Source organism: Acanthopagrus latus, chromosome 15, assembly GCF_904848185.1.
Source record: "Acanthopagrus latus isolate v.2019 chromosome 15, fAcaLat1.1, whole genome shotgun sequence".
Taxonomy (NCBI): Eukaryota; Metazoa; Chordata; class Actinopteri; order Spariformes; family Sparidae; genus Acanthopagrus; species Acanthopagrus latus.
The window spans coordinates 5369006-5504254 of NC_051053.1; the positions used below are offsets into that span (position 1 = coordinate 5369006).

Genomic DNA, 135249 nt, shown 5'->3' on the forward strand with positions numbered 1-135249 from the left:
TTTAATTTGTAAAACTGTAAGAGTCACCCTTTAACACAGCCTGACAGAGCTTGCTAGAATGGCTTTAAACTCTCAGCCTTGCTTAAACTCAGATATATAGATCAATATCAGCCTTCAAAACCTAGTGTAAGCTGAGCACTCTTTTTGAATTGGCAACGCTTGCTGAAAAGAAGTGCTCTACACATGACAAGGAGAGAGAACAAACGCACAGACTCAGATGTACGGTGGCCAGCTGGGCCACTTAGACCAGTTTATTTTATTTTTTTTTATTAAACACAATAATTGATTCACATTATGATACGATGTACACTTTTCAACTGAGCAGTATACTCCGCTAGTCGAGGCATTGATAACGGGACTAATATGTGACAATCTGTCTTCTGATACACACATTATATACAAGCTAAAGAGTGACGCGTGAGAAACCTTTTTTTTTTATTCATTTTTTTCTTTTATAAGTCATGAATGAGACAGAGCACTACTGTCACATATGAGCCAAAGCGTATGACACAAAAAAGTAAATGGGTGCTTTTCAATACTCTCACGAGGCTTCCTCTCTTTACCCCCAGTTTCCTGCCTAAAACCGAAACTGGTTATCTAAATGTTGTTGATCCGCAGAGGGAAAAGATGAAAGAGGGCCAATTTAGACTACTGAAATGCACCCAATCTTTCTCCATATATATATATATATATTTTTTTTATGCAAGCACATGACAAGCACCTGCCACTGCTCAAAGTCTCAGTTATGCATCAGCTAAAAACTGCTCAAAGATGGTTCAAAGGACAGACAACAGAAGAGAACAAAGATTCACAAGTATGGGGGGGGGGCAAAAATCTTGACTCCAGACCCAACATTTCCTAATAGTGATATTTCCCCCCTTCCCCTACCCTTTTTAAGAACATCCTGTAACATTAAATACCCCGATTACATATGCATCCTCCCTCTCCCAACCCGTGCATCCCTCTCCCTCGCTTTTTCCAGTGTTGTTCTGAGTGTGAGAGCTTCACCGCGTCCATCTCTTTGAAGGATTTGTCTGTGTTTGTGTGTGTGTGTGTGTCTATGTGTGTGTTTGTGTATGTGGGACCATCAAGATGCTCCTGTTTAGACGCTGGACTGGTTACCAGATATATCCCCCATCATCCACCTCTCCCACCTCTCCCTCTTCCTCCTCAGCCTCCTCTGCAGTCTCCTCAGCTTCTTTCTCTTCCTCGTCCTCCCATCCGACCCCACTGCCGAAATCTCCTGAATATGCCATTTCATCATCTGCAAGACAAACAGAGTGCAAACAGATTGAATTATCCGCTGTGGCCATCTTGTGTATTGTAATTACTTCTCTTCAGTGTGTCTTCCCCTCAACTTTGATGGATTCCTTTCTGTACCAATGAGAAATGCCAAAATCAATTTAAAAACATTGACTTCTATGCCAAAAAGGAAGGGGCATATGTTTGACTTTGTCTGGATTTTAATAGCTATTTCTAAACCTTGCCAGGGGACCCATTCTTATCAGGCGCAGGTTCAGTCCAACCAGTCCTCATTTATCTTGAAAGACTTTTCTCACAGCGACAAGCAGCGCTTTAGAATGCAAATGACTTTGGACACATGAATGTGGCACTGGTCCCTGCAGTGAGTTATGTTGCGGTGGGCCCCAGTCCTTTAACATAAAGGAAGCCTTGTGCAGAATGTGTGTGTGTGTGTGTGTGTGTGTGGGGTGCTGCAGAGAAATGGGCCAATCCGCAGCAGACATTTTGAGCTGTTTTTTTTTTTTTTTTTTCTTCTCCTGGCTACGTTCAGCTTTCAAGTTAGACTTCTCTTCATATATATTGACAGCTGAAACCTATGTGACTCACCGCAGTCTGGCTTGCCACGAATCCTCGATCCGGCCACTTCTCCCCCGTTTTGGTCAACGCACCAGCACTCTCCCCTGTCGCACTGCTGCTTCCTGTAGTAGCCGTCCTCATCACAGCTGGGGATGAATCGACCTGGCGTTGGCACGCAAAAATAAACAACAGAACGGAAAGTCAGCCTTACGTACCCTATAAGAGCCTACATGTCGCATAATCTCTCAAAAGCCCATGAATCATGCCTCATTACACATGGCGCCGAGCCCAAGTGAGAATGTAATGCATGCAGCATATGTGGCAGCCAATTTCATATTCCATGAATACAAATATGTTCTAGGAGCAAGATAGGGGTGAATAAGTATAAAGTCAGCATATTGCAGCATGTTGGGTGGTGTAGAGTGTGTGTGTGTGTGTGTGTGTGTGTGTGGGGCGGTTAGCTAATCATCATCGGATAAGGGAGGAGAAGAGATTGGAAAGTTTTCAATTTGTGAACCATCCCATGAATATGAAACACAGCCTGTGTTCGCGCATGAGGAAAATATATTGTAGTTGCATTTATCACTGAGGTAAAACTTAACTGAACGGGCTATTTTTCTAAAAGCGACGGTTCGGCCGAAGATCAAAAAAATTAAAAACACATACTTTTCAAATTCCCTTTAGTGCGGTTTATCCATCTAGGTTGTTTGGTGTGAATTGAGAGAATTTGGGGATATCTGCCATAGAGGTGTCCGCCTTCTCGTGAATTTAATGGCACTAGATGGCAATCAGCTATCTGATAAAAGCATGCTAGAACTCAACGGCATCCCTAGTAACCCTAGTTACACAAGACAATCCACAGACAATTTTTGATTTTGGGTGACCTGTCTCTTTAAGGAGAGTAAAGCCTGACTCACGGCGGGGTGCTCGACACTTGAGTGTTGCACAATACAAATCAAAGCGCCGGGCAAGATGTTCAATTCATACTTCTATGAAAGGTTTCAGGTGTCTCCATGGTAACCAGACGCTACTCTCCAGCCGGAAAAGTGACCGCCCAATCACACTGCATGAGGAAATATGACAATGTATACAGCGATACAAAAGGGTCCAGGCACGACCTGAGAGTGAACTGTTGAAGGACATTTAATACTGTTGAATACGTTATTTCTGTCACATGTCTAACACCCTGCTGTATATTATGCTTGAACTGGCATAGTCCTCATATGATGGTAATATTTCAAAGACAACTCTTATGTGAATAAAGAAAGAAAAAGCGTGACATTAATGAGACAAAACACAGAAAAACAGTGTCTGTCGAGTCTTTCTGGGGGAACATCTGAGCGTTGAGCTGGCAGCCTGCCCCCTGCTCGCTGCTCTGTGTCCTTGGAGAGTCCTGACTCAGAGCCCAGCCAGCCAAAATCTGCAGTGCGCACACATGTCCAAGAAAAAAAAACAAAAAACACACGCACACTCACATATTCACCCGCTCACACATACATGTAAGACACACTGACGGCTGCTTTGCTTTGCCGTCTGTCAGCATCCAGTTCTAATCCACAAGACTGATCAGGGACTAATCCCCGCCTCCTGCCTGCCGCCCGCTCGATGAAAACCCCTCGAACGGGAACGACAGATCCAATTGGGTTGAAATGCTCTCACGGCGAGTCAGATACCTACCAAACTTTCTCTTGCCGCCGTCTTTAACTTGGATCCTCTCGAGTTCAGCCAGGCAAGGGGGCTCTGAAAAGAACAGAAAATTGTTTTTTACAAGAGTAAACAACGGAAACAAAGTGCACTCCTGGGCACGATCAAACACAGAACAGAGGTAATGGTGATCTAAAATCTGACGAAAACGATCAAAGGTCAACAGCGAAATCAATGGTTTCTAATGATCTGCAGATTTTAAAATCGATCCCCATGTCTTTTCTTCAAGATCAGTGTTGGCTTGGGACTGAGACCTAGTTTCTGCTTGGCTGGCTGGCAGACAGGCCCCATCTCCCAGCGCTGTGGGAGAAACAGGCTGTCGACGAGCAGCAGGAATGTTTTTACCTCCTCGCGGTGACCCCTCCCCTACGGGGGGGGGGCAGGAGGACGAGTAGGAAGACAAATAGTGACGGACCAGCACACAGCGCAGAGGTGGCTACACCTGAGGGCAGCCGAGCGCCTTGAAGTTTCAATGCGTGTGCCGAGGGGAAACATGTCAGCACACGCGGCACGTGATGAATGTCTGTGTACGTACAGAGCATAAACCCCACAGAGCCCGCCCAGGATACTCACTCTCTCTCCAGAAGCAGAGGCACCACTCGGCAGTGGACACCTTGCCGTCCCTGTAGGAGTCGCAGGAGTTGAAGAAGGGCCGGATGCACACCTCGTACTTGTCCAGGTTGATGGCAGCCAGCTCAGCTTGGTCCAGGTACAGGTCACTATTGGTGTCCAGCTTGGAAAACATCCAGCCTATGGAGTCCTTACAGCTGGCCACCAGGCTCCTGTCCAGCACTGCAAACACAACGACAGACAGACAGACAAACATTTCTTATCAGGGGACAGCTGTACAAATGGAAGATGAAACCCTGCCAGTGTGCTCAAAAATATCTGAGCTGTTTTCAATACAAATCCACCCGGTTATTTTACTGTTACTTGTTTCAATGAAAAACTTCCTTTCCTTAAAGAAAATAGCATTTGATCTCATCATTATCAACCTTTTGCACTGGTTTACCACTTAAATCTTTACAGTCTAGTTAAGACCTGGTGCCAGATGCATAAAAGCATTGTGTAGACTCACGTCTAAAACTATGTGAATGCTCAAAGGCAGTCTTTAAGTTGTAGCCGACACAGCAAGCTCCTGTTTGTGATGCAGCATTGTCTGCATTCATCCACCCAAAGAGCTACTGAAACCTTTCTGAGAGCTGCAGAAAACACGACGGCGGAAGCATCACCAGCACAATCATAAAGCAACATTTTCAAGGATTTTACTCTCCATTTTTCACTTGGTGCTGCAATGTGAGTCATGCAAGTTTGGTACACAGATGAACCTCAGTCAACTTTCCCCTTTCCTATGAAACACTTTTTTTATTTTGGCAGATGTAAAGAGCGCATCAGACCTCACCGTCAGCTGAATATCGACGGCAGTATCACCAAACACACCGATGTTTGTTAAAAGGCAACATTACGGTGTAAGGTCACATGATCCTGGTGCCATGATCTTCTCAGACACTTTGCACTTTTTGTAGTCACATGTTAAAGGGACTCTGTGGAACTTCTGTGTTAAGCTGGAGGCCGTTCGTTTGTGCTAGTGGGATTTGGAATCCAACCTGTGTCGCCATGTAACTGCACGACGCAATTACCCTTGCTCATCATGACTACCTTCTTGAGCCATGTAAAAGGCCACCAGGTTGTTTATTTCAGAGGCATAAAGGGGTTTGAGGGAATTTTACATCTTCACAGTTGTGTAGTAAAATCTGCGAGAACTGTAGTGGCAACTTTAATGTTAGTGGTAGCTTGCAGGCGACAACATCCATTGCCCCCACAGAGATACAATAAAACAGATAACATCGCCAGTTTACTGCCTCTTTTCATAAAGTAGTTCTAACTCCCTCTTTATGCAGTCGGGATTCATGAAGCAGCGGCTCTAACCTGATGTGGTGCTGGCTGCGGTGCTTCTGGCCCCGGACTTGCTATTGTTGTTCTGCTTGGCGTTGGTCTGCAGAAGCTGGAACCAGTCCCTCAGACGCTCCCCGAGATCAGCCAGATCCTGTCCGGTGCAGCCCTCTGCGCAGGCCGGAGGGGGGGGAAAAAAAAAAATATCGAAATTTGTAGCAGCCATTGTTGCGATGACGATCGCTTTACTCGTGCGTGTTTGAGACAGAAATACAAAATGAATAATAATAAATAATCTATATTTGTTCTTTGTCACAGTTATTGTGTGTGTTTGATCTCACCATGTTTACTCTCCTTGGATGTCGGGGCGGCAGTTGGACAAGGACACAGACCTGAACACTTCAGGGTGAGATCCTTCCCTGTAAGACACGCCTGCTGCTCCAGCTTGCACTGCAGCACAAACACACACACACACACACACACACACACACACACACACACAGTGATTAACGCACACACACCAGCGACATCGACAAGGGGACACAAAGGTGAAGTAAAATGAGTTATTGCTGCAACACAGATCAAATATTCATGAGGGTGACGGACTGTATGCCTTAATTCAAATCTGAGATTTTCTCCTGAATGTGCTTTCCAACCTCACACAAGGTCAGGAATAGTGATCCAAAAGACAAAGCATAAATCAATAAACACAGGGGATTCTGTCACCGCGAACCCCCAATTGGTCCTTCTGAGGCCATATATCAGGGCTCTTTGTCTCGGTTTTTTTCCCCCCTGAGAGGCTCTACACACCGCTCAGCTCTGAATGCGCAAGGTGTATGTCACTATTTATGCCACAATGCGCGGTGCATTGCGTAAGCACGTTTTTAACATAAAGTCAAAGCTGTGAATAAACGTATCACCATCTCACTGATGCACATGTCGTTGCACAAAGGTACTGCACCGTATTTCAATGCAAACATTTTAACACGTGTCTGCTGCCTATCCTACATGGGTACGAGGTGTTATGACCATTTTTGCAATTCTGATCAACACAACATGCAGTATGTTATCACAAAGCATAGAGACCATATTGTCAAGCTGAATCTTCACACACACACACACACACACACACACACATACAAGCGTTCTTTTCACTTCTGCACTGTAGGCGTTGCTGTGCAGGATCACTGCCAGTGATTCCCACCTACACTCGGTGATTATCTACCTTCGATTCTTCTCAGAGAAATACACATGTTCACGCCAATTAAGGCAAAAAAAACAAACAAAAAAAAAAAACAACCCACACCAAGAACACATATTTTTTCTATTTTTAAACTTAACCTGCCTTAATTGTTTTTGTCGACAGTTGGGAGCAGCAGAAATGTGCTGCAAGCATGATACTGACGTACAAACACGTTTATGGAGAACACTCTTGTAATCACTTGTACAGCCACAAGACAGCAGCTGTGTTTATGTCTGTCAACTTGTGAGCTTTTGAAAAGAAAAGAAAAGAAAAGAAAAGAAAAGAAAAGAAAAGAAATGCAAGTTACACAAAGTGTAGCTTCATCAGAAGTAGACAGATTTACACATGGCCCCCTGGTGAATTCAGTTTTGGTCTCCATATGGGAAAATATCTCACTCTTGAACCGTTAAAAACTATTTCAATCAGGCACAGGCAGGTAACACTAATACAGTCTAATACAACAGTATTAATCACGTCTTCATTGAGGTTATGATGCTTTTTTCAGATGATTTTGGAGAGGCTTTGATTCATCTTATATCATACTTATTTTGAAGGATGCAGGTGTTTACTCTGCCCTCATTGATATAAATGGGAATGACAGGATAACACCTCTTAGTATGAATCAACCTACTTACCAGCAACACAGTCTACAGCCTCCAAATCATTAAGTTTAATCAACATCTCTCTGAAAACTGAACATCATAACCTTCGTTAAGGAAGGATTTATTTCAGGATTGTGAGACTTTATTGCAAATGTATGAAAAATCACATGGAAAATAATGTTCAGTGCAATGAATAATGTTCTGTTGTTAAGGTTTGCATCAAATTCAGTTTGGCGTTTATTGGCTTCGGTGTACCTTCGAGGCGTAGTTGTGTCCGTCTGACCCACACACAGGCCCGGAGGAGGAGATGGGACAGGGCTGACAGTTTCCATCAGGAGACCTGAGAGCCGGCTGCTTCAGTCTGCAGGACAAGAGGACGCACAAACACTTCAGCCTGGCGCGTCCAGCTGAGACAGCCACTGCTGCGCCAATTCAGAGCACAGACACAGCAGCGGCAACCTGGACACGCAGCAAACAGCCCCGCTCCGTGTCGTCTGAATGCATTCGCTTATCATTAAACAGCAGGCAGCCGCACCGCACTGGTCCACAAAACAAGCTTTATTATCATCACTGTGGCTGACAGGGAAACTGTAACTGGTCTGTGTTATGTAAGTGTGCATTAGCAGAGGCGATTTTTGACTACGCGAGTGTGTTTTGGGACTCGGGTCAGTTCACTCACCTGTGTTCGAGCTTCTTGCGGTTGACGCATACAGCTCTCTGGTAGCCCTGGGCGATGCACACCTTGTGTCGGCTGCACTTAACCTTTTGACAGGGGTCCTTGGTGGTGTCTACATCTGGGAGAGAAGCAGAAAATGAGATGTATACTGTCGCTTCTTGCCCTTTCTCTCTGCCCGTCATTCCACTTTTCACCAGCAGTCACAAATCCCAAACCTCTCTGCTCTATTTGCCCGCTGTTACCTGAGAGTCAGCCCAAATTATTAGAGCGGTGCTGAGCTGTCTCGCACTCCAACGAATTAACTCTGTAAACACGAAAATGAAAAGCCTTGCTCTCTAACAGGATGAAGTTGATTCATTTGTTTCTTATGAAGCTGATTTTTTTTTTTTTATATGCAGGCAGCATAGGGAGATTTCCTGATTTACTTTATTTCTGATGTCTGAGCACTATATAAACAAATACTACAAAAGTATCAAAAGGCTCAATCCAGGGAGCAATGCAGTAGGTTTTCATATGGACCGTATAATAAAAATAATGTGACATAAACAGTTTCTAGTGGAGACACAGAACGAAAGCATGAACAGGAGATGATCATAAAATGGGCCTTTCGACTACATTTTTTTAATATTAAACTTCAGGTGACATCCTAAGACGGATACTGCTCCTGATGCATGGCCGGCTCACTCCACCTCATCCATCACGTCCTCTGCTTGCACCTAATGCCGGACCGCATGTCAGCACCCCACACACACTCATATGTCACAGCTGTCTCTTCCTAGCGGGCCGCCTGGAGCCCGACCTGGATGTCACACTCTATTCTCTTCATATCCCCCCCCACCCCCCCAGCCTTTCTTCACCTACACGATCCATCAGCACGGCACAGCAGAACACAGCGTATTCACTGTTTGGGGTTTCGGCCATACGACAGAAGTCCTCGTACTCAACCCCTGCTCCGACTGCATCCTGCTCCATGGCGCTGTTATTATTTAGCAGACAGGCTTAGGATCTCCTCCGTTGTCCTCTCCGGTGGCTGAATACATTAATGCTGCCTACATCACAGGATTATCGAAGCGAACCGACAGATATCTGATTTGAGAAGCAAATCCAAAACAATACACCCCCCTGTCAGGGCTGAGCTGGTTGTATAACTGACTGACTGACTGCTCTGGCTGAGAAACAGCGAGGCTCGGAGGCATTAATGCCCAGACGCAGACTCCTCATCCATTTAGACTGTCAACAGTGGAGCCTTATTCTCTGGTCGGCCCCTTCCCAGTTGGCATTGATTGTGTAGAATATCTCAGTGTACAGTATCATACACATCTCCCGGCTTTTCTCTCGCTACTCTTCTGTCACTGCCAGCCCTCCGTGCAGGTTTGACGTTCCACCCCCCCATCCAATTCACACCAGTGTATCTGCAAAATCAGGATGCGGCAGCCAATTAAAACCTGGCGATACTTCCTGACACCCAGGAGGAGAAGGAGATTAAGGTACTAATGGGGATACAGCACAGACGCAGGTATGCACAACTATTTATTTTTACAATCCATCCAAGGCAGATTTAACCGACACTCGGGCGGGCGAAATTAAAAGGAGCGGCACGCAAACACAGAGCAGATAATCCTGCCTTCTAATGGCAAAACATTTGTAAATAAATCTTGTCAGTAGCGAACGAGCTACAATGCTGGCAGAGCTTTGTGTTGTGAGTACAGAAGCATAAGGTGGCTGCCTGAGCCTCATGTTAACTTAACAGGCTTCCACGGATTAAAGCAGTGCCTGCGATGATGACGTTTCCATAGCAACAGGCTCTCCCGTGGTCCGGGAATCATTTCTGGGTTGACTGTGATTTGCAGCTCAATCTGGTGGTTCGGAGAACTCTCTCCCTCCCCGCTTTCCGTCTATCAATCTAGCCTTTCTTTCCCCCGTCTTTTTTCCCCGCACTCCCTTTTGTCTTCTCCCCGGATCAGACGCCTTCACTCCGCATTCGCACGCTCCCGCTCTGCCTGCACGTCTGTCGTTTTCCTCGCCGCATCCACGTCTTTCTCTGCTCAGCCTCCCGATGCACCAACCTACTTCCAGTTGTACTTTCCGAGAGTCTCTCCTTTGGTATTAAACTAATGCCCGCAGCAGTAAACCTCTCCTAATTAGGCTCCCCGTGCTTCAGTCTAATCCAATCCCGATTTGCATGAGGTTTATCCCTGCAGATTGAGGATAACGGAAGTCGAGCTCAGGCCCGCATCCTCATCATGACCCTCTTATCTCCTATTTACACACTCAGTCAGTAATATCATCAGTGCAATCCTGTTTTCTAGGTAGCAGCGAAGCCAGACATGTCTCTGGCATATCTACAGTTGTTAGTCCAGTTAACGCAAAAATAGGCTTGGATTCTCACAGTGACGAAAGATAACCAGCGAGCCAGGAAACAGAGAATGAAGGTCTAAACTTAAACCTCGGTTTATTGATTTTCTTGGCTACTTGCAGGCGGTGAAAACACAACCCTTACATATTGCAAACCTGTGACGGTGAGAGCCGTTTATGTACACAAGCAGACATAGAGCAACATTAGCATTCATTTGGGGCTGTATATTCACTCTCCTTTTAGCTCTATTTTGGTCTCCACCAACTCCTGAGAGAAATGATCTGGCTGCTAAATCCTATGTTATGCTATATATACCAGCTGACTACTGCTATAGAGAACCGCGTCATTCAAAGTGAACCAAACAACAGAGAAGTTTCAAGTGGCCCTGACACAAGTGGCCAATGTTTGGGCCACTGCTGAGCATCTGTAACCCTGATCGTAACAATCCGTCCTACACTGCTGGCACTAGTCAGCCCTTGCCAGCAGATTTTGGGGCCGTTTGAGTGTAGAATCAGTGATCGGTGAGAGAAATCACTGTGATTGGCTGTTCAGCCACGTGAATCAGAGCTTGAGTTCCTTTTTTTTTTACATTTTGTCTTTTATACAAAACAAAGAAATAGGGCATCCATTGAAACAACAATGGTGTAGATCTTCTCAAAACAATTAGGTGTTTCCAGAAATGTTGACCATTCCAGGTAAAACTAGAATGGCACCGCGTAAAGGGCCTACTGCACATCCAGTCCCCTTTTGTACACACCCATAGATACCAGCCACCTTATTACACCTTTTATCTGTGCACTATCCACTGAGAAATCAATAAAAAATGTTGAAATCAAATCTTAAAAAAAAAAAGGTGCTAAAAAAATTCTGGATCCGTCTGTTTATCCAGATGCGCACCGAAGTTAGTTGCCTCTATTCTGGGCCGAGACCAATCCTCCATCTAACCTTCATGGAAATCTGTTTGAGGACAAAAACATAACCTCCTTGGCGGACATATAAATAAAAGAAAAATAAAGTACAGCACTCCCATCAAACTGTTCATTCTTGCCACATGAATGTTTCAGGCATGTTGCCCTTCTTCAGCGTGTATTCCGGGAAAAATCTTTCTTATTTGTACAGACATATCAATAAAAACATAACAGAATATATCTACTATACTGCAGCTTTAAATCTCCTGAAAACTTTCTTGTGACCCCAGAATGATTGTGTAGGTGTATAATAAAAAGGTACTAACATTAGTTCAAGCCAAAATTAGATGAAAAGTTGAAAGATTTATTTTAGAGCGTCATTAGGGGATTGAATCAGATTCAGTCGCGAGAGGATGACGTGATGATGTGAGGCATGTCTTAAAAAGATTAGTTTTTAATACGTGGGGTTGGGGACGGGGGCTGGCTCCCCCTCCCGAGTTGGAGGAACATGCTGATCCCTCCACCACCATGTATTTGGGGCTTTGAATTCGACAGAAGCGGCCCCAGGTGGCCCGAGGAGTGAGAGCGGTGGGGAGGGACAAATTTGTGGGGTGTGAAGGTGAGAAGGGCAGCGGGAGTCCCTGGAGGATCGCGGTGGCTGTTTTTGGAGTTTCAGAGTTGTGCCGCTTGTAGAGAAGAGCTGGGCCGTCTCCCTGGTGGGGCGAGTCTGCCCTGATTTGGTGCATGTTGTGAAATAAAGATATGTTAATAACGGTGGAGAGGTCTCGCACAGGGCATCTCCCAGCAAAAACATTTAAAAGTTGCACTGTTGTCTAGATTTTTCTGTTGGCGGGTAAAGATCCAGCTGAAGACTTCCACGAAGCATTCAATGATAATTTACCATATACTGTGTGTGTGTGTGTGTGTGTACGCGTGTGTGTAAAGACTATCTAAGCACCAGTGTATCAACAGCCTCAAGAGGTATCAAACTCTAGACCCAATGAGTGTGGACTCAGCGTGTTTCCCTATCTCCTTGGTGACTGCATTGATTTGAAACCATTGATTTCCGAGGAAAGTGTCCATTCAACATTCACCTGGCCTCCGCGCCTCAGATAAGCTCCAGGAAAAACCAAGGTGCACTTGAAAGTGTATGTATAAAAGGATCAGGTCCTCCATGAGCGCTGTACACGCACACACACTCGAGTGTCGGCGTGTGTGCGCACACACACTTGTTTACTCTTACAAGTCCAAATTACAGCCGCTCTCCTGCCATGTTTACTGTCTTAAGAGCGAGGTGATTCAATCAGCTGCCTGATTGATGAATTGACTGGAGAAATCGACTGCAAATTACCCTGACCTCTCCCTCTCCCGGCGCTGGCTGGAGTGGAAGCGTGTTGCCTGAATGCAAATTTCTCCACCTCAAGTCTGTTGTTGGCGGCGGCTGCCTGTGTGTTAGAGGAGTGTTGACACTTCAAAAGCTCCCTCTCCCTCCGCACGGCGATGTAGCGGTCTGGGCTGAGAAATGAGGCCTGCAGGCTCATCCGAGCTTGGGAGTTAAGACATCGCACTGATTTAGTGATGTCTCCGAGGGACAAATCTCCTCTTTTTGCGCCTTCGCTTCATTAGGCCACTCATAAAGGGAGGCAGATCAGCGGAGGGAGATAGCGCACTCACGTCAAGACGAGAGAAAGGGAAATAGATAGATGAAGGGCTTTATGCTGTGTGAAATGAAAGGAGTGACTTACTATTCATGTGACAACCTAAGGCGAGCATATAAAGCTTTGCTTAAGTTTCATAAAAGCCGCACACACACGGCTGAATGCCTGCATTATAGATACGCCACTTGTGACGTTGATCTATCGACTCTTAACCCAGACAAAAATTAGAGTATAACTCCAACTCTAGTGCCACATAAGAATGTCAGTGCTGGATGATAATGTTTAACGACATTTTTTTTTAATAATCCATCATTTTTCAAAGTGTGCAATATTCATAAACGGCAACTATGGTATGGTCAAAGTCAGGGAAAGATTGTCGTTATGACAAATAAATTACGGTTAGGGTTATGTAACTAAAACATTCAGTGAAGGAGGGAGATCAGATCTGTGACAAGACATGAAGACATCCATCTCACTATCTCACTCACTATCGCCTCTATCGACGTACAGAGTGTCATTATGAGACCGTATGGGCAGAAGCTAGCATGTTCCCATGAAGTCAAAACTATGATGATTATTTCAGTTCATTTTTCATATAGCTCATTTAAAAGAAACACTGGATGAATGCAGACGCTCGATGGCAGTCATGCGGGAAACTGCAACAGCTGACGATCCAGAAATCCGACCGACTGACCAAGAGTCAGTCAGTCACAGTCCACGTCAGATTCTATTTTGCATTTTTTCCCCCCAGTGCACTGCAACAGCTTCCTCTTTACAGACAAACAGAGCACAAAAACGTCCTTTTCCCTCTTTCAACTTTTCATTTTCATCCTATCGCACTCTCCTTCACAAGTCGACTCGCTTCCTCCTCCGAGTCCGCGGTTTCCTCGTCGCCGGGCTGCCTCGGAGTTGGCAGGAATAATGTTGATGTCAGTCGCTTTACACTAAATCACGGCATATTAGCTCCCACCACTGTCACTCTCCTCTCATGCTTTTACTTCCCTCGCTGGCCTTTCATTGGAAACCATAATTAGTCCTTCATTAAGCCCCTGGAAATTGCACTAATGGACTCTGCCATTCAGCCGACTTCATTTGAGCTGCAAATCAAGCGACAATGGGCTAGGACACGACTCTTGTCATGACTTCATCTTGCAGGGGCTCAATTAAGGCTGGAGTCGCAGCAGGAGTCTGGGAGGAGAACTCAGACGGCCTCTACGCATGTCTTCTGCTGGAGTGCAGCGGAGAAAAAGGGAGGAATTAGACTGAAGGTGGTGATGGGTTGAAGCAGAGCCAATGTTTAGCGTCTCCCGGGGGGGGCCACATCAGATCCACTCAAGCAGACAAAACAGACCGCTAACATCTTTCAACCTTTTTTTCAGCTGAGGAGCCGCTTACGAGTGTGGACAGCCAACGGCCGACCCCAGAATACAAACTCGGGACATACGCAATGCTGTCTAATACGATGAACCGCAGACAGTCTGGGAAGCATCTTAGTTCAAATACAGGCCACATATTCCGTCTCCATGCTTTAGGGAAAGGCTAATGACAGTTCACTTTAAATAAATCATGTGGCTTTGCTTTCACTGCATCAGCATGCACGCCAGCAGAGTTGTCTTAATATTTGCTGTACATGTATGAAATATGAATGTGCATCAATCCAGAGCATGTGACGAGACATTTTGAGCACAAAGAGTTTTTTTTTTTTTCCAGGGGCATAATATTCATTATTTTACAGAGCCCAGGAGAAGACCCTGGTATCAAAATGGAAAAAAAGTGTCGAGCACAGAAATGAACAATTCTCTATTCTGCATAACTTATAACCTCGATTCCATTGGGTTTGTCTTGCTACGGTGTGATATGGTTCCATCTTTTTCTTTGGCCTGGACTTACACTTTGTATCTCAGTTACGAAGTGAGTGTTACAGGTAGTTTATTTCCTCATGCCTGTTTCACATGTTTTGCTGCCACCGAAGAAGTACATTCCTGATGAATGAGTAAAATTAGTCTTTACTTCAGAGACTTCAGGCCTTGGCATCACCTGTCAAGCAGCCAACAGTCACCAAGCAAACAGAATTTCAGAAGGAGAGTCTGAAAAAAGCCCAACAGCAGAGAGTGATAGTCTGTGTCTGATATAATAACAGGATAAAGAAGCAACTGCAATTAGAATGTATTTCAGCTGTGGATTCACATTACCCTTTAATGATAGTATTTCATCTTTTACCCTCACAAGGGAAAGACCATCAAGAGGCAGGACTATATTATTCCTAGACTAACATTATCAAAGGGAAACTTGAGCTAATGTGGACTAGGAAAGCCTTGTTCCAAACTGTAATAATTTTATTGAGAACAGACTACATTATCGTTTACTTAAATATTACTATTCTGTGCGTAGATGACCATGGGATCATTTTTCACGATATCATTCATGTGTGTTCTCAGAATGTCTCGCTGCACACTCAGGGTTAAGCAACAAGTATAATTCCCATACTGACGAGACTATATCAACTCATTATCTCCTTATAACAAAGACTGTTTTCTCATGATAACAAATGAATTAATTTTGTTATCTCCATATAACAAAGATTGTTTTCTCGTGATGGGGGCCTCATGATCTCATGAATGAATTAATAATGTGTTAGTATTGATTTTAACCTATGAGAGCTGCCACGAACGGCTTCCATAGCCACTGGCTGTAGCTGTAGCCTACCAGTAAGTTACTCTTTACATAAGTTTGTTTAATTGACTGGGTTTGTTCAGGGGCTACCGGTTTGCAGATGAGAGGCTGACAAACTCCAATCTATCCAGCTGCTTCAGCTAAGATAACGTAAATGTAGGCTGGACCAGACAGTGGCAGCTATGTAGGCTGAAATCAGGACGATCACATTAACCAGCGCGCAATCATCAGCCTTGAAAATTATCCCACGAAAACAAAAGTCTTTCTGAGAAAGCAATCTTTGTTATATGGAGATAATGAAATAAATCAATTAGTTATCACGAGAAAACAACCTTTGTTACATCGAGATAACGGGCTTATAAGTCGTTATCACGAGATAACAGTGCATGCGAAGGAGAAAAATCCATGGCCGTTCTCGGCTTCTGTAGAATATCCTCACTGTCTGAAATGTTCCTGTTCCATTGGCTTCATGATAGCTTGCCAATTGCACATTACTTTATCATTTTAAACTTCTTTTCAGCTTATGTTTGAAGCAACCAGTGCCAGATCAATGTTATGTAGCTAACGTTCAGAGTAACCAATGCCAGACCCATGTTGTGTGGCTAAATGAAATCTATCTGGCTAACGTTTACTTTGTACCATCATACCATTTATTATTGGCGAAATTGTCACTGTTGTTAACACAGGCCAAAGTCATTTGGTAAGGTATTTTCACTCAGATTGTGTTTCTCTAGTGCTAATGTTTGCTAACCAAAAAAGCTAAGGTTAGCCGCCGCATGGACCTGAGATACGTTGCTTCCTAGCATTAGTAGATAAAGTAATTTCTAAATGTCAAGCTAGGCAATTTAGCAATAAGTGCTCTGAGTCTGGATGCATAGCTGCAATTGTCCACACAATACAGTGTTTTACTATGTTAGCCAGGTAGCAATTCCTCTGATTGCAAGCAAACCAGCATTAGCTAACATTAGCCAGCTAAATCCAAAATATCACCATATGTTTCACATGCTTTGTAGCAATGTTAGCTTTTGACTTGCTTTGTCAAGTATAAGTTGACGGACTACATTTCTAAGTCAACATTAGCTAGTGTTATAATGTGTTGGGTGGGCGAAAAAGACGCCTTGGAATTATTCTGGAGAAACCATAGTAATCAGTGGACAAGCTGTTCTCATTTTTCAAATTACAATACAAACTGTTCACACGTTGGCGGCAGAAAGCGATTAAGAGCAAAACCGCTTCACGTTCTTACATATTCCAAAGCACGCAGTGAGAAAGCGATGACAAAGTGAGCGAGACTTACTGTCATTGGAACCTTGATTTTCATCCCAGGTACGGACGTAATCATCCTGCAGAAAAAAAAAAAACGAAGAGAACAATATATATTTTTTTTAGCGGCTCCGGGGAATGAGCAGCCACGTAATTCACACAGCAAGCCTGAGCACACAGTGTTGTTGGTAGCATAACATGTTAACACTCTGTCATCTTCATGGGTAAGTGAAGCAGTTTACATTATCATCGCATACTGATTATAATGTGTACATTAGTCTTTCACCATGATAATTAGCCAAGTGAATCACACCAGAGACAGATGGGTATGGGCTGTGCCTGTACGTCTGTATGGAAATGAGTCCGACAAAAAACTGCACCCACTGCCCTATATGTGAGACATATGGCATCAGGGGTGAGCTGCCTTTAAGTGCCCTGCCTTTTTCCCGACATAATTACAACATTAATCGTTCCAATTTAAATGGGCACGTCGAAGGAGATTTGTGAAAAAGAAACACACGGAGAGACGATGGATAGAGAAGCAGAGATAAAGACACACAAAGACTAGGGAATGAGTCATGAATGAAAAGGACTTTGTACAAAGGCAGCTGGAGGAGCGTTGTAGGAGAAAAAAAAAATGGAGAGAACTGACCTCTACCTCCTGGTGAAATGACAGCAAAAGGAGAGAAAAGAGCCAATATTAGTGAAGAAAAGTGTAAATTTAGGTACAGGGTATTAAGCTGCATTCAGTGACACTGTGAGGACCAGCATTGGTTCTATGGCCCCTGAAAAGTCTGGTTATAACATTTAGCACTGACGCAATAAATTCAAAAACGTCCTTATTAAGATTAATGCAGTCAACATCGCAACACTGCAGATTACGTGCTTCAACAAGACTTTATGGGTCATTTCTAGCATTGGCATCATCATCACCTTTTCCAAAATCCCACCATATTCTCCGTTTGCACAGTGTGATGCTTTACTAAATGCACGTCCCCAAGGTTCACGTCCAGTGCCAGCTCTACAGTACATGTATAGTTATTTCAATCCAGTTTTAACTGAAAAATATTCACTTTTCACAGTACACTTCTTATATATTACCAGTTTACCATTTGTTTTGTATATATAAAAACAGAAATCCATCCTGTGAAATAACCAAAACTGTTTCTTTGTTGAATTTGGCCTTTAATCTAACATACATGAAAAAAGTGAAGATCAACATAATCCTTCTAATTCCAAACGGCATTTTTTGGTTGTATTTTCTTCAAATACAAAGAAATCCCACAAGAGATGGCACAGATTTAAAGCTTTTCTGATCATATTGCTGCATCTGAAATAAAAAAAAAACATGTTACAAGTTATTTCATGATATTTACAACCCCTCCCCTCCCCCTTCTTAGCGATGACTTACTCATCACTGTAAACATTTACTGTACTGGGAGCGTGTGCCAAGCAGCTCCCCGAAAGGTGATAAATCCTGACACAACATGTGAAATAAGCAGCCCTCGTGAAAGCTGGGACCTTCTTCTTTTGACCCTCGCAGTTTTTATTTCACAGAGGTAAATATTTTCATCACTGGCAAGGACTACGCTCGAGCGTTCAAATCTACCACGCTGCGCTTCTGCTGCCCGGCTCCTCTTCTGGTTGCTGCGGCGCTGAGCTCATTTCCCCGGCTCGATGACAGAAAAATCGCTTCCAGTAAACTGGCTTGCGTCTCCATTCTCTCTTAACACTCCAGCTGAGCTTCATGAATGATCGCGGGGTTATGTTGTTTAACCTTGCTGGGCCCGGCGAATCACGCATTAGCAGGGTAAGACCTCAAAGAGTTTACGACCTGGCCATTAATCAGAGGCCTCCCATGTCTCCTTTATTGATGCTCCAGCTCCTGCATTATTTAGCAGCTTCTCTGTATTTGTGTTTCTGCCAGGACCGATGAGGAAAGTGTCCTGCTGCGCTGACAAGACTGGAAATCGATGATTTCATAAAGGAGAGGCTGCAGAAAATGCATTAGGGTGAAAATAAATTCTCCTGAGTGTACGATGAAAGTGAGCATGAGACTCAGGAGCGCGGTGACAAGTTTGGCACACAGCATTGGAGTTATATCACAAATATGACTCAGAGACCAAAAATCTGAAGAAAAGAACTGCCGTTTTTTTTTTTTTTTTTTAAGTGATTAGAGGAAGCGAGCTCGGAGTTGAAAACACTCCGCTGTATCCAGGAGCTCTGTGATCTACCTGATAACATCAGAAAGATCTCCTCTTGTTAAACAGAGCGGGGAGGCTTACCCTCCGCATCAAACATGGCAGACTGCTCGCCCTGCTGCCGAGCTCCACAATACTGACTGACAGATCACAATCCTTCATATCTGCGTGGGGAACGGGGAGGGATCACGACCTGATGAGCCTGTCCACTTTAGAAATTGGGTTCAGCTCATGAGGAACTACAGTGTGGCTAAGGAACGGTGTGTAACAGACAGATATTGTGCTTGTTAGGTGGACTGGAAGAGCGGCACGAACAGGAAACCGGTTGATGGGCGTATGTGTGTGTCCATCTGACAGGTCGCGCGCGTGTGTGTGTGTGACTGACAGGTGATTCTTGTTAAATGTCAGCTGTCGGATGTGCTCTGCGTTCGCGGTGGTTATCCTGAGGGGTTTGTTCGCGGTGACAGTGGAGTGCACCGCTGCCTCATCATCAGTAACAAAGGACAGTGATAACGCTCTCATGTGGAGATCTGGGCGGGCTCATCTGCCGGATGAAGGCTCGTGCTTGACCTTTTCTCACAAATAATGTTAATATCAGTCTTTGGTGGTTAAATCAGACCCACGCAGAACATCACGCTGTATCAAAAGGAAAGAAAAAAAAGAAAAAAAAAAGAAGACCTTATGGTTATAAAATTCACAGCAAATTTCAACCCACGCAGACCATTTCAAACGGTTTTCTTATATATGACGCTGTTTCCATGCCCGGGCCATTTTTACTAGTGAAGTGACAAAAGCCTCAGAGGTGCTGCCAAGTCAATACGAGCATCGAGGTAGAGGTGTGGAAATGTCTGCAACAACACAGCAACGGAACATATTTGGGAGTTTGCAGCCTACACACTGCTACTACTGTAAATACTTGTTGCGTTGTATGTATTCTAAAGGCCCATCTAAGGACGGCTATGCAAACAAACTGCTGTCTCCGGGTAGCAGATGACCCTTAACCCAGCAATGCTGGTCCGACAGACACCTGCTTGCCAGAATGCCACTGAATGCCACTCTGAACTGAAGGTCCTCCCCACTGTAATCTCTCTCCAGACTTCATCAGGGACCGCTCAAGCTGCCCCCATTTTTTTTTTCTTCTTTTTTTCGGTTGACAGCTGAAGGTCCTTAAGCAAATACAAGAACCCCCTTCAAAGACGAGAGTCGCTGAGGAGATGAGGGCGCGGAGAGGCTGACCATGTGCGGTGACGCATGGAGGGCATTTCATTAGCCGGTCAGAAAGCAGGAAAACATCCAAATTTCAGCTGGAAACTGTAATAATAGGGGAGACATGCCGTTGGTTTCAGAAAGAGCAATAAATATCTTTCTTTGAAACAGCACATACTCAGAAGCACACTGCTGAAGTTAATATATACAAGATACTCTTGTAGCATATAACCCCCAAATCTGATGAAATAAAGAAATTACATTAAAAAACATTACATTGCCTTGAGGTTGTCTTTGGCAATCATGCTACATACATAATGGCGTCACATCCTCCCACCTAGATTCCCATAAAGACCCAGTTGCTCGCCACTTATCTTCATGCACGCCGGGCTGCAGGGGGTGCGAAGAAGCCCCGCTGATTCCCTCATTTCTACATGCGCGCAGGGCTGCGAGCTGTCGCTTAAGGATTGCAGAGGAGAGGCGAGAGTCCGGTCCGCCTCCCTTACAGGACGGAGTCGAGAGCGGGGCTTACGTAACAGAGCTCGGAGGGCGGCGTAAGTAAAAGGTGATACTGGGGTTAGTGCTTTTGGGAAACAGATCGATGGACTAAATAAGGGTGGAGACGAAAGCAGCGATACAGAGCAGAAGTTCTCGCTGGTATTTGCGAGACGAACCTGGGCTTTAAACATTTAGTTCTTCTCCCTAAATTATGCTTATCTTTCTGTTTTCCTTCAGGAGCAGCAGCGAGTGGAGCGCAGAGTGCTGGAGGAGTATTTTTGCTTTCTCTCAGGCTATATATACGGGCCGCCCTGCCTCTGGAATGAAGGTACGGCTCTCTTAAAAAGACACTAGATTGTTAGAAGATAGAACAGTGGAACACATTGCCTGTTTTTAGTTACGCTTCAATGATAGTTTCATACATGAAACCAGACCTACACCCTCGTTTACACATATTAATCCCCGAGTTCAAACAGAGCCGTATTTAACATTCTTATGCTACAGTAGCCATCAAGGGCAAACAGGCCGCAACTTGCACATAGACCAGAAATGAGACCAAATACGAGCAAATTGGACACGCATAACACATCCACAGCATTTTGGAAACGTGCTGCAAACACAAACAAATACACGAACGGGCTGCAATGGCCCCAAATACTTCCCGTTAAGAAAAACAAGTAAATTCAGAAATTATCCAAAGTCAAAAACATACAAACCCCCCCACAAACACATGCACATGTTGTGTGGCTAATGGTGACGTTAAGAAAATGTACTTCAGTATATTTATTTACTGTAGACTGGTTGTATTTTTACATTACACCACAAATTAGGCTTTATGTTCCTCTGCACAGAAACTCTGAGTCCTATTGTGTGTTCAGCTCGGCTTGAAACTATCAGCTCTGAGCGCGAAAGCACAGCTAGTACCGTTGTGTTGATACCGCAGAAAATAATTGAATTGAAATTGCTACTATAATGCAGGGGTATATTGTAAAAGTCAAAATGGCAGAAAATCACTTCTTTGCGGGTTGTACAGCAAGTGTTTCCGTACCTCAGTAAAGAAATACCCACAGATGTGATGCCTTTGCTTTTCACACAGCACTTCACAACAGCAATCTTAGACACAAACAAAGACCGCTAGACAGAGAAGGAATGTGGACTTTTCGGCAACAATGTCTGGTTTCTTGCATGTTTCGTCAGTGTGTGTGCCGAAGGAGCATTTCAACATGGGCGGAGAAAAGAATGCTCTCGGCGAGAGGTCGTATTTGTTTCCACATTTCGCGAACATCAGATGTGTAAGATCCAAAGCCAGATTGTGTGCCAGACACAATAGATGCACCAGGATGTGCGCAAAAAAAAAAAAGCAATTACAGCCGAGAGCGTAGGCCCTCCCGCAGGTCTAAGTTAGAATGAATAATTTACATATTTCTTATGCTTGAGTTTGCAGATAGATTCCTATCTGAAAATATACTTTGACAGATGAACAGGCATATTGTCTGCATTGCACTCCCCCTTACTGGTTCATACATGAATAATCCCTTTCATACTGAAGGTGGTGGACAAAGGCTATTCATTTACATCTGCAATGAGCGATGTGGCACTTAAATGCTACAGATATATGTACGTTATACATAATATTTCCCCGCCTCGTTCAAAAAAGGCTCTTCTGACTTTATACTCAAGTAGAGGTGGCTGACGTCAGAAGCACTGTGACGGTGAAGGACAGATAAAGGAGCGTAAAGATTGGACTCAATTACGTGAATGGAGAATTGCTTTTTCCATTTCACTGGATTCATATTAAAAGGTCCAGGACAACAACGCACGGGTTCTGCTGAATTTGAGAAACATTTTGATCCATATTGGTGATGAGCTCTGAAACTGTATGGCTTTGTCCTTATCTTTTTGACATAGCCACAGCATGCACAACACACACACACACACACACACACACACACACACACACACACACTCACACACACAGACACACGCACAGCTGTAAAAATCACACTTAGTCCACAAAGTCTCTGCGCACTCATGCCAGCTCTGTACTCTCTATCTATAAATAAAATCAGACCTTGTGCCTTTCGGGGCCCTGCGGGGAATAAGAAAACAGTCTGCAACTCACAGGAGAATCTGGTACAAACAGCGAGAAGCTTCACACTTCACTGAAAACACCGAGCTCGACTGGAAAACAGACATGTGCAACAATGGAAAAATCAATGAAATTGCCTTGGTAGGGGCTTCAAGAGGGATAATAATCAGACATTGATTTGAGACAGGGGAGTCTAAGACAATGTAATTAAATAAGAGAGTCACAATGGGATCAACATTGGATTGAAACGTGTCTCGTCTTGTGGAAAAGGCAGACCGGCTCTGAGAAAGTCCAGTTATCGACTTAGTTATGTCCAATGCTGCTGACATCGCTTAAAAAAAAAAGGATCCATATGAATACTACGGGTCGTCTATATGCTTGTACAAATCATTTTGAACACTAGCAGTTGTTGCTGTTTTTTAAAATCATCATCTTAATTCGACCCTCCAACGTATGTACAGTGAACATCTCATTAGCTGTTAGCCTACCAGTTGCTATACCTGTCTAGCTGAGGTTTTGCAAGCTAAGGCGTGACAGGATCAGGCTGCTACTTTAGTAAGCTAGTTGGCCTGACATGCTAGCAGCTGCACCTTTGCCATTAAGCAGAGAAACACACTGTTTATTACAACGCTTACACTTTTGCAATCGTATTTTTTGTTTTCGGAGCGGGCAAGACAAGCAGATCCTTCTTTTTAACGGAGCGGTCTTATTGACCTTATTGATCCCTGTGCACATTACTTCAACGTGTGAACAGATCCTGCAGGTCACGCCTGAGTTAGTTCGGACCAGGAGACCTTCTCACCTGTCAGCGCCTTCCAGAACAAGCATCTCAGCTCCGAACAACGTGGGTTTCCATGTGTGCATGTATCTGTATGTCTGTGCATGTTTTTCTGAGTTGGATCACAAGAAATACTTGGAAAAATGTGTGTTTCAGGGCCCCTCGTGTCTTCTTAAAGATCAGCGATCAAATTTCTCAACGAGCCCGCTCTCAGTTGATCTCGGGTGCTGAAACATCCAGATTTACAGCGTCATGTTCAAACGCTTTTCTATTCAAAATCCCTTGTTTTAATGCGCCTACAGGAGCTGAGGTTATACTGGCTGTGACTCAGCCTGGCTCAAGCCCAAAGGTAATAACACTTGGGTGGCATTTACTGTGGGGACAGCCACTGCCACTTAGAGTTATTGTTAGTTTTAAAAGAAAAAAACGCCGTGATTTATTGAACCTGCCTCACGGGCGCTCAAAAGCCACAAACAGTCTCGTAATGATTTAAGAGGCGTAGTGCATTTTCAAATGAGGGCTAAACACGGAACAAACACGACTATTGAGTTTCAAAGTGTCCTTCGTCGCACTGATGCCCCCTTTCAGACTATTTTGGGGCTGTTTACTGTTCAGTTTTTTGTTGTTTTTTTTTTTAACTATAGAAAGAGTTAATTAAACAGATTCCTGGATGTCAGGTGTTCTCTGCAGCAAAACAGCATATTTGGCATACCGACTCCCATGTGTAGCCAACACAGAAGCGGGTCACTTGGAGAAGCCCCGCTTGTGAAATGCAACTGCTGGCACGCTGGGATTTTTTTCGCGTCTCCGAGGAAGAATGCTGGAACGAAACGATGCTTCGGGAGGCCCGTCTCTTTTATCTCCGCTATTAGTCAAAACTGCGGGGAGAGATCTGGATGAGGGCAAATTCATTCAATCACGTATAAAATTGCATCTGCTGAGAAATTGGATATTCATCACCTTTCTCCACCACTTAGAAAGTCCCCTCCGTCTCTCCTGCGGCACCTGTGCCCTTCAGCTGTGGCTATTGTGCTGCAGTGGGAAGCAGCTGTAGCCTTGCACGGAGGGCAGGCGTGATGAAAGGCTGTTTCCTCTTTCTTCTTCTTCTCTCCCTTCTACTCAATTACAGCCCACCTAGGCCTCTGGTAGCCAGCCAAGACACCCCACAGAGCACCAGTCGCTCCTCCAAACCCTGACTGACCGGACCGTCTCTCCCAAAACCGCTGGAAATGAACGAGATGCACTCCGGACGTTTTGCAGCCTCATGGAGAATTATGAAGCGAGATACGGAGCGACTCGTCGCGCACAAAGCGCCGGCGGATAAACTAATGGATCTCTGATAAGCTGCTATCACGACTCGTAGCATGAATGCATCAGTTAGCGGTCCATTCCAAACATCAGAAAAATGGGGCAGTCGAGCGGCTGTGAGATGGGAGAGCCAGACCGAGCGCAGGGTTACAGGCCATGATTTACTGTTCATCTAGATAGTCTTTAATGGAGTATTTGGCTCCAGCGTTAAAGATGCCATTATCCGCAATCGTGTTTCGTGCACTATGGGGAAAATGATAAAAAGAAGGAGCACTGACGGGTGCACCCGCAATCACAAAGTGTTAAAATTCTGCTGGACTGAGGCCAGTTTAGGAGCACGAGAGGCTAAAATCAGGCAGGTCAGTGAAAGTATTTAAAGTAAAGATTGCCAGAAGCTGCTGCAAGTGCCTCCTCCATTCTGCGTGTTTAATCCACTGGCATCGACAAGGGATCTGATGTTTTTCGTGCTGGCACCAATGTGTTTTCCTGTTGCCTAAAAATGAAGCGAACACATGACAGGTGCGAGCGGGGCTGGCACCGGGTGGCCCCCCCCCCCCGACGGGAGAGGTATGTGTTTTTGAGATAAGCATTTGCCAGGCACTGACAGAGGAAACACTCACAAAAATCAATCTTTTATGTTCATACCGGCACGTGCGATGAGAGCTGACAACAAACGTCCTTCTTTGGGTTGGATTTGCGTTGCTATGTCATAATCGTCATCCATTTCAGGGCACACGTCTGAGTTTATCTTAAATCAACAGGAAGTAAAACATCAGAAACAATTTCATGGCTTGGCGATTTCACGGACAGCTGTCATTTTTACAAGGGAAGTCGAGCAAAAGAAAATTGAATTTACCGTTGGCTTGCCTTTAGAAGACATAACAAATTGGATCCACTGCGCGCACAATGCCGAAAAGTCTCCAGCCATTTAATTTCACACTGTAATGACAATAGACAGGGCTGCAACTGGTGGGACGATCCCAGTTGACATCTAATTGTCCCTGTAATTAAGTCTTTGAATGTCTGCGCGCAAAACAGATTTAATTCAGCGTCTGTTCTTTAAAATGCTAAAGACACAAAATGAGCGCATTACAAACAACAAGATGTGTTTTGTTATCATATTTGCATCTGTTTTCTTTAGCTGCCGTGTGCCTCCATCTTCCGCGTGAGTGTGTAATTAAGACAATGTGGCTGCACAACCAGGGCCTTGGCATGTTTAAAAACTCCAATACTGGTAGCACCGATTTAAACAGAATTCCAACTAGGTACCAGATGCAAAGATGGCGCCCGCTCAAAACCAACGAGAATCGCTTGCCAACTGCGTATGCCAAAAAAAAAAAAAAAAGTTTTCTGGCATCCGCGTTCTCTTCCTGGGTACGTCGCTTGTTGAATATGCAAAGTAGAGTTTCCACAGCTGGCCCGGATCAAAGGGTTTTACATCGCTTTTCTCAGCTGGCTCCATGGACCAAACATTCACAATAGAAAGAGTCATAACATAATTGTTTGCAGTGCTTGGTGTCCCGTTAACAGGGGACATTTTTTCGCTGCAAACCGGCGCACGGCCCCCGGGAAATAAATGTCATGATGCCAATTTCATGAGATCTGTTTTAACAAAAGATAACACAACACAAACACGTGGGAAGCCCCAGACTATTCGATCTATTTTCTCAATCAACTTTTCGCTCTATAAAACGGTGAAAAGTGCCGAACAGTGTTTTCCAAAGCCTAAAATGATGCTTTCAAAGGTTTTACGTGTTTTTTTCTTTTATCCAAAACCCCAAGGTATCTAATTTACTGTCATAGAGCAGCACAGAAAGCACAATATTGATATTCAAGATGCAGTCAACCAGTTCTGAATTTCTTTTTTCTTGTTACTCAAAATGATTAATAGATGCAATAATAAAAAAATAAATTCAATAGTTGACAGCTCAGTGATTAATCATGAGAAATTAATAAACAATTCCCCGTTTTTTTTTTTTTTTTTTTTACACATTTCAATTTGAACCAAAAGTGGCAAATGTCTCATCAGAACCTGCCACGCAACCCCAAAGATGTCAGTCTTTGGTTTAAAATAACAACTCTGAATTCAATCACCATGGCTGCCTTCACCGTTCCCATGCTTCCCCCCCCTCCCCCCGGGATTTGGTGCATTAGCGGAATGAAATGTTGAGCGCACCTGTCAGATTAAAGGATTGAAGGTATCCCATTCGATTATTTGTTGACTGTAACTGTTAAATCTAATCTCCTTGTCTTCCCGTGAAATAAATTGAATTGAAGTGTGGGGAGCTATTTTTATTGGGAGTGAAAGAGCCTCTTATCCTGATTCCTGCGTTTTACGCTTTGTGAGAGGGTAAAAAAAAAGAAGAAGAAAAAAAAGAAAAGAAAAAGGGAAATATTTACAGTGCGCCGCCTTCTGCAGCCTACAGTATGCATTGTGTGCCAGAGAGTGAGGGAGTTGCTGTGAGTCCGCGTGTGTTTGCGCACATGCAGAAGGGAGAATGAAAGAGCTCGTCTTTCATGTCGGGCGGCTTTGATTATTGCTTTCCAGTGTTGGATTAATATGCAACGTTCAGCTCTCGGAGGACGGCGAGTCAGCATCAATTTGTGTAATCTGAATACCTATAACTGTGTCAACGTCCTTCATACATCAGCCGCACAATTCCCAGAGACGGAGCTGCTCCTTTTTTCTAGTTCATTTTGTTTTTTCGTGCAGCTCAAACGGCAGCATGAAGCAACACCAATTAAATGTTCATTACTCAGGTAATCAATATTCAGCAGCTCTCGTTAAGAATCAAGGAAACATGAGCTGGTTTGCACACGTGGTGTTTCAGCTGAGGAAGTTGTGCGTCTGTTGACTGATAGGAAAAAAAATCTTAATAAAGGGACGGTTCCACTGTTTCCTCCACCCTGGAGCCGGACCGGCGATGGGAATAGAGTCATCAAACCCTCGGTGATCCGCGCTCCATTTCAACTACATACCACATTGAGACCGCTGTTGCTACGGCAGCGAGCTGAAATCAAAGCTGCTTCTACTGGCGCTTCCCCCGGGAGGTTCCTCTGATGTTCCTCCTGTCATCAGCATCATCACCAGAGACACCAGCGCCACGCCTGCCCTTCAACGCGCTCGCACAAACCCGGACCAGAAAAATCTCACTTCTCCTTCTTCTTCTTGCTTAAGTGCACACATACACAGCCACACATGAAGACAATCACCTCTGGGAATAATGATCATGAAAGAGATGCAGTGTGTAGCTGCGGGCGGGGTGGGGGGGGTTTGTGCTACACGGCAGCTTTGATGTTAAATTGAGGAAAAGAAAAGGGAAAGCAGAGCGAGAAAGTGACATCTTCATACTGGATGGCAACCCTTTAAGCAACATTAAGAAGAAGATGATCCCACCCTCCCTGAACCGTTTATATCTGGAGGATGCTCCACATGTACGCTTGCGCTTCTATTCACTCTTGCGCCGGAGATGAACTGCGTCGTGAACGTAGCTGTTCTAGGATACCCCTAGATGGTGCATGTTATCTCGTTGCCCCTGCAGATACTGACTCCTGACGCTGTCATATCCCCAAACTGGCCTTACACCACTCTTACAGTTTACGTACATGTTCACAACCGATGCACCGGACGGACGCGAGACACTTGAGCCGGTCCTCATGCGTACCCAAATGCGCAGCTGAATGCAAGTGTATCTTCGGCCATAAGGGATATTTTTGCTTAACCTCTGGTAGCTTGAGTGACACCACCACCAAAGGACAAGAGGACGAAGTTGTAGCAATGGAGGCACTTCTTAAGGAGAGGTAATGGGTGTTGGTGAGAGGTTTTCGGCAAATAGTTGTAAGACAGATTTGACTCGAAAGCGGTGCCCCCTAGTGGTCGCATTGTTCAAGAAGCCTGCCAGCGTGAAGCAGGCTTGGAATCGACTCGGAGCTGTCTGTTTTTGTACGTCGGGGGAGGCGTGAATGAGCCTTCAGAGCGACGGCTTCTTTTTTCCCCGTGCTTTGCTCGATTCAGAGTGAAGCTGCGGCTCAAACTAACATTTCGGATCAAAAGCTGTGCAAATATAGAGCCGCATCCAGTGAGTTATAATCCCACAATAATTCTGAGTTAATCTTTCCATGCCCACAATTTCATTACTTCTCTAAGTACAGTTCCTGAGGACATTCTCTTCAAGCAATCACAGTCAAAGTAATCCGATCCCCTGGAGAGGCGGCTGCCAATTTTCACTTTTTCTTCGGGGACGTCCGCGATTTTAAGGATCTGCGCGAATGCAGACCGAGAACGACACCCCAGCCTCTCTCTGACGGTTATTATTTAGAAAGGCTCTTTGGCATTGTTCTTCTCATGTACAGACGCTCGCGCTGAAGCCAACTGCTCACATTTCAGATCCAATAATGATACCCGTCACGTGCTCCCACTCCGGATCAATTAAAACCCAATTAACAGGAGTAATATGGAACATAATCCGACCGTGCTATTGTCCAAATCCTATTGGGATCATTAGTAATCATCTCACAGAGCTGGAGGCAAAACTACATCCATACATTTACAGACACGGCAATATATCACGGCGTGTACACCCGGCAGGCTCCAATCAATCCCTGCAACCCAGTTCAGTTCAGTAGGTGAATATGCACATCAATCAATCTACGCCCCTGTGCTCTAATTGCTTAATTCTCTTGTTTGTGAAATCTCCCGGGACACGTCTGGAAACACATCTGAGGTAACCCATATTAAGGGCGGCGTGATGGAATAGGTCTACACCGCTCCTGCTGTGCAAGCGGGACTCGAACATTAACTTGTGCGTAATTAACTAAAGGGCATATACACTGAAAAAGTAGGGGAGAGCAGTCGGGTACAGACGGTCAGTGTTTGTGATCTGGGCTTTATTTTGACTCAGTCCTCTGCAAATAAATATCACTTTGAAAACTGAGGAAGGAAAAAAACAAGTCGGTGTTTCTCATTCACCATATATATATATATTTGAGTCATTCTTCCCAAACAAAAGCAGAATCAGGCTGAATGTCCACATGCAGATGCCACTCATTCAAAAAAAAAAAAAAAAGGCACATCGTGAACACAGTAAACAAAACCCCTCACATGTTTTAACATGTCACTCCATGAAAAATGGACAAAATACATATTACCACCCCAATACAAACCTTAGAGAGATTATTCCGAACATTCGCTTATTTTGAAATACCCACCCTGAAGTGCGCGCGCGTGTGAGTCCACAGTAGCGCCAAGTTTGTGCGTATAATCAGTGTGAGAAAGTGTGTGATGATAACTATTATTAGTGTTTTGTTAATGGCCGTGCGTGTTTTCTCCCCCCCTCCTCCTCCTCCTTCTCCTCTCACCGCAAGCCAGCGCATCTTGTACGGTACCGCATTACCGCGCATCTCTCCATCAACACGGCGGACTTACGTCTCTGAAGCGATTCCAGTGCTTGATCTTGCGGCTGTACTGTGAAATGGTGGACAGCCACTGCTCGTCTTCCATGAAATTCCCCGTCTTTTCCGCCTCTTTGACGCTCTTCGCGTCGCTCTGGAGGGCAGAGCCCGGGAGCATCAGCAGCGGGACGAGAAGGCACACGATATCCGTCATTTCCACCATGGTAGCGGGCAGAAAGAGGGGGGGAAAAAAAAACCACACACACACACAAACACACACACACCTCGAACAACGCACCGGCTGCTGGCTGTCCTCTTCTGGGGAGGGGGAGGATGCTGAGGCTGGATTGAAACTACCAACTGATTAGCCTATAGGATGCTCCTTCTGCTGCTGCTGGCGGAGGGGGAGGGAGAGAGGGAGGAGGGAGGAGGGAGGGAGGAACCGATTTGATAACAGCGTTCAGGTCCTGGCACCGTGTCACACCGTTCGGTATGTTTGTAAGGTGTACAATACGTCACGCACGCACATTTGCATCTTATTTTGTTGATGTTGGTTTTGCGCCTTCAGCTGTCACATGACGCACACACACACACACAACGTCACGATGCGTTCAGGTGGGACATCCCTGTATATGGGACAGTCTGAATAAAGGCTGCAACTCAGGATTATTTCCATCATCTGGTAATCTGCGGATTGCTCTCTCAATGAATGATGCATCATCATTCGCTGTGCGAATTTGCAGAAATATTGTGTCACAGTTTCTGAAATCCAAGGTGATGCCATCCGTCGAGATATTTAGTTTTCTATCACCTAAAACAAATGAAAAGAGTTAAAGAGGGCTTATTTTCCCGTGAAGATTTACTTTAATGGTAAATCAATGATCAGAACAGTTGCATATACAATTTCAGATTATTTTTGCTAATGATTTTAACTCTAATTTAAATGTGTGAATGTCACAAATAATAATGATAAGAATATTTTGAAGTTGTCATGGGTTCCCTGTTGTAATTTACTTAAAGGATAAGTTCACCCCAAAAAGTCAATTCAGGCATTGACCCGACTTTACACGCTTATGTAAAGTCGGGTCAGGTTTTGTAGTCCACAAAACATTTCTGAAGCTTCACAGACAAACTGCGTCGCAGCATCCTCCGAAACAACTGAGGTAGCTGGGGACTTGTTTTAACACATCAGACAAATAATTAAAATTTAATTGAAATCAGAATTAATAGAAAACTACGTTATTTACACCATCAACACAAGTCGAGCTTGTGCACCTACTTCAGACAGGGTCGGCTTTGAGCTCAGCAGCTACACTGAAGATTTCTGCTTAATAATAACGTGTAAATGCTAACACGCTGTATAGCGCATGTTTATTAGTTTTTTTTTAAAAATAAACACACACACATTTAAAAACTAGTCCTCATCTACTTCGGTTGTTAAGGAGAATGCTGCAGTGCTATGTTGATGTGAAGCTCCAGAAATGGTTTATAGACTACAAAACTTTTTTTGTACGATTTTCCATCTGTATGTGGAAGAGTAGATTTTTTTGGGGGGGTGAACTTATCCTGTCAGTACCAACTCAATTTCCACTAACTAGTTATTTCTGGAACTTTCAACCATATTCCCAGGGTCTTCATCAGTGGGTGGAGTTTGCTTTGTTGTCATGGAGACTGTTCAATGGAGTTCTTCCATAGGAATCCAGTGATCTCATGTTAATCAAGTTCAAGTTTTATTATGAGACTGTGATTTACAGACTTTATATTTATAAGTGTATTTATACACTCCATATGTAATACAGCAGTCAATTGGTGACTAATGACCATTTCACTAGTATTTTGTTTTTTAGTTAACTGTATAGATAAAGTAGAGGTATCCAATTTACCACAAAATGCAGCTTATTTAACGTCTATTAAAAAAAAAAAAAATGTTTGAGAAAACTCCAAACAATTTAGAAAATCACGTGGTTTAGGTAAACATCATCACCAAGGTCTTGACATAGACTCTTTCAGTGACGCCATAGCAGTCAGAAAATCCTTGCTTGATGTTCAGTATGACCTCTGAAGAAGGCTTTTTTTCACAGCAGATCTTTTGGATTTGTCGTAGCAGGAAGAGCACAGGTGGTGCTAATGACACTAACGATGGCCGTGTTCCATTTAAGTGTCCCAGTGTGCGTAGTATCAGGGCCCTGGAACTGGAACACCTACATGCAACGCTGCCATGATTAATGTCGTTAATGACACACATGCTATTCCTGCTATCACGTCTCCCTGACACAAAAACTGAACATGCAATTAGCATGAACTGCAGGGCTATTTTTATTGCCGCGTGACGTTACTGCGAAACTGCGATCTGGATTGTTGATTGCGTTCGACTAGAAACGTGTTATCGCAGCATGTCCACCTCTGCAAGAGGGGGAACGATCTGCCCTTACTGCCACTATAACAGTCAAACATGCCCAGCTAAAACTGGACGGCAAAGTGAGGTCCCTGCTGCTGCTCTGCCTCTGGACTGCTACCTGGATCCATCAAGACACAATGCAAAGTGAAGGTATGCGGATCTGGATCAGTTCGTCGCTGATCTCTGGTCTGCTGTGTTCGGATGGCCCCAACAGATACCGGCAGTGTGATATCATTGCTGGGGGAGAACGGACCATTTACATAGTGCCACGCTTCACAGTATCTCACTGTATCTGCCCTGCCTGCTGTATCGCTCCCCGCTGCAGTCTCAAGCTAGTCCCCGGAGAGACACGCGCTGAGTGACAGCCTGTAATTGAAATGCTGGATTAACTGATGCCATCTTTATTTCATCCTGAAAAGAGTGTCTTTGAGGCCCTCTTAATAAAGCCAGGCACGAGACAGGGCGTCATCTAATCTCTCAGCTGAGCGCAATCAAGTCTAGGAGGGAGGATAAAGAGAGAGGACGCTGTTTAAAACAGTGTCTGAAAGCAGCAAAGCATGTCCTAATCCTCATACATGTGCTCATTTGTTACGACACAGTTACACACTCTTGACTGTAAAAAAAAAAAAAAAGAAAGAAAGAAAAGAAAATGTGTGTGTAAACATCAAATCTGAACTGCACCGTCTCCAGTTTGCACTCCTCATGTGTGTAAAATACCAATGGATTTCAACACAGGGCTCTGCAGCTGCTGCAATCAGCGCGCTTCATTTTCAGTGACATTAATCAAACTCGGAGCAGGGAGTCAAATGACGCAAATTGGCAGCGTGATTAACATTATGCATCCTTTAAAGCGCACGCAGGGTGGAAAACTTGCGGCTGCTGCACTCAGGCCCAGTCATGAACCCCAGCAGACAGATGTGGAGTGACAGTGACATAGCCGGGATCCAGACAGAGGAGGAGGGCAGAACATGGCAGGCGGACAATGTTCGTCTCATTTATTGGAGCCAGTTAAAGAGAAAACGGCTGAGTAATCCTAGAGTCACAGAGCCAAAGGGGGTTTCAGGTAATCTCCTTATAAAAGCTGGGGGAAAATACTCCCCTGTCAGTCATGTGAGCGTGGCTTGGCCCCAGGTCTGATGCTTTGTGAAGCAAAAGAAGGGGATTGTGGGAGCTGGAGTGGCTGCTGGGCAGAGAAATGTAAAGATTAACTGATGCTCATTAACAAAACATGTTGGCTACAGTCATCTAGTCATCAGAAGATGCATGGAAGTCATCCCCAGACTCTTAAGTCAATGAAAAACCATATTTTAGTTTACTTTAAACTGTATTGTACATTTCATTTAGGTTTGCCAACATCAAGAAAGATGGTACAAGTCATGTAGCTGATCAATGGCTGCATGCCCTTTCAAATCAGTTTGTGGCACGTGGCCTCTCAGATTTTTTAAAATTTGATTGCTTCCAAAATCCAAATCTTTCATTCTGGTGTCTTTTTTTTTCTTTTTACAGTTTTCATACCACTTTTTGTTTCAACGAACAAACATGCCTCTTGTGATGGCACGTCATCCTGTCGTACGTGACTTGGTTGGTGTATTTCGCGTGTATCGAGGTTTCCCCAGAACTGACTTGTGTCTCACCGCAGCTGCTCACCTGAGTCAACAGTGAAGACACACCTGGATGTGGGTCACTGTCGTTCCTACGAATCTGAAGTCCCGCCCCAAAGGGACTGGTTTCTGTATTAGTGCTTTGTATTCTCAAGAACTTATAGAGCGTGAAGAAATACATTATTTTCTATCAGTTTGTTGTGAGAGCTTTCTTTTAACTCACAGGCGATCAATGATGACAGAGTGTGAGCGCCAGTGGTTCTAAGGATGGTCCAAACTGAAATATGTCAAAATCTATTGAATGGATTTATCAATTCCTTTTAGACAGTTATGTTCCCCTCAGAATGAAATATCATAACTTTGGCGACCTTGGGTCGAGCGCAAATAACAGATTAATTATCTTTGTGTCCAATACTTCGGTTAATGACCAAATACCTGATTAACTAATGTGATTTCCAGCAGCCTCAGCAGTGCTTTGTGTGTGGTACTATTAGCAAATGTTGTCATGCTAACACGCTAAGCTAAGAGTTCGAATATTGGTAAACATTAGACTGTCTTTCTGTTGAGTTTGTCATTTTGCATGTTAGCATGCACATAGCAATGATCACATCAGGCCTGTCATTTGATTCGCCACTGGATCCACAAGAAAAAAGCCGCATATCAAGCTGCATTGTTTAGGATAAAGGCTCTTTTTTCTTTTGACTGTCTTCACAGTGAGGGAAAAAAAAAAATCCATCTTGACTTTATGCTAAATTAAACATTCGCCCAAAGAAAAGTATGTAATGTTAAAAGCATATAAATGATGAAGTTTTGCTGGAACTGGCAGCAAATACATCAACAGGCGAAAAAAGTCAAAATGCTCTTCAGTGCAAGCTGCTCCGTAAAAGTAAATCAATACCAACTATAATATGCATTTAACAATAGTAGGTTCTGTAAAATATGGCGAACAAGAATGATATACAGAATGCTTTCAAATTCAAAGAGCAGTCACAACAGCCCTACACGTCTTGTTTAATTCAGAGCCAAATACAAAAAGCGAAAACATTGGCAGCGTCGCTGAATAATGCACACGGTTCTAAAATGAGAGATAGCTTTGCTCAGCGACGAGTCACGGTAAGAGAACTTATAAATAATGATCAGGATCTTTTTCTGTCTGATGTCATATGGCCACAGCTCATCATGTATGCATTGACTTCCTTGCTCCGGCACCTATCACTTAGCTGTGCAGCCTGGTGACATTCAATCAATATCAATAATACGGCTCATTCACGGGCACGACGAATACAAACCGGTAACTACAAATAGTCCAGATCCTGTGGGTGTTTCATGTCAACTTGATTGTTTCCTAGGGGAAATACATTTGCATGCAGTTCTCATATCCTTCCATAGACAACAAGGATATATTTATACACGAATGCTGTATAAGGTACAGTAAAGTACATGAGAACCAGTAGAGGACAAAACAACAACCTGGGCAGAGTCATAAGAAAAAGGTGTCAAAATAATACAAATATTTATTGATTTCATGCGCTGAAATGTTACTGTGTATCTTGTTTCATCGTGGCCAGTGTTGGATGCTTTTTTATGTTATGCTGCACTTGTGCTGACTTTTCTTTGAGTCGAGTTAAATGAATGAGATGTGCTCTTAAAGGCCCAGAAATGTTTTATACGAGCAACCAGAGGGGGCCACTGAAAATCCTGGGGTAGCCACCAAAATGTGGATAATTGATAAGTTTCCAATATTCTATTTGATGTGTAACATTACATACAACTGATGCCCTCTCCCCTCTGGGACGCTACTGTATTAGTACATTTGGAACTTCAGCAGCAAGTGGACTAAAAATGTGTCGAAACTGTATTCATACATGTGGCCTAATGTAAAATAGGTATTGGGTTTTCATTATTATCAAAAAGGAAATTTGTGTCAAAGGGATATTTCAGTTAGTTCAAATGCACAATTTGTCGTTGCTGCAATTAGGTGTCTCGCAGTGGAAACAAATCAAAAGACAGAAGTGGTGTGGGGTCATGGGAGCTGTTCACTTCATTACCAGGGCCAATGAAAATGTATGCATTAAAGGTTTATTCACGTCAGGTTTAGCCATGTTTGACATATCAACTCATGTTTTCCCAAAAGTTATAGCCACAGACGACCACTTGAAACACACCGTTACCTTGGTTTCTTTGGGTTTGAACATTGTTGGAAACATCTGGGATATTTCAACGCAAGGTATGATAATGGTTTAGTCTCTTTTGGGACATTTTAAAGCAGAAATGTTACATATTATATATTTTTGCTTGGCCCATAAAAGTGACTGCAAATGAGGAGTCTATCTCTACATCAAGCCGACATTCGAAACATAGGCGGTTTTGAAATTGGTGTGTAAAGTGTTAATGCTTTGATAAAGAAGAGTGCGTCTCAGCAAAACTTGCCAAACATCACAGTTTCTGCTGTCCCCCCCCCCCCCCCCCCCCCCCACCCCCTTGAGAGTGCAGGTCTGTTTCTGCTTCCTCCAGCAATAAATCAAAACCTAAATGGAACGCTGTCCCAGGCGCGTGAAGCCAGAGAGTCCTGCACTCAGAGCTAAAGGGTTTCCAGATAAACACAGGGCTCAGATGACAGGGGAAAGAGAGGCTACAAGCTGGGATATTTACCAGAGAGATGGAGGGAAACTTTCTTTTTTTTTTTTTTTTTTCCCCCCCTTGTGTTAGAATCATGCTGCCTGAGTGGCTGACACTGGCACACTTTTCACATCAGGAACCGTGATAAAAACATCAGGCATGCGAGACTGTTTCCGTGCGGCTTCAACAAAACAGTTCAGATGTCTCGGTGAGATGGACCCTGCTCACAACAGCATGTTGTTGCTATAGCGACAGCCTCGCAAACACAATCCAGGGACCCTTTTACCCCCATCTGAATTAATTAGCAACACAAGGCATATCTAAGAGTCTAGAGGAAGGTTCCAAATGAGCTAAAACGTGTGTAAATATATTGCATTCTCCATTTAATTGCCTCATAATCGCGCCGGTTATCTTCACACCAATTACTGAAACTAAAAGTTCTTTAAAATTTGGAAATGGTTTTTTCTTTGTGATTCACGCCAGTGCAGCTCAGATTAAAGCAAACAGTTTCAGGGGGGGGAAGCATTCTTAACAACCCATTTGGTAGTGGATTTATTATACATGAATTACATAGCCCGAGGCTGGCCAGCCTAACAGCTCTCTCTGGCCTGTTTGAATTGTAAAACACAGCGCCTGTCACGCTTTATTTCCTCTTCTCCATTTTACTTTTCTTTTTTTTTTTTTTTCCATTGACACGGCAAAAATAATGTTTAACCCCAAACAGTGTAATGCAGGAGGCCAAGGTCAGTTAAGTGAAACATTTCCCATCCATACGCTGAGTGCAGAGGCACGTTTAAGGAGCAGAACAAAACGACGCTGTGACCACTGAAGTGCAAACAGGACTGATGCATGTTAAAGACTGTGTGTTTCGTGGGCATATGCACTGGAAACAATAGGTGCACCCGGGCAGAAACATTTTGCATGATCTCACACCCCACACTGGTTGAAGCTCACTGGCTGTCTGTAAATTGAAGGTGGTACAGTGGCGCCATCACCTGCATATGCAGTATACTGCACCAATTTGGACAGAGAGCTCCACCACATGTAATTTCAGATTATAAAAAAATAAGTCTAAAAACTCCTCATCCTATTCTCCCATTTAAAGAAAGCACTTTTGTCAACCAGTATTAGATATGGAAACATGCATTTTATACAATAGGCAAGGCAGGGTAAGTTTATTCATACAGCACCATTCGTACACAAGGCAATTCAAAGTGCCTCACAGAGAAAGAAATGCAATGCAATAAGACATTAAAACGTTTATAATGTTAGAATTGCATGTAAAAAACAAACAAACAAAAGATGCGGAAAGCAAAACATTTATTCAAAACACAACAAAAACAGAGCAAACAAATGGAAAGTTACAGATTAAAAAGATGGTTAGTGAACAGCAGCGTTTTCAACCCAATAGGACTGTGGCTGAGCGTCAGTGTGAAGCAAGCCTCACAGTGCATAGTCCATTAAAGTGCATACTACAGGCCTCCTGTGGCTTACAAACCTAAAACCCGTGGTTTAAATAAGTATTCTGAATGTTTACTTAGGTAAAAGTACTAATATCCCTGTGAAAATACTCCACTACAGGTCCTGCATTCAATACCTCACAGAAGTAAAAGCATGTATGTGTGATCAGCAGTATTAGAGTATGAAAAGTTAAAGCACACATTGCACAGGTAAGTGATCATTTATTTTATATATATATATATATATATATATATATATATATATATATATATATATATATATATATATATATATATATATATATATATATATATATATATATACAGCAATGCATCATATTCTACAAGCTTATGTTATATGTCAGCTTTTTCAAGCTCAGAAGTCAACGCTGTTTGCATTCATTCCCAGCTAATCCAAGGGTTTTTATAAGGTTTATTTAGTAATAACTGTAGCTTCAAACCATAAAGGAACACTTAATCCTTCAGTTTATCACAGGCACTGAAAATCAACACATCCTGTCTTCTCTAATATTATTAGGGATGGCATATTCCATTATTCTACTGCGGTAATGGAAGAGGTAGATTGAGTGACCAGTGTGTTGAATATACCAGACTGCCCTCACTGCTGATTGCTGATCTTGTCTGTCTTGTTTCACCATGAGCTGTTAGAATAAAAGGTATTTACGAGGAGGGGGTGGTGGACCATGCGGTATCTTAGACAGACAACAAACATTGGTCATTTAAAGCAAAACTTAGATGAATTGATGAAAAGTAACATCCAGACTAACTGCTGCTGTCAGACAGTTGTAGTTCGTAAAAAAAAAACCAAACAAAAAACCTTGCCATTGCCTTTGAGATGAAAATGATCCAAAATACCCCAAATGTGTACTTAAGTAGGGAAGAATTAAGAAGCAGGAGCCTAAAAGAGACTGTTAATTAATTTAATATACAATACAAACTCCAAACCACTGATGGTGATGATTCTTGGAGAGACTTAAAGAGGTGGGGGATGGTCTGTGTGCTGTCGACCTACGTGTCTCAAGTCAGGGGCTGTTCCCTAAGTTTGAGAATTGAGTTTCTCTGATAAGAACAACAAAGAACCTTTAAAAAAAAAAAAAAAAAGTATGGAAATGATCAAAATGGTTGTGTGCGGCTCCGTCGGGCTTACCGTCACTCAGACAGACACGCAGAATAACCCTTAGCACGCATTTAACGTAATTATGATGTATGGATTGTGGACCTGTCAAGATGATCAGGACCTTTTCTTTTATTTCATGTAATGGATGAGGGGATGATCTGATGGCAGTAGTCCGTCATATCACTGTTCATCTTTCGTCTTCCTATTTTCTTTGTAAGCACCAAGCCCACAAACAGATTCCTGCTTTTCCTGATGAATCAAGCCCAAATATCAGCAGTCAGCACTCGCTCGTCCGATTATTCACAGACGACGCACGAGTCCTACGTGCGGTACGTGTCATCTGGAGCTGCCATTCACGTCAATGGATCTTGCCTCAGCTCGTCTGTCTCATTTCTTTTTTGTCCCAAAAAACGGAGGGGGTGTGTCTTTTTTTTTTTTTTTTTTATTGTTTCATGATATTATGGCGACGGCCGCTGATTGGCCTGTCAGGCCGGCTTTTTCATTTAATAACTGACGGCTGAATCACTTCACTAAAACATGAATAGGTGCACGCATCTTGAGTGTGGTTGGGGGTCGGTGGCCTGCAGGGTCGGGGTCGCCTGGCCTCTGCCTCATCAAAGGGACCAAAAATGTTACCAGGCAGTTTAGCGAGCTGGGGACGTCAGCTGAAACCTCATTGGCCGAGAAATGCAGGGGGCGTGGCTTTCTGGCTGGGGGTATTTAACGCTTTGTTCCATTGTTGCGCTGAGTGTTTCCCAGCTGGTCTGGCTCAGGAAAGTAGGGGAGGCCCGCAGTTAAAAGGGCACCACTGCACTCTCTCTCTCTTTTTTTTTTTTTTTAAATTTTTATTTTTAACAAGAGGCTCTTCTTCTTTTTCTAAATTTTGCACTATTATTTCTTTGTGAAGATGTCTTTTTCTTGCAATCACTCTCTGGACGGCAGCTTCCCTCCGTCTCCAGCCGAGGATCATGGTGGGTCAAAGAGGCTGTCCTGGGGCAGTCTGCTGCACAGGCTGACCGAGCTGAAGGGGATCAGTCACAGGGCCACAGCAGATCACCAGTGCAGCAGGAGTGAAACTGGTGAGTGTGGCAGCCTTTTGTCTCAGCAGGATCTACTGTGGTGTTTTTTTTAGATTGGGTTGACTCACACTGTTGCTAAGAAGTTGGTTGCATTTATTGAAACAAAGGGCATGAACTGACAAAGCACAAAGAGTTAAGGAGATGCAGTTTTTAAAAAAAAAATTGATTATCTCCCAATTTTAAGAGTGAGTCCAGCAGCACCAGACAAGACTTTAATCTGTATTCTTTTTGTTTTAGGATCTGTGGCAGACGTGTCGCTGTCAGACTCGGACAGCAGCTTCCTCTGTTACCCCCTGGAGGAGACCCTGGCTACAGAGGTTGTAGCAACTATAACACAAATTCTGAATGATGCATCAGACGTCCTGGGCTGCTCCAAACTCATCCTACCTGACTTTCTACTGCACAATATCAGCCAAGAGCTGCTCCACCTGGCAGCCAGCGAGCCCTGCGGCCTAAGGGGAGCCGTCATCGACCTGTGTGTGGACAGGGGGGACCCGGGCTCCTTATGTGCCGTGGATCAAATAGCAGTGGATGCCACCCTGGTCCCAACGTTTCATGTAACCCTGGTGCTGAGGCCCGAGTCCAGTGGGCTGTGGCCAAAGGTTCAGAAGCTGTTCAAGGGTGGCGCGTCCCCACAGACACCTGCGAGGCACCAGAACACCCTGAGGCTGAGTACGAGCTTCAGGGCTATCAAGAGGAAACTGTACTGTTCAGGGGAGCTCCTGATTGAGGAGTGCTGCTGACCAAGCACTCCTGTCTCTGATTAGCTGAGCTGAACTCATATGTACTGTGAAAGGCGGCTGGTGGGTTAAGCATAGTCTGTTTGTGACGACAATATGGTGTGACTCCAACATGTCTAATGGCACTGACAAGATGGTCCTGAAATAACATGTATGTGTCTTTTGTTGGTGTATTTCTTGTTTATCAAGGTTCATGGCAGCTGCTCGCCTGGTTGCAGGTGACTCAACAGTGAAGACTCACGTTTGAACGAATGAGTCAGTGTGTTTCCTATGAATGTAAAATCCCACCCTGAAAAGTGTGGCATACGTATTTGATAGTCAAATATGACCTGAAACTTGTGTGTTTTTTGTATTTTCATAATTTTTCACAACTCAGAAGAATAAATTATTTTATATTTAACTGGGTGTGAGAGTTTTCTTCTAACTTGCAAGCTGTCATGAAAACTCATGACAGCGAGTGCGTGTGTGTAGCCATAGAAGTGTGCCCACACAGGCAAGACAATGTCGAGCTGAGTCCACCACTTTGGTCCAGACTGAAATGTCTCAACTATAATAACTATAATATGAAGGACAGGACGAACCTTAATGACTGTGGCGATCAGCTCTACCTGTAACGCCAGCAGCAGGCTCACATTTGTGGCTTTGAGTGAAATCTCTCAACAGCTATTGTTACATTGCCATGAAATTAGGTTCAGATATTAATGTCCCAAACAGGATAAACTGTAATGAACTTGAAGATACCTTACAGTCTCCTCTAGCACCTTCATCGGGATAAAGTTGTCCAATACTTCGGTTTCTGAACAAAATACATGAAAAACCTATGAAATTATCAGCTGTGCATTGTTTTAGTGCTTAATGGCAACTGTTAATTCACTAAAGTTAAGATTAAGGTCCAGTGTGTAGGATTCAGTCACGTCTAGTGGGTAGGGCTAAGGAATACATATGATATACATAGTTATGGTGATAGGATCCTGAGATTTTGGTTCTTTTATAGTGTGATATGACTTAGGGTTTAAAGGCTGTATAACAGTAACAAGATGACATTTTCTAAGCTTACCATTCTGTTCAACTTGTTCTAATACGTTCCTTTACCCACTTAGTCATCATATTCACATTACTCATGATTATTTATCAGAAATCTCATGTAAGGACGCTAACAATGCCAAAGATCCTCTCTCGAGCCAGTATTTGGCTTGACTGTCCTTGATCATTTTAGAAATATAGAGATGCAACATGGCAGACTACATGGGCTACTCTGTAGATGTAAGAGGCTCATTCTAAGGTAACAAAAAGACAGTTCTTTGTAACAGGTGATGATACACGAATGACAACAGAATCGTGAAGATTATATTCATTTTGTTGCCCCTAAACCCTTCACACTGGACCTTTAAGACGGTAAACATAACTGCCAAGCATCAGCATGATAGCAGCCTCACTGTAAGCATATTATTATTTATCTTAGTAGTACAGTCTCACAGAGCTGTTAATGTGGCTGCAGAGTCCTGTTGTTAAGAAGACAAATATGCACCAGACAACCATTGGACAAATTTAATTTCAAAGAAACTTTCATACAATTTTAGCATGTTAATTTAATAAATATGGTTTTACTTTTATTTGTGCAATGATTTTCAATACTTATGATCCAACAGGCTACAAGCAAATCCACATAATAACATTATAGTAAATGATATTAACTCCAATAAACCCTGCACTGTTAAAAGTAAAATGAATATTTACATTGGTAAGAACTATAAAAATTACACACTTTCCTTGTGAGTGGCTCAGACATCTGTCTATGAGAAGGCCATGAGGTTTCTCAAAATGTTAAAAGGAAAAACAAAAAGACGGGGACAGAGAAAGCTTATCTTAGCAGCTTCATTAACCGTTCAAATAGACAACTATGCTCTTACTTTTCCACTGGGACGCCAGGCCGACTCTCACCATCCTCAAGACACTAGAGTAAGAAAATGTCAGCAGTCAACTCAAAGCTTCTCACAGTTCTACAGGAAGTCAATCTACACCATGTTGCAGAGAGGTTCCCTGATGAGGTCTGCTGCCCACTGCACGTAAGGCATTTTTGATTCTCTTGGTTTGCTGCAGAAATATGCTCCAATTTGAGTGGGCTCCGACCGATTTCTTCTAATCAGATTCAAGTACCGACGAACCTAGGAAAGAGAAAAGAAGCGGTGACAGTTACGCAGCTGTAGCTCATCATGGGGTCGACCTTTATTGGATTTCTATACATGCATAGACAGACAGAAAACACAAACTTCAAAAAGGCGCAACAACTAGTAGATTCATCAACTCATTTATTAAAGGAAAATTAATCGCCAAGTATTTTCATAATGGAATGATTGTTGTAATTTTGCAAGCATCAATATCAAGCATTTGCTACTTTTCATTTACATTACATTCATTTAAACTTGGGATTTTGGACTGTTGTTTGGAGAAAAGATCAAATCGAAGATGTCACTTTGTCACTGTAATTTGTGCAATGTTTTGTATCGGGGGAACATCTACCAAAAAAACAAACAAAAAACTCCATATTTTAGCCAATTAACTGCTGCTCTTGCAAACTTGCCATTACATTTAGCTGTTACTAACATTATACTGATTTTCAAAATGTACTTACTACCTTCCAAGCAACCATGGATTTTTGTTCATTTTACCACTAAACCAACTTGCAGAGACTTCAGCATTGCTCAAGAGAGGTGATTCATCACAGTGAGCCAGCAGTTGACTTGCTGATGGCTTCATTTTGGTCAAAGTTCCGCCATCACATGGTAATGCAGCTGTGAGTAGGGCCTGATCTAAAAACTCTTCTTGTTGGTGAAGTGAAGTGCTTGTGGGAAACTCCGACATCTGAGACCGCCCAGATGACTCGTTAATATCAGGTGTCATTCACTGCAGCGGCAAGTTAACGGATAAAAATAAAGTCGGCCTGCCGCATGCTTTGATAGATTACATATTGGAGGCAAGTGTTAAAATAAATGGGAACAGCAGGTTAGGATTCCGTCCAAAAACATGCGGTACGCTTTAGGAAACAGTCAAGTGTGTGAGGTGTGTAGATATCGTTTTAAAACATGAAAAACACTGGTGTCATTGCAGCTCATGTACAGTATAAAATAAAATAAATGTACCGCAGTTTCCCTGTGTTGTACCCGGCAACTTACCCGTATGTATGCGAGTGGTTTTTAGCCATCCAATATAACTTGAATCTCAGATAGTCGTGAACAGCTGGGAGTCCCCATTCTCTGTGCCCTTTGGTACAAGTCAGAATCTCCAAAGTAACGAGCACGATACAGTAAGCCTTCCTCTGAAAGCACAAGGAGAGAGTTTGTCAGTATTCTGAGTCCCAATGAACTACACTATAAATATGAAAGCACACAAAAAAACAAAAGTCAAGAAAAGTTACCTCACTTAAACAATAAATGAAGCATGCCAACCCTGGTGGCTAACTACAGCTGAAACTACTACGGTAGTTGATGATCAGCAGGAAATTAATCTGTTAGCATGCAAGTCAGTTTCGAAGCAAAACATTTTTTTATCAATTATTTACTGGTTCCAGCCTTACAAATGTATAATCTGTTACTTCTCCCGGACAATAAACCGAATATCTTTGGGTTTGGGTACGTTTGTTGCATAAAACAAGAGATTTAAATATGTAAACTGTGTAAAACTATGATGTGGAATTTTCACTACTTTCTGTCATTTTCAAATTACTGATTGAGAAAATAACTGTCAGATTCATTGATAATTAACTGTTAAATGTCCAGCCGTATACTTACTCTGCTGCTTCTCCTTCCAACAATTATTTCTAAGGTTGGAAATATAGTCTTCTTCTACACTTCTCTCAACATTCTTCAGGTTATTCCCGGAATATTCTTCATTGAACCGGTCTCCCACATAGAAAGGCACCTTCAGGTTTGTCGTATGCCTTTTGTGAATATGCCCAGCTGACCTGATGTATGGAGAAGACATAAGTGAGAGTGAGACAGGTGATGAGAGATTTTCGCCAAACGTAAGAAATCTCTGAAGAGTGGTGAACCACTTACGGGCGGTAGCTAAGGCTGTAGGGAGGCTGGGTGACCATCATCTGGCTAAGAGCCGAGACGATGATGAGGATTAGGATGGGCATCAGCTGGACAAACAGAGCCAGGCCTCCCTGTCAAGATATAGAATGAATAAAGTTTCTTTACATATCATACAGTGCACCAGCCGGTATTAAACTTAAGTATGATTAAAAACAGGACTTACATCTCTCTGTTGCTCTCGTCTGTCTTGCCTGTTATGTGCAAAATGCATTCTTCCATTTCTGTAAACGTGTACATTACCTAAAAAGAAATGAAGAAAATAAAAATTAAAAAAGATAATGAGAGTACATCAACCTTAAGCCATGTGAAGTCAAGGCCACTATTTAAAGAAGCTGATTCCACCGATTATCACATATTCAACCAGGGAGATGGAATCTATTTATCTTTAAACCAAATAACAAAGTCTTTGTTTTTCAACATTATCTATTTTCAGTATAATACATTTGTATTCAGTCTGTTCGCTCCTAATAGTGTACATGTTAGACTGCAGTGCAACTGATGTAAAAATTCTAGGCCTATCAAAGTTAACGGGATATTCATGCGTTAATGCATATTTCTCTTAATCTTGTTAATTATTTTGAAGCACGATTAACGCTCGCACATTATGACTCTCGGCCCGCTCCATAGTTTGGGAAATCAGGAAACGATGCAACAGTAAAGTTGTGGATGGCAAGCAGAGACAAACAAGCAGAAATGGATAAAGAAAAGGGTCTTTTGAATGTCAAGTTCAGCTTCCAAGCCCTGTCAGACCGTTCTTTCAACAAGAACAAAGTTATTTGAATTTCCTGTTGATGTGAATATAGTTATCGCCAGAGTACGGACAGTCTCAAATACCATTTGCTGGCCGAGCACACAGCTGGTGCAGAGAGCCCTCGTCCTCCTCGCCAAGGGCAGACCTCGACGTGTAGTTTGCGATGGAGACGCCTGTACAACTCTACATGCGATCAACTTTCTAATTGGGTGGCTTCAGCTTGCAGGCCGATTACTGAGTTAACCTTTACGCATGTAAAGTTAGACAATACATTATGTTAGTATAATGAAGGAATGCTATATTCAGGTCAATATACCCATCTGTTGAGCGTGTAGGGCTTGAGTTTGCCATGTTATACCTTCAGCATATTTTTCAAGAATGCAGTACCTTTGAGGTTATTCTGGAGAATATTTTGGACAGTATTTGGCATCGTTTTGGATTGTTCCAATAATTATAAACATACATTTGGCTAAAGCAAGGATATTTGTCCACTCCAGTGTTAATACGAGTACTAAAAATATCCCTTTAAAGTACATTTAGAACAGATTAAAATGTGCCATTGATTGCAAGTTACCTATGGAGAATCATTAATTGCGATTAAATATTTAAATCAATTGACAGTCCAAACAAATTGAGTGGAAATGACAGATAATAGCTACAAAGCAGTAGCAAATAGCCAATCATATTCAGGCAACTTTGAATTTAATTAAAAATTTCAATCACATGCTCCAAAGTTTATGTTTACATGCTTGTCAGTTTATGTTTATGTTTAAATAGTGATAAGGAGATTTACAAGGCTGAAAAGCCGGTCAGACAGCTCAGTCTTGTTGACTCTGATGAGGGCATGATCACTGATAAGGGCTGAGTAGAGACATCTGTGCAAGGCACGACAGAGATTCTACAGGTAATGATGACATCCGGCAAAATGTCCCTGCTGGACAACCTTGATCAGTCAGTAAGGGGTTTTCAGAACAGTTCCTTTGAGTTTGTTCTGTCTGGAAGGCAGAAAGCCAATCTAAAATACTGGTGACTTTGGCCTGATCTTATAGGAAATGTGTTCCTGAGACATTTTAACATCTCACTCCAATCATGAAAACTAAAATATGCCTCAAAGGACTGCACCAGTGTACAACAACAAGTCTGTGCCTACATTCGTCTAGCCTGTACTTACTTGATGGGAAGCCTCCACCAAAGAACATGTTGAAGAGGTCCTCAGGTGAGATGTCTGCTTCAAAATCACGATGGTGTCTCTGTCTAGTAGGGTGTGATCTCTCCTCTCCATACTGGTCGTACTGCCTTCGTTTCTCAGTGTTACTCAGCACCGCGTAGGCATTACCAATAGCTGAAAGACAGGAAAAACCCACACAGGTTTGCCTTTAGTGAGTGTCATTTAAACTACAAGTCCTTAATAGATCAGCAGTGGAGCTGACTTTTAATTTACCTTTAAATGCCTCTGTGGCTCCAGGCGCGTGATTTTTATCTGGGTGAAATTTCAGAGCAAGCTTTCTGTAGGCCTTTTTTAGGTCCTCCTCAGTGGCAGTCTTTTCAACTCCTAGAATTTGGTAATAATCTTTACAGCTCTTAATCCTGTGGACAAAAACACACAGGAAAGTTACACAACATATAGATACATCCCCCAATTTATTCATGTGACACCAAATACCACAATTAGCTAATTGTAAAGATACAAACAAACACTGATTATCCCATTCATTTTATGCACTTTTATAGCATTTCTGGGATAGCTGTTAGTCATCTGTGAACACTGGAAAACTGCAGCATTGCTCAGCAAAAGATAGCAAGTCATCTGGATAGATTTTGTGCAATGTGGCTTCATTTGTACACTTGATTTCCAAATATTCACTGATGGCATGTTTACACTAGAGCTAGACAGATACTGGATTTCTGGGGCCCATGACATTATTTGGGAGTAAAAATCAAATGAAATACCCATATATTGGTCGTTATTCTTACATACACAGAATATACACACGAACACACATTTTCTGCTATGATCCCGTCAACGTGGTTATCAAAGACATATTCATTATTGTCTCACAATGGCCTAACATCACATTACGAATGATCTTTCTCATTAAAAGGCAGAACTACGAATTAAACTGACAGCACCAGCTGGGTGACTACAATCGGCGCCTCAAGCTACTTTGCCATGGCACTGACAGTCCATCAATATGCCATCTACAACCAACAAGCCAACACGTTACTAATTAACGATTGATTGAGTTTAACGACATTACAGAAACAAAAGAACAGATACACATGTGCACTGACTTTCTGACAGCTTCCAGCTGATCTGCAGTGTATGGTTTTGATGATTCTGTGGCCCCCTGTGCGGGCGCATCAGCCTCGTCTCCGTGGCCTCGGTGCCTCATAGTGGGTCCGTCTCCGTTCACGGGACCGCCATTCTCATCTGGAGGCTTTCCATTCTGCGCTAACGACTCCAACAAGTCTGTAAAGAAAGTGGAGCCGTGTTATTCGGGGATGCCACCTGAGACTGCCTTCGAATTACTTAATTCACTAGCGTAATGAGCTAACAGTTAGCATGGTAGCTGCTAACAGGGACGTCAATGATAGAAGTACGAATAAGCAAACACACATTCAAGACATTCAGCAAGTAAATATTTTACATAAATCGCGGGTGGTGGGCTTTAAAAACTACAAATACCAGTGTCGGCTAGGAGCAGCTGGCGTATCGTTAAGACGGTTATGCTAACGTTAGCTGATTTGGTTTCACAGCGATGGCCCACAAACTGACGTAAAATCCTCGTCGAAACAGACTTTTATTCGACGTACTTTTGGCCTTTTCTGTCGGAAACAGTCGCTGTGCCTTCTCCAGAAACTTTCTGGCTTTGTCCTGCTGATTGTTACTTATCGCAGATAGGGCTATTTTAATGCACCGTTCCGCTTCGTCCTTGTTTGAGTCCATCGCGACACAGCGGAAATGTTTACTTGCCCCGAGACGCAGGGAGATGACGTTGCAGCTTATGTGGCTCGTAAATAACACGTCATGACGGTTGAATCGAACCTTCACCATGCGCTTCATTAACACCCGCCGAGGAAACACGCTTTTAAACAGTGACATTTAAAGCTACTGGTGTGAATTTGATCTGTTTGGCTTCTCCGCGATAGTAGCTGACACCTGCAGCAAGGTCAGTCATAGTAGCTACTTTTACTTAAAGTTAAAATGGCTTTGACAGTTGCTTGCAGCAGGTCAGTCTTTGTCAAACGCAAGATTCTCTACACCCTGAGGAAAACATGTATCTTGTTTTCAACTAATGAGACCATTCTGGCTGATGGGGGGAAACCGGAGTTGAAAGTAAAGAAGGGACGGCGTAACAAGAAACATCTCTGGACTGATAATCAGTCATTGGAGGAAAGGCTGGCTGATGTTGTCACCCCTCTGTGGAGGCTGAGCTATGAGGAGCAGCTTGAGGTCAAGCGAAAGCAGCAGCAGAGGATACTGTCCCAGCTCTCCAGTGACCCGCACTCCAACTCCCCGTCACCTGTCAGAAGCAAACCCAGGTTCCCTGTCCTGCCTGTTCTTCCATCGCCGGTGAGGGATGGCTACCGCAACAAGTCTACATTTTCTGTGAACAGAGGATTTGACGGGAATCCGAAAACAGTTGGATTCTACTTGCCCAGAGCGAGGGATGGAACCATTGTCTGCGTCAATGGAGACCACCTGCTCAACATGCCGGAGAAACACAAACTGGTGGCCAGGTGCTACCAGGACTTCATCCGCCTCTCCTCCCTGGAGCCCTGCCTCCTGTTCCACACTGGGGGTCACTGGAGAGAGGTCACAGTCAGGACCAACACGGAAGGCCACACCATGGCTACGGTGTACTTTCATCCACAGACGCTCACCCCAGAGGAGGTGGCAGTCCACAAGGCCGAGCTGGTGGAATACTTCACGCGGGGTCCGGGGTCGGTCTGCCAGCTGGACTCGCTGTTCTTCCAGGAGAGCACCAGGACTCGATGCACTCATGAGGAGTCCCCCTACCAGCTCCTGTACGGTCAGCCACACATATACGAAGAGGTAATACACTATCATAGCAGAATTACAGTGTACAAGAGATCTGACGTAGCGTGCAGCAAACATTTGAATGATCCACTTCATAACCTCTTGTCCAACTTAAGATGGTGCTATTTTTATTCTGTTGCTAAATCAGGTCTTTTGTCATTTACAGGTTTTGGGCTTCAAGTTTCGCATCTCTGCTGATGCCTTTTTCCAGGTGAACCAGGCGGCCGCGGAGGTACTCTATCGCACAGTGAGAGACCTGTGTGTCCCAAACCACGAGGAACACGGAGGAAGAGCAAGAGTTGGTGGCACTCTTCTGGATGTGTGCTGTGGGACAGGTGCCATCGGTATCACAATGTCTCCCAGAGTGGACAGGATTATCGGTATAGAGCTCATAGAACAGGCAGTGGAAGATGCTAGACACAACGCAGCTCTCAATAACGTACTGAACTGCGAGTTCATCCCTGGGAAGGCGGAGGTGGTGCTGCCTGGCCTTATGACTCAGTTGAGCTCCGCAGGTGGAGGCCCTGTTTCTGCCGTGGTCAACCCTGCTCGAGCTGGCCTGCATCGCAGAGTAGTCCAAGCGTTGCGGAACCAACCTGCTATCCGCAAGCTGGTCTATGTTTCCTGTAAACCAGATGGAGAGGCTATGAAGAACTTCAGGCAACTTTGTTGTGCTCCTGACCCATGGATGAAACTCACAGGAGAAGCGTTTTCTCCAACTCTGGCGGTGCCTGTGGACATGTTCCCTCATACTCCTCACTGTGAAGTGGTGCTACTTTTTGAGAGGTAGCAAACACCTCTGAGGTGGGCCTCAACCTATCAACAACTCTGGTTGCTTTAAAAAGGAATTATAGCGGCATGGACAGGCTGCAAACAAACTGGTTAGGAGGGCCACTTTCCATTCACTTTGTTTTTTGTAAATATCGTATTTCTTCTATTTATTTTTTATTTAACTTGATGTGTATTTGTCCTGTTCTTTTCTTGTACTTGTTGCATCTCAAGATGTTGTAACAAGTGAATTTCCCCATTGTGGCATAAATAAAGCCTATCTTAATCCAATCTAATCTAATCTAATCTAGTGGGTTGAATATGATGTTGTGTTGTTTTTGAAATGATGATGTAATAAAACTGTGTATGGACTTTGTAAAACAGTTACAAGGTGCTGCACCCGCATAAAACAGAGCAATGATAGACATGGGGAAAAGAGGCAAGGGTTCAGTTATCAAAGCAATTATTACACAGGCAATTACAAATATGAGAATGAAAAAATACAAATAACAGATGTGAATGTAACCATCACACAAAGGTAGGTAAGTAAATACCAAGTATGTTAATATTTCCAACCACCGCACAGTTGTCCTCTGTTATGTGCCTGATTAGACCTTCTATCTAGACTGTAGCTGAGTGGTAACAAATGACTTTTAATGATTGATGATGAATAATTTTTTTTTTTTAGATGACACTGATGATTACCAGCTTCTCACGCTTATACCAATAAGTTCAGCCTTAATGTTACGTTACTGCTGAACTTATTGGGGTAATGTTACATTTTAAAAAGGAGTTCCTAACCTGTAGTTTATGACAGCTGGGGGTGAGAAAGTCTCACGTGTCATGAGCAAAGACTGACCAGTTAAATATTCCATATTCTTCTTTTACTTCTTCTTTTCTGTGTTTATTGGTGGACTGCAAACCAAGTTTTAGGATGCAGACAGCTGCCTAATTTATCTGAATATGCGAATGCTGTGCTTGTTAAGTCAATGAAAACAATTTGGCTTCATATTTTTGGCTCTATTAATTGGTGGGATTTTCACCCAAACGTAGCTGATTATATAAATTTCCCAATATGGGGCGGATTATTGATCAGATTTTTAATTTACAGCGATATAAAACAGAACATTAGCTTTTGAAAAACCGTAGTGAGATGCCATTCTTTCGAGACGAAACGGATTGTGTGTTATTAAAGAAGGTGGTCGGTACAAAGGTGCAACCTAGCAGGCCTGCAATAAAAAAACAGTCTTGTCAAGCTTAGTTTAGAATTGTTAAGATCGTGTAAAAGAGATGCTGATTTGATCCTTGGGTTGTTTTTGTTTCCTTGCATAGTGAGGTCCTGCACCTCAGAGGCTCAACTTTTGCTAGAAGATGTTAAAATGGGAACAAAAGCCTGTTGCTGTGCGCCCTTCTTCCGCCCTGCAGTAGCTGTATGTGTCCAGCAGATGGCGCTATTACAACTTCAACCTTTTCTAGAAGTCATCCCATTCTTTCCGGTTTACTGCAGGTCATAATGTAATGAGCGTGCAGTGCAAGTGGCCAAAAGTTTTGTTGGGTGTACCACAGTTTGTGTGAGCTCATGCACTGGGACAAGGCAGCCTTGGCTGATACGGTGTTCTTTTATCTCTCCGGGGGAAGTAACCGGATGATGACGGTGCAATAAAATCATAGGTTACTAGGGTTTGCAGAAGGATAGGAAGTTCAACTTTTTTGGCCCCGCATCACTGTCAGGGTGATGATAATGAGCAGTTTTTTTTTTCCTTTCTTGCACACCTTAAGTAAAACTGAAATTATATATATTTGTTCACAATACATTTCTGTGCTTTATTTATCTAAATAAGAAGAAAGAAGAAAAATGTAATCCACTGAAGGCACATCTTGGCTGCATGTTTCTCATGAACTCCCACCAGGATGTCAGAATGTTTCTGTCTTTTCTGTCTTCTTATGTCATCATCTGAGGAAAATCTCTTTGGCGTGTCTTACACTTGGAAAATGTTCTGTACCAAAAGCTAAGATATTTTAACCACAAGTCTCAGCCATGTCACACTGGACTTTTCAGACGTTTTGAAATTGAAGCTTGCAAAATAAACAAATTAATTTTGGGCTGCACAGGGTCTCATTTGGAACAGAGGTGAGGGGATACAAGGCACAGAAAGTCACATGACGGCATTTTCAGACGGAGACAGTCATTGCTGAATGACATCATGGTATCAGAAGAGCTGACCTGTTTATGAAACCCCGTCCAATGTTTCATCAGTTCAAGAGTCACATTAAGATTAAGAGGATTATTTGAAAGATTGGCCAACGCCTCCTACATGAGACTGTCTGATGTTGAAAAAGAAGGAGGTGTGTCAACAGGCTGACGCGCAAATAGCCAATGGGATATTCAGAGCCGCTCATTTCAACATCCACCCGCTGCTTTAAAACATCCTCGGCGGCAGGAGTACTTGGACTTCATCTCTGACGAGGACCGGCGTTTGCTTCTGCAGCTTTGCGTTTCAGTTTACCTGCAATCCAGGTGCGCAGCGCGGCCGGAAAAGCGACTGGAGAGCACACAGCGAGTCAGCTTGACCTGGGTGAGCAGCCATTTACATCGGCCGAATCTGACAGGACGTTTTCACAGAAACGCCAATGTCATATGCAAATATAGACGTATTTGACTAATGGTATGTTGCTGCTGTGCAGACATATGTCAGCGTAACGCGTGGCTGCACAGCATTTAACTTTCCTATTGTTCTACTGACATGCCAGTAATAATTGTCCTCTGGTTTGTCAAATTAAACTATAACATAAAAAAAACGTCTAAATGTTAGCTGAACTGCTGTTCAACTGTTCAACATTTTACATGGTCGTAGAAAGTTTTATTTTTCTGTGCATTTTTGTTTTTCTCGCCCATTGTCATGGAGCTAGCATTAACTAATAACTTCACCAATTAAGTAAGTATGCTTACTAGCAGTGGTGGACTCAGGATGTTTGAGGGGCAATAGTCAAAACAGTAAAAAGGGCACCAGCTGCATGTGGTGACTCACCAGGAGCAGAAAGTCATGATATATTTATATGGCAAGAGATGGTGCATCACCAAGTGTTGTCACTTTCTAGCTACATGTCATTGTGGGTAATTTAGGCATTTTGAAAAGGAGGAAAGATGTGTGTAATAATAATAAAAATAAAAAAAACATTATGTATTGTGTTGCATAGATACACACTTGGAGTTATCATGCTAACCAGCCGTGCCCTAGCCAAGCTGGACCTTCAGAGCTGGTGGTGCGAGCTTTCAGTCCAGGTGGAGTCTGCTAAAACCTGCTAGCTGCAAGGTTCACTGAGCCTGCTCGCTAACGGCAGCTAACGTTACAGCTAGCAGCCGTTAGTAGCTGCTCTGGTGAAATGCTGAACGCTCTTTGTCCGTGGGATGAATATGAACACACTATGAGAAGGCCTCATAACTTACTACCCTTTTCCCCTTGTGTACTAGCACTCTCCATGCAGCTAGCTTAGTTGAGCAAATCAGTGACGCATCTTCTTTAATGTACCCGGCAGACTAAGTTAGACGCTGCCAGGGCGTATTGCTGCCCTCCACAGGTCATTAACAGAAGTTTAAGGATGCCCCAGGGCATGCTCTCACATAGCCTATGGAGGCTTTCTACAACAGCTTTGACTCACTCACTGCCTCCTCACAGGTGCACTCTCCATCAGGTTGCTTACCGACCATTCCCAGCTCACGATTTTGCTACCACATCGTAGCGTCAGTGTCGGTGAGTGGAAGGTACCTGTTGGTGCAAGTACACGCAGCTTGAGCCGCTTGAAAAGCGGAGACAACAACACCGCCTGAGTGTGGGAGGCCGATACGTAACAGCTGGCAGCAACACATTAAAGTCAAGAGACAACATCATCTAGGGTGGAGTGGGAGCATTAGCTCGTCGTGAAACTCAAGCTGCAGTACTTAATAATCATTACTGGGATAAGTTAGGCGAACATATGCATCAGGTCATGGCTGCGGGGAGTGGCGTAACCTCAGTCGGTGTAACATGAGCTATACCTTTAGTGCCACGCACCAGCAGAGCGGCAGCAGCATGCAAAAAAAAAAAAAAAAAAAAAGCGGTGACATAACTCTCAGATGATGCCACTTTGCGATCTCGAGAGTGAGCCGCAGACTGCTGCATGTACACAGCCAGCCGCCGTACTCTTCCCCCCTCCCTTCCTGCGTCGCTGCATCCCCGCTGTACGCATTTCACTGAGCAACACCTCTCGTCTTTTTCTCTCTCTCTCCCCTTCCCTTGCTGCGCACTGCTGCTGTTATAGAACTCCCTTCAGCGAAAATGACCGAGACGGAGACCCGGAATCATCACGCCGGCAAGCAGCAGAACGGAGGTGCCATGGCAGCAGAAACATCGACGGTGGAGGATGTTTTTGACGACACCTACGCAGAGAAAGAAGGTCCCAAACCGCCGAGGACGCTGGTGTGGAGGAACATCATATTGATGACCCTCCTGCACGTCGCTTCGCTTTACGGGCTGGTTCTCCTTCCATCCGCTTCGGCTCCAACTCTCGCTTGGAGTGAGTATTCCGTTGTACACTGTCGCAGGCTTTCCGCTACAGCGGTTTTTTTTTTTTTTTGGTCTTTCCTCCTCACAGGCCACAGTTAGAGAGGAGAGAATGTGCTGATGTTGTGTGATCATTGCTAACTACAGTACACACTGCCTGAGGGGGGGGGTCATGCCTGTGGGAATAATGGAGAATGAGTCACTCTGGCCTTCCTCATCACACACATCCATGCCTGTGAGCCTCCAGATGCCATTTAGTTTCCCTCTTTAGCAGCTCAGACCTGTGGCTAATCATTGTAAACTATCCAGCTCGTTTGAATATGCAGCATGTGTGTAGGAAGTGTTTGAATTTCACTAATACAGTACAGTTTGTACCCTATATATATGTAGACTATCGACACATGACTCGAATTCCTGAACAGTGTCAACTTTGTTTCCACTCTGGCACTGCATAATTTTCCCCTCTCTTTGCAATGCTGAGCTGCATATTATTTCACCGGGGAAGACAAAGCACAATCACCATTCCCATAGTCATCCCATTGTGAGCCTGCGTGGCACCACAACAGAATGTTCTTTGCCAGTCAGAAAGCCCCCGGGTCTCAAATCCTGGGTAGTCTTGTCTGGGCAACCACATAGAGACACATTCAGCAGTTTCCGAACAACAAAATTGTGAGGGCAGACCTGCGCGCTCCCATCATCCCATCTCCCCACATAGATGACTTTTCTCCGAACAATGAGGCCCGGCTGTAGTGGAAAGAACACGGTGTCCCAGTGACCCTGCTCTCATGGGTGTAAAATTAATCTCAGTCTAGTGGTGACAGTTTCCCCTAAGATATGTGTCCTCTCCACCTCTATTTCTTCCAGCTGTAGCGTGCTACCTCTTCAGTGCCCTCGGTGTGACTGCTGGCGCGCACAGATTGTGGAGCCACAGATCCTATAAGGCTTCATTTCCCCTGCGAGTCTTCCTTGCTCTTGCCAACTCCATGGCTTTTCAGGTACAGTAACAGAAGAAAAATGTAAATATGTCATGCATGTTTCCATTGGTTCCTTGATCACTCTGCAGATTGGTGTGTGTGTGTGCAGAGTGGTACGCCAGAGCTCTGTTTTCACATACATCTCAACTAGATTGGAAGCCATTCGTGGTCCCATATGCAGCTTACACAAGTGTGATGTGGGGCCTTTAAGCACATACACTTTGAACAGACTTCACAGTTCTCAGAGACATCTTGTGACGAGCTCACCCCACAATCGAAAATGCATATTTTTCCACTTTCCTGTAGTGCTACATGCCCATCTAGAGATGTCTGCCTTATATTGAATATAATGGAGCTTGTGAGCAAGCCAAAAAAAAAGCAAGCACCAAAAATTCATCTGAAAAACTCAACTGCGACATCTCCTTCCAGCTATCATGACGCGACTACTGAAGATAATCCACAGACCTTGAGAGAGGGTAGTGCACCTGACAGCTTGGGATGTAAACATTAATGACATCCTCCATGTCTCAGCTGTAACGTTAGCTAACTTGGTTAACTTAATTGGCTAGACTCTTGTCCATGAGCGGATGCATGCATCCATCTGCGTGGTGACGTGGTGGGCGAGTGTAGTTGGGTAGGCGATAGTTCCTCTTTAAACAAAGTCTGTGGATTATCTCGAGGCTCTGGAAAGAGACGTTACTGCTCTGAGTTCTTCTCCCGTATTTTTTTGGTGCTTTGAGCACCTCAAGCTGAGTGCCATCTTGTTCCATGTCAGTAGAGAGGAGGCAGACCTCACAGCAGCTCACAACAAAACAATCTACGTGGATAAATAGGTCACAGGTAAGAGTCAACACTAATGTGATTTTTTTTGATCTTGGGGTGGACCGTCCCAAGTTCAAACATGCAATTTAATTTTAAGTACTGTACTATTCAAAGCAGTCTCTTGTATAGATCATACAACATGCATGGAGGGGATGTTAAAGCTCTGCACATCCACAACTTCTGAGTGCAGCACCAGTGTCATAAATGCAAATCCGGGTTTCTGTAACAATATTATCAGTCATAATGTCACATGAACACATAGTTAGCGGTGTGTGACTTGTTTCATAAAGTGTCACTTCTCCCGGGACATCCTATCCACCCACCCAAGTCACATAGTGCAAATAACAAAGCTTGGGGTGTAGAGTTGGACTGAAAGAGACACTGTTCAGTCAGTATTTCATCAGATTGATTCTGAAGGTGTTTAAAGGTAAAATAGTCACATAATGTTGCTAACTAAATGCTTAATATTCATCCCATGTACTGCACAGAGTTTACAAGCAAAAGTAAAGCAGCAGTAATATGGTTTTCAAATAATTGTGTACAATTTCAATTGAATTATGTAATTGGAGTGATGTACATTTTATTGTTTTATCACCACATGATCCATGACCTTAATCTGATGATGTGGACCTCCAGCGTCTGTAGGTGCCTCACATAATACTCCATATCTGTACTTTTCTCAGAATGACATATATGAGTGGGCAAGGGACCACCGTGTCCACCACAAGTACTCGGAGACGGACGCAGACCCCCACAATGCCAAGCGGGGGTTCTTCTTCGCCCACATTGGTTGGCTGCTGGTTCGCAAACATCCCGACGTCATTGAGAAGGGCAAAAAACTGGAACTGACCGACCTGAAGGCGGATAAAGTGGTTACGTTCCAGAGACGGTAAGCAAACATAACACAGAGTTTACTGCCATTCTTGTGTCTGAAAGGAGCCCATAGATGCAGACTCAACAGATCGAAGTCAGCCATAATGAGAGTCACCACATGTGATCGTCATTATGAATCATTTCCCCTCTGGCACAAACTGCACAGGATGTTGTAGTGACCATGACAACACTTAGGGACAGATCTACTGATAAGGGAAGCTTTTTCCATTTGGGAACAAATGATACCGTGCCTCCACTGACTGGTCATTGGTCAACATTTCTGCTCTTCTGGATGCAGTCCCAGATTTTCGCTACTGCTCTCAGCGGAAGGGGATTAACACTGGCCAGAACCTCCCAATCAGAGGGCCCCGTCGACTGTGTACAGTGAACTAATGTGCCAATTGTCTGGAGATAATTATATCAATATGTTCTGAATTGCTCTCATGACAATATAGGATTACATTTGTGGCCCTTATAGGACAGTTTAGATTAGATTACTAGTGAATTCAACTTTTATTGTCACTTCGCAGAGTTCAAGTATTAAGGCAACAAAATACAATTTGGCATCTAACCAGAAGAACTGGAAGAAGTACCAAATAATGTGCCTATACTGTATAGAAGTAGCAGTGGCCTTAAAGTATTATTGTGAGGTATTTCGGTTATATTGCATAGAGCTACTATTCTGGAACTGTGGTATGAGCACCAGTGGTGCTATGCAAGCTCCCTTTTTAGTGGTGTAGTTTTTAAGAATCAATCTTATTTAAAAACATATACAAGATATGCTGCACAATTTAAAAATAAGATACTCAAACTGAAATGTTGTTATTTGAGATAAGTGTTGTCTTTCCTGTTATGTTTGCATGTTGTAGTCACGTTGAATATGGTTTTAGTTATGAGCTAAACTCAAACTGTGGCATAATAGTAAGCTGAGGTAAAAGGGAAGGAACAAACGCACTATAAACATTGCTCCAAACCACACCAGTCAACTGAGCATGAGTGCTAGCGGCTGCTAATGTCATCAGTGAATAGCCCAAAACTGAATTAGTAAGCTGAAATGTTTTTTTTGGATCAATAGTCCGAATCCAGCACATGAGGTGCCATATTGATTTTTACTTCAGTTAGTGTTGTGTGATTGTAGAATGTGTTGTGTTAATTTTTGCCATTAGACAAAAAATGATTTAATGACTGCGTTATCAAATAGATGAAAAATGCCTTGTATAAACGCCTCGTTCCGAATGAACAGGCTTCAACAGAACAAAATCTCAGTTATCCGTTGCGGATGGGTTGTTTTTAAACCTTTTTTTTAATAACAGCTCAAAATAAAATTGTCCCATCTAAACAACATTTCCTGATTATTTTCAAGCTGCCTTCTCTCTGGGTGTGCCCGCCGTAGTGTCTCCGCTTACCAGAAATGGTGTCCTCTAAGGTGAACTGGTTCACTGGGGAGGGTTTGTTTTTTAATGCAAACTCTCAAAGAACGTCTCCTAGATGTTGATAGATAGATGTCGATGGGGCAGGGAGCTGATCGAACACGCGCCAAGAGATAAAATATCTGACAAGGAAGAGGAATGTGTGACGCAAATGATTTTGCACATCCCTTGGCTGTTCTGATTAAATTAGCTGTTGCATGCAAACACCAGACCCTAAAAGCTAATGTCATTTTAATCTAAATTTAACAATGTGTGTTATTTAATCCAGCCTCAGACTGGTTTATGTCCGGGTGTGACTGGATCTGTGTGAGATACAGTTTGTTCTTTCATTTCAGGCACTACAAACTCTCGGTGCTGATCCTTTGCTTCCTCGTGCCCACGTTGGTGCCCTGGTACTTCTGGGGTGAATCTCTGGCTGTGGGATACTTCATCCCCGGCCTGCTCAGATACACTGTGATGCTCAATGCCACCTGGCTGGTCAACAGCGCTGCGCACATATGGGGCAACAGGCCTTATGACAAGACCATTAACCCAAGAGAAAACTCAATGGTTGCTTTAAGTGCCATAGGTGAGGAAACAGCATGTTCATGATTCATTGTTATTAATACCACAGTAAATATTCTTATACTATAGGATGTTGTTTTTTTTCCATGTGCATTCAGTCTTTTTTTAGATGCTAATGTTATTTACAGTATCATCTTTTTCCGTGAGTGGAAACTTTATTCGTGGAGGCTGACACCACGGGGGTATGGTGCTGCAAACAGCACTGAGCATTGTTGGCTGCAAAACAGCACTACATTTACGAGCTTACTAATGACTGCACACAGGCTTTTCTTTGCTTTGCTTTCAACTGCATTTCCATGCAGCCTTACAATAACTAACATTGTCAGCCCCATTTTATCCACCAAGATTGATTTTTAAAAAAAAATATTTTTTTTGCACTGCTATCTAGCAGCTGTATGAACAACGGGGGAAGAAAGTGAATCAGAACCATTTCAATTTACAAGTCCTTCTTTAAAGTGTCACCTATTGTGTCATTTTAATTAGGTACAGCAGTCATTTCCATGTTACTCGGCAACCAGAGCTGCTGTAGTAAACACATTCCTAGTAAATAAAGCAGTAAAAGTCGGTAGCGGTAGAAGCATTCTCAAAAGTATCACTCTCACTTGTCATTCACAATGTTTCTGATGAACTTCGACCTCAATCACCATGACAACAATAGTCTTATGGATTGTTTCCTGCTGGGAACGAGAGGTGTGAAAATTCATAATCATTCCTGACTGCAATCTAAAACAGAACACTGCACTAGTTCGAGAATGTATCCACAAATGTGAATAAAATCAAAATGTAATGTAATATCAAACAAGTTCGTCAGAGCAATGTCACCTTTGAGGGGTACAGGATTTTGAGTTTGTTGCTCGGCTTTTTTCTACTGCAGTGGTTCATTGGATTCATAGTTGTTCTATCTCCTGAAGCTGTGGGCACAGCAAACGGTTTCGTAATCACTACTAATGCAACACATCTGATTTTGGTTTTCTAGTAAATTGTAAATTCCCTCTCTCCACTTAGCATCAAATCACATTATTATTCGCACACTACACATAGCTGTGTGTCACGCAGCCCCAGTTCTGTGATATGTTCACATGAGTGTAAACGTTCTATGATACTATCAACTAGGGTAGGTTTCTTGTTTTGCGAGTCCGGTCTGCTGTATGAGCTTCAGCCAGCTTTTGTTTTTGTGCCAACTTGCTGTACTGACATTGGTCAGAACTAGCAGCATGTGGCGAGTTAGCAGGAGACCAGGGATAGCTGATTAGCTCCGCTTGTTGTGATGTATTAAAACTGAGAGTTGTGCAGACAGTGCCACTATACTTCTCATACTAATGTCCACAAGAGAAAACTGTGTTAGTAATGAGTTGATGCAGGGCATGTTACAGCTTATTAAGTCAAAGGCTGTTTTTGTAGCCTACAATAAAAACCTCAACACTTCCTGTATTCGTTTCAAATTAAAAGCCTCTAGTGTTTCTTTTCTTCCAGTCTCAATGAGGCTATCATTGCGAAACATTCTCAGGAATGCGTTGAGGAAAACATGTAAATATGACTACTTAAACTGTCACTTCTGCTATCTTTTCTCCAGTTTTTTATTTATTACATTGATGTTAAACCTTAAAGGAAGACAAGTTAAGTTGTATAGTTGATATGAGAATTGAAAACATGTTGCGTTGCAGTTGCCCTGATGGACTGTAGTGCTACAACACTCTCTCATGTTCCTCTCACTGAGTGTATGTGGTCTATATCATCTAGTGGTGAAATTTGGTATTACTAGTCTGGTTAGGTCTCAGGTTTCACATCAAAACGTCTTAAGATTATTTTGAATCGGCCCAACCCTATTATCAAACTCACTGAAAAGCATCTTTTGTAGCTATTCAAGTTATGTCTGTGCACATGTTGACATTCAGCAAAACACTTACTTTTTTTTTTTTGTTTGTTTTTCAGGGGAAGGATTCCACAACTACCATCACACTTTCCCCTTCGACTACGCCGCCAGTGAGTTTGGCTGCAAGCTCAATTTCACCACCGCCTTCATAGACTTGATGTGCTTCATGGGTCTGGCCAAGGACCGCAAGCGGGTGTTGAAGGAGACAGTCGCCGCTCGCGTCCAGAGAACGGGCGACGGCAGCTACAAAAGTGGCTGAGTCACACTAGCTTCAAACTCTGATAACGCTGTGTGGAACCAAGACAAAACGTAGCAACGGGTATAGCAGCATTTTAGCGATTGGGGGGGATGTTTACGACGCTTCAGATTATAAGTTAAACCTCTTCCTGAGACTAATTTTGGCTTAAAAGAATTGCAGACCTTTTCTATAAATTGTGTAGGTCTCTTTAAGTTGTGAAGTGTCCTCACCAACTATTAGCCACAGCCAGCGACTCGGCTACACGTGCAAGCACAGCTTTTTCACCGTAATATAAAACAGGCCGGAAGAGGATTTAAAAAAATAAAAAAATAAAAAAAATAAATGCTAATTGGGATTTAAGTCTCTCTTGGCAACAGTAGGACAACCAAACAAGTCTGTGTGAGCGGTGTGTAAAAGCAGCAATTACAGAATAATTTACTGTATCTCTTATTTGTTGATGTGCTATTTATTGATAGTTTTGGCACTTTGAAAGCTTTGTTGAAACCCTTAACAATGAGGTGTCTCTACAGGCAAGATTGAGGGTCATTCGCTCTAACTTTTGAGTTTCATTCCACAGTGAGTGACGTTTTCATCTTGATATTTGTTTGTTTGTTCCAAGCTAAGGTTTATCTTTAATTCTGGTAAGCTAGTTGTCTTACTAAACTATAGACTGCCGTGTTAAATGCCAACAAGAAGACAGTCAACCCTCGACTGAACTGTCCCTATTTATCCTACCAGAGTAACCCTGGGTGAATACGGTTCAGATGTGTTATACTTTGGGATACTTTCATATCTACTGTCTCTAAACTGTCCCAATAAGTTTCTAATGAGGGCTCAGCTCTCTGGTTTGACGCAGTGTATACCTCTGGTTATGTAGTAAAGACTGGACTGAAATATAGAACCAGAATTCTGACTCTTAATCTAAAAAAAAAAAAAAAAAAGAGAGAATCATTAGCATTTATTTTGTATGTATATAAAATACACTCAGACATATAAGGCATCCTTCTCCCTCAGATAAGGCCAACGAGGCATGTGTAGGAGATGCATCTACCTTTGTGTGCTGTGTGATGGTGAAACATGTCAGGACTTTGCCCAGATGCCTTATGATGAGGGTTGCACACCTGTTTTGAAAAATTTAAAAAGTGCCAGTCATGGAACTAAATTAGGGCTTAAATTTTCTGTCCAATCACGGCTGTGTGGTGTCTGATTTCAAGAACTGAAATCATTTATTTATAATGTACAAAGTGGGACCATTCAACAATTACTAAAAAAAAAAAAACAAAAACAAAAAAGAAACAAATCTTTTTGCTCTGAAAACGAGATCCAAACGTGTTCTGACACCATTTAATGAAATTGTTGTAATATGTCACACTTCCTCTATTACAGAGCATCAATTTTTTACAGTGTTAACTTCTTGAAGTCTGAATGCCTTAAAAAAATGGCACCTTTTTTCAAAGAATGTTTTTGCCCACTGTATGTACGTGAATAAACCAAATTTTCTACTTGTGATAAAGTGTATGTTTTGCTTTTTTGTTGGAATTCTGTAATACTCCCTCTTCGTATACTGAATAAAAATATGACCAGACTACTTCGGTTACATTCTTTATCAGGGGCGTTTGGACACTACAATAACAACAACTTCTAATGATAATATAATCATAAGTAATAATAATCAATTAACTAAACTACAAAGATTTAAAACAAGAGTGGCATAAAGAATAAAACAGTTACTGCAAATATTCACAGAAAATTTTTGCTTAATTTTCAGATGGAAAAGATGAATTATTACAACTACACACAGACACACCGATCAGGCATAACATTATGACCACCTGCCTAATATTGTGTTGGTCCCAGGCACCCTGACTGGTCTGTGGATATGCAACACCACACCTTTCTATCAGAACCAGCATTGACTTCATCATTTGAGCAACAGCAGCTCGTCTGTTGGATCGGTCTACACCAGCCGGCCTTTGCTCCCCACGTGCATCACTGAGCCGGTTCACCACTGCTTTGTCCTTGGACCACTTTTTGATAGACACTGACCACTGCAGACTGGGAACACCCCACAAGAGCTGCAGCTGAGGGGACGATCTGACCCAGTCGTTTAGCCGTCACAATTTGGCCCCTTGTCAAACTCACTCGAATCCTTACGCTTGACCATTTTTCCTGCTTCTAACACATCAACTGAGGAGACAACATGTTCACTTACTGCCTAATATATCCCACCCACTAACAGGTGCCATGATGAAGAGATAATCAGTGTTATTCACCTCTTGTATTGTGGGTAATGTAGACACCAGGTTCTTAAAAGGAAGAAGAACGAGTGGAATAAAAAAGTGTGACCTAGTTGTGATCTTTTTTTTTTCTCTCACACTGTTTTTGCTTTAGGAGTACACATCTTTATCTTCACGCACAGTTGTCTTTCTGCAGGTGCTTTCACATACTTATCACATGTGTCGCTGCAGCAGGAAGTAAGAATGCCTGAAAGTTTTGATCTCGATCTCGCTTGCTGACGTCATGGGGCATCTCCACAGCATACCACAGCAGCCTTCTAGACATGTTGTGCTCGTTCGATTAACAGCCTCAGCCTCTTCAGTCCGCATGCCAGTGCTGATGTGGATCTGCCTCTTGCTGGTCATGCCCGGCTTGCTTGTCTCACACATCAGGCGGCGCTTGCGACCCGGCTGCACCTGTTGACACACCGCCATACTGAACATATTTAAAATGTCTGCAGATATTGTTCGAGCATTCCTCGGGGATCCTTGAGATGCCCATGGATACATGTCTTGCATCTTCACGTGTCCCCCTCACGGGCCTCTGAGGCTGTTTTTTGCCTTCACTGAGGTCATGTTTGTGTGTCTTGAGTTGAGTTGCCACTTGCTGCCACTTGAGCCTGATTTTTGCTCAGAAGGTGAGCAAGCAGAGGAAAATTCCCTCCCCTGGGGTCATGAGGTTTTTTTTTGTTTTTAGTTGCTGTCATCCATCAAGAAATCGAAGCACCTGCTAATTCACCCCCCTCTGCTGGAGATCAGGTTTAACTGCAAGTCAAAGGAGCAGCTGCCACAGTGCACCCTCTCCCCCTCTGTTCAGTGAAGAAACACTACATCTGATGTTTGCTGCGACCTCTGATTGATTTTCTGCCAAGTGTCTGAGTGCAGCCACCAGTCTGAGCCCGGTCCAAATGTACTGTTAGTGGTCCCACCACCGCTGTTGATCTCTGTTGCCCCAACAGTGACATCAGCCCTCTGTCCATTGGCTGCCGACAGTCAGGCCATCCTCCTCGCGGCACGCAGCACCTCAGTGCGGCGGACGCAGTGGCAGAGAGAGGCGCTGAGGCGCTCCACAGCGGAGCGCATTGTTCAGATAACTGATGAATATGTCTTACCCCCCCTTTTTTTTCTTTTTTAAAAAAAAAAAAAACCCCATCAAACCAAAATAGACTATTTTAAATATGTACAAACAAACTACACACTCAGAGCATATTTTTAGGTGGGGTTATTCTCGCGATAAGAGCTGCGTTTTTTTTTTTGGTGCTCCCTGTGACAGAATCACCCAGTTTCTTAAAACTGCTGAAACAACAGGACGGACCCTGCTGTTGTCTCATTTCACTCGCCATTCCTCTTTAAATCTTAATCCAAAAACATCCCTCAGAAGTCCCCCCCCCACCCCCCCCCCCCCCCCCCCCACCTCTCCTCCTCCCAATCACCCCCCCCTCTAATCCTAATTTGCACACAAGAAGATGGCTAAAGGGCTGCCTGCGCCAAAGGAAAGGGTCCTAGGGGTCAGACGGGGTTATTTGGGGAATAACCCTTCATCCAGTGTTAGGTAGGGACCGTCTGGATTAGTGATGCAAATGTATGTGATCAGTGGCCGGGCCTCCACTCTGTCTCCATCAGCCTTTTATTTTCTGTTGTCAAGCCGATGGATTTCTCACTTTACATTCGAACATGGCAGAAAACGTGACAAATACAAAAAAACAACAACATCAACAACAAAAAAACCCCGTAAATTGTCAGTAAAGTTACAACTAACAGGCTCTTCTACTGCGGAATACTTATTAAATTGCTTCAACAGTCATACATGAAATAGCGGAGACATTTCTCGTCAGAGTTTTGTAAAGGGACGATCCGTGAAGATCGTACTAAGAGGCAGATGCGCCTCCACCTGCGGCGGGTCCGTCTGTACCGACAGCATCCTCGCACCAGTATTCATGCGAGTGGAAGGATGCAGGTCGAGCCGCTTGAAATAAAATGGTCAAATGACGCTTCTGAGGCTGTCATCGCTTTCCGGGACCCATCCTCGTGTTTCTCGGTGATAAACACTGATTGAATCACACCTCTGTGTGACCGTGAATTGCTACCTGATGAACAAACGGCCCACTTTTGCGCTCCTATCAAAACCAACAATCCGTCATCGCGGGGACTATCATCCGCTAATCCCCGACAATCAGCGAGCTGCGCGTAAATTATCTTGAATAAACGTACAAAAGAAAAAAAAAATTCAAAGGATCAGTGTTACACTTTTCCTACAGGATTAAAGAGATCTTCCTTTGCCTTTGAGTGGAGGCAGGGAGCCTACCGTTGCCAGGCCCTGAGGGCCCAGGGGTGCCCTGATCAGTTCAGTCTCTCCTCTGGTGCAATACTTCTGATTGGCCGAGAGAGTAAGAAGGGGGAAAATCTTTAATTAGGCAGATAATCTCTTGTTGGGACGAGAGCAGCTCCATTTCAGAGCCCCCTCCTTGAGTCTTGGGAAGCCCCTGGTGAAGTTTCATGCGCTGCTAAGCTCAGTTTCCATCTCCACCTCGACTGTCTGCAGGCTTTGGACGGGCTCGGAGTCTCCGTCATCCCCCTCACCTGTCACGATGTTCGTGCATTTGGAGGTTTTCTATTATATTTTCATCCTCCTGGCTCACATGAGGTCGTACTGCTGCTGGTAGGTTTGATTTAGATATCTTTTTTTTTTTTTTTTTTTTTTTTTGCAGAACAGGTAACGCATGGTACATTTCTAGTAGGAAACGTCAGTTAATTGTTATTTCACAGTTAACAGCCAATGAAATGCAACCAAACCACTTATTAAACTGTCATGGTCTATAAATGATAGAAACAACCGCTTAATTAAAGGTTTATTAAGCATTCCACTGGTTGTTAACAGTGAAATAACGGTTTATTTATTTTACTTACCTGTTACCCAAATTAATTCTCTGTCCTGATTAGGGTCTTGCCAGTATGATATTGTTTGTAAGCCCTAATTTATGCATATTTGTGCTATATATTAGTCAAAAGGCCTCATCACATCACTTAAATTGAAAATTTTGCAATTGTCAAAAAGAAAATCACTTATTTGTCATATAAACGGTTTATAAATGGTTATTAATGGCTTTATTAACGGTGGAAAAAAAATACTAATGCTTTGTAAATCAGTTGTAAGCAAGAAGTAGGAAAAAAACCTTTGGGTTGCCAGGTTGTAAAAGCTAATTTACACCACTATTTGACCAGTTTTTTAAAAAACAAAACAAAACATTTTTTATCTATCGCAGAATAGACCTGCAGATGATCAGAAAAATCCATAGAGCAAGTGATCAACACTTAAAACTGCAAGCTTGATGGGCTAAAACTACTTTTAATGACTTGGAACATTTATAACTGCAGACACAACGACTTCTTTGAAAAACAAGAAACCCATCAACATTATAAATAGATTACCAGCATTTATGACAACATTATTTAGAAACAGAGAGGATAAACCACCATCAGTGGGGTTTCTTTATAACCTGGCAACCCCAATTTTCAAGTAATAAAAGTACTAACAACATAAACATTGGCCTCAGTGTGCCTCACTTTTTATGTTTCTATACCTTTGGACAAAATGCCGGCGTATTGTTCGCGGAGGTTTGGATGCCTGCCGGTGTCACGGTTTAACATGTTACAAAGCGCACTAATGAGAGATGTTAGCAGAGGAATTTGTGAAGGACACTGAGCTTCCCTGAGTGAATAAGCTGTCTCCTTTTCCAGGTCAGTGAATAATTTCTTGATGACTGGACCCAAGGTAAGCCAACTCTCTTTTGATCTTTTCTCCCCGTCTCTCTCTCTCTCTCTCTCCCCCCCCCAACCAAAAAAAAAGAGACCGAAAACATGCTTTCCGTGCAACCTTGTGGTCTTTGTGATAAGTGTATTGACAAGCTCTGGTACCCATCAACTATGCTACTAATGATACATCAGTGATATTCTTGGCCCTTTGTGATTTTTTTTCTCCCCCCGCCGTACACTTGACCTTTTTCAGAGGCTCTGTGTATGTGCGGGTTGAATGTTTTAAGGGGCGAGGGCAGGCACTGCTGTAGTGGGTGGTCATCATTAGCGAGCCAGGCCCCTGTGAAAGAGGTGGTACTCCATCTCCCCAAAGGCCACTTGAGACGTATTAGTTATATTATCGTTCACACAGCCTGAACTAGCAGCAGAGAGGCGGGCGAAAGCCAAGGACGGGGCGCATTTCATCCCATTCGCTGGGGCTGATAGAGTTTAACAAGTTGAGTTTGAACGCAGCACACATTGTTTTTTGTTTTTTTTTGCATTACTTTAAGCTCCAAAACATTAAAGGAAAAGTTCATCCAAAAATGTAATTTCACTGTCCTCTCACCCCCACGCTGATGGAAAGTCAAGTAAAGTTTTCGAAGTCAACAAAACATTCCTGGAGCTTCACAGCGTTGCAGCATTGTTCTTGAGGCTTTAAGTAGATGGGGACTTGTTTTAATACGTAACCAAAAACAAAAACAGACCGAAACCCCCCCATAAAATGACTCCATACAGCTTGTTCGGTGTAGTCCAGGTCTCCAGTCTTCCAAAATCAATTTAAAAAAACATTATTCACACCCTTGTTTAGAGTTGAAATCTCAATTTTAGCTGCTTAGCTAATAGTGTTAGCACGTACTCTTCTTAGCTTCTTCGAGGGTATAAATAACTTTTTTTGAATTAATTTCGGATGTATGGAGACTTGGATTGCACTGGACGATTGGTTTGTAGTCATTTGATGTTTTTCCAGGGGGTGTTTTTAGTTGTTTTTTTTTTTAAGTTTGAAAACAAGTCCCCATCTACTTCAGTTCTTTGGAAGATTTTGGACTAAAAAACTTCATTTCATGCTTTTCTACTTGCATTGGGAGTAAAATGATGCCTGAATTATTTTTTTTAGTGAACTGCTCCTTTAGGGACTCGTTGCTCCACTTCGAAACACTTGAGGAGTGAAATATCTAGGCACGTGTTGAACCCTCTTTTCTATTTAAGGGTTTTTTTTTGTTTGTTTTTGCTCAAGAAAATCATGTGAACGAGCGTAAAACATTTGACCCCAGCAGGAAGATGTACATGTAAAAGATACTGAGACTGTGTAACATTGCCGTTCATGGTTTTCTTTCCATGCAACATTTGATTTTGCGCACCAGACGTCTTCTATTGATTTGTTGGAGCTGTGACTGACACTTTTTAAGGACCATCTGACTGAACTTTGCGTGTTCAGGCTCAGGGTTGTGTCATTATTTCAAAAACTTACATTAATATTCCAAAGGTTGGGGTTGGATTCATAAGGTGGGATGCAGCTGGTTGCACTGTTTGCATCGGGTAAATCTTCCCCCCCCGAAAGAGAAAGCTAATTTTCACAACCTAAGGTGGATATATCTGGGTATCAAAATCAAGCCAGATGCTTCGGAACCATCTAAATATCTTAAAGCACGCTGTCATTACTCCATGGGTTTTATATTTTCCCCTCGTCTCTGCTGCTGTTTGCCGCAGGCGTACCTGATCTACTCGAGCAGCGTGGCAGCAGGAGCTCAGAGTGGCATAGAGGAGTGCAAATACCAGTTTGCATGGGACCGCTGGAACTGCCCCGAGAGGGCTCTGCAGCTGTCCACACACAGCAGCCTGCGCAGCGGTGAGTCCAGAGACCCCCGGAGACAAGCCGGGCTGTAACACGGGCTCAAACATCTCCCCACGCTGCGGCGGGGGTGGGGGTGGGGGGACAGGGGATCTCAATGGGGAACACGGCTAATGGATTTTAAAAGATGTTTGTTGCGAGTTTCTGTGTTGGAGGGGAGACTTTTTTTTTTTTTTTTTTTTCCTTCTTCTTTCTTTCCCCCTTTTGTGAAATAGAGATGTTTGCTCAGTTGGAACATTCGCCAGCCTTTGGGATAGTTACAGTGGGCACGGTCGCTAGAGGCAAAACAAACAAACTAATCCATTTCACAACATCCCCCGGAGTCGCTGCCTCTCTGCGCAGCTTATGAAAGCAGTATAACCAGATTCACAGGACAAGGAGGGTTCAGCTTCATGTAGGCACAGTTTGGAAGGGTTGATACTGTGATGACACTTTTTTTTTTCCAAGCCATTTTCTACACTGAAAGCACACCTTACAGTTTTGGGGAAGACATTTTAATCAGAAGAGAATTTGTTGTTTGTTAGAATCTGTTATTTCGTCACATTCTGTTAATAATTTAAGCTAATTCTTGAAAGCCATGCATACTTTAAACTATAAATACATTTTGATAAAGTGAATCTTGCCCAAACAAACTAAATAAACCAACTGTCTCTGTTTTCACGACTGAACGAACTGAAACAGTTTCATCCTGTTTTACTTTGTTTATACGTGGCGGACCCTGCCACCTTTCTAGATTCATACAGTGTTCTGGGGGCCATGTTTTCCTCTGGGAACAGTTTGTTTATTCCTCAACAGAAACAAATTCATATTTCTGAATATTACAATTTTGAGTTTGACTTTCTTCTCCAAAAGGACACAGAGCCCCTTTAAATGAAGCGTTTAATGTGCATGAGAGAACTGAAACTTGTTATGCAGGTAATTGAGAGAAGAAGATTGTATTTTTAAAATGTTATTTTACCAGGAAAGTTTTGATAGAAAAATATTCTTTCTGCCCGAGAAAGTCAGCTGCAAAAAAAGAGCACATAGTTACAGTCAGAAAACACAAAAGGACACAAAATACAATAAATCAAGCATCAGGATTCACATCCTAAAAGACAGACATTCCTAGGATGTCACTCGCATAAACAATTAAAACAGAAACACCGACAACTTAAGGATTCTGCCTCCGGTTCTCTCTGTATTAATTCCTAACCAATGTGATTTTTAATTAGTCTTTCTCTGTTGACAGCAAATCGGGAGACGGCGTTCGTTCACGCCATCAGCTCGGCTGGAGTCATGTACACTTTAACCAGGAACTGCAGCCTCGGAGACTTCGACAACTGTGGCTGCGACGACAGCAGGAATGGACAGCGAGGTCAGAGTCAGAATCAGAATGTGAATTTGTCTTGCAAACGGGGACATTGCTTCATCAGAGAAACACACAGATCTGTATATAGAAACCTGCTGCAGCGCTGGTTTTAGCGCAGATCATTTGAACTCGGTGCTTTATTCATCCTCCCAGGCGGTCACGGTTGGCTCTGGGGCGGCTGCAGCGACAACGTCGGCTTCGGCGAGGCCATCTCCAAACAGTTTGTCGATGCCTTGGAGACCGGGCAGGACGCACGGGCAGCTATGAATCTCCATAATAACGAGGCCGGACGTAAGGTACAGTAGGTGCTCTTGATTCGAGATGAGCCCTTGGTAAAAGATGGATTCGATTTGAGCCATACAGTATTTAAATTGGTTGAAATGTTGGGAATCTCTCCGGGCCCTCCAACTGATTGCACAGTGTAAAGCACCTTTTGAATCATTTTTTTCCTCTGAGTGTGCCACCCAAGCATCCCTTTCACGCCGATATAAGTGAGGTGCCACTCGTCCCCAATAATAACAGTGTGTTCGGTGTACCAGAAGGGCCTATTTACCAGTGCTGAATGCCCCTTATGACAATACCTCAACTCGAGAATCTCGGGATCACTGGTGCAAGCTTAATTAGAGATCCTGGGGAGCCAGACACTGCACAACATTCTGTATTATGCTGCTTTTTTTTAAAATAAGTGTTTAGTTTTTATTCTTGCAATAAGGATCCCACATTTATGTTGGTCTTTGTTTGGCCCCGAGGGAGTCTGAGGGGACCACAGGCGTGCAGCTGAAGTGCTCTTTGTTTACGGTGCCTTCGCTCCCCCCTGTTGGGCCCTAGGATCCCCATGGCACCTGGAGCATCATTGTAACAGAAAAAAATGGGGATAGAAAGAGAGAAAAACTCCTTTTTTTTTCTCCACTTCTCCGCTCAATGGGACTCTCCATTGGGTCTTCTCACACTGGAAAACATGTTGATAATGAACATGCTAAATAAATACTCCCATTTCTTCGGAGGCGACAATGGGGCCCGATGTGAAACTTTGATTCAGCCTCACCTCGACAGAGGGTTCGTACCCTCCTCACGGAGAGAAAATGTCCTCTTTTCAACCGGCAGCTGTTTTGTGTCGGGTAAAGTCAGGAAACACCGAGGGGGACAAAGACACTCAGAAAAGGACCTTGAAGCTATCATTTCTTCCTTTCAGTGTATTCATCCCTCCCTTTATTTTACTAAACTGGAAAACTTTGAGACTACAATCGGTTAATTTGACAACACATCAATCATGAGACAATGGACATCCTGTCCTGTTTCACTCTCAACCTTTATTTCAAACGTGTCATGCTACTTTAGCGCAAGCTACTTCTCATTAAAGGGTGAGCTCACCCAAAAATGAAAATCATCATCTCCTCACTCTCAAAGCAGACTAAATATCAGGGGAAGTTTTGATGGTCCACAGAACATTTCTGGTGTGTCCTCGCCTCACGTTATCCAGGTCCCTCAGAAGCCCAGGGATCCCCAGTAGATTTGAAAAGACTTTATTCACAGCCTCAACCCACGGTCGAGCTCCTGCATCCATGTCCGGCATGGTGCATGCTAACTCTTTTAGCTTAGTCACTACAGTGACGATTACAGACTAAAAAAAGGTGTTAATGACGTCTTTTCAAATCAATTTGGGATCTTCTGAAGAATTGGATTAGGCACAGCAAGCTGTATGGACCCATTTCGTGTTTGTTTTTTTTATTTTGTATATATTTTAAATCCCTGGCTACTTCAGCTGTTAAGCTGTAATGCTCTGTGAAGCTCCACAAATGTATGGTGAACTGCAAAACTTCACTCGACTTTCAGTCTGCATGTCGGTGAACAGCCAGCGACTGAATTGTCACACATTTTTGAGTGACCTTATGTGTGAAATACAATTTTGAGGTACTTTGAGGCATATGGACTGTTATCTCTTCACATTCTGTGTATAATTTTAGCTCATTTTTGAATGTTTTATACTAAAAACCTTATGTATTGCACCTTTAAACTACAATTACATGAATAAAGTGAATCTTCTCTCTCCCCTGTGCTCTCTGTGTCTCCAGGCTGTCAAGGGGACCATGCAGAGGACCTGCAAGTGTCATGGGGTCTCAGGGAGCTGCACCACTCAGACCTGCTGGCTGCAGCTGCCGGAGTTCAGGGAGGTGGGCAACTACCTGAAGGAGAAGTACCACAGGGCCCTGAAGGTCGATCTCCTCCGAGGAGCCGGCAACAGCGCGGCCAGCCGGGGGGCCATCGCCGAGACCTTCAGCTCCATCTCTCGCAAGGAGCTGGTCCACCTGGAGGACTCCCCCGACTACTGCCTGGAAAACCGCACCCTGGGCCTGCCGGGCACAGAGGGCCGTGAGTGCCTGAAGAAGGGCAAGGGCTTGAGCAAGTGGGAGAAGCGGAGCTGCAAGAGGCTGTGCGGGGAGTGCGGGCTGGCCGTGGAGGAGCGCAAAGCCGAGATGGTGTCGAGCTGCAATTGCAAATTCCACTGGTGCTGCGCGGTGAAGTGCGAGCAGTGCCGAAAGACGGTGACCAAGTACTTCTGTGTGAAGAGAGGAGGTCAGAGGGGGAGGAACGAGAGCGCCGGCAGCCGCCGGAAGAGCCTGAGGCTGAGGAAGAAGCACTGAGCATCTTCATCACCTCTCCCCCCTGCTGGCGTCATGTTTGTACCCGTGCACCCAAACTCTCTGTGAAGTTAATACAGTTTCAGACCACGCTCTTTGTCAGTTTTGTGTGAAAAGGTAAAGGCAGTGGGATGTGCACAGAGACGCAAGGTCAAGAGGATGAGACGGCGAGCTTTTGCAGCTTTTGGTACAAATGTATTTAAGATATATTTTTATACTTTTGACAACATTTCGAAAAAAAGTCACCGGGCATATGAAGAGTATTTCTCTGACCTCAAAATTCTCCACAACATGATTTATTTATTGCCATGCTCACGAAAAAAACAAAAAAAACAACAACAACAAAAAACCCCCATTAAACAGTTATTAGCTTTTAATGGTGGATGACTACTGGGCAGCGGCAGAATTCGCCTTTTAGAACAAAGTGTCAAGGTTGTATTTCCATGAACGTCTCGCAGTAATCTTCATACATTTTTTGATTTGAGACTTTTCGGGGGACTCTCTCCCATCGCCTGGCTCGCCCTGACCCTCGCTGCCCTCTCGGTGTATTTAATTGTATATAAAATGAAGCACTTTGTACTGTACATTGTTAATTTATTGCACAGCGTTTCCTAGTTTTGCTTTATCATTAGCTGCCTTTGTGGTGTTCCTGTTAAAATGTAATGAAAGAATAATAAATCCTTCTCATCGTACATATCACTCAGCCTGAAGAAAGTGTTCCTCCTTCTTTAACGTTGTGACAGTAATACCTGGTGGTTTTGCGGTAAACACAGCGCTCACTCTTCGCATTGTTCACACGCCGGGGTTAGGATCGTCTGGGGCGAGCCAACAAGAACAGAGAACCTTCCAGCGAACCCCTTCGTTCCATCACGCCTTTTCTCAATTTCGCCCCAACAAATACCTCCCGTCCTCTCCCTCATCATGGTAATCCTCAAAGAGCCCCCTAACTCCCAAGCGCTTGGAAGTTTCTTTACTGTTTAATACTAGTTTAATTAACTTTGTCCAGACAGAGTAGGGCCGTGGGGGTGGAGGGCATGAGGCAAGTTGCCCTCAAAAAATCATCCCGCCTCTAATTTTGTATGCTAATCTCCTTTTTCACGCCGCACCTCCTTAGGAGTGGGGGGGGGGGAAAGAAATGTTGGGAAAACTTTGGCTCGCCTGTGCAGGGCTTCCTGCGGCTGTTTTATTTCTGGGCCCACCTATTTGGATCCTTTCACTCCTCTAGGGCCTTCCTTTGCTCGATTTAACAATGAATGCAGAGCTAATCAGCTCTCTCGGAAATGCACCACTGTCGAGGAAGGTAATCCCTTCTTCTCCGCTCTCAATGGGCCGTCGCCTTCTAAAGGACTTTGGGAAAAGGCTTTGCACAGATTCACACTGTTCTCTCAAAAGAAGTTAGTTCAAGTATTGTGCCCAAACAAGTGGGTTTTATAAACACATGCTTTGCCAGGATACTCACCCCACCTGCGAGTAAGAAGTGCCAGGCCCAGGCAGACCAGCACATGGCAGCCGAGGCCGAAAACCCTTCAGACGAGATGGGACATGAAAGAGGAGATTAGAGGTCCCATTGAAAAGGGGGCGTTCATTTCTGCACCTTCCTCCTTTTGCTCAATAAAGTGTCAAGGAAACACCTTGTTGACATCTTATTTACCAAATAATGATCATAATCAGAAGCCCTCCCTCCTCTGATGACCCCTGTGGGCCGGCTGGATTGCTCTGCCTGGCATGCAGCAGAACAAAAAAAAAAACAAAAAAAACAAAAAAAACCCCTCTCAGCAACAAAGGAGCCAGCATACCGAGCTTTTGCCTCGCGGGCTCTGTGGAAGTTCTGCATTTCACCGCGATGGAGTGCACAACAGAGGCACGCCGAACGCTTCGTCCACAGTAATTGGGACACACATTTTGGATTAGACACGACAAAGCCACCTCGAGCTCGGTGCGCAGAACCCGTCCATTCCCGCTCAGACTCCTTCTTTTAGCTAATTGTGTGAGTCACGCCCCGGCTCGCTCCCAGCACTTACTGTACAGACCCACGCGTAAAAACAGAATCACACAGAGGCCGCTGACACAGCACTCCGTCAATGTGTGGGAAAGCCAGACAGAAAAACACGTTTGGCCACTTTTTTTTTTTCTTTCTTTCTTTCTTTCTCTCTCTCTCTTTCTCATTTTTTTTTTTTAAAGTTCAGCACACGTGACACAAGTTTTGCATGAGCGGCAGAGATGAAAGAGAGGGCACTGCTCCTGAAGGCAGCGTACGGAGATAATGCTGTGCTTAACCTGGGGACCTCACGTCAGGCGCTGGGGCTGCGGGTCTAACTGAGAGAAGGGAGAGAGACAAAGACATTACACACACACACCCCTGTTACACTTAACCCTGCTCCTCACTGTATTGCACTTCTCTATTTGTCTTTAATCACGGGTTTGTTCTGACGTTCATAGCATTCAGAAGTACAATTCTGACCTGACTGTGCTTTACCTGATTATTTCAATTTTTTGCCACATTCACTCCACTACATGTACTTCATAACTTTAGTAACTTTGCAGGTTACATGCTGCATTAGACCCAAAGAAGTGCATTTTTTAAACATATGACTGTATATTATTGACAATCAGATGAACAAAAAAAGACATATTTTAATCTGCAAAAAAGATGACTATCAATAATCGGCCAGGACGGTAATCTATTGATCCATATCATACAGTACGCACTGTGCACACAAGCCTATTTATGTACAATTCTTTATTTTTAACTTGTACTTAAGTATGTACATATGCATACTTTAAACAAGGATCATTTCCTCTGACTTGATTTGATTTGACTGATTTTTTGAATGTTGTATTTTTTACTCCACTACATTTATTTGATGACTTAACATACTGGTTACTTTGCAGATAACACGCTGCATCAGAGCCAAAGTGGTGCATTTAAACATTATTTAACTTTATTGGCAATAATATGAAAGAAACTCTGATTATCAGTAAAATGCTCAATATCGATGATCGATTGACCCATAGTAGACAGTGCATACATGTAGATATAACTTACTTTTACTCTTGGTAATGAAATGCATGACATTTTGATAGTAGATACTTTAAGACTATTACTCAAGTACTATTTGTACAGATTTCACTTTTAAGTACTACTTTGGACGTATGTCTACATAAGCATACTCTTGACAATAAATTGATTGCTTTGTTTTGATACTGATTTCAGTATAGAACAATGATGGAATGTAACTACAGTACAGTACATTTTCTCAATTACAATTCAAATTGGCTACTTAAAATAATAAATCTATTTCGAAGGCAAATATTGTACTTTTTACTCCACTGCATTTATCTGATGACTTAGTTATCAAATAAAAGTATCAAACAAAAGTTACTAGTTATTTTGTAGATTAAATACAGAGTTTTAGAAAAAAAAAAGCAGAATTTGATAATTGGCCAGGCTCATTTACTCTTTACTCTTGGTAACAGATAGCCTACTTTAACACTTTAATTCAAGAGCTCTTGGTGCAGGTGACTTTTTCTGAAGTAGCCTAGTTTTTTAGTTCACTTTTACTCCAGGGTGACTTTTGGGCACTTCTTACAATACTGCCTTGTCTTCTTCACATTTGCAAAGCCATGAACAACTAGACACCGCAGTTTGAGGTGAAAACCTTAAACACAGCTGTACAAAAGCATGCAGCATTATCATCTTTTGTGTCTCGCACTCTCACTTGTTGCGGAGGCGTGTGAAACAGCACATAGCGTTGATCGTGACTCACACAGTTTGCCCCCACCCAGAGAGTGACACGACCTCTGACCGAGGGGTCTGAACTTCCGTCTCTCTGGCCGGCCCTGCCACGTTCGATTTACCATCACACGTCAGGCCGAGGTGGCGGAGAGAGAGGCGACACCACAGAGGAAGAGCGGGGCTCTCTCACAGTCAACTTAAAGACAGCAGAGACTACTGATTGAAAAATACCTTTTTGGTGCCTTTTTTTTAACCAAGCCCCTGGCACCATTAAAAGACTTGTGTACTGAAATTTGGAGTTGCACTTTTCTAATTTGAATTAACAACATTTCACTCTGACATAGATTTAAAAAAATAAATTAAAAAAAATCACACAAAGGGGCCGATTTTTCTCAGGTAGCAAGTGATAATGCAAACAATGAAAGATGGGAAAACGACTTATAATGCTTCAGAGAATCCCTGACTAATAGGATTTATGGCTTAGGGGTTCTGGACCTACAACACCTAGAGGGGCGAGGGTCAGTATGAATGTGAGAGAAAGCCAACACAGATGAGGACAGATGAGGGGGGGGGGGATGTCCAGCATGTGCTCTGAAATTGGTTTAAACAAAACTCTGTGGAATCTGTAGTTTCCTGTGCTGCATCATTAAGCCGATTTGTAAGCAATTAAGGCACGAGGATATTTCCAGCAGTCATCAGACGCTTTGACTCATCAGGAAACAGTTTCACTGGGACAGTACCTCCTCGAGAGAGTCTTTGTTTTGATTGCAGTCCATCTGTTCTGGAGAAGGCGGCAGTGGTATATGTGTTATGTAGCTAACAGCGGGATTGAGATGCAAGCTTCTTGAGGCTCACCGGGGTGGTCAGTCTCCCCGGCTGTGGGTATCTGCAAAGAATGGGGAAGAGAGAGGAGCATCAGAGGGATCAGCTCAGCTCAGCTCAGCTCAGCTCACTGATCTGCACAGGAAACACTGAGCATGGGAACTCACCGGGGAGCCCAGAGTAGTCCCTGCCGTGGAAATCTGCTGATAAAGCCTCACTCAAGGGAAAACACACAAGATGCATCATGAAAAAAAAAAAAAAAAAATCTGGAAATGCTTTTGTACTTTTGGGCTAAAATCAGGCCAGTGTGTGGCTTTTAAAAGCAGGAAGATTACAAGACAGAGAAACAGTGATCAAAGCCACTGATAAGATGTAGCGCTTCATCTACTTCAATATCAGTCTGACATTACAGCCATACCAGTCCACTGAGCAAGGTACAGTCTGCACTGCTATCTCTTGATGAACGGTACAGCACTGATCAATATAGTTATGCTGGGGCAATGATAGACAGAGTTAAATATTTGCTTAGTCTTTCCATATCTTTCCTAGACAGAGAGAGAGAGAGAGAGAGAGAGAGAGCTGGGACCACATGTGGCGTGTCCTGTATTATCCTACAGTGACATTACTCTGTATTACTGCTTCATACAGTGCAGCGCATTGCTCAGACCAATACTGGTGGAAGAAGCAGCAGAGCAGCGCTGAACTATAAAAGTACTCTACTAGGAGTAAAAAGTGAAACCAATTTTATTTGACATATTTTTAAAGGTAAACATATGTAACGATTATCAGACAAGTACAGACATGTACCAAACACACGCACTAGCCTCTCCCTGTGTTATAGCGTTATATTGTTTTACTTTGATAACAAAACAAAAAAAATCAGTTAAATAAAGTAACTAAAGGTGCAGAAGTTCTAATCAGAAGCGAAATATCTTTATTGACTGATTTACACAAACTCTCTTTGTTTCCACGACTGAAAAAACTAAATTTGACAAATTAAAAAAATACATTAAAGGAAAACTTTTATATCTGGCAGACCCTGCCAACTATCTAGCTTCAAACAGTGTCCTGGGGACCTTACTGTCCTCTGAGAACAGCGTGTTCATTCCCTGTGAACAAATAAGTTTATCTGAGTTTGTTTTAATACCTCACTAATATTGTAAACATTGCAATTCTGAGTTTGAATTTCCTCCCCAAACCACATACCGCCCCTTTAATTGTAGGAGAAAGAAAAGTATAATCATACGGGTAGTTTAATCTATAAAAATGCATCATATTTGATGAATTCACCATATGTTTTGTGTGTAAAAAATCTAGATCTGAAAAGTGAGTTGTTCCCACAGCTGTGAAATAGATAGAGTGCAGTGAAAGGGACAATATTTCCCTCCAAAATGTACTGGAATAGAAGTCACACAAAATGTACTGGAATAGAAGTCACAGAAAATTTACTGGAATAGAAGTCACAGAAAATGTACTGGAATAGAAGTCACAGAAAATGTACTGGAATAGAAGTCACAGAAAATGTACTGGAATAGAAGTCACAGAAAATGTACTGGAATAGAAGTCACACAAGATGCTCAAATATCATCAGAAGGATGAAAGAAATATAAACAGATTAAAAAAATAAAGAAATCATTGGACATTATGAGAATTCTGATTCACATGTATTGTTGACTTGTTTGTATGCTCTTTGAAAAGAAAGACAGCTATCTGTATATTTGTTATTGTTAAGAAATTAATTGAACTGGAACAAGGACTTGTGCATGAGTAGTTGTGGACATTTTACGCTGAGATCACCAAAATAAAACAGATCTGAGAGGAATGACATGCATGCAGAATAACTGAAAACAGTGACTCAGTGCACTGGCGCTCTCTAGCGGCAGTGGCAACTCATTACAGCGTGAGCACGCAGTCCCCCGGTGCGCTAGGTGTCGCTGTGTGATATTCCCGCTCTCACATCACTGAAGTCTATTTTAGCGTGCGTCGTTTGTTTTCTGGCTGTCAACACGGTGTGTAAACACATACACGGTACAGCTCCGGAGAGAGCGCTTCTATCTGCAGGGCAGACCCCATTCTCTCTGTCAGTTTAATAACAGTGAATGGGAAAGAGTGGGTGATATCCCCCGCCGCCGACTCTGGAGCATTGCAGCGGGGTAGAGTCCCGAAGACGAGCCAGCCCCTGGTCGTTTCATTGTGCGGGAGGACGGAGGCAGCTAAGCAGCGCCTGTCGACGAACATGGCAGCGGCGACCGTTGCGGAGGCTGACCCGGCGGAGAGCGAAGGCTGTGCCGGCTTCACTGGCGTTCAGAGCAGGGGCTGGGATGAGTCTCAGCTCCGGAAATATTCCTTCGCAACCAGGCCCATTCCCCGGCTGTCTCACACGGACCCCAGAGCAGACATGCTAATAAACAACGAGGTAAACACACTAAGTGGGCTTGTCTGTTGACCAAGTTAGCTAGGAGATGGTTGACCTGTTTCAATCTCAAGAAATATTAGTGCATACGTTTAGTGAGATATTGACGGCGACAGTGAGCTGCACATAATTGTGTTCAGGTTTATTTTATGAAAGAGTTAATGCAGGTAAAATGTATTTGGCAGCTTAGTTTGTAATGGCTGTATCACAGTAACAGCTGCAGAGTTCAGTCAATGGATTTATGCTTTGGTCACTTTACTTGAAATTAATATCATGAATTTGTAAGGATTTAGCCCTGTTATCTGCATTATTGCCAGTAGATTAAATCCTAAAGTAAAATGCAATAGAAAGCCATTATTCACATTTAATAATATGTACATTGACAGGAGCAGCCCCGCTTTGAATATTTAAACAGTGTGACTTTGCGTGCTATCATCAGATGATAGTTTCGGGAGTGACAGCATATTAAAACTGCAAAGCCCATATGTGTTTATCATCAGGTGGCTCAGCATGTGGTTGGTGACGTCTGGCTATAATTTGTGTTTTTGAAAAGTTAAGATAAGGTCCGTTCAGCGTGAGTAATGCTCGTTATCGTTAGTGGTTCCTGGGAACATGCAGGTGGTGACACATATTTCTTTGGTCTGCTTCTGGATGAGACACGCGTGTGGCTCGCGCAGAAGCAGACCACACACATGTGTTACCGTCGCCTGCATCCCCCATCTGCACAGCTGGACATTGATCTTGCCTCAAGTCATTGCCGGTGTTGAGTGTTTTTGTGATGATTCACTTGCACAGTAATCTACAACAGTAAGCTCGTGGGCTGTGGTGCGACACACCAGTCCCACCACACTAACGTAAATAAATAAATAAATAAATAAATAAATGGTTACACGCTTTAAAACACGCAGATGCTTTACAATTTGCACTAAAATGGCTACTTTAGAATATACATCTTTGAATTGTTGACTGCTGATGTGAAGACCTGGTATGTGGACTGCAGTATGCGCACAGTGAATTCAATCAATTAGAAGTAAAAGAATAATAATGCTTGTTAATATTATTGAGGAACATGAAGGAGAATCATGCATCCCTCTTCTCACTACAGTAGCCTTCGGGTTCGCGCTGTTGCATGTGTGTGAGTTAAAACAGGCTTAAAGTGTTATTTGTTTGGTGTGAGGACATAAAATGGGAGCTGTATGTTACTGTCACTCTGGGCTCCAACACGTTTCTCCCATGCGACTTTTCTACAAACTCCCTCCATCGGCCAATCACATTCGGGCGCGTGCGAGATTTTTTATGAACAGCGTTCATATGCCCAAATATGGCTCGTTCCTACTGTCCGTTAACTGTGAAAATCCCCGTCCTTGGAGCCAGGAGGGCAAACAGGGCAGTTCCCCGCATGTCTGCAAGTCACATCACGGCAGAATAAAGGCGTTAAGACTTGCTTTTTGTCCTACATCGTTTTGTCTCTCCGGCAGCGCAACCTGCCCTCCTTCGTCGGCGAAAGTGAAACCCCGAGCCGGTGCAGTGAGAGGCAGGCAGCGGGAGCGCGCCCACCGGTCTACGTTCAGTCAGTCACGTAGCCCTCGGAGCTCGGTATACTGTACTGTCAGTGTGCTGCGTAGGTGTGTGCCGGGGTGTATTCATGTTCCCGTTTCTGTAAAAGACACTCAGTGGGGGAATGATAGTGTGGTGGTGAAGATAACAGTATTTTAAACATAACATTTTGTGACACAATCAAGATGAATCACGTGCAGCAACTGCAGATGTAATATAACATGTCTCCAACTTTACTCTGCAAAGTTTGATTTCTGTTTAATCTGTGCTATGAACCACTATGTTATAGACTTATAGACTTCTGTATATAAATGTAGAGAGAGAGACAGAGAGAGAGACAGAGAGAGAGAGAGAGAGAGAGAGAGAGAATTTTTGGATCCTTTGTGGGAAATTATTTGTTACAGCAGCACAACCACCAAACACATACATACATACATACAGCACATCTATAATTAACATCTTTATATTCATTACGAGAAATAAGATACTAAAATATCTTATCTTGTACCAAAAAAGCTATACAAATAAATGTAAATAATAATAATAATAGGAAGAAAATACCCTGTGGGCAGTGTGGAAACATGCTACTCAGATGATTATGCAAGTACATGTATGCACGGCATACAATGTTATACTGTTACTGCACATTCAAAAGAAAAAAACACTCAAATCCAACAGTATAAACCAGAAAAAATAAAGGAATTGACAGAGCACCGTCACTTTACAAGGACAAGATGTAGACCTAATATGGCCCTCTTATTATTCCTCATTGCATCCTTCCTGGGAGCCTGTATTGCAGTTGATATACTGTATATATAAATACACTTTTTAAAAAATACTTTTAATAATGCTGTATTGAAATGTCATTTATCTGTTTCCAGGAACCTGTGGTTTTAACAGACACAAACCTTGTGTATCCAGCGCTCAAATGGGACATTAAATACCTCCAGGAGAACATTGGAAATGGAGACTTCTCTGTTTACACTGCAGAAAACCACAAATTCCTGTACTATGATGAGAAGAAAATGTCTAATTTCGAGAACTTTGTTCCAAAGTCACGACGAATGGAGATGAAATTCTCTGAATTTGTGGATAAAATGCACAGAACGGAGGAGATGGGAGGAGAGGAGAGGTAAGATATACTTACAGGGATATTTTAGTTAGATTGGGATCATGATGTCAGCTTTGTTTACATCAACCCTGCCAGGGCTGATGCAGGGCAGGAACAAGACGTGACCGTGCTGCAGGTGTGACTGACAGTGAGGGGGTGTTTTTTCTCATGAAATAAAATGCAGCACAGGAAAGTGGAGCGAATGACTAAGCATTTACACACAGAGCCAGGCCTATTACCATGACCTGACTTGGCCTGTCGGCACACACACATATCACTTACTAAAGTGAACTTGCTGACAGTCACAGTGATATTATCTTTTTAGATTTAAATCGTTCACCCCCTTCAATGTCAGGTTGTTCTTCATGCTTCACGTGAGATGTAGTCCACTGAAGTACAAGCAAACAAGCTCATATCCTTCAAACACATTTTATAGCACTTTCATAAATGTATCTGCATTGCATCTTGTTTCGGGCCCCAGAGTGTAGATCACAGTGTCTCATGCATTTCGTCTCTTTTCTCATGCATTTGAAGGGTATATCTGCAGCAGACTTTGAATGACACAGTAGGGAAGAAGATTGTTCTAGACTTCCTCGGTTTCAACTGGAACTGGATCAACAAGCAGCAAGCCCAGAGAAACTGGGGACAGCTGACATCCAACCTGTTGCTCATAGGCATGGAAGGTAAGGCACTTTCACAGATTCTGTTATACAATGTCGGATAACGTTGCTCCTCAAACGTCAGTGCTGTGAGTTTTGTTTCCACACACCTCATTTGCTATTAATATTCTCTCACCGTAGGCAATGTGACACCAGCACATTACGACGAGCAGCAGAACTTCTTTGCACAGATCAAAGGCCATAAGAGGTGCATCCTCTTCCCCCCAGACCAGTTTGAATGTCTCTATCCGTACCCTGTGCATCACCCCTGCGACCGACAGAGCCAAGTAAGCCATAGATATGTAGATATCCAGACAGACTTTAATAATGCCAGCTTATGATGTAGTTCACTTACTTTCATCTTTAGTGGTAGAGACAATTTGCGGGAGGGAGTCCACACAAAGACCCTATACAATGTCTTAACATTTAAGAAAGTTATTATAGAGATACTGGGTTAAAATGGCTTGAAATGAGGACACACATTTGTTGGAACATTTTTTTTAAGAAAGACTTTAAAACAAATGCATATTTTTCATTCATAGGTTGATTTTGATAACCCTGATCATGAGAAGTTTCCCAATTTTAAAAACGTTGTTGGCTATGAGGCTGTTGTGGGCCCTGGAGACGTGCTCTACATCCCCATGTATTGGTAAGAAATACTTCTGTATGGCCTTTTTCTATAGACATGAGGCATCAGTTCCACCACCGCATCAGCTGATTATCTCCAGGGCATTGAGTTTCTTCAGTGCACTGTCACCAGATATATTTAAATGCTTGCTGTGTTTCAGTATTGTATTCTTTACTTTAACTGCTGTTTGAAAGTATTCATCAAATGTTTGATATTTTTGAATGAAAACTGACTGAAATGATCAATCCATTATCAAAATAGCTGGCAATTAATTTTCTGTCGATCAACAAAATCCATGAATTAACAATTGCAGAGCTCTTATGTATGACTTGGTATGACCCACATGTCAGTATTGCAATTCGTAAGCTGAAAACTACATGTACAGAACATACATAAAGTACATGAATGTGTCACTGCTAAGAAAAAGTGCAGGCAACCGTGTTATCTGTTTTTTAGTGCTTCTTTCTCCTTCATGATTTGTTCTCTGCCCATCATACCCTTTCTCTATTTAGTTCCACTTCTTTATACTGCCTTTGGTTTCTCAAACAGCCGCTTACTTTCATGTGTACCGCTGATATTACATAACAGGTAGTTTGGTGGCAAGATGAACTGTGAAAAATTGCTCTTTGACTTATTTATATTTGTCTTCTGTCTTCAGGTGGCATCACATTGAATCACTGTTGAATGGTGGAGTGACTATTACTGTAAACTTCTGGTACAAGGTACGCATACCTCACTCATGGCTTGGATGTCTTTGCCTCATCATGTTTACTCATCATCACTCACCTTTTTGACCCATTTCCTCAGGGTGCCCCCACACCCAAGAAGATAGAATACCCCCTGCGAGCACATCAGAAGGTGGCCATCATGAGAAATATTGAGAAGATGCTGGGAGAAGCACTTGGAAACCCACATGAGGTGAAAGCATTTGCTTCTCCATCCTCTATACAAGTCAAACACTCTCCTATCATCAGTGTGCTGACTCCATAAGTCACGCATGAATGTCACACTGCCAGTTTCTAGAACATCAAATCATATCCACATCTAGGTCACCTGTTGCATGAAATCCCTGGGGCATGCTGACCCTTCCAGCAGCCCAATTACTGTGAATATTTATGGCTTACCTGATTTAGTACAACGGAAAAGATGTATGCATTCTGGGACAGTGGGTAAAACAATGTAAAGTGTCTGACACGATTGGAATAACAGTGAATCCTTTTTCCCTGTAGGTCGGACCTTTACTGAAAACGATGATCAAGGGCCGATATGACCATGACTTCAGTTAGAGCCCCACCCCGAAAACTTTTAACTTGGCTGCTTCAGAAACTGTGTGCGTGTGAAAGTGAGACTGCTGCGTGTGTAATGTGCATTCACACTTTGGAGCTACCTATCAGTGCATTGCAATAAGCAGCCACCTCGAAGCCATTCTGCTTCGTCTCCGAGTGCCATGTTCATCACAAATCCATCAACTGAAGAAGACATGTTTGACAAACTCGTGGGAGTACACCCAGCGTAAAGAAGTCTTTGAAGAGGAGGCCTGATTTGGCTCATGGCTAGATATATTTATGTGACCCAGTCTCATAATTCAAGCTAGTGGGTTTTTTGGATGCATTTGCTCACCAAGAGATCGGTACCTTTGGAACAACCTCAGTATTTTGACCACTAATGGATGAGACAAGGGGAATTACATATACAGTACACATCCAGCAAATACAGGACATTACTTAAATGTAAAAAGACCATACTGCACACATTTTTATCAGACAGCTCTAAAACTGATTTGGTTCATACCACTAATGATGACAGGTCTTCTAAGTGTTTTTGACATATTTATCAATGTAATCTGCATCCTTTTAGGGAGTAATCAGCAAGAATCTTCTGTTGCAAAGACGACTGCATAGGCATGATAATAAAACACAAAAGTACAATGATTTCTGAAAAAAAAAAAAAAAAATGGACTCATATACTGATACATATTCAGCTTAAGGGAATATGTGACTGCTTGAGGCTAAATTGTTTTAGCTGAGTGATTGTTTGTGTTTTATTTATGCCCTTGCTCTTTTGATCACATTTCAAGGACTTTATTAGACATGCTATTGTGCTTACTAGTATATTTGAGGGGGCAGTGAAAATAAACTGTACACTGCAATTTTAGTTGCAAATACAGTTAACTAAGTAAGATAAAATACAATAAGTTACTGTTTTTGGGGAAACATCCCAGATGTTTATTGGGAACGATGCGTAAAACTGGATAGAATCAACAGCTTCATTGATTTAAATTCATGTTATAAATGGATAGCACTAGCAGAATCATCTTATGGGATGTAGCTCATGTATCAGCCATTGCCTTGCAACAAAAGTACCATCTAGTGGTAAAGTTTGCAATTGCATGTTGAGCTTGAAATTGTCATTGCTTGGTCCATGCACTGTCCTTGCAACAATACAAATCATGTTGTATCAGATGCAGCATGTCCAAAAAAAAAGCAATTATGCTGGAGTGTGCACAAAAGTGTGAATCCAGCTGAAAACTTAGCACTTAAATCCCCAGAAATACACGTTGTTTTTTTTTTTTTTTTTACTTACATGCAGCCCACCATGAAGACCTTAGTATGTAAACTTTGAAGTGATCTCTCAAAACTGCAAAAGTGTACATGTACCAAAAGAGGAGGTTAATGTCATATTGTGCTGTATGTGCCAAACCAACCTAGACAGCAGTACATATTCAGAATGCTTTGTTTTCCTGTACCATTAGAAGAATGAGGAAGTGGTGAACTATAAAATAAAATAGTTACCCAATCGCCAGATTCACCAGAACACATTGACCTGATAAAGGTTCAACCTTTGAATTGCTGATAATGTGCATATCTATGTCTTAACAGGGCTACTTCCTCTATAAAAATAACTTACCTGATGATGCGTCGTGGGTTAACCCTGTTTACTGTATGTGCCTTGCTTTACAATGGCATGGCACTAAATGTTGCAAGGACTTGATTTTTTTTTTTTTTTTTTTTTTTACATATTAATTTTATGGTCAAAATGTTCTTTTTCACTCCGGCATTAAAGGCCTTTAAATGTGGGACTTACGAAGGGTTCATAGAGATAGAGGCATGTTTTTACAGACGGTTGCCTGTCTTGTTTTTTGTTTTGAACATTCAGTATGTGCACTCCTAGTTCCTCTGATTAAAGTTTGTTTGCAAAGCTATTCACTGCCGAGTTCTGAATGAGCGAGAGATGTGATGATGAAATAAAAATATTTCATGTTTGAATTAGTACCTTACGTAAGCTGAGCTAATAATTCCAAGGACACAATGTGAATGATCTACAAAAATTAGTATTTATTTACTATAAATTGTGCGTCAGCGGTTTCTCAAAGCGCAGGGTTAAAACTCTGTTGTGTCTAAACAGATGCTCTACAGTAACACTATCATACAATAATTAAAGACAACATTGCTGCTGATAACGACATGTATCAGTAACAACACATCTTTTCCACAATCCGTTGTGTTACACATACACTCAAGTAAACTATGTAATTACCACCAATCCAAAACAATTGCTTATATTTGCTCCAAATGGATGCAGAGTAGAACACAAATAAACAATAGAGTAATAAACATCAGTATATGCATAAAAAACCCTGACCAATCCATCTGTCTTAATATAATATATATAACGGGAACCAAGTAAGAATCCAATCATAATAAAAAAGAAAATCACAACCAACAATCACAAGCCAAGCAAAATCCACACAATACAAATGAGATGAAAGGATAAGTCATGTAAACAGACCCTGAAAGCACATGACAGGCCTCTTCACAATAAATACGCGAGACTTTGCAAATCTAAACATCTATATCAAAAATAAAGATAATGCTGTCGGAGTGGACTTTAAAATCAAGTCCTCCTGTAGCATGTTTAGCGCAACATTTAGGGGGCAACCACAGTCCTTTATAGTTTGCCGAAAATTGTAGTGCTGTAATAGTAAGGGCGCACCTGGAGGTTTAAATCTGTTGTGCTAGAAAATGAATTACCAACAACATTATTTACAGTTATAAGGTTTCCCATTACAGTTGAGTAATAAAATGATATAAGGTTTTTACAAATACCAGCCCTGGTTTCATCAAGGCTTAGTCGCATCACTGAAAAGATATTTAAGTCCCTCTCTAGCCTCGGTGGTTTGAGCTCCACTGAGTAGAATGAAGTCCAGTATGTGCAGATTGAACATTGATTGCCTGAAGTGTAAATAATATCGGCACTCGTTGAAAATCTAACTTTGAGAGGCGGGCCTATGAGCATGATTTGTGACATCGCAAATAATCTGATAATTTGTGAAACCAATCCAAATATTTGCACATTCATTAATTCTGGATTTTCTACATGAGGGAGAAGGATTTTAATCTGGCAATTATACTTATTTTCTCCGTACAATACCAATCTCAGTCACACTAGAGAACTTTTTGAATGCATTATACATGCGGAAGGATCTTTAATATTTCCTTGTAGGCTGCTCCTGACTCACAGATCTTTCAGGGTCTGGCACTGATTTGCAAATGTCCCTTTTGAACGACTAAGTCAAGCACATCATGTTTCCATTTCCTGTAAATTGTGTAGTTTTCTTTTGAGATATTATAAACAACCATGATTCTTTTATATAGTGTGAAACTTGATTCTCAGAGTTTGATTTGTTTCATTTCAAACCATTTTGTAGCACAACAAATTGTCCAAAACAGAGGGCTTGGCCTAGCACTTTCGCAGCACTGTATTCCTGTATGATGTAAAAATAGAACTTTAAAAATGAAGTTGGCATCAGTGACTGAATATATATATATATATGTACATACAAAAGCGATTGAGACTCATAATGTCCAGAAGAAACTCTACAGCACCACTAGAACTTATTTACAGCAAAAACAACCTCATTCATCTTGACAACTTTACGTCATAAGTATGAATCTATATTGTACTAAGTTGAAGAAAATACAAACTACAAAATAAGAGAGAAGAGTAAAAAGAAGTAAAAAAACAAACAAAAACAAAACAATGTCAGTGCAACATCAGTCCTGCTGAGATGGCAAAAAGTAGATAGATTAGGCTGTTACACAGAACACAAGTTACAACATCCCCACCAAAATATCACAAAAAATGTCAAAAGCTCAAGGGAGTGATGCAACTGAAACACTGTAATATAAAGGTTTAACCAAGGCATATGACGGTAAAAATGTTTTAAAAGGTCAAGTGTGTAGGATTGCAACCAAATGAACCTTCAGTGGCCAGTAAAAACTAAGCCAGTGTTTGGTTTCAGAAACATGGCGGTGCAATAGGGTTGGGTGATTAGAGGAATACATTGTTTATGGGTGATTGTTAGTTGGTTTGTTGGAGCTGATATCTTGGTAGATTTTTTTAATATTTTTTTTTTAATCAAATTAATGGTGTGCCTCCTTCAAAATGTGACTAAATGAATAATTAACCATAAGAGCCAAAAATAGGAATGGGCAAAATCTGTGGTTTTCTTACCGTTATCTGTAAACAGACAAGGAGGAGTATAACTAAGTAGCGCAAAGAAATGCCAGCAGACAGTGTGGGGAGCAGGGCTCTGTGCACAAGTTACTGGAGCAAGTTGACGAGCAATGCAGCTGTGCCACTCGCGCTGCAGAATTGGGAATAAATGTAACCTATATGCAAGTTCAGAATCTGAGACTTGCAGCTTGTCTCGTGAGAGAAAAAAAGCCTACATGATTAAACACTCAGTGAATCGCTCAAGTGTATGAACAACAGCGACTAAACCAAACTCCTGCATAAACCTACACGTTTATAGTTAAGCTGTCTTGGCAAAATAGCTTACAGATCTCAATTGTTTTTATTTTGATTTATTAAAAAGTGCAACCTTCATCTTTGGTCTGTAATGTTTGAGTGAAATTATGTTTTCACATTTAAGACCAAGGCTGTCAGAGGGTAGGGTAAAGGCACACCTGCACAAATGTATCAGCAATCGCTGATTGATATACTGACGGTTAGAGAACTTTACCATATGGCCCAACCCTACCATGGCAGACTCCAGAGGACCTGCTCCCTCTGCACATATAAAAAGCTTATTCTGGGGTAATGAAAACACAATGATCCTTTTCAGGTGAGATGCTCTAATGAAAAGTTATAATAATGTATTCCATCTATGCCTAAAGATCCCATTGAATCCTGCACACAGGACCTTTAAAATAAGCCACTGACACGAACAAATGTCTTCATTTACTTGGGAGAAAAAACAGGCTAAATAAATAAAAAATAGTGTAAACAATATCGTCAGTAGCTGATCTTACAGTAATGTGCTCGTCATCAATGGAATCTGTACTTCCGTGCAGGCTTGATGTTGACATACGTCTTCTTCATGTCCTCTGCCTCGTCTTTCTTTACGAGTTGGTATCGCTCTCCTTTTGTGGTGACCACCTGGTTGCCGTGGTACCGAACTAGCTTCTTTGGAGCCTGCAAAAATTGCACCAGTGTTTTTTTTTCCCAGCAATTTCATGGCATGAAAGAGATTTGAAACCTGCATTGTGATATACAGTATAACCACAGACTTACATCCTTTGGGGCAACAGGACGGTGTGTTTTGTTATCATCGTCATTGTCCACAAGCATGTACCTACAGGGAAGAAACAAAGTCATTAAGACTGGAAAAAAAAGAAGTGAATTCTACTCTCGAAAGGATTAAAGCAATCTTTACGCACTTCTCAAGGATGCTCTCTTTAAGTTTCTGGTCAGCCAGTGAGGAAATACTCTTCCCGTGGTTGACCTGAGGTAAGAGGACACCATTAAATCAGACTCAAGGTAGGAAGAGGCAGACATGAAAGGGAATGGCAGTGTCTCTGTGTGTGCCAGAGACTCACGTTAAGAGGACTGGGGCTGAGTTGGACATCGCCCTCTATGATAAGGCGCACAGCTTCCTCCATGTCTCCTTTGGCAATAGAAAGGGCACTGCGAGCCTCCGACAGACTACACTTGGGAAACATCTCAAGCAGGTGCTGCTCCTGGGCCTCCCACTCAGATCCTGGTGGCTGCACATACACACACTTGTAATACTTAGATGGATGTGAGCAACATGTTATATTAAAATAGCACACACAGTAAGCAAAGGTGACATTATAGTGATTTAGAAATGATAAATGCGGCGATGGGTGCGGAAGTGATAACCTTGGCAGTGGCGCCCTCTGTCTGTGTTTTAAGGCACTGTGTTTCTCTCCCTGGTGGAGGTTCACTGGGCAGGGTAGTGAGTTTCAATGAGATCTCTTCTGTCCTTGCCTTAGGCACAGCGTTTTCTTCGCCAGATAATAAGGAAACAAACAAACTAACATTAGTACACTGCAGTAAAGAATGTTAGGCTGATCACACCCACCAAACCTGTGCGTCACTGCCCAACAAAGATTGTTTTGATGACTCGTTTGACAACATTATGAAAATGCTTTTAATATGAAGCCGCAGGAGTATCGTGGCAGTTTTTTCCTATCAACCAAAATGCTCTTGATAACCCTGGAGTTACTTAAAGGGATATTCCGGTGTAAGTTTAATCCATGGTTTGACACACCGTGACACCAAGTAGGACCCCCCGTCGAGAGAGAAATTTGCAGACCGCTCGCTTACGAAGTTTTAACATCCTCAGAAACAACTGCACAACAACAATACACTGCAGTAAATGGGTATAGTATAGTTTATACGCAATCTTTATCACTGCACTTTTTTCTTTTTTTTTTTTTTTTTACTAAAAAGGATGCTCAGTCTCTACAGATCAATCATTTCCCAATGTTGCAGCTTCATATTAAAAGCTTTTTATTATGAAGTAGGCTAGCTTTAACACTTACTGCTATCGTTCACAAAAACGTATCTACAGAGAAAAACCACGTTCGTTCTTTTGGCATTGTCTGAAATATGTCAAGGAGTAGTTTCATATAGTCTGTGTGGTAGCAATGGAATGAGAAGTTGTCAGATGAGCAGCTGCACACCTCCAGCTTCTCAGTGAGGTAACCAACTCCTTTCCCCTCACTGACGATATCAGGCTCCCTGTTTGCATTGTGTTTGATTCTGTACTATTGCCAAAGAGGCGCTTTCCGTTTAGCTTCCACAAAAAAAAAAATCTGTGACTTATTCACTATCAGTTAATAATACAGAGTGTGTTATCTGAGCATGTGTTGGTTAATAAAATCGACAAGTAAACAAATCAGTGCATGACCAAATATAATCTAACATGTATGTGCTAGAGATAAGAGATAAAATTAAAAGCACTACCTGAGGTCCGGGCAGTAGCCAGTTTTGTGGCCAGGCTGAACATCATTTCACAAACTTTAACACTGCCAAATGAAGAAACACAGAGTAGTGTCAGAGCTTGGTCCGTTTTTATCCCGACAAAGTGCAATCGAGATATAGAAAACACGGTCTTTTTGCTTACCTTTCAATTTCTGCAAAGCCAGGTATGTAAGCCTCTAGCATCTCTGCAAAGACATCCACGTCGAAGTTCTCATCAACACTGTTCTGGGAGCCCAGATCCTCCAGGACTCCGGTTATGTAAGACAGAAGCACCTCATCCAGAGAACTGCGTTGAAAAGTAAAAAGAAAAGGAAGTTACTGAGTGAACTTACCTTTGTGCAAGGATGCAAGTAAGCTGGATGACTGTCTACCTGAGATCCGCATCAGGGATGTAAGTCTGAATAAACTCGTGCAGCGCGTTGTGGATGATTTTCTGGAGGTCCATCGCGTTCTCCTGCTGAAACACAAGTCAAAGAGCCGGAGTAAAGGCTCTTATAACAAGCAGCGGGGCCGGCTAACCTTGAATAACCAAACACACCAGTTGTCACCCATGTACCAAATATGGAGCCCCGTGGGAATGTTACAAAAGCGTTGCTTACGAAAGCTTGGTTGTGAAAGCTTTCCTGCAGCATCTTCTGCTGCCACTGTACGAATCTTATCGTCGGATTTTTTCTTTTCCAAGACCAGCTGCATGAAATCAATTTATAGACACTTTCAACCAACATCGCCAGCGAGGCTAGCCCGGATGCGCCGATATCTAAGGCTAATAGTAAGTTAGCATTACAACCACTGGGGAGGCTACTGAACACGTTCAAACTGAGAAGTTCGCGGATGTTAAAGCAACCCTGATGTCACCTAACACGTCTTCTGCTTTACGCTCATGCAGAGCAATACAATAACCGCGCTAGCGCTGGTTTGTTAGCAGCGTTAGCATAGCAGCTAGTCGGATATTAGTTATCAGCTAACGGTTAATTAATACCGCCAGGGCTAACATGACGATATCATTTGCTAAACGGTTGCAGGGCAGCCGTATTTTTCCCACTATCCACCTCGTGCAGCTTTTGTTACACATCCTGGCAAATCCTCCCAACATTACTAATATTCATCCATCAACAAGGTTAACCTTCATCTTCGTATCCAGATATATCGGTGGGTTGATAGCGCACTAGCTTTCGTCGGCTAACAACAACCGCTCGCTAACGTTAACGCTTCATGCAGAACCAACCTCGGTTATTGAAGATTATTCAACCGGAGGGGCTTTGAATGGAGTGAAACTTACTTTGAGTGTAATTATAGGGGCATGAAGCTCAAAGTTTGCCCCAAATATGTGATGGGGGGGAAGGCTGGTTCAGTGCAGTGCTTACAGGCTCTGTCCGTGCAGCTGGTTAACCCGCACGATTCAAAACATTAGCACGTCACTTCCTGTGAATGGAACCAGACAGGCTCTTTTTCAACACGTTTACACGGCTGAAACTTACCTGGGTTGACATGAAATACTTTGTGAAACTAACCGACATATAAATGTATCATGTGTAACTTTCAGGGCAATCATTCAATTCTTTGTCAATACCTGCACAGGACACCTTAATAACTGAAACATATTCCTAAGTATGGCTGGGAGGATATGAAAATATAATGTCGCGATTATCCTGTCCAACTTTATTGCGATTTACGGTATTATCCCGATAATCATCAGAATATTCTCAAACATTTTAAACTGAAACGGCACCAAAATATTCTGGAATCATTTTACAATTTGTCAGAAAACAATATATTTTCATTGCATCACAAAGCTTTTTATTTGTTGAATCTTGAATAGGCCTTAAAATGATAGGGTCATACAGCACGAATAAAGGATAAATTATTGGCGCTAACATCATCTCTCTGTTCTTAGTTTGGAATCCATAGTATTCACACACATCCAATTTGACTTGTTTTTTTTGTAGGAATCCGATGTGCAGACCACGTCTTCAGCCGTGTTGACAAGCTTAGACAATTCAAAATAAATCAGGAAACCAATATAGAGCTGGACTTCTTTGTTCATTATTATTCATCATCTAGTCATTCATGTGAGGCTATTCATGATTATCTAGCTTCACAATTCCTGATCCCTGAGAAACCTTTTTTTTGTAGTTGCCGATCAGAAACTGTTTTGACTGTCACTTAATTCTTTGAATCATTTCCTCACTAATACACTTCCTATACTGTTTTATATAATTGCAAACTGAATATCTTGGTTTCGGACTGTTAGCTATACAAAAAAAAAGACAATCAAAGGCGGAGTAAACGTTTGATTATTCGGACATCATATATAGATTAAGCAGCGAAATGATTACTTTATAGTATAATTTACAGATTGATTAACTGTGAAAATAATTATAAATTGCTGCCTTTGAAAAAAGTCTGAGAACTATCAGGACTGTGGACATCTACTCCCCAACCCCAGATTTCCTTCTGAACAGTTTAGCCTCTAATGGATCGACAAAAACAATTAAAATAGGCTGCTGTCATATTATTAAAGGGCCAATATATGGTTTTGGAGAACAAATACAAACTCAGAATATTAATATTTACAAGATTAATGAGGTCATAATACAAGTTTAGAAGTATTAATTTTTTCCTAAACTGAATAAACAAGCTGTTCGCAGGGGAAAATGAGGTCCCTTAGAACACTGCTTGATACTAGAAAGGTGGCAGGGTCCGCCAAATATAAACAAAGTAAAACAGTATGAAATTGTGTTGTCATTTAAGATCAGCTTGTTACACCAGTTTATTCAGTCGAAAAATAAAGTGTTTATTATGTTTTTTTTATTATGTCTATTTATGTAATGTTAATTTAGTTTGTTTAGACTTAAAAAAAAAAACAGTCACTGAAGATTTGCATTCTCTCCTGATTAGAATTACTTTTAATACTTGTCCACATTAGACACGTCATCTTTTTTGTGAATAATATTTAAATTGTCACAACTTTTTTAGTAGTAATCCACACATCAGTAAATCAGAGGTATATTTATATAATATAGTGCAATCTTTCAGTGAATGTGCAACAGTGTGTGTGACGTTTTAAGGCAACAAGAACATCTCGTCAGGATTTAAACTATAAACCTTTTTCCTTGTCTTTTGGTAAGCAGGATTACAAACAAGAAAGGTAAAACAAGGCCTAAACAATCAAGAACAGACCTCAGCATCATTATGTGATTCCCTAATAAATTCTTCCTTGCAGCTGTCATCAAATATTTGTCTCCGGGAGATCAGTTTCATTGCAGAACTGAGGCTTTCGCGATAGATTTTACAGACTTTCTTCCCAATAAATGTGAAGCCTTCTGTGTCCTGACTCCGTGTCTGAACACTACACTGGGCCAGTAAATAGTCTACTCTCACTTGGACATTATCTTATATCTTTAGCCAGATCCATACATAGTTGATGATCAAGGTGTTATCTGAGGCAACATCAGTGATGTCATCAGATCCTGCTCTCGGTTACCTCCGCCTGTGTTGGTATTATAGCAGATATGTACCTGTAAATCATTAATGCCCCCCCCCAATTGTTTCCTCGCTCCCTCGGCGGTATCTCTTGCAGGCTGTAGTATTTCACCGGGAAATATGGTACACGCTGCTGATAAAACAAGCAAGAACAATTCTCGACTTGGCTGAACTCTGTTTCAACTCATGAGATCATGGCTAGACAGGTGGGGCTGAGGTATCGGGGCAGAGTGTGTAAAATCTACGGCAGAGGAGAGCATCTCGGCTTTCTCCCCGTGTGTCGACAGCTGACACTGCGAGCAAGCCTGCAGGCCATATAACACACACTTATACGCCATACACTCAGTAGCATCAGTACACTCTAATATTATGTTCATGCTTATGTTAAGATTGTACAGACTCAACATTTAAAGGCACAGTTCGCCCAAAAATGACAGTCATTATCAACTCATCCCCATGCCGCTGGATATTCAGGTAGAGGTTGTGGTAGCTTCACAGCAAAACAGTGTTGCAGCATTCCCCATAACAACTGAAGTGGATGGGGACTTGTTTTAAAAGTCACAGAAATAGCTGAAAGACGACATAAAATGGCTCCATACAGCTAGTCGGGCTCAGTCAAAGTCTCTGGAAGCCTGGAGATCCCGATTTGATTCAAAAAGAGCTTATTTACACCCTTTATAATCTGAAATCTCCACTGTAGCTGCTGAGCTAAAAGTGTTAGCATGCACCAAGTCTGAAGTGGGTGCACTAGCTCCACTGTGTGTCAAGGGTGTAAATAACATCTCTTGAAATTAATTTGGGATGTTTGGGCTTCCAGGGACTCGGATTGCACTGGACCAGCTGTATGGAGTCATTTTACGTTTTCTGGGGGTTGTTTTGTTTATGTTTCAAATGGAGTCCCCATCCACTTCAGTTGTTCAGGAGAATGCTGCAACTATGTTTCACTGTGAAGCTCCAGAAATATTTGTGGACTATAAACTTAACTGTCCTCCTTTGACAAGAGAAGATAATGTTTGACTTTTATTTACAGATGAACATATCCTTTAAGGCTTTCGAAAACCTGGTCATACCTCTACTCATACCTTGTTGTGGATGTCTTTATACAGACTGTGGGCTCGGATTTCCTCTGTGAAGTAATTAAAGAATTATCATGAAAAAGCATTTGCTGTTCTCCATACAAAGAAAATTCTTAACCGCAATAATGCATTGGACTACCAATATAAATGAATGATGTCCAAGCCACCCCTGCATCCTTTTCAATTCAGAATTCAGTGATAAATATTAACTCATGCTGTCAGACCCAAAGCTGAACTCTTTTTTTCTCCTCTTTCCAAAGTAACAGCTAACCCAACACAAGGTGGCAGCATTGAGTTATCGGTGACAGCAAGACCTCGTCTACGTCTCCGAGAGATGGTTTTGCTCTTAACACCTTCCAGTAGAGACAAATCACCGAAAAAGAGACTTATCGCTAATATCAAGTCCACAATAGTTCATTGTTTCTCGGGATGAAATACTCTCTGTGTTACTTTTAGAACAGCCCCAGTCATTAACACACACACCTTCGAACAAAGAGATTGTGCGTAGAGTTCAACTGTACAGGAGCAACGTTCTTGTGTTGAATTTCTGCGTTCAGTTTCCTTTATAACGTAGGACTTCACTTCTTTGTGCATGCAGTGGTGAAGCAGTTTGTGCATGAGTGCATGAGTCCATGTTTTTGCGTGAGTGAAAGAGGGCGAACGTAACTGAAGCACCAACAGCGTGCGTACTCTTCCAATCAGTGCTACCAGTTCTGTTCAAAATATAACAACAAAAGAAGAGCATTCTGTTTTTAATGAACTAAGATTATGACACCAGTTCCACCATATTGCACACTGTATAATATATGAATTTAATAAAAGATTCTTCCTCTTCCTCCTCTGTAGAACAAATATCACAGGTGAAATCACCTTTACTGTGCGGATGAACCATTTAATGACGAGGGTCAAGCGATTCTCCTCCTCCTGCCATGGCTGCACACCTCCTCAAACAGCACAAGAAACAAACATCCTGAGAAACATCCAGCGGTGCGATCATTGAAAACACGCCTAGAAACACACACACAATAAGTCAAATCAGTGTATACAAATGTCATGTACCTTCAGTTATAACAAGGAACACACTGCATCTTTAGCCTCCAGCTACATTATCATTTAAGACCGCCATTCAGGGAGCCACAAACAAGGAGGACGGTTGAGTTAAAATGCCATGTGACAGTACAACAGATAATTAAATATATTTGCATATGTTCTATACAATGTATTTAGTGTACATTTGAAAAGACAGTGTCAGTTTTTGTCAGAATGCTCTGCTTTCAGGCGAAAGAACACAAATGTTGAACAAACGTCCAAGAGCTATTTTGTTCAAGCGCTGAAGAAATCATCTAAAAACTTTTATACTTTAACGTAAGTGGCAGGTTAATGTGTGCTAATGGTATGTTTACTCATCTCTGCTCCTATATGCCAGGGCACAATCAAGCATGTCATGCAACAATGTGGAGGCAGGGCACATAATGTGGATATTGTACTGGTGGCACAGATTTCCATTTTCACACAGACAATGGGGACCGGGGGGCTGGCTGGCTGTGTCTGTGAGTGTGTGTGTGTGTGTGTCGGGGGGGGGGAGACGTCTGAGCAAAAAAAAAAAAAAGAAAAAGATTTTTTTTACAATTCTCATCAGAGTCACCAAAACACTAAATGATTTCCTGCCAAATTAATTACCCTTTACCCAACTTTAGACAATAATGCTCGGGGCTGTCTGTCGGAACGGTATTATTCTATTAACGTTCGATTTGCAGTTCAGCCAGAGTGACTTCATATTTAGATTTTATTGTATTTTCTTAGTGAATGTGTAGCATTGCATCCACAATAGAAAGGCGCAGAATTATCTGGCAGACGAATCACCTGTGCGGCGGCAGAGATGGGGATCAGCACATTATTTGGAGAGAGAATTTGTTAGAACATTTTGAACACTTAACATATCTGTTCCTGAGCCTCACAAAAGGTGCATTTACAGGGTGAATTCAAGCACACTACAGTTTAATTAATTGAAACTTTTACAATATGGGGCCTCCTTCACGATCATAACCCATCTTTAATCAAATCTTAAGCCCAATCATTTCACCTCTCTCTGCTTTGGTTTTGAAGGTCGTGTGATTTAAAGCGTTTACCGCGTCGGCTCTTACAAAAGTGTGAACAACACTCGAAGTTGGCACATGTTTTTAATTAAACGTTCTTTTATCGAGAGCTGCAGGTTAAGTGACTTGAAGGGACTTTGGAGCGTGAGCATGAGATTAGCTGGCCGCTTGTCCGAGGGCGCGGCTGACCTGATCCAGATCCGGGCCACCTGTGTGGGCTAGCCTGCCCTCCCGTCTGCCTCCTGTACCGTCTCCAGGAAGTGGTCACCAGGCAGCCCATTGCCACTTTTTCCCCCCGTCCCCTTTAACTCCCTGAGCCAGACACACAATTACAAATTCAACACAAACGAAATGACAAACCCCCCCCCCCAAAAAAAAACATGGCGATGCGTTAGATAAATCTTTGAAAAACAAACCTGTTGTCAGGCATAATAAGACACAACAGATGGGTGCGATAAGTAGGACAGATTCAAAACACAACTAGCCTCGGTTCACCCCAGCGAATGGGGCTGGTCTCCCTTGTCCCGGCCTTGTGTGTCTCTGTTCAGCAGTCGATAGGTTAACCTGCCAGTGGCATCCATCTTGCGTGGCCCCCTGCGCATTACCATTGATCTGGGGGAAATAAAGAGCACACGTGTTATTATATACAGCCCAGAAAAACACCCTCTCTCCGTGATGGAGTGAGCAGGCCAAATGTATGAAATATTGCCCCTGCGACATATTCCGTCTTCCTGTCAATAGTGCAGCCTTTTGCCCACAAGCCGGATCAATAGGGACTTATCTTTTCATGATAACACATAACGATGTTGTCTGCTGTCTTTTTCTGATATTGAAGTTCTAATTCTGTCCCTCCGCCTTTTTTTTTTTTAAACCATCCGCTCTGATATGTATATTTGGACGACTCTTTTCTTCTTGTTTTTTCTTCTTTTTTTTCCCCTCCCCCTCGTTTTTTCTTTCCGAGAGAAATAAAAATTGCCGTGGGCCCGCTAGTCTGAGACATGGCAGTTACAAATTTACATGTTGGTTTTCTGGACGTTTCTCTGAAGCTTTTGGGGGTCTCTCATGTGTGAGACTGCTCAGCGGAGAGAAGACACCCCTCTGTAAAAACATCTGTTGTGGAAATGGCTGTCAGACTCCCTTTTGTGGGCTCCGTCTCTTCTTTGCGCAGAGATTGTCATTTGTTTTGATCATTTATGTGGGTGAAAGAATAATGATAAAAAAATCTGGAGCACGTAGCCATGCAGTTGAGCAGTCCACAGTTGGGCTGTGTTTACTCCCTTTTTTTTTTCATGGTAAGGAACATTTCTCTCTGATTTAGTGGCTTGGTGGTCTGCACATTGAGCTTGCAACTATATCTAATACAAAAAGTAAACTACGATGCACTGCCAGTGGTTTGAACTTTTTTTTTTTTTAAATGTTTTGCAATTAAACATCCCAGTAAGCATACATTCCGTGTACATTATGTTGTCTTATGGGCAAGCTGCTTAAAGATGATAACAAAAAACAAAACAAAAAAACCACTGTTTAATTATTCATGATGTGATCGTTATCATGTATGGAGGAAGTCACTGGAAAAGAGGAATAGGCATTGTCCCTCATTGTTTAGAATGATTTCATTGTGGAAAATGCAATTTCTCTTTCCATTAAAAAAAAAGAAGAAAAAAACTCTCTCTAGTCATCCGCTCTGTTAGCAAACAAGTACAATACCACTCGTACTGGGTGGTAACTATAAAAGGCTGCTGTCTGGGTCCTTAAAAATGTATTGTTGACAAAAGCTCTATGTTCAGACTTTAAGTGGCCCGGGGTGCAGTGACGCCGCTGTTCTCCACCCACACAGGAAGTGTTTTGAGATCACCTGTCTATTAGTGCCACAAGGCACATCACCTCTGTGTGCTCCCAGGTCAGCTGCCGTTTATCTCAAGCTGCTGTTTCAGCAGATTCATCTTCACTGCGCAGCACTCAGAACGTATAACAAATTAATAATAAAAAAAGTATATATATATATATATATATATATATATATATATATATATATATATATATATATATATATATATATATATATATATATATATATAGGTGCACTGTATGAAAACTGCTTTCAGATGAGTTAAGCCAAGATGTAAACAGATGATATTTTGTTGCCTGTGTGTTTTTAAGTGTTTTAGGGATCCTAAACAGGAAAATCACTGCATTGTTAAATCAATGTGCACTTTGACACCTGACTAATCCAGCCAGATAGGGAACCCTATCCATGTACAGTAGATATACATTTCTGGGCATTTGACAGAATCTTCTTATGAGATTATTCAATGTAAATGTTATGAGTTGACTCTACTTTAAAGGGACACCATTTTTTTTCTGAATTACTTTGTTTACATTTGTCAAACCCTGCCACGTTTTTTAGCTACAAACAGCTTTCAGGGATTTTCCTTTGAGGATTTTGTATTATATATTATTATATATTTTGTATTATGGCCTTATTAATGACATAAATGTAGCCTTTCAGAGTTTCTCAGTCTCTCTCCCAAAACTACAAAGTGCAACTTTTTAAAAGCTAAGAACTGCTTACCTCAGAATTACCAAGTAAGATTCAAGTTGCACAAGCAAAACATTTCAACGATATAAATCATTAGTCTACTTCACTTTTTAATTTCGAGGCAATCACTTTCCTCGGCTGTTTTTTTAAGTTAAAGTGGCCTTGTCAGATTAAACGGTTTTGAGACAATGAAATCAAACACGGTGATGGAAATACTGTATTTCTTGTGGGCCCCAGGAGCCTGCTCTGAGATGTCATCACTTGTTATGTAGAATCAGTTTACACTGTATTAGATGTAAGGCATTTTCTGAGTTTACACACTGGGTCACATGGGTTTATACTGCTAATCCTGATGTTATATTGACACTTAGAGTATGTTAATCGTGTCTGGATATGCTGGTGGTGAACTCCCCCCCCCCCCAAAAAAAACGCTTTTCATTTCTTTTTAACAAAACAGAGCTACTTCTATATTCAGGAATTGTGTGTGATCTGGTTTAAAAGGTGTGAATGATGTCTACAGTAATGTGATCCATAACAGCGAGATCCCTGCATGAATTAACAGGGCGCCTGCTTGCGATTCCCTGGTTTTTCCTGCGGAACAGGTGAGTGTTTGAGCGGAGTGACACCTCATAAACTAGCTGATAACCTGTTCCTGTGTCTTCTTATCTGTCTTCCTGACAATCCCAGGTCCCTGAGCGCGTTGTCGTTTCCCCTCGGGCCCATTATCAGATCCCCTCCGTAGGCTCCCAGCAGCTGCAGTTATACTGGAAGACTCTACTTTTATAGCCCCCATGATGTCTGTGACAACACTATCTTTTATGGGATGGTAGTTTCCTTTTTTCCCCACTTTTTTTTGGTTGTTGTTGTTGTTTTGACCGAGAAGCTTCCACTCGTTTTTTTTTTTTTTCCAATCTGTTTTCCTCATCAAATAAAAATCTATTAAAAAGAGAATTTAATGCTGAATTTAATGTTGTTTTCAAATGTTATATCATCAATCATCTTTTTCCAATCATGTTTCAGCACTCCTCGCTCTATCTGTGGGAAACGTGTTATCTCCCTCTGCCATTCATGTACACATTTATTGGATTCCAAGTCTCAGGGATCAATCTTTTGGCCACCAGAGGAGCATAACTAATGGCAACATTAGAATGGCTTTGTGAGAGGGACTGGCCGGATGCGGGTTAACCAAGCAGGAAATAATCTAGGATTTTATATCCTGCATGAATGGCCATAGGATATGCTGAGAATAAATTAATCCCCCCCAAATTTTTACTGAGGTTATCTTTTGAATGAAACTGTTTCAGAGGGGAGGGTGGTTTGTTTTTTTTTTTTTCTTCTTTTTTTTTGGAGGAGGGCTGGGGAGTGTTTGCTCCTCGCATGAACACATGTGGAATTTCTGAGCAGATAATGACCATCATCTTAATGCTCAGCCAGGGTCAGAGTATCTATTCTGTCTCTGACCGCAGGTCTAGACGGCCTTCCCCTCGGAAAGCCTTCCTTTTAAAGACCCACCTCTATTTTTCTGTTGTGCCCAAACAAGGATTTTATAAAACGGGTGGCATCGCCACACAAGCTGTCTGCCGAATCCCCCTTAATTAAAGTGACTTTTAAAGCCTTCCTCAGACACTAATAAACCCCCTCTCCATTAAGATCCTCCTAATTACTGTGTGCAAAGGAAAGGGGGACACACAGAAACAGACAGTGTGGAGGTAAGCCTGCTGGCATTTGGCCCCATAAGCTGAGCGCCACACAAAAGAAAATGTCCCCTGGGTTACCCATCCTAGCAGAGAGATTCCAACCTCGCTCCCCCTCTCCCGTTTTCTTCTTTATGAATGAAAGTATATGACATGTGGGGCTGACAGTGTCCATTCATGGAGCTGCTGGAATGTGTGAATAAGGGCTTTGAATGAGGCATGAATCACAGCCACCTGATTAGTCATTAAGCAGTCTTTTGACATTACCATTGTTTAAATGTGCATGGTGGAAGGGAGAGTGCTGTCATCTATACACTCCCGTTCACTCAAGTGAGGCTGATTAGAAGAGATAGATGTTCAATGTAAAGCGAGAGATGCAGGAAAGCATCACAAAGCATTTTTGTGGCGAAACTTCGGCACCAGCAGACCAATTAAAAACATTTTGGAACATTTAAGGCCCATATTTAGCGTCTTATATTGAAGTGGGCATGAGAATCGCACATCGTCATGTACAGAGTGTGCGGACAGTCACTCCAGCTTCAGCGGCACAGGCCTGCCCACGGAGGTTAAACGTGTTTGGTTCATGTCCTGGTCTGCAGATTAATGACATTAACGAAGTTTCCATTAGTCGTTCAACTGGGGGAGACATGGGCGTCCATGTGGAAAGCCACATGACTGAGGCAGAGATAAGAGAAAATGAAATACGTCTTCGTGGAGACAGGAGGGGGCAGGAAGTGCCACTCCAAATTAGCCGCAGGCCCGGTTTGTTGTTACTTCATTAACCCAACAGCCCCGGGAAAAATAAAAAGTGGGGTCACAACCTTTAGCAACGGGGAGGCCTGAAATTTGCAAAGAAGAGGCTCCAGCAAAGTTTGGGTGAATGCAACTATTGACACAATACAGACAAGTGTTTGTGAGGGAAAGTTAAAGGAACATTTTAGTGTTACCCCACAAACTGTTTGCATTAGTGCTTTGTTTCATTTCAGTTCAGTTATATTCATGTAGACTCTCATGAGAAACACTGATTGCTTCATTTTTTGCATTTTCAGCAACATCCTGACAGGCAGGGTTTTTAAAAGTACCCAAAAGCCATACTTAAAAAGTAAAGATATTGTTTTAAAATATTACTTTGGTGAAAAATAACGCAGCCCATACAAATAGTGGTCGTATTCTACTAGTAAAAGTCCTAAAGTATGTGATATCAAAATTGGAATTAATTATCAAAAGTACTGCATCCACCAAATATAGTGGAGTTGAAGTAAAGCTATGTACAATACTTAAGTAAATGTAGTTGTAAAATCCCATCACTGTTTGAAAACAAAAAACAGTACACCAAAAGTAGCAGGATTACAACTTTAGGATAAAGAAAGATACACATAACAACACTTTACATTTGTTATCAAGATTAAATAAAAGTCATCAATGTTTATTTTCTCTAGTCCTTATTTACATATGTTTATTAATGAGGTAATCCAAAAGCTACAGAATATTACATCAGGTTTCATCACCTTAATACTGTGATACTTGGATTAAGTCACTGACTACATGTTTTAACAGGTCATTAGCAACTGAATCAGAATACATTTGATCATACACGTACTTAAAATACATATCAGTTCATCTGTTTATAGATTTCGAGTACAAGTACCTCAAAATACTACTTAATGTGAGTGTAATTATTTGAGTAAATGTGCTTCATTCGATTGCTGGTGCCTTGTTTTTGAAAAAGATGAGCCAACCATCAAGTCAGTCTCCTGCAGAGTCTTTTGCTTCTTTTACACTGAATGTAAGGAAGATGTAAATATCAGTAATCAGGAGCTTTGTGAGTTTTACTTAATGTGCCTTTAAATTACGCTCAAAGTCTGCGAATAAAGGTTAAGAAGATGTCAGCCGGTGTTTTCCTTGGACAGATTAAGCGCTTTCAGATCCGACAGCACGCGGGTGTAAAAGTTCACACAGTCACGTTCTTATCCACTGAACCAGCGTTCAGTGCGTGAGTCACACTTGTCTCCTCCGAGGGAAGGGGAAGCCTCACACAGTTGCTGCACGAAAAACATCCAACGCCAGACACAAGCATCAATAATATAAATTCATTACCAGCTGGCCTACAAATGAGAATAATACAGGATATGGCCGCGTCATCAATATTAGATAGTGTGCATTGTGCTGCGTTTGTTGCTCTCTAACGTTTGGTGGTGCGCTTCAAAACAGAGCCGGGTTGCATAATGCCGTCCTTGTTGTTGTAACGTGAGCCGCGCCGTGGCTCTTTATTTGCAGGCAGTGACTTTATTAGAGTCTATGGTTACAGACCCTTGGAAGGAGGGCTATTGTATTCTCACCCCTTCTCTGGCAAACATACCTCTGCTGCTCTCCTCCTTTGTACGCTCTCTTTATAACAAACAGGCCCGCTGGAGTCTGAAGAGCGTGGGTCGAAGCAGAGAGTCTCATCATATGATCATTTTATTGATTAAAAGGAGGTGAATTTAGCCACATAAATCAGACAAAGTAGACGCCTTATTTCCATCAAGTCCATGTTTATTTCTTAAAAAGTCAGCCTACTTCTTCTGTAGTTTTCTCTTCCCATCTCTCTCTCTCTCACACACACACACACACACACACACACACACACATACAGTATATACCTACTCAGCAACATGGATCAGCTGACTTGGCTAGAAACTCCGTGGCACAGGTAGACAGAAGCGGGGTCCAGCGAGTGTCTACTGAGGCTGCAGACACATCTGCCTGCTTGATTTCACCTGGTAACTGAGCATGTAGTATTTACTTCTCGGCTGAAATGCAATCAGGGGCTGGTAGCTGGCAAGGAAGCAATGAGCCTGCGATTAGGTGCAGTTTTTTTTTTTTTTTTGTCCCCCCCCTCCTCTCTCTCAAGAAGTAAGGGAGAGGGTGAGTCGAAGAACAGTTGGGGGAAAAATGTACCGTAATAGTTTGGAAACTCTTTAATCTACATTTAAAAACCTTTCGACACACATTTGCATAGATTGTATACATATTAAACCATTTGCTTTAGTCACAGACTTTTGTTCCAGTCTATATTCTGGTATATGTTGTTAAAGGTGCAGTTTAAGATGTAGTTTTGGGGAAGACATTTTGATCAGAGGAGAAACAACCTTTTCAACGACTAAACAGAGAAACTTTCTTTGTTTTTGTGACTGAATAAAAAAAAAACACTGACCTGAAAGGACCTCACAATTTTTTTTACTAAAGTTTTAGGGACTTAAAGTTTTACTTTGCTCATATGGTACAGTATATGGCGGACCCTGCCACCTTTTCTAACTTCAAACCGTGTTCTGCAGACCTTATTTTCCTCTGAGAACAGCTTGTTTATTCACAAAACCTTTATGAGTTTGTATTATTGCCTCATTAATATTGCAAATGTTAAAATTCTGAGTTGGATTTCTTCTCTAAAAACATACACAGTGCCCCTTCAAGGTCAAACAGGGTTACATACAGTAGCATATTTTCTACTATCTTATATTAAAGCAATGACTATAATTGCATTTTAAAGTGTAGCTTGAACTAAAGATAAAACAGCTTTGTGCAAGATGATGGAAAATCGTGAATTCCCGACGACAGGCGCAACAGTGGCACTGCTGAGGTCCCTACGGTAGAGTGCTCTCCTGCGCGCGTATAAACATTTACATCCTCGAGACAAGAGTCACCTCTCTAATCTGGCTGAAGAAGTGTGTGGAGAGGCCCTTTATCCCACCCTGCTTTAACCGGTTGCTCACAGAAGAGCCATTTACCTCCGCTAATGGGGAGTGAGTCTTTCACCGGGGGCCTGTGTGCCTCTCAGGCCTCCCTGAAAAGAAACTTGGCCAGAGAGGACACATTAAGAAAACCAGTTAATCTGGAGCATTCTGTCTGTGTCTGCCCAGGGAGTGGACCGAGCTCCTCGGTGCCTCCTCAAGAGGCTTCTCTTCACAGAAACTATAGAGGCGCTAGATCAGCACTTTTTCCTCTGACATGCTGAAGACACGGTGGTTTAACAAATAAGTGTTTCTCTACGCTGCCATTGTTTGTTGAGGTTTGAAAGCTTTAAAAATGTTGCTGATGAAAAAAAATAATTGGCATAATTCTTCTGTTGTATTGTTCGGGAATATTACTGACATTTAAGTCCTTACTATCATGCAAAGGCCTCATCATAGCGCCTCTCTGTCATTTTAAAAAGTCAAATAACATGACTAATCTGTCTATTTTAAGACAAGACCAAGAGTCTGCAAACATGCTGGCAGCTTTGCGAGGCTGTATGCAGCCACAGTGGTGCTTTGAGTTAAATACATAATATGCAAGATTTCTGCATTATAATGTCTAAAACCAAGCAGGTCTTTGTTATATAACTTGTTTAATTGTGTTCCTACCTTATGTTAAATATTTCCGACAATGTTCAACCCAGAGAAATCTGTAATTTCTACTCATGGCAGCGGTGCCTTGAGTAGTAACTTCCAGGAGAACTAAGAAAGTGTGACAAAAATGAAACGTAAACATTTTTACATCAGAAATTACACAAGATTTGGGGACTACTTTTTCTGAAGCCATTTTTTTTTTTTCTGGAGCCAGAAGTGACCATATTTGGCTGTGAGGGTGGAGCTGGAAGGGGTATCGTGATTAGATCTGACTGAGAACCTGAGAACACGCTGTGGTACGACTTGTCAGTCCCAAGGTAGCCATGCCCTGAAGCATGCTGGGGAACATCATCTCTTTTTTTTTTCTAAATCGGACTATAAACTACAACATGCTGGGTGAAGAAGACTAAAAATTAGAGATTGGTAAATTGTTTACTGAGTTCATTAGTCAAGTGTGAAGTAGGGTCAGTGAGGTCTTTCACTTAACCATGTTGTGATTTCGATAATACTTCTATTAAAAGTTCAGCCCTAATTATATGCATAATTACAAGCGTGTGTTTAAAGTGTAGCATGCTCACATTTGCGTATTAGCGCTCGACACAAAGTACCACAAATGCTGATGATCGAAAGCTGAAGCATCGTCAAAGTCATTTCAATTCATCCTGAGGGGATGGAAAATTGATTTCAGACACTAAAATTGGCTAATAACACCCAAAACACAGGTTTTTACTAAAGAGAACAAAACAAACTCTTTTACCTCAATGGTGCTCGTGTCCAGCTCTAGTATTTATAGAGATTAATAAGCCTTTGTGGAGATTATAGAGCAAATAATTGATTTTAGAACAGTGGGTAACTCTCTGAATCAGGCGATAAAGCCTCAGTTATGCCTAAAAGGAAGCTGAGGAAACAGTCGTGGCCGAGGCAACAGAAGCCCTACCACAATCACAACCTAGTCACTGTTGCTTACCTTTGTTTGTGACGGTGGAGGCTTTTAACCCCCCAGACACTCACCGTTTATGGAGCTATCCAACTGTGGCAGGAGTGCTAGAGCGAGGTCATAAGTGGCTGCAACCGGAGTGACTTGTCGTTAAAGACGGGACAAATAAACACACGAGGAGCTCTGGAGAGTGGGGCTAATCAGGTAGGTAGCTAGCAGTGGCAGGTGGCCGGCAGGTTAGGACGATGCAGGGGAGACGGTGCAGGGGATGGGACAGGCGTGTTAGGGACATTCAGCCCCGCAACAAGATAATTTAGCTGCTAGAATCAGAAATGCAAAACGACATGCATACCCTAACAGACACACACAAATGTGCGCGCAGAGGCAAGCATGTATATTACACACACACACACACACACACGCACACACACACACACACACACACACACACACACACACACACACACACACACACACACACACACACTCACTGGTGTTTCAGTGGGAGCGACAGATGCCGTATGGACTGTTGTATTCTCAGCAGTAAGAGGGCCCTGAGGGTCTCTGCTGTCTGACAGTACACCAGGGATCAGCTGTGACACAGTGACACCGATCCCCTCATGTCACACACACAACGCTGTCCTAACAACACTGTGTGTGTGTGTGTGCGCACATGTGTGTGTGTTTTGGGATTTCATCGTGTCAAATGTACTACAGCGGATTTATTCATGTCTCAGTGTGACATTTTCTTGTTCGCATTTATCCATCTTCACCGCAACGCGTTTTGCCACATTAACGTCATATTTGTTTCGCCGGTTTCAGAACGAGACTTTTTGAAATAAATAAATGAGTCAAAAATCATTTCAGTATGGTTTGTGTACTTTGCAATGTTTCATCCTGTCAGTGCCTGTGCAAGCAGCAGGAACGCTGAGCGGCTGCTGGTTGTACTGCTCATGTTTGGCCAGTTGAGGCCATGCTTTCCTCAGGGTGAGCATCGTCCGACTCCAGCCTCCACATTCACTGTCACTCTGGCCCACTTCTCTCCTGGCGACTGAGCTGTAGATATGGGTCATGCAATTGGAGGCATTTGCAAAATTATCTTGCAGTCTGGACTCTCGAGGTGGCAGTTCTGTTATCTGAGTTGCTGCCTACTTTACTTGAGTATTGCCATATTACTATACATTTCACTGTTTGGTCCTCTTTTATCTGCGTAGCTTATCCAAGGCTAGGTTAAGAAAATAAGATAGGCTGCACCTTAATAGGCTTGTGGTGGGTCACAGCATTGATAATCTAACAATCTGAAATGTTTGCTTTTGCTTTAACTTAAGGTTTCTATTATTTTATTAACAATTTGAATTTAAAGGGTCACTATGTAATCTTGGAGAAGAAATTCAAACTCAGAATTTTAATAATCACAATAATAATAAAGTGATACTACAAACCATAAACAAGCTGTTCTCTGACGAAAATGAGGTCACCGGAACACTTCTAGAAGCTAGAAAAGTGGCAGGGTCCGCCAAATACAAACAAAGTAAACAAAGTAAGACAGTATTGTGTTGACTTTAAAGGTCAGTTTGTTTATCCGCTCATGAAAAAAGAGAGTTTGATTATTTAATTTGTTTTGGCATAAAAAAAGATCTGTCAATGAGGATCTTTCTCTTCTCATTAAAAAGTCCTCCTGAGTGCACCTTTAAGGATTCAAGAATAGAGAAATCATTCCAACAAACAAGAAGTCATGAGGAAATAAGTTCTGTATATGCGAGAGCCCGACTGATATACCGGTTGGCCGATAGTACCAGCTGATATCGGCCTATCATAGATATTTCAGTAATGGCGTATCTGCTCTGCAATATGAAACTTTGTTTTAGAGATGTTTATTCACCCCAAACAGAAGTTTACTGTGTCAGTGCACTGGTGTCATTTTCTGTTAAACTGTGAAATATCCTGCCTCAACTATATATCTCTGTCACAAGTTTGATAACCATATTTCAGAGATTATTTCAGAAAGTGTTGTATATCAGCTGATGTATCAATATCCTCATTGACTCACTCCCTTATATCGACATCGGCCTCAAAAACCCAGTATCAGTCAGAGTCCAATATCTACATATTCTCCACATTTTAACCAGAACTTTTGAGTTCATGATTTGTTATCTGTTTAATTTTCACTTTCAACACGGCTTCACCTACACCACAAACATGCCATGCTTACAACTACCAGCGTGTTGGAGTCTGATAATGGTTCCTGCCTCTCCCCCCTGTACTGCTGGTCCCAGTGTGTCGTGCTGGTCAGTCCTTTTTTCCAGGTGTAGACCTTCTCCAGCAAAAAAACCACCGTGAGCCTGTCAAATAAGTAAGGGCAGGGAGATGTGTGGCCTGTGAAAGGGATATGCTCACCCTGCTAGTGGGCGCAGAGACGCTCCTTTGTTTCCTGGCATGTCTCACATACTTTCAGAGGCCAGATAAGCCCCAGCACCATGAAACACTGCTTTATGTTTGGCCCCGGTAACGTCCCAGAGAGGGCAGAGTGGACTCAGAGGCAGGAGCAGTCAGTGAGCAGGTAATATGTCCTCAGTGTCACACCTTATTAAAGGGACAGATACATATACGAGAGCCTTATTTAATCCCGAAGTATTCAAGCACCTGCCGCAAAACACTCTGATAAACAAACTGCTTAAAATGTTATAATCGTCCGTCCGACTCCTCCACTGTCACTCATTTTTCTTTAAATGCCCTTCCCTCCCCGAGGAGAGGGGGCAGGCTGGAATGGTGAAAGGCGAAGGGGGGTGGGTGTGGGGGGGGTGGAGGGTAGGGAGGAGGGGGCTCGGCTGTTTCCTGAAATCGGATTAGCAGCTACTCTACACTTACATAGCAGGGACTGGGGCTTTAGTTTAGCCCAGCTCAAGACCACCCAACAGGTAAACAGGTACATTACTGTGGAGCAAAGAGGAAAGCGAATGGGGAGGGGATAGAGGATAAGAATACTCATGAGAGATTGATCGAGAGCGAGTGAAATAAATACGAGACTGGGGAGGGGGGGCTGACTGGGGAAAGTGGATTCCCCAGTGTGGTTAATCTGAAATTAATTCCCAGAACTTCCCAATGGAAGCGGTGGAAATGTATAAATTGCAACAAAACTAAAAAAAAAAAAAAGCGTCAGAAATAACAAAACCAAACCTGACTTACTTTGAAATTTATTCTCGACTACCAATTTGTGAGCTTCCTCTTCTTGAACCAGCTCTCTGGACCTTCACAAAAGACCTACATTTCGCAACCCCAGCCCTCCCCGCTCACCGAGATATCTAAACCTCACACTGTCATGCTGCTGCCACTGCATCCCACAGAAAACCTCCTGAAAATTAGTTTTTGGCAACCGGCTCGCAAACACACTCTCCTGTCTGCTGCAAGCCACCAAGGCTTTGTTAGGCAGGCCTGCTCTGAGCCCAGAGCCTTCAAGACCCCCATTATGCAGCAGGACTCAGCGGGGCAGAAAGAGCAGGAGTGTTTTCGCCAGTCATGTGGGCACACAGGCATTATACACTCTTCAGTGCCACTGTAGATATTTTGTGAGTCTTACAAACAGAGGGGAGGTCTGCAAAGGCTGCAAGAAGTTTTGATAATTGGGAGTTATATAAGTTCCAAAATCCTCACAGGAGGATTTTAAGTTTTTTCCCCTCCTTTTCCCCCGTTGTGTGTTTTGAAAAGCTGTGTGTGAAGGCCCCACTGCGAAGGTGACAAATCCTCTGACATAAATCATTGTGTAAAGGTTAAAGGAATACAGTCAAGTGCTCAGGAAGAAGAGCCTCTAATTGCCTGCTTTGCTCCAGCTTTGCAGGGCGGTGTTTTACAAATTAAACAACAGCTCCTGCACACTGCAGAGCATTTGTCCACGTGCGCACGCGCCTCGCGCGTCTTCGTTTGCATGTGTGTCCACCTACGTCTTATTGTAAAAGTAAGCTATCGGCTGCAGCTGGGCAAGGAAGAGTTTTTACTAATCAGTGATGGACAAACTCAGAGCTCCCTGCATCTCAAACATCACTGCTTCTGTCAGGGGCCCCGAGTGCAGAGCAGGCAGGCTGAGCAGCTCTGATCAGCAGTGTTGTGTTATTCTTTTTTTTTTTTTTTTTCCCACTGAATCACACTGGGGAACATGTGTGTGTGTTTGAGATGCAGGGATGCATGGTGCTAACCCTCCCCTGAGTAGTAATGCATGAACTGTTAGCAAAACATTGTTGCTGCCGCCGTTGCCTTCTATGTTAATAAGACGTGGATTGAGGCGGTGGGGGGGGAGTGCGGGGGCTGCACAGATGTAATTCAAGGTTGACATCACAAGATTCATAATGCACCTATAGTGGGGGACATCATGCATTTGGCAGACCTTAGGCAAACTTTCAAAGTCAACACAGAAGACAGCAGCAGATGATGATTTCACGCGAGGCAGCCAGATTAAATAATGACGAAAATGATTTTAGATTAGATGTTTCAAGTTCCATTATCAAAGATGATGTTTGTGAAAATCAAATTGTTCCTTTAAAATACATATATTCAATAACATCTTGACACGGGGAGCCCTCGCAGCTCATTACAAGCCCTCTGTATTTGTAATCTGCTGCACCTTTTATGCAGCATCTCAAGCTGTCAAGCCGCTCGCCTCCATGTCACTCAGTTATGTGTTGTAGAGAGGAGAGTTCAGGGTGTGTAAATGTATTTATGAATGCATGATTTTGTGAAAGTGTGTACTTGGCTCTCTCCTCTTGCTGTCTAATAACTGGTAACCCCAGCTGTGAGTGTGTGTGTGTATTTGTCTGCCTGTGTAAAGCTGAGGCTCGCCGAGGCACTGAGGCGAAACTTGGCCCCAGTCAGGCCAGTGCGCAGGGGGCAGAGACCAAAAAGCCTCCAGCCGTGCTGTCTCTCTCTCTCTCTCTCTCTCTCTCTCTCTCTCTCTCTCTCTCTCTCTCCCTCTCCCTTTCAATCTCTCTCTCTTCCACCGGGATTTGGAAATAGGTAGCCCGGAAGATGTTACATGTATATATTTTGTACACACCACTCAGGGGTCCTCTGTCCTTTTTTGCAAAAAAAAAAAAAAAAATGCGCATGCAGTACAATTTGACTGTCAGTGCAATGGCCGACAGAAAAATAAACGTCAACTTAAATGTGTGACTGAGTTATGATTTAATTTCACAATCGTCGAGCAAGCTTCTTACTTTTACAATTCTGTTTCCTGACCTTAAAATCAAATGGCAAAAATACATTGTGTTTAACCTGCTCTAACTCCTGGAAAGTTATGTAAAATTATCCTGAAATGAATATCCCAGTCTAGCCCTAAGCACATTTAAAGCTGCTGTTGAACAGTTGTTAGAGTACAGGCGTGATTTTGGGAGCTATAAGCTGGGTATTTTCCACAAATCTTTCAGAAGCCCCATAAGTGTATTTGGTATTAATATATAGGAATGCATGTAATTAATTATCTCACCTGTGTTTTTAAAATGCAAAAACAGATAGTTTCACAGTTTTGTGCACAGTTTTGTTTGCAAAAACAAGTGCTCAGGCGGAAAATAGCCCATTCAAATGGCAAAATGCATTAAACTAAATAAACGTGAACGATATCCAAGGTTATGGCTTTAAATACTGGATCTGAAATCTCATTGGCTACAAGTTCAGCAATCATCCAGAAGCTGGCGTGTGAGTGGCTCAGATGAGAAGAGAAAGAAAAGAGAGTGGGACATTTTTCTACATGATCACTCATTGGCTGTTGTAAGCTCTAGGAACGGCTTAGAGGCTTAAATGAGCTGTCAGTGAGGAAGTGACCAGTCCAAAGTCTTAAGTTTCGTTGACCCTGATATCCTCCCTCTGTGGCTCTTTAACCACATTAACCTATTTCTTTGCTTTGCTCCTGATGAATTAAAGTCACCGTGCTAACGCCCTCTAGAGGGCTTTGTCCCTGCAACGTTGACAAATGTTGATTTGGGGCATTTGCTGAGAAGGATCATTTTCTCAACAGTTTTATTTCTTGCGTCTCCTCAGTGGACACGTACTTGTTCTGTACATCCTCACTCCGTGTCTCCTTCTCACCTCCTTCCTCCCTCACAGGACCTTTCCAGTAGCCTGGAGAGGAAAAACCAGCATGGAGCCAGAGCTACTGGTTAAGCATTTTCATGCTGGATTTGAAATCAGATTATATATGGGCCTGCTCAATTGACTTAATGGATTTGAGGAGACTAGATCCTATTAATAAAGGAATAAAAGAGATGGAGAAAAGGAGGAAAGGGTTGACTTTGCCCCCGAGGCTGAGGCCCCACCAGTGGGACTAGAAGGCTAATCTGCCATGCAAATTAAATCCTGCCTCCATGCACTGGCCCCTCTAATGTCCTCCATTACACACCTTTTATTTGTTGTGGTCCGATATTACAAACAGATACGTTTCCAGCAACAGTCTGGTACGGGAGTGATTACTGGGGAAGATAGGATTTACACCCTCTCTCATCCCAGGTAAGTGCCTCTTTGCCTCGGAGGAACAAGCAAAGGGAATATTCCAAGATGGTGTTCAGATTGGGACTGACACTCGTTTGGTGTCCTCGCTGGATGTTTTTCTTTTTCTTTTTTTTTTTTCCCTTTCCTTCTCCTAAAGAATTCGCCTTCACGAGTTCCCGGCAGGATTATGATGCAGCTGAGACTGAGAGGTTTAATCAGCGAGAGTGGCAGTGTTTGGGTCGTAACAGAGCTTACCTCACCGTTTTCTCTTTTGTCTTAATGAGGTTGTACTTTGCTTCATTCCTTGGAAGTCTCACCTCTCACACTCTGTTCCTGTCGGGCTGTCAAAAGTAGCTGTAAAAACACACATATGTCACATATGCTAATCCGATTTGCACTTAATCATGACAGGGATTATACTGTACGTACAGTAGCCACAAAGCTGTGAAACTTTCTGTGTTTTCCAGCCATAAAGTTCACCTTACTGTGAGTCTGGAACAAGTTTGCAGGGCAGACAATTTGCCTCTGATTAGGAATAATAAACAAAATCCTAAGTACTCTTGCATAAGTAGCTTTCATGGTTCACTGTTTAGGCTTTGTCTTTGAATAATCGCAGCAAATGAGTAGATGAAATACTGGCTCAAGTGTTTGTTTGCTTGGTGTTGGCCAGTTGGTGGGAAAGTCTGCTTTATTTGCTCAAAACAGTGTGAGTGGAAACAATTAATTTCTTCTGGGTCAGGTACTTACTTCAAACACAGCCGATTAAAAAGAATACCGTTATGAAAAAACACTTACAAATGATCATCTGCGTCAGGGTCGTCCATACCAAAAATGTCAATGAACCTGTTTCCACTCATGGAAATTATGATCCACATGTGAAAAAAGCCACACAAAAAAAAATCACATATGAACATTTGTAAGGCATTGTAAATTTATTTTGTGGAAAATTTCATTTATATGTAAAAAAACAAAAAACAAAACACACTTACGAAAATTCACGAAAAGTTCACATGTAAAATTTATTTTCACGTCTCAGAATCTTCATTCTTATGGTAAAATATCAAATGGCACGTGAAAATGTACAATTGCATTAAAAGCGAACTTCAGTTGATCACATGGGCCGTGTTTTATTCACCCATGTGGAAATTCATTTATTCATTTTGTAACGTAATTCCTTTTTCGTGTCGTTTCGGTTCTCATGAAAATAGCCGATAGCGTGTGAAAGAAATGTGGAATTCACGTGTGAGGAAGTAAATCTCACATGATTTCATGTGTGAAAAAAGCACTTCACATGTTGAAATATTAGTTCACATGTGAACATGTGTGAGAGCGTAGAATTGTAATCCTAGGAAGTGCAAAAGGCAACTTTCACATTTGACATTTTCTGTAAGGGAAGGGAAATTGCGAGTATAAAATTGCTTTTTCACATCAACCGGAAATGAGGCTTTGATTGAAGATAAATGGATACATGTGTCCTCGTGACTGTTTAATATACAACAACCATAGAAATGACCTGCAAGTAATGTTTCTGTCACCAGACATAAAATATCTACTCTCGTATTCTCTGCTCACCGCGACTGGAGTCAATAATTCGTAACTTCCACTTAAACTCACTCTCCGTCACACAAAAAGAGCGTTTGACCCTGATATTTTGATGAAAACAGTTTCCCTCACTCTACTGCCTTCTTCATCAGTGTAGGAGGAGCATTATTTCTGTCCAATCACAGCTGAGAAAAACACGAGTAAAACCCTGAGCGCTAGCGCTCTTCAGCCCATTATCGGTGTTTGACTGTTTGACCAATCACTGCAAGAGAAACTGCTTCTGCAGGATAAACATAAACTAAATATAGAATATATCCTGTGTCTTTGATATCAACATCCTGCCAAATAAAAATGAATATCCACCTTTCAGACAAAGGTATGCCTGGGAGTGTGGACCTCATTTCAAGCACAATTAACTTGAAATGGAGTGCTGCAAGATCAATAGTCCCCAGTTGATCCAGAGGGAGCTGTCAGTCTATGGAAATGGCACACATATGGTAATATCCCCAGCTTAACAACAACTTAGAGGATTTACTGTTGCTGTTTTCAGACCCACATGAATAACAAACAGTGGGCCACCCCCTGGGAACCATTTTGTTTTATCCCAGCTTCAATTAATCTTTAAGGGGGAGGATACCATTCGGGAGAAATGGCAGGGGGGATATGAAGAGGGCGTTTGCAGATGCGAAAGGTATACGGCTAATTATGAAAATTACAAATAGACGATTGACTCATGCAAATTCAATGATGTGTGTGTTCCAGTGTTCTCTTCACCTAACTAGCTTTTCATCATCTCTTCTGCTCTCTCCCTCCGTCACTCACAGGCAGACAAAGTGTGTTTGCACTTTCATTTTCTAATTAGGACACTTTTGTCTCAGTGAGAGCTACTATTGACAGGCACGCAGACATTAGCAGGATTATATGAGTTCTTACACTGATGGGTGTGATGAGATCTCGGGAGATGTGTATGGATTTTACCTCCTGCTGACTGCACTTCTCCCCTCTTAGCCCCGGGCCCAGAAACCTGTGGCATAAAAGGCTCACCGGGAAGAAGCGAGAGCGAGGATGGCTGGCAAGCACGGTAGTTATACGCTTCAGTGTGATGTCATTAAGTCAGATTCGTTTAGCGGAGTCAGGTGCGGACAGCCGGCGCGTATAGACAATGCAGCGTCACCTGAGAGAGCGACGGGACTTAGGTCAATTCGAAATTGATTTACCTCAACTCCGCGATTGATGAAGTCCGTTCAGGTTAAACTGCAGAGTTCTCGATTGGACATGCACTTTGGGGAGTCGCTATTGGAATTGACTTCTGTGTGTCGCCCTCAGCTCAAGCCAGGTGGGAAATTGAGTTACAAAGCACAGCATGAGAGGGATAGATGACCTCTGTGACAGTTATACAGTTTGTGTCTGCCTTTCATAACTCCGGCTGAAGAAAGTCAGTCGATTGAACTGAAAAGGAGAACTGAAAAATCCATATTACTCTTTTCATACTCTTGTAATCTTGAAGCAGGTTGAGTCCCCTTGAGAATAAGAGTATTAGAAGAACGGCGCCATTCAGAACATGACTGGAAAAGCTCTATTGGCGACCCAATGGCCAGAATAAATGTTGGCAATGTACGTTTCTACAAACCGTGGATATGTCAAAACTTTACTTGTCTTTATGTAGCATAAAAACTGGAGCAGTTTTGTGTATCCAGTGGGTTCACTCAACTGCAAAATCTCCAGTGGTTTCGCTCTGACAAACACTTAAATGCCGTCTTAAACGGCGGTATCTCGGTTGGCACCCATGTGCCATGTGGCGTCTCGCTTGGCAGCCACCTCGGAAGTGGTTTCCCGCTTACAAAAGTTGAAATGCTGTTTCGATCAGCGGCCTTTCACTTGGCAGCCATCTCAGTAGCTACCACCATCACTCCTGCTCCTCCTGACACGGAAGTCAGCTGATGTACTGTACATGCAATCTGAGCATAATTTGACATGCGCCGTACAAACGTCGACAAGACAGGCATGAAATATGCATGAAACATGAGATTTAATGTATCTGTAGTTTGTGGAAGCGTACAATGCAAACATTTTACTCTTGCAAAATGATAGGGCGGGAAGAGGCACGTTAAACACTCTTCCTCCTCCTCATTCCTGAGGGCGTCACGTGACAGGCACAGAGGCAATTCCCTGTCCCGTTTTCCAGGGAGGGTGTAAAACTAAATCTAAATGTCTGCCATCATTTTTTCCACTTGCCTCTGATGAAGGAGAAGTGATGTTGGTAAAGAAATGAATAAATGAAAAAAAAAAAAAAAGCCACCACAGCCCGGGGCCTGTGGCTCTTCCTGACTCCAGCTTTTATCATGTAAATAAGGCGAATGGGACTGGGTTAGGGGGACAATTCCCCAGCCGCCACTTGGGCCAAATACAACTTTCCTGCGCTTTAGGCCCACAATGAGGAATGTATTTGGAGGCCTCAGTTTTAATTTAACTCGAGTGGCAGCTGAGGGGGCACCAGGGACCTCATCTCATGACTGCTACGAGCGCTCGGGTGGAAGGAGGGGAAAACCTCAACCTGGTGCCGTACATTTCAATGTGCAAGATCTCCTCCACAGCTCCATCGCCGCTTGTGTGTGCGCGTGCGTGCGTTTGCGCGCGGCGTTTGCGTGCCGCAGCTGACTGTTGCACTCGCTCCGTAACACCTCTTTGGTTTCCCAGTGAGGAAACACGCTTCTTGCTCCGCTGTAACATTTGATTCATTACGATCTGAAACAGCACATCAGTTCGCTTATTATGTCTTAAAAAATCCTCCCAGCGTCCCAAAGAGCAAGGTGGGGGGAAAAAAAAAAATCCACCAAAGAGGCACTGCCTTGAAATTGACAGCTGTTATTGTGCTGTGCCATCTGGTGCATTTGCCAGGGAACAGAAAAGGGTTAATATTCTATGATGTGTGGTAGCAGTGGCACAGCCTCTTTTGCACAGCCAGAGTGAAAAACCGGGTGCCAGGAGTCTGTTCACCCGATGGAGAGAAACCCTCAACATTAGCATGGCACCATATCAACCAATGTGGCTAATTTAATGGGTCAAATACGGTTGGGAGGGTGCCAAAATAACAGCCGTACCGGCAGAATTTCTAACAGGGCGGAGAATCACAAAGGAAAGTTACGGCTCCGCTTGGCATTATGCAGCTTTTAATCGGAATTCTCTACAGATAGAGCGTAGCAATCCAGGATATTTTATTTTCCTTTTTTTGCTGTTGTTGTTAACCCCACACCCTTGGAAAATCTGCGTTCAGCTTGGGTCCGTTGGTGTCCCCCGCGCATGTGAGTGCAAGTATGTGTTTTGCTGTGTCGGAGCTGTCATTATTCATTGACCACAGATGTAAATGGATCTAAACAATGGGATGCACGTGCTGCGGGTAGCGATCGCCCCTGGAGAGGACAGGGCCTGCTGAAATTAATAGGCCTCCCGTGGCTAAATAAGCAATGGCGAAATAAGCCTAAATGTCCCCCAATCGCATGACAGACAGGGCCCAAGAATCCGAACAGCAGGTAGTTATTATATGAATTGCTGGAGAGGGACATATTGCAGACCCAACATGCCACATCAAAACCATCACACCGCACCGGATTTGAATCACTGTGAAATCTCATTTGCTGCACAATGTCTCCTGCTATTTTTGCCTTTTTGTATACTTGTGTCTTTAAATATCACAACATTTTTTTTTTTTCACAGTACATACTGCAGGTAACCCTTACTATGAAAAACCAGGGCTTTACTTTCCCATATATGATAATTGTGAAACTTTTTGGGGGGAATAGATGCAAATCACGAAGCTTCAAACATTAAAAATATGCCTCTCTTTCAGACAATATCACATATGGCCACTCTTATGCCCAAAGCCCCAATGTTAAAAAAAACAAAACAAAAAAACAAACGCTAAAGAATATGGTAGAAATATGCTCCTTAGCTGGAAGACACACTACTTTGAGCCATCGGCTCATTTCTAATTCTGAGTGCTGGTTCTCAAAATGGTCCAACATTTAAAGCAACTGGCAGGGGGTAAATTAGTGCTCCGAGATGAATTATCATACAATTAAGGACCCCAGAATGTGCCAAAACACAAAACACACAATATGGAGGAAAGACCTACTTTCCCCCTAATTCATCAGAGACAGACCAGAGTCACATCCTCTTTTAAAGGAACAGGCTTTGACTTTGTAGCTCATTTACGTTGGTGCCTGCTTTGACACTGGCGTACTTTGTCAATAGATTTCAGTCCAAAATGTGTTGCAGCTCATTTTCAAATGTCAAACTGATCGTTCTGCTTGTGTAGATTGATTAGAAAAGCCATCTCATTCTACTGTATGTGGCGAGAATTTGACGCCAGCCTGCTCTAATTCCGAATCATTCACATGCAAATTAATGTCGCACTGACGCTTCAGTTTATAGAATCAGGTTTCCCCTCATCACAACACGTGTTCCTCCTCTCCGTCTTTTACTCTTTTGTGTGGCTGTGTTGGAGAGCTGAGCTGTGCGGAGTGATGGGACTGCTGAGGTGGTCAATAATCTATTACAGGCACACAGCCCTCCGCAGAGTGACAAATGTCTGTCAGAGAAATGGCTCCAGAGAGGTCAGAGCTCGGCTACTGACCTCAGCCCCCCTCCAGCCACCGCACACAGATAGAGCGGGCTGACGGGAACACCACAGTGAAATACTCCGTTTGATGGCAGGTGTCTATTTTCGCGTCCACCGGCCTTAATCAAAACATACGCGCTTTCAGATATTCATAAAGCTCCTCTTCCGACTCATCATCGCTGCACGCCTCAGCCAATCTACCGGTCTCGTTTACTGCCGTGTAAAATGAGGCTTTAAGATGCATGAACTCGGTTTCTCTCTTGGGGTGTCTGAATCATCTTCCTATTTAGAAACATGGCTCAATAAAAGGAGGAAAACAGATCTGACACTCTCTCGCTGGGAGGGATGATCCTAGGTGCAACTTGGATCTTTCATACAGGAAAAAGGTAAAGAAACAAATTAAGTATTGAAGCAGCCTGCCTGTCATACTGTATATGTGTAGACAGCTGGGTTGAGTACAATTCATGTTTGAGCATATACTGATTACAGTACCTGGAATTTGGTGGCTCAGTATTGGCTCATGCAAGTAATGGTGGCAAGCTAACGTCAACCAAATAAAAAAAAAAAAAAATCCAGTATATTCAACAACATCACAAACTAGCTAATCATCTACCTGAAGATGTCAATGAAGTTTCAGTGCCTTACGTTAAGTTTCATCTTCCATGCAAGATTCAACTTGCATGCTAATGCTAGCTGCAGTTTCTGCAGAGGACTTGCAGAGTGAAGCGAGGTACATTGCACTCTTCCACTTTTTGTGTTTCCTCAGGTTAGCTTTGCATTTTGGATTACAGACATTCAAGCAAGTGTTGTCTGTGTTGGGTTTTGAAAAGTGTTAACAGGACATTTCCCTCACTCGCAAGCTGTTACTCCAGATGTGCTCTCAGGTACTCAGGTACCAACTGATTTAACTGGGATCTGAACTCAGTAGTACTGACGAAATTCGGGAGGTACTCATAAAGTGCCGTGTTTAATAACCAATCTCAACGGGCAGGGATTACACTTACATGGTTATGAACATCATTATAATTTAGTTTTCAGAATATTCTGATTATACATTGTGCATGTAAGTAATATGCCTATTTTCCATTCAAAACTATATACTGATTTCAAGTTTTGTAGGTCAATTGAAGTAAGTCAGTAAAACAAACAAACAAACAAAAAATATGATAAATGATAACAATCATGATGAGCGTAAATTGTATTGTTCCTCTTGTTTTTAATAGCCAGTGATCAGTAAATCCAGAAGAGTTCATCCAGCTGCAAACCAAACCGTGTTCATGTGATTGCTGATTCAGCGAGGGATCAGACACACCTGCATGCAGATGATCAGTAAACACGAGTGCTGTTATCATGATGTTTTGGAGACGAAGATGCAGAGATAAGATTTACCAGCTTTCTCGTGCTCCATGCAAACATAACATCCCGATTAAGATCAAAGCTGGGATAAGAGTCAAGGAGAAACTAACGTACATATAAATGTACATTTTGAAGTGATAACACCGAAAGCTCCATGACTATAAAATAGACAATAATCTTATCTCTTGGTAATTCTCCTCAGCGTTAAATACTTGATGTGCATGACTCCTTATAGAGTTATTAACAAGAAATCCTGAAGCTGGGATCTGCATAACAGTCAGCGGATATAGAGAGGGATTTAATGTTTAGGCCCGTGCTCCTCAGTGTAATAGCTCTCTTGCTCCTGCTTAATATTACATCTTCAAATGTGTGGATGCATATCATATATCATATCACATTTGAAGAAAAGTCTGTATGTGTGACATTTCCTTGGAATTAGTTTGATGCTGACTGTCTATATAAACTCCCTGACGGCCTTTTGGAGTCACCCTGAGAGGAGTCAGTGCTCTTTGTGTATTGGCAGCGCTGCTTCCATGTTATAATGATAGGAATGGACGTAGACCATTTAAGTATCAAATCAATAGCAAATTAAATTTTTTAGCAGTGCAAGCTACACTCAGAATCACCTGTAATTAGCCTTGACAGACTCTGGTTACGCTGCTTTCGTGTCACTTTGCTCCCAACACACACATACACACACTGCTTAGACCCTCTCACAGCAGTTGCTGATTATAATTCATATATAATTACAAAATGTGCAATTTCGAATACTGTTTTTTTTGGAGGGGTTATCAGCATATTCCGTGCTATATGTGCTCCTTAAACAGCCTTTATGGGTGTGGACATGTTCACAGAACAGTGGTAGAATAACATTTTATGTGCCGAAGTACGATTTTAAGGTTAGTTAACTTGAGTATTTCATTTTCAAGCTACTCCACGATTCTCCTCCACTGCAGAACAGAGGGAAATTTCGCACTTTGTTCCATCTCAATCTCAAACGTTTACTTCAAGGATTAAAATTCTACAAACAAAACACAAGATAATTTTATAAAATATGATATGTTTCAACTACACAACAGTATATAAAGTAATGTGTGTTCCACTTCAACACACTTCAACATTAAAATGGTGCTGATGTGATTAGAATTCAAATAATATGATGTTTATGATAACTAGAGGAGGGCAATATATATATATATATATATTTGTGTTTTTTGCTGTGATGGTTTTATGTCACCGAGTTACAAAAATAAAAGGGAAAGCCACTAAAACATGATTCAGCCTCTTTTCACTGCGTTGGAGATGTAACAGGATTATCTGGAGATAGAGAAAGATATTAAAAGGTATGTGTTTGTTGGCCTCAAGTAGAAATGAAAATAAGTATAGGCCTAACTGTTGTTGCGGGGGGACATTTCAATCAAAAATCAAGTAAATTCACTGGGTCTTCACTTCCTTGTATGGTGGGAGTACTTGAAGACATTTGTGTTGGTTGTTGCAGATATCAGTGGAGAAATTGGGCATGTTTGTGTGTCGTAGACAGTTTGTCACTGGATGTAACTCTAGTAAAGCCCAACTTAAAACACTTACCACCTTAATGAAGGTAGTGCAAAATCCACATCGTCCTGCATGTCAAATACTTACTCTTTAGTACTTTAGATGTTAATACTTGTGAAATCTCGATTGTAGGACTTCCACTTGCAGCGAGGTATTTTCACAGAGCAGCATTGTAACTTTGACTTCAGCAAAAAGATGTGAGCACTTCTTCAGCAACTGTTCAAAACATACCTGAGCAACCTGAAGTAGGTTAAGCAGAAACACATGCGTCTCGCCTGCTGGTGTGGTTCTGAAAATGGGCTGGGACCTGATTTAGATAAAAGCACGATGACCCACAGGCGCTCCGATAATAAATAGTGTGTCCTCCGAGCCTTTCGTTTTCCTCCAGCCCGCGACATTTGTCATCTTCATATGAATAAACAGGCCTAGTTAATCTCTCTGTCCTTTCATGGGATTCTGCGGCACATATACACTAACAGCAGGCTACGTGTAGCCTACAAACATGCTTGTTTTGTCCCGTTTCCATTGAATGGTTATCAACAGAATCTCCATTGCAAATGAACTGGGGAGAGATGCAGTACCAATCCGTCATTCTCTAAAATTTATGTGGAAACTTTGACAGTGTTAGGAATTAGATCTGCACGTGATCGCTGCAACATAAACCTTAGTATGAGCTCCAGCTTAGAGGCCTTAGAGGTTCGCCTAAGGCTGCTGAGAGAGGCAGGAGGATAGTAGACGTGAGTGATGCTGACCTGTCAGTCTCCCTGTGCTCACCTCTGCAACACATCTACTGTTGATCAAGTGGAAATTAACTGCACCTGAATGACACGCCATGCTGGGAATCTGCACGTTGGCTCTGCCTTTTTAATAGACTTACACCTCATTTGGCCTCTAAAGCCTGTGAAGCCTCCCATGGGATGGCCTGAGGCAAAGACACACACACACACACACACACACACTCACTCACAAATGCATGCGCATACAGAAAGCCAGAAGGAGATATGTGTACGCCAGAGGGATAGACTTAGAACGATGCGGAGGGAGAGAGAGAAGGGGGGGGAAAAAAAAGGAGAGACAGAGAAAGAACGATTGCTTGCAGGAGAAAGATGAGAGGGAGTTGAGAGAGATGGGAGACGGAGATGCAGACAGGGACAGACAAAGAGACAATGGTAGATAAAGGGGAAAACACAGAGTGAGCTTGTGCCGCCTGTGTCGGGCGGCAGCGACAATGCCTGATTAGGCCATCGAGGGCTGAACAATGCAGTTCGATTCCCCTTCACGACAACAGACCTTCCTGTCTGACCCCCTAACCTCTGTCACCGGCAATACGTGTCACAGCCGCGATGACACCCTGTCAGAACCACCCCTGCCTGCCTCCCTCCCCGACTCCGTCACCCACCTCCCTCCCTCCTTCCTTACAACCTCAAGCCCTTCAGTCCAAACTCGTCAGCCGAAGAACCCCAAATTATTCACGTTTGGAGCAGCAGCAGGGAAAGAAGACCTTTAATTTATAGTCCTAGTCTTTTGTCATTACTGGAGATATTGTACAATGTCGCTTAAAAGCTCTTCAATGTTGATGGAGAGGTAGAAGGAATATGTTTAGGGTAAATTTAAAGTTTTGAACTATTTTGAATTCAAGAATGAACTGGAGCTTGAAAGAAATATGTTTTTAAGTTTCTGACTTTGTGTCTCTGAAGTGCACAAATACGCAAATATAATGAACACAGGAAACACCTGACCAGCTGATAATATTATTGAAGCTGAAAGAATTAGTCAAATAACATGTTTGTCAATCGAGAGAAAAGGAATTAGTAGTTATTTCTTAATAATTTTTTGTGGTCCGGGACTGGTCCGGGGTTTTCAGTACGTGAACACATAAATTACTGAAACTCAATAATAATACAATACAATACAATAATTACACCAAACCTTATAATTTCCAGAAAACCACAGTTCAACACTATGTTTGGTATGGAAACCTTAAATGGTGTGACAACACTGTCAAATGTGTATTGAGGTTTTATTTATATTTCACATGTTTTGCATGTTAACAACCAGTGAAGTCTCACCATGCTCGAGTCTTCATTTTAGCAAAGTGAGACATTTCTGGAAACAGAAAACTAGACAAATACAAACAGAGCAAGTGTGTATATCTGTGTGTATCGCTCTCTCTCAATCTCTAACTAACTGCTGGATGAACAGTTTGATCACATTCTTTTATATATAATGGATATATAATTGGAGAAACAATTAGTTTTGTTGTGAACAGTAATATTTATCTTTAAATGTGCTTGTTGTAAGTTGCCTTGGATATAAGCAGCAGCTGAAAAAGTGTGATCTTATTTAAAAAAACAAAAAACAAAAACATGAATTCGAAATACAAAAAAGATACTGTGAGATCATTTAATGTTGGAAATGAACATATGAGAAATGGTGAATTAATGCTATTCCAAAGTGTGTGTTTGTGTGTGTGCATGTACTTTACCCCTGCATAAGTTAGTGCTTAACTTGGCCTGCCCAGTCAAAAAGATCTGAACAAGCCCCTGTTGCCAAGGTAAACTCGTTACAAGGCAGCATGACATTGTTACTCAAAACACATTCTGTTGCAAATTAATAATATAAAAAAAACAAACATTTTTTGGAATGTTTCAGAATTGCAACTTCATAAACCACAGTCTTTTTTTTTTTTTTTTTAAAGAAACCAACGCTTGCTCATTTCCACCGGTCTGTCTTGTATTCACTCTGTGCAGTTTGGTGCTACTCTAGCAGATGGTTACAGCAGAGTTAAAAATCTGCTGCAAAAATAGCAGCCCTCTATCAGAAGTTATGAGTTAACAATTAAAGCGACTCTCCAGTTAAGCCAGATCTAATTAGCTTTTGCCAATTTCCCCGCTCTCGTACCCCTAAACATTCCATCTGCTGTATCGGAGCTCCTGATAGTGAACTCCACTCCTAGGAAAGGGAGCCTCTGCACAGCCCGCTCCGTCTCTCGCTGTTATTTTTTTCACTGGCTGGTTTGAAGTCATCTTTTGTCTGCTGGGGGGGGGGGGGTGTTATTGTCTACATATTAAGTGAGGTTCTGTAAGGGCTTCAGCAGCATCTTGACTCCCCTAAGCTGAGGAGCAGCTGAGGTTAAGTGGTCTCCTCGCTCATGGCACCCATCTTCTTCTTCACTGTGACAGCTGGGGACCAGACCGTTGCCATAGATACACTCTCCACCCCCAATCGACTGCTCATTTGCAGCAAACACACACACACACACACACACACACACACACACACACACACACACACACACACACACACACACACACACACATATATATGAGAGATATGTGGCACAGAGTACCAACTAATAATGATTTATATTTAATCTTTTGCTGGCCTGCATTCTCCTTCCTTTTCTCCATCTTAAACAACTAAACCAAAAAGTGAATAACATGAACCGAATCTTGGAAGCAGAAAACGCTTTTCCTCTCATGCACTCTAAGGTTTAATTGTTATCTATTAGAACTGATTATGACAAATGGAAAGTCAGTTTTTGGAACAGTAAAAATAAATTTCAGTCACTGTAGATGACTGCATTTCCTGTTTGTTTTGCTCGAATTGCAGAACTTTTCACCGGAGGTGGAAGAATTCCAAGAGATAAACCAGTGATCAGGAAAATAATTCCAAATATTATTTTCCAATAACACACTCCACAGGGCAACTTCTTTTGTGCCAGGCTACAAAAGACACAGGTCTGGTTCGCTGACTGAACAGAGTGGAATTCGCTTTGCATGCAGGAACTTCTCTGAGCGATAAAGTTTGAAAATGTATGAACGCTATAGGATCATTTATTTCCGAAGCCAGCGTAATTCATGTTTGTCCTCGAGTGTATTTATTAACTTTGAAGCTTACAAGATGGTGAACTAAAAAATGCAAGTGACAAAAGGACCCAGGAAGTAAACGGGAGAAATAAAACAAGTCTGGCAGATCATTCCATCTGTTTGTCTTTAAATAACAGACCAGGATTGTTCAAAATGAAAGTAGCTCACCAGCAACTTGAAGGACTTCACTATTAACATGACTGATAAATCATGTTGCTCTCATTCAGTGCTGTAAAAACTTAGGTTGCAAACAAATATTTACAAATAAAACTGTATGATTAATTTATTAATACCTCAAGGTAAAAACTGAGCATTATGTTTGTTTCTTTCAATGGGACCAAAGGCCTAAACATCCTCTCAGCCTCACTGGACATTATGTGCATGATGGATCATTTCTGAGCCGTAAAATATAAAAAAGTCATGCTCTAAATAACTAAATGTTCATGTTTCTTTGATAAATGCTGCGCAGATCATGATACTGTTGTGCTGAATCCATGCTGTGAATTTTAACACGATCACACAGTGTTCTGTTTTAAAGGAATTACATTTATCGTGTGATAATTAGCTGTTTATGAGGGAACATCTACAACAGCACCTCAGACTGACCACTTAAAGCAAAAGAACAACAAATACAAACAAACAGTTGAACCTAAAGTCCATAAACGTAACAGTGTGGCTAGTTGAATAAACTAATAATAGATACACAAATCAATAACGGCCTGAAACACCAGCGGACATCAGCCTTTATACTGATGAGTGGTGGGCAGGAACAGGACCATTAGTCCTGTTTGTCATATTTCAGACTTTCAGACTCGATATTAAAGACTCCTCAATATTTTGGTTTAGAGTTTAGACACAATTCTCATAAGTGAACTTCCAATAATGACTCAGCATTATGAGCTAGCATGCATTTGTGAAAAGATGTCACCATGACATCTCTAAAGTCTCTGCATGGCCTTACTTACCCATATCTTTCTCTGTCAGGGTGAATGGAGACAACGAAAAAGCCCGCTGTGCTAAATATTTTAAAGCTTGAAGGCTGTATATGTATTTTTTTTAAAAACATATTCAATGTAAATAGAATGGCAAAAAGTTTATTGATATGTATTATTACATCTGCCAAGACAGTTACTGTATGTTTGGTTGGTTTGTAGGATGACTAACTCTAAACTTACAAATATTTTCGCAAAATTTGAATTGCGGATGGGTCTCGGCCCAGAATATGTAGACCCTAATGACTCGTGTGGATCCAGTTAAAGGTATGGATCCAGGTATTAAATGAAAACAATCAAAAAAAGAATCAAAAAGAATCAAATTTACGACAGGTGGCTGGTATCTATGAGTGAGTACAATTTGATGTGGATCCTACATGGTGAAACTATTGTTAAACAGTAATGGGTGGTTTAATTTAAAACGTAGAGAGATGCAAGGCTATAGAGTTAGATCTTTTTTTTTTAGAATTTGGCTTGACTGAATTAAAGGGGACTGCTGGGCCTTTGCTGAGGTATGCTCTCTACCGAGTGCCATCCTAGTTTGATCTGTTACGCCATTTATAAGAACAGAGAACGTAAAATCCCAGTGTTAATAAACTTCACAGCAGTGAGAATAGCCACCACAGTCAGAGTGGATGACCTTCACAAGCTATCGCTATAAAGATAAACATCTGAATTCTCTCTTCAACACTCTTGCCCGAGACATAAGAAATAGAGAAATAGGATTTTTACCATTCTTACATAAACAGCATTTCAAAGTCATATGACGTCACCGTGTGTACATGTTAATGCTTGAATATAATTTCGTATTATGAGTTTGACAGAAGGGGAATGATGTGGCCTGTCTGCTGGTTTCATCAGCACTCCATTACTGCTGGTCACTGAGTAGCCTCTCATACTGGTGGAGCTGGTGGGTCTGTGAAACATCTGTAGGTGTGTCCTGTGCCATCAGACTTTAAAAAGCAAAAAGAGGCAAACTGTTTGGATGGGACAACAACGAGACCCCCACCCAGGACCCCAGACCAGCAGGCTGAGATTAGAGGACATTTGTTCCACAATATTGCTGCCTCCTGGTTTCCTAAGGCTGGCGCGCTTGCACAGAAGGTGCAGGCAGATATTTGGGCAGCGGCCAAAGCCTTTCCTCGCTAGCGGGCCACCTCGCTGGAGCTGCAGGTGCTGAGAAGGACTCCCCACTGCTTCCTAGTGTGGTCTGCGACCCTACAGGCTGATGGAACAAATGCTGGTCTAGGGAAAATAAACTTATCTCATTTGGATGACAACACATAGCCTCGGGTTACTGTGCTGTGTTGCACCAGTTTTTTGAGAAACAAGTCGGATGGGGTCAGCGGCTCATCCTGTGTAGCTCTACATCAGAGCGCCTCTGATGCAGGAGCGATAGTCAGGGATTCAGGATTTGCTCTGACGATTAATATCTAAACTTTTTTGAAGAATCAATATATTGTTTCTGATTGCTAATGCAGCAGAGCTAATCAGAAGGGTAATGGTTTTTACTCTTTGGGAGCCTTTGCACGCTAATGCCGGAGGTATTCTCTGTGGAGGGGCTCTCTGCTGGCTGACCTGGCCCTGACCCCTGAGGTGAACCCCATCACACGGAGGTGTTAGAGTGCCACCCCGTGTGATGGATCACCCCTCAGATCCCTGTTATCTAACAATCATCAGGACCCTTTCTCTGTTACTATAATGATCGGCAATGATTCGGGCCTGGAGTATTCAGATGATGGATTGAGGCTCGTGCCAGGTCCTGAGAGAGGGCGAGTCGGGCTGGATAGAGCCAGGGCTCGATGTCTATTGACAGCGTCGGTAGGTTAGGTAGTTGTTAACATCTTTATCATAATGAAGTGGGGATACTTAACCCTGGAGTACGTGGGGGTCTCTCAGCGCCTTAATACTGATGTTTAAGGTGACCCCCCTCGGGGAGACGCCCACACATTGGCTAACCATTTTGCCAGATGATATGCTAATTTTCGTGACCTTAGATTGAGCTGGGTTACTCCCACGTCTACTGAAAGAGAAGAGGATGACAGAGGATGATGAACTCTGCAGGAGATATGCTGAGATTTGATTTACATGTCTTTCTTTTGAGAAGAGAGTCTCCTTAAGAAGATCAAAGTAATACAAATACGTATATACAACAGAATGAGTTTGATTTGCTGCGTTAAAATGAAACATTTTCCTGCTCAAATAGTTGGGTTCTCTACTGTATCTCTTTATAATACATGCAGCGTCTATGCCTGGCCTTGGATTTGGGTAAAGGCTGTCACAAGCTCACATGAGTGCATGCATCACGGAGCAGGGGTACTCATCCAAACCCCACCCAAAAACCCACTCCCCCGGTGCGGGGAATTACTGGGCCTCTCCCAGCTCCTGGTAACCCCTTCATTATCCACACACCAATGGGTCCGGATCAGATTCAGCCTTCCTGCAGGGGGGAAAGAAATGGAAATTGGGAGGCAGGGGCTGCAGTCCATGCATCTGAACAATGCCTCAATGTTTAAAGAAACGGCCTCGCGAACGGGATGTGATAGGGTTCAGTTGTGCTCGGTTCAGAGCTGGAGCTGAAGCTGGACCTGGAGCTGGACCTGGAGTGGGCGTCCTTGTTTGTTTGGTTTTTTTTCATTTGGTCATTTTGTGAAAATCTGCCCCAATGTTGCCTCTGGATGTCACAAGAAAAGCAAATATTCGATGCTATATTTAGCTTTTCCCCGAACTATGTGGTCTGCGCTCATCTCGCTCTGCCTCCATCCCTTTCTCCCTCTCTATGTCCTCTGTTCATTTTTAAATTAACCTCCTAATGGACCTCATCTGTCCAGAGAGAGCCTATTAACTAAAGCCGCGCTCTCATCCAAGGGTCCCTGCCACAGAGGGCTGCAGACCCCACCCACATGAACCTGTCCCTTACTGCCCGTCAAACGAACGGCCTCGCACATCAGGAAAACCAAAATCAAATGCAGAGAAAACCGAGAGGTAACAAAAGGATCTCATTGTATATAGTTAATTACCTACTGGCCCTTTCCGAACCGAAGAATTAGAGGGCTTTAATTGCTTTATCACCTGGGCCTTGTGAGCACGGCAACTCAGCAATCATCCTGATTTGTTTTAAATGAGCTGCCATGGGATGGAATGGAGGCGCTTGACGCCCTCCAGCACCAATAGGTGAAGTGGCGAGGTTCCTGAATGGCAAATTGAATGTCCGTAAATGAATGGAAATCAACAGTGTCAGTCCCTCGAAACCTCCCAGACGTTTTCTGCTGGCCACAACAGCCTTCGACAAACATATTGCTAACGTGGCCCCCTTTATTTATTTATTTATTTTTTTGATTTTGGAGCAGAGGTTCCAAAACCCCAACGCACCATCTCCCTCAGGATGTGGCGGCAGCCTTGGGATTTGAACACCAGTGTTACTGAAGCAATTAGCATATTCCTGTATTAAAGGAGGGAAGCGTGACAGTGTTTTCCAGGATGTCAGTATGTATCATTAAAAGGCATATTTTAATTAGGGACATGTTAGTTCGTTACACTAAATGGATTAACATTGCTTGTCAAGGGTAGAGATATGTTTTACATTTAAGTCCACTGGGGAACAAGGTCTCAATTTAACAAGACATCTTAAGTTGAGATGGGTCTTGTTAGTGGGGGATTCAGAAATGGCACTTAGACAGTTTAATATATATATATTTTTTTGTAAGTGTGTGAAGACGCCGTGTCGCCGGGCCTCTGTTTGTGCGTAACTGAGTGTAAGAAGTCAATTATTATATTGCAGTCGTGTGCACGCTGTGCTCTGGAAACAATACGCTCGCAGGGCAGACAGTTTTCTATCATTTGCAAACTAAATTAAGAGGAACTCAAATTATCATTTGTAAAACAAAGCATTTTTTGTCCCCCCCTTAAAGTTTGTGAGGAGGGATTTCTGAGCGGGGGGGGGGAGCTGGACGGCGCACTTTCTGACGATGCAGCGAGTCTAGGTTCTGCATGACCGTTTGGATCAAAGAGTGGTTATCTCTCCTATTGAGCTGTTCTCACCTCTGTCTTCTCTCATTATAGGCTGGACAAGAAGAATTTCCCTCCATTAATCAGAACCCAATTTCCGGGGTCAGCCATCACAGAACTCCTAACAAGCCAAAATGCAAAAAGGTGTGGGGGAAAAAAAAAAAGAAAAAAGAAAGAAAGAAATAAAAACAAGACAAGCATCTCCTGAATGTCATAGATGCCTGGGAATTGATTTCTTCCCTGTTAGTTGGAGAAAATGGGCGAGAAACTACTGCTTAGCCAGAGGTTCTACTAAATTAGATTCACTTTGTGTGTGCAGTCAGCAGTCAGTCAGCAAAGTCAACTTGAACTGGGTGTGAAGTAAGCACATATTCATATAAATTGGCTTTTTTTTTTGTGCTGTGAATGAAATAATCCCCCACCTGACCCACAGTGGATGGCTCTACATACATTTGGACAACGTGTTTCCATCCATATATGAATAACGGCTTTTGTTAGAGGACGCCTTTTTCCCTGGCGTTCCCATAAAGAGCGCGTCAAAGGATTTTCAGACTATCAGGACAGTTATTGGGATGCGAACCCTGCAGCTGTGTTTTTACATTTCTCACACACCTGCTGTGCTAACAACACCCCTGCGAGGATTATGTCCAAGAGGATTTGTAGCCTGAAAAAAAAGTGCCTGAATTCTTGACATCGTGCTGCACACATTCATGAAGTTGGGGGAAAAAAAAACAAAAAAAAACAAGACAAAGACAAATATAGGGACACATTCTGGTGTATTCCGACAAATTCAGGCGGCATTTTAAAAATCGGATGAGTAACAAAATGCGTGCATCCACGCTGTGCCATCTTTCCATGAGTAAAAGATGATCTCCGGGAGAATATCATCGCTCGCCTCCTCTCACTGTCACTTAGCCCTGTCTAGGTATAATGTCCTGCCCTACTTTGCCAGTTCTTGATTAAAATGTTGACTTTTTGCTGGGTAATAACCTGATTAATGTAATTGAATGTAAAAGGGCGTAGCTCAGCAGCACTGCTGATCACTGGAGATGGATTAGGAGAGAAGGCTTTCAAATTGAATACAGTTCTCCCTCCTCAGCTTGTTAATTGTGCCGTTTACCACTACCTGAGTCAGTGACCACTGCTATTTAGTCTCTCTAATGATGATGCACAGTCCGACCCAACCACAGATAATTAAAAAAGCCTTCCCCACTCCCCCCACCCCCCCTCGTCTCTCTCTGTCTTGAGTTTG

At 42.5% G+C, this 135249-nt stretch overlaps 8 protein-coding genes across 14 annotated transcripts; 5 read left to right on the forward strand and 3 right to left on the reverse strand.

The window, feature by feature from the left end:
- Positions 1-220: 220 nt before the first annotated feature.
- spock2 (SPARC (osteonectin), cwcv and kazal like domains proteoglycan 2) lies at positions 221-30664 on the reverse strand. Of its 2 annotated transcripts, XM_037124986.1 has the most exons (11): positions 30300-30663; positions 17447-17455; positions 16829-16874; positions 7940-8054; positions 7516-7621; positions 5757-5865; positions 5452-5586; positions 4096-4314; positions 3496-3558; positions 1849-1980; positions 221-1264 (listed from the first exon to the last, which is right to left on the reverse strand). In XM_037124986.1, the coding sequence occupies exons 1-11, from the start codon at positions 30486-30488 to the stop codon at positions 1119-1121; spliced, it is 1269 nt and encodes a 422-aa protein (XP_036980881.1). In that variant the 5' UTR covers positions 30489-30663; the 3' UTR covers positions 221-1118. The 2 variants fall into 2 exon arrangements, with proteins under 2 accessions (XP_036980881.1, XP_036980882.1); XM_037124987.1 differs by lacking the exon at positions 17447-17455 and having other exon boundaries at positions 30300-30664.
- A 9396-nt stretch (positions 30665-40060) lies between these two features.
- LOC119033652 (DNA damage-inducible transcript 4 protein-like) lies at positions 40061-41700 on the forward strand. Its single transcript, XM_037124029.1, has 2 exons — positions 40061-40560; positions 40798-41700. Exons 1-2 carry the CDS (start codon positions 40389-40391, stop codon positions 41301-41303), a joined length of 678 nt encoding a protein of 225 aa, XP_036979924.1. The 5' UTR covers positions 40061-40388; the 3' UTR covers positions 41304-41700.
- A 1133-nt stretch (positions 41701-42833) lies between these two features.
- On the reverse strand, positions 42834-49274 carry dnajb12a (DnaJ heat shock protein family (Hsp40) member B12a). The gene is made up of 9 exons (XM_037123093.1): positions 48960-49274; positions 48438-48615; positions 47587-47732; positions 47317-47487; positions 45558-45634; positions 45356-45465; positions 45089-45261; positions 44474-44616; positions 42834-43465 (listed from the first exon to the last, which is right to left on the reverse strand). Exons 1-8 carry the CDS (start codon positions 49246-49248, stop codon positions 44495-44497), a joined length of 1266 nt encoding a protein of 421 aa, XP_036978988.1. The 5' UTR covers positions 49249-49274; the 3' UTR covers positions 42834-43465; positions 44474-44494.
- A 51-nt stretch (positions 49275-49325) lies between these two features.
- trmt2b (tRNA methyltransferase 2 homolog B) lies at positions 49326-51251 on the forward strand. Its single transcript, XM_037123092.1, has 2 exons — positions 49326-50202; positions 50354-51251. The coding sequence occupies exons 1-2, from the start codon at positions 49351-49353 to the stop codon at positions 50975-50977; spliced, it is 1476 nt and encodes a 491-aa protein (XP_036978987.1). The 5' UTR covers positions 49326-49350; the 3' UTR covers positions 50978-51251.
- A 2084-nt stretch (positions 51252-53335) lies between these two features.
- On the forward strand, positions 53336-63855 carry scdb (stearoyl-CoA desaturase b). Of its 2 annotated transcripts, none has more exons than XM_037123095.1 (6): positions 53336-53531; positions 55255-55509; positions 56361-56491; positions 57976-58181; positions 59931-60163; positions 62092-63855. In XM_037123095.1, exons 2-6 carry the CDS (start codon positions 55272-55274, stop codon positions 62289-62291), a joined length of 1008 nt encoding a protein of 335 aa, XP_036978990.1. In that variant the 5' UTR covers positions 53336-53531; positions 55255-55271; the 3' UTR covers positions 62292-63855. The 2 variants fall into 2 exon arrangements, with proteins under 2 accessions (XP_036978990.1, XP_036978991.1); XM_037123096.1 differs by lacking the exon at positions 53336-53531 and adding an exon at positions 54685-54707.
- A 2115-nt stretch (positions 63856-65970) lies between these two features.
- Positions 65971-75033, forward strand: wnt8b (wingless-type MMTV integration site family, member 8b). Its single transcript, XM_037123094.1, has 7 exons — positions 65971-66098; positions 67089-67205; positions 68285-68318; positions 70049-70187; positions 71419-71544; positions 71692-71834; positions 73611-75033. Exons 1-7 carry the CDS (start codon positions 66013-66015, stop codon positions 74178-74180), a joined length of 1215 nt encoding a protein of 404 aa, XP_036978989.1. The 5' UTR covers positions 65971-66012; the 3' UTR covers positions 74181-75033.
- A 5673-nt stretch (positions 75034-80706) lies between these two features.
- On the forward strand, positions 80707-88117 carry hif1an (hypoxia inducible factor 1 subunit alpha inhibitor). The gene is made up of 8 exons (XM_037123639.1): positions 80707-81151; positions 83587-83837; positions 84351-84499; positions 84617-84762; positions 85018-85124; positions 85762-85825; positions 85911-86021; positions 86333-88117. Exons 1-8 carry the CDS (start codon positions 80972-80974, stop codon positions 86387-86389), a joined length of 1065 nt encoding a protein of 354 aa, XP_036979534.1. The 5' UTR covers positions 80707-80971; the 3' UTR covers positions 86390-88117.
- A 301-nt stretch (positions 88118-88418) lies between these two features.
- Positions 88419-94827, reverse strand: cuedc2 (CUE domain containing 2). 5 transcript variants are annotated; one of them, XM_037123642.1, is made up of 9 exons: positions 94675-94827; positions 93767-93849; positions 93538-93681; positions 93378-93439; positions 92289-92413; positions 91985-92152; positions 91826-91890; positions 91680-91740; positions 88419-91580 (listed from the first exon to the last, which is right to left on the reverse strand). In XM_037123642.1, the coding sequence occupies exons 2-9, from the start codon at positions 93838-93840 to the stop codon at positions 91434-91436; spliced, it is 846 nt and encodes a 281-aa protein (XP_036979537.1). In that variant the 5' UTR covers positions 93841-93849; positions 94675-94827; the 3' UTR covers positions 88419-91433. The 5 variants fall into 5 exon arrangements, with proteins under 5 accessions (XP_036979537.1, XP_036979538.1, XP_036979540.1 ...); XM_037123643.1 differs by having other exon boundaries at positions 93767-93852; positions 94675-94818; XM_037123645.1 differs by having other exon boundaries at positions 93767-93852; positions 94621-94726.
- Between the last annotated feature and the right edge of the window lie 40422 nt (positions 94828-135249).

Coding starts and splice junctions, on each gene's coding strand:
- cuedc2 (XM_037123640.1), bottom strand. CDS start 94,120: ATGTTGGTTGAAAGTGTCTATAAATTGATTTCATGCAGCTGGTCTTGG. Junction 92,414..93,377: donor GGCTACTGCCCGGACCTCAG/GTAGTGCTTTTA, acceptor TATCTGGCGAAG/AAAACGCTGTGCCTAAGGCA. Junction 92,153..92,288: donor CAGAGGGCGCCACTGCCAAG/GTTATCACTTCC, acceptor GTGTATGTGCAG/CCACCAGGATCTGAGTGGGA.
- hif1an (XM_037123639.1), top strand. CDS start 80,972: ATGGCAGCGGCGACCGTTGCGGAGGCTGACCCGGCGGAGAGCGAAGGC. Junction 84,500..84,616: donor GTTGCTCATAGGCATGGAAG/GTAAGGCACTTT, acceptor CTCTCACCGTAG/GCAATGTGACACCAGCACAT. Junction 86,022..86,332: donor CACTTGGAAACCCACATGAG/GTGAAAGCATTT, acceptor TTTTCCCTGTAG/GTCGGACCTTTACTGAAAAC.
- spock2 (XM_037124986.1), bottom strand. CDS start 30,488: ATGGTGGAAATGACGGATATCGTGTGCCTTCTCGTCCCGCTGCTGATG. Junction 5,587..5,756: donor ATCCAAGGAGAGTAAACATG/GTGAGATCAAAC, acceptor CGGCCTGCGCAG/AGGGCTGCACCGGACAGGAT. Junction 1,981..3,495: donor CGGCGGCAAGAGAAAGTTTG/GTAGGTATCTGA, acceptor TGCCAACGCCAG/GTCGATTCATCCCCAGCTGT.
- scdb (XM_037123095.1), top strand. CDS start 55,272: ATGACCGAGACGGAGACCCGGAATCATCACGCCGGCAAGCAGCAGAAC. Junction 56,492..57,975: donor CCAACTCCATGGCTTTTCAG/GTACAGTAACAG, acceptor TACTTTTCTCAG/AATGACATATATGAGTGGGC. Junction 60,164..62,091: donor GGTTGCTTTAAGTGCCATAG/GTGAGGAAACAG, acceptor TTTGTTTTTCAG/GGGAAGGATTCCACAACTAC.
- trmt2b (XM_037123092.1), top strand. CDS start 49,351: ATGGCTTTGACAGTTGCTTGCAGCAGGTCAGTCTTTGTCAAACGCAAG. Junction 50,203..50,353: donor AGCCACACATATACGAAGAG/GTAATACACTAT, acceptor TGTCATTTACAG/GTTTTGGGCTTCAAGTTTCG.
- dnajb12a (XM_037123093.1), bottom strand. CDS start 49,248: ATGTCACTGTTTAAAAGCGTGTTTCCTCGGCGGGTGTTAATGAAGCGC. Junction 47,733..48,437: donor CAGCTGGAAGCTGTCAGAAA/GTCAGTGCACAT, acceptor TTTTGTCCACAG/GATTAAGAGCTGTAAAGATT. Junction 44,617..45,088: donor TTGGAAGGAGAAGCAGCAGA/GTAAGTATACGG, acceptor TTGTGCTTTCAG/AGGAAGGCTTACTGTATCGT.
- LOC119033652 (XM_037124029.1), top strand. CDS start 40,389: ATGTCTTTTTCTTGCAATCACTCTCTGGACGGCAGCTTCCCTCCGTCT. Junction 40,561..40,797: donor GTGCAGCAGGAGTGAAACTG/GTGAGTGTGGCA, acceptor TTTTTGTTTTAG/GATCTGTGGCAGACGTGTCG.
- wnt8b (XM_037123094.1), top strand. CDS start 66,013: ATGGCTAAAGGGCTGCCTGCGCCAAAGGAAAGGGTCCTAGGGGTCAGA. Junction 67,206..68,284: donor ATGAGGTCGTACTGCTGCTG/GTAGGTTTGATT, acceptor CTCCTTTTCCAG/GTCAGTGAATAATTTCTTGA. Junction 68,319..70,048: donor TCTTGATGACTGGACCCAAG/GTAAGCCAACTC, acceptor TGTTTGCCGCAG/GCGTACCTGATCTACTCGAG.